This window comes from Manacus candei, unplaced genomic scaffold, assembly GCF_025592945.1.
Source record: "Manacus candei isolate 608988 ecotype Guabito, Panama unplaced genomic scaffold, ASM2559294v1 h1tg000043l, whole genome shotgun sequence".
Lineage (NCBI taxonomy): Eukaryota > Metazoa > Chordata > Aves > Passeriformes > Pipridae > Manacus > Manacus candei.
Genome location: NW_026138091.1, coordinates 4,311,532 through 4,455,710, shown reverse-complemented (window position 1 = coordinate 4,455,710; position 144,179 = coordinate 4,311,532). Strand labels below are relative to the sequence as shown.

The following is a 144,179-nucleotide window of genomic DNA, read 5'->3' as shown; positions in this document are numbered from 1 at the left end:
AGGCAAAAGAGGTGTGGCTGAGCCCTGTAGACATGTATGATGTGACTCCAATGTTTATGGAAAGAGAACCACAGCCAAATATTTGGAACCTGATGAGCATTCTCAGCTGCAAATAGCAGTTATTTCAACAAGCAAATAGCCTTCATACTAGATTCTCTGGACCTTAGGTTCCTCTGTGTCCTGTCTTATTTCCTCATTCAGAATCTTCTTCCATCACTTACACTTTGTAAAAAACACACCACAAATGCTTTCAATATATCAAACTAAGAAATTTCCAGATGCAAGGTGGTAGGAGCAAAACAGATAACCTACTCCTTCCTCTGTCTTTAACATTATTCTTACATTAATCATACAAAAAAAATTTTTTTTTGAGCAAATTACAATTTTGGTATTTACATGCTACAAGGTAGTGATAAACCAAATCATCATCTATGTCAGCAAAATAGCACCTGAGGGTAAATGACATCTGAGTAAACTTGCTCCTACAGCATCATTCATCCCAAATGCCTCTTAGTTTTAATGAGTAGAACAAGGACTATAAGGCTACTGCCCAAATTTCTTCTAACTAAGTCGTGTTAAATCAGGCTCATCAAAAAGCTCTTTGAACATAAAACCACAATCTTTGTTCATCAGACACTGCGTAGTCACATGATGTCTTAGTTTCATACAGTTTCCTAAAAACTACAACATTCAGATATTCAACTAGGGGCCTATTTTAACAAAGGAGACAAACACAGATTATTTAAAATATTTATGTTTTAAATTATTAGCACGACAGAAAACACAGGTCAGTGATATCTGTCTACATATAAATGCAAGTGTGTGTTTGTTTGAGAACATATTAATAGTTAAAAGGAATAATTATGGGAGAGTCATTTTGTTTTAAAATGGCACATGGCTGGATATTCATACAAAATTTGGGATGTTCATGGGCACTACAGAATGAAGAAACTGACATTGCTGGTATTGTTTATACTTTCAATATCATCCAACAAACATTTAACAAACATTTACTTTTTTTTATTTTAAAGTCTCTAGTGCTTTTTTGTCTAGAATTCTGCTGAGTTTATATACTCAGACTTAACTTTGTTCACCTCATTTGGTTCACTCATGATTTCAGTGCTGTCACATGTAGAGAATTTTGCATTGGCTGCAGATGTTAATATAAATGGGTTTATATTTTTAAAATAGCAGTATACTACTAAATTATGTGAAAAGTCCCAGCACATAAACTGTTGTCTGAGTACATGTGTCTATAAGTCCCAGTAGAACATGAAAAGTGGCTAACTTCCCAATATATAGACACATACCAATTTTGTGTACTCAATACATTTGCACTAAGAGTTAGATTTTCCACTCTAATGGGTCTATATTTGAAAATGGTAGAGGAAACGGCTAAAAAAAAAAGGGGGAAGAAAAAGAAAACCTGATTGTAATTCCTTAATCCCAGGGGATGTGAATTTATAAATAGGTCGTTTTATTTTCCACTGGATGAACAGCCTTGGCAAACATACCTCAGTACTAGCCTGCTCCACTCTTCACGTATGGTAAATGGCTTTCATTTATTTCAAAGGTGAAAACATGACCAGTGCACAAAATGCTTCCATAATGCCATGAACTTTCTGCAGGCAGAGGATTCCATTGCTGCATAAAAACCTCTGCTGCTTGTTCCAGTAATTTTAAAATCACTTCATACTACATAAGCAGACAGAAGGATTTAGCCAAGTCTGTTCTAGGTAAAGCATCGAATACCAGAGTGAGCTGAGGTTAGATGTTACTAGGATAAATAGAGACATATTCTCAGCTGGCATAAGCCAATCCAAAAGCTACATTCATTTAAATTATCAGAGTATCTGATTTTTCTAATGGATATTATGTCCATTGAAAAAATGGAAAACTTAATCAACTGAGTCCTTGTACAACATGTTGTGATCAGATTGTAAAAAAAATGCAATTTAGGAAATGTACTCCCCGACACTGAATCATACTGTAAGGACCATTAATGGATGTAGCTCTTCCTTTTAACTGCATGCAAGACACAGATGATATGCTGTATCATGCAACAGGAGAGATTTCTAGTTCCAGTCACAGGTTCTGATGCAGGGTTTCACAGTCCTCCATTACAGCACTGGAAAAGAGTTTATTTCCTGAGTGGAAGAGACAGGAAAAACTGTTGAGTTCATGAAAATGCAAGAGAAAATGGTATTTTAGGGAGTTTTGGCCAAATACTGTGACTAGATCCTTTTGCTGAGACCATCTGGGGCATTTTGGCCATTAGAGCAATGACTAATTGTTCTAAACTTTTTAAAATATATTTTCAGTACTATAACCAACACAAGTATTATTGTTCTTCCATTCTCAACATTGCCATCAAAAATGAGCATCTTTTAAACTTAAATCTGATGTCTGGTTATTTGGCACGTTGGGTCCTGGTCAAAGCATTAGCACAGTCTTAAAATTACCAATAGCATTTGCTCTCTAATATGTATCAGGGAAATTGATGTCCCCAACACAATGTCTATTAAAATTATTCCCACATTAATGTTAAAGGGAACACTGGCAACATGTAAAACTGATCTTCAATATCTGTTCATAAAATAATTTTCTTAATTTCTTCCCCAGATAGAATATCTACTGTCTTCTATGCATGCTCCTTTTCCTCATTGTTCTTCAGCATTCTACATCTAAACATGTATCATACCTGCTCTGTGCATTTACTTCTCTGAATACTGTATTCCCTTTAACAGGTATTTCTCAGTTCTTCTGACTCTTCTATTATGTCTCTTTTTTCTCTATAATACTTAAATTCATGTAATGTATCCATTGTTCAGATTCCTCTGCTTTCTTTTCTAGGTTCTTTACCTTACTTCTTTCAGTCTTTACCTGTTTCAGTTTCTTTCTGATTCTTAGTTCTCTAGTTAGATTACATGATTTTAGCTGCAGCATCCACTTGACTGTGACTCTACTCATTATAAAAATTTCTCTTTATTCCTTTTAGTGTTCTTTTGTTTTACAATAACTTTGTACCCTTTAACTGTAGTTTTGCTACCCTTTACCTAATTTCACTCTTGCCGTGAAAAAAACCCACACATTCTCTCTGCATTTATTTGTTTAAAACTTTCCTTATGAATTACCGACTTAATTCCATAAACTGGAACCCACAAACTGTCCCTCCCAGTAGCCCAGTTCTTTATGTTATCATTGCTTCTTTCTGTTACACTAGAAAAGATAGCAGTGCTACTTAGGTTCCCTGCTTTGCTTCTCTCAGAATGCTACCTCTCTGGTCTAGTAATAACATAGCAATTTTGGTTTTATTTTTTCCCACCATAAACACTTTCTGTCAATTTGTATCTACTTCCATTCTTCCCAGTGCCTATAAAGCAGTATGCCTTTTTGTGCTCTGGGCCTGTTCTGGTGTCAAGCTGTTGGTTCTTCTTAGTGAGGAATACCAATCACGCAGTCCTGTACATTTTCCATGAGGGCCCAAAGAGGGTTCTTCCATATGTTTGAAACTCCTTTCATCTCATCTGTACTTCTCTTTCAAATCAGGTGTGAATAGTCCGTTTTCTCCATTGGGTTCTAATCCACAGTTATCCTTCATACTCATACCTTATTTTCTTGTACCAGCACTCTTTTTCTCTCTTCTGCCTTCCTGTTCTACCTTCCATGCTTTCTTTACCATAGTAGCTGTATCCTGTTATCCTATTTCTCTTCTCCTAGGTAGTACTTCTTGATGTTGGATATTTCTTTGATCTCCCTTTCCACCAAATTCTGTTTTCCACATCTGCATCATTAAAAGTTATATGCACCTCTGCAATTACTTCCACCATCTTCTCCTGTTCCATCATGTCCCATCCCTGATGGGACTTGTCTTATGGTTACACTTTCAGTAGTCCCAGGCTCTCTCCTAGGAATGTGAGTAACATTTCAGCCAAAAGTACCTTCTGCCATAAATGCTCTAGAAGATAATACTCATCTCATAAATTCTGCAGCTGGTAATCTTTGTCTCCTCTCTTACTTGAGGCATTGATGTCTCTCATTTCCAATCCCTAGCATTAACAAAATATCAGGGCAAAATGCGAACTCCATCACATAATCCCTTCCTGTATCTTCCTTAACTTTTTTTATATTTTACATTATCTAAAAGAGTAAAGAGTGGTCCCTCTACGTAAGTCAAAATCTGTAATTAATGGGGTCAAAATTTTCAAAAATAAGAGTTTAAACTCCCAAGCCTGTATTTGGATAATGGTTTGAATTTCCCAAATGCATGGCTCTCCACATCTCCCAGTGATCTAGATCATTAGGAAACTGAACTGGAGCAAAATGCACTCTTCAGGGCTTAACTTCAAGCACCTTAAAAAAAATCTTGACCTAAGACTATCTACCAAAATTCTTATAATTTAAAAGAACGAACATTGTCCATATAAAATATGTAAAGGAAGAAGTGCCTGCAACACTGGATCTTTTATGTGCATGGACAGGTAATTTTTTAAAAAGGATCTACAGGAAAACACAGATGAAAAAAAAAATGCAAAATCCACTCCATGATATTACTAGGAAGCTTTGCATTTCTAATGGGTGCAGAGAGCCCAGAAAAACTGAGTTAGTATTGATAGGCAAATTCTGAGCGTGGAATATCCACAGTAGTACACCTGCAAGTTAATGTGACTCTGAAATTATATTAAACCTGGAAGTGACAAGTAGCTCTCCAAAATGAAATAAAATACCATGGCCTCTTACAACAAGGACTGCAAACGAATTATACAGTCAAGCAGTAGCTGAACCTCCAGTTACATAGGGAAAGGAAATACAATACAAACCTGACTATCACATTTCCCCATGATCCTGTTCTAGATTTTCTTTTACCAGACAAAAGTAACAATGCTAAATTGAGACAAAGAACATTATATTAACAGTACAGCATTATGATGCTAAGAAGCAGTGACATTTTGATGAGGAAGTCTACTGAATATTGGAACACCCACCTTCAGGAATGTCCAAAGCGCTCTACGGAACAGAACTGAGAAGGAAACAGTGCCAAAAAGCTCAAAAACACAATGATACAACTTTGAGATGTCTATGTGAGACAGAGAATGTATCCTACCAGGAAAAGAGCATAATCCTTGCCACATAGGTATACAGACTGTATTTTTAGCATGTCTGCAATTCCCAAGAAAGTCAGTGGAAATTTCCAGCCAATAAGAAGGGCTCCTAGCTCCTTTTCCTAAAGAAAACTTAAGAATGATTTGGTAATGGATAAATGTTATTAAATATTCATTCTTAGTATTATTTTCTTCCCCCTTGTAAAGTAAAAGTTATAATTATTTGGTGAGAAATCATAGCTGTGAACAGCTAGTTATTGTTGGCATCACATCCAAGCATCACAACATTTTTTCCCACCTACTTTGTAGCATAACTAGCAAGTCCTTGAAAATTAATGACCTACTCAGATATTTTGACAATATTTTGTGAAGACTGGAATGGTCTTTACTGCTGATATTGAGGCATAAGCAGCTATGCAGAAACAAGAGAACTCCAGGAGAAACTATGTAAGTGTAAGAATCAATCCTCTCCATCTTTCCTCATCACCAGCACAGAGGAATCAGTCATTGACTCCTGACTTCTAACATGAGCTACTAAACTCCAGTCTAAAGCTAATATTCTAGTAAAATGAAACACACTTAAAATCAAATTCTGATGAAAAGTGGTGAAAAAGAAGCTCACAGTGACTTTTTTTAGTTTTGTTTGCCTATTTTTGTGTCTTTTTCTCTTACTATATCCAGAATCATTTTTTGTGCACACACATACACAAATTCTGAGAGTAGTAAATGTTATTCAACAAGGCATCAAGAATTTTTTTTTCTGGCAGAACCATGTTCAGTAACTCGTGCTGCTTATAGTACAATATATTAATATTGCACAATATTGCACAATAGCATTAACCTCTCCAACATTCTTTGTGTGAATCAAAAAGATGCACTCAGTTACAACACTCTTCACAGGAACTATAGTGGCACAGGAACTGAGTAGACAGATCTCTCTAAAAAGAGAGTGAAACAAAGATATTACCTTCTTTCAAGGGAAATTGTTGCTATTTATGTAGCTGCATTGAACATTTACTGAAAAACTGCTTTAGATAGTATTGGTCATGGAAAAGAACTTCATTGGAAATTTAAGTATGCAGGTCTCATAATCTGGTAAAAATATTTCAGATTCAGTGTAATAGAAGGCCTGTGCTAATCAGAATATCTTTATTTACTTACACCTGCAAAGGTGTAAATTACTATTTCAGTTACCAGGAAGAACAGATCCAGGCCCAAAAATTAAATACAGGAGCATGTGGGAGTGTATGCACAATCTGAAACATTTTCATATTTTCTGAAATGTAATGAGTTCAAATAATTATGGAATTGGGAAACAAATTATCAATCTGTTTTCTATCAGGAAGACAATTGTATCAAGAAGACTCACTTGGAGTCCAATGCTGAGTAATAAACCACCCATGCAGTTTCCATTTTTGACTTCTTGCTTTTGGGGGGTGTGTGAAATAAGCTGCAGATGACAGTCAAAAGCACAGTCTTTGGTAGCTTCTTTCCAATGAATATATTCTCCTGGACACTTGATGTTCTGTATTTTTACAGTGTGAAAGTAAAAAGAAACAGTTGTGCAGTTTTACAGACGTTTCATTTGAAGGAATAGCATGATGGTTTCATTACTGAGATGGCAAGTACAGCTCAATCTAGTCAATATGGAATTTCCTTTTTCCATTCTCTAGATATAACAGGATACAACAGGCAGTGAAATGAGCACTTAGTCACTGGGGGTTTTGTACAAATCTTTTTAATTCCCCTATTGCCCAATTTTGCAGTTGTTATGAACTTGCCAACCTTTTTCTTGCCATAATTCCTGCAAAAGAAGGTCCTTAAATGCAAAATATAATAAAAATAACCTTTAGCTGCCTTCCATGGATTGTCACCCATAAGGCTAGGAATTGGGGGAAAAAAGTATTAATAAAAATAATGTGACATTTCTTTAAAGACACCAATAGGCTAACTAAATGTGCTAACTATGGGCATGGTTCCTGACACCATTACATCATTTTATTCCCCACAAGACTTACTACAGTAAGAAACTGCCATTAACAGAACGGGCTTTCTTATATTCAACATATGCCTTAAGTATGGCAGGAACTAATTTTTGGGTACTCTGAAGGGTATTCAGAAGTCTGGTCATAGTTTCCAAGAAAATGCAGAAGCAATGAGATTTGCAGTAATAGGCTGTACAGAGATAATCATATCAAATTTGATTCAGAGCCTTGGAGTTAACTTTTTGGTGACTGAACATCTACAGTACATAGTCAAGTCCACACATCTGTGTCCTAGGAATGGATATCTGTCTTACTTTTGCCCTGCTCTCAAGAAATCTCACACTTTTTTACTTGGCCTTTTTCTATATATTGCTCTCTGAGAGTGTCATGGATGACCAAACAGTACTCCAATTTTATACCCCAAGAGAGTTTCCATGTTTTTATATTTAAGAGACATGCTTCATTCACACCCTCTCTTTTGAGTTAAGACTACTAAAGTTTTTGTCTTACAGAAGCCTACCCTACGTAAGCATGTATTTGGATGAACTCCGAGTAGTCTTATGCAATAAGGCATACTGATGATGAATAACAGGACGAAAGAGAAATATAAACACTTAGGAAAACACTAAAAAATTACTATGCAGCAATTTTCTATTGGTCATTTTGGACCCTTTTCTAATACTGTGGAAACAGAATAGATCAAAAACAACCAAGACAAAAAGGTAGGGGTTTTTTCCAAATAAAACCAGCAGAATTTGACTAGTAACATTCAAACATGAGCAATATCAATGGTCTTGTACAGAATGAATTATTTGTGTCAGAAACAGTGTGGTCAGCGGGACCAGGGCAGTGATCGTCTCCCTCATACTTGGCATTGGTGAGACTGCACCTCGAGTCCTGAGTTCAGTTTTTGGCCCTTCACAACAAGAAAGACATTGAGGTGGTGGAGCCATTCCAGAGAAAGGCAATGAAGCTGGTCAAGGGTCTATAACATAAGTCTGATGAGGAGCAGCTGAGGGAGCTGGAGTTGTTTATTGTGGAGAAATGGAGGCTAAGGGGAGATCTTATTGCTTTTTATAACTACCTGAAAGGAGATTGCAGCCAGGTGAAGGTCAGTCTCTTCTCCCAGGTAAGAAGTGACAGGATGAGAGGAAATGGCCTCAAGTTGTACCAGGGGAGGTTTAGTTGGATACTAGGAAAAATTTCTTCATGGAAAGGGTTGTCAAGCATTGAAATAGGCTTCCCACGGAAGCAGTTGAGTCACCATCCCAGGAAGTGTTCATAAAACGTGGATTTGGCACTTCAGAACATGGTTTAGTGGTGAACGTGGTGGTGGTGCTAGGTTAATGGTTCAACTTCATGATCTTAGAGGTCTTTTCCAACCTTAAAAATTCTACGATTCTATGCATTTTTTATCCTGAAGAAAACCAGTCATCTCTTATTGAGAAATTGCATTTGTCACTTGGTACTGGATCCACAATGAAATATAATTACAAAACATATTTTTTTTAAAAATAGGTAATATAAACTTTCACTAGTGATGTCACCAGTGTCTAGATCCTGATTTCCTAATAAAGCTTCCATCCAACTTCTTCAGTACTGTTCCATGTCTTTCCTCTTTGAGCATTTGACTATCTTTTAAAACACTCTATTTCCTCTGATGATTAAACAAATAGGGAAAATAATCACAGAGTAGAATAGAATGTGCTGAGTTGGAAGGGGCCCATAAGGAACATAGAGTCCAGCTTCTGGGCCTGCACAGGTCCCTCCCCAAGCGTCACACCATGTGCCCAAGAGTAACATCCAAACACTTCTTGATCTCTGTCAGACTTCATGCTGTGACCATTTCCCTGAGGAGCCTGTTCCAGTGCCCAACCATCCTCCGGGTGAAGAACGTTTTCTAATATCTAACCCAAACCTTCCCTGACTCAACTTCAGGCCATTCTCTTGGGTCCTGTCACTGGTCACCTTAGAGAAGAGATCAGTGCCTGCCCCTCCTCTTCCCCTCACAAGGAAGTTGTAGACTGCAACAAGGTCTCCCCTCAATCTCCTCCAGGCTGAACAGACCAAGTGACCTTAGCTGCTGTTCACATGGCTTTCCCTCAAGGCCCTTCACAATCTTCATTGCCCTCCTTTGAACACTCTATAACAGCTTAATATCTTTCTTATATTGTGGTGCCCAAAACTGCACACAATATTCAAGGCGAGGCTGCCCCAGTGCAGAGCAGAGCGGGACAATCCCCTCCCTCGACTGCCTGGCAACGCCTCTGCCTGATGCCCCCCAGGACACGGTTGGCCCTCCTGGCTGCCAGGGCACTGCTGACTCATATTCAACTTGCCATCGACCAGGACTCCCAGGTCCCTTTCCGCAGCACTGATTTCCAGCATCTCATTCCCCATCCTGTACATACACTCGGGGTTGCCCCATCCCAGATGCAGAATCTGTAACTTTCCCTTGCTGAACTTTATATGGTTGGTGATTGCCCCCCAGTCCCCTAATTTGTTGAGGTCTCTCTGCAGGGCCTCACTTAAATTGTGACACTTTAAGTCCAGTAAGTTTACTGATTGCTCACCATTGATATTATGAGCCAAATGATTCATAGATCCAGACTTGCATGCTTCAACGTAGAACACCATCTTCCAGTATTTCCGGTGAATATTCACAGAAGAAACAAGACCTTATCTCTGACTCTGCCAGATTGTTCCCCCTTTCATATCTCTTTATGCTGTACTGTACCTGCTTTGGAACTGTCCCTCTGTTAGTTCACATCATGGTCAATTAAAATCTGTATATTTAATTAAGTCTGTACAAAGACGTTGCTTTCATTGTTTATTCCTTTCACATCAATGATAATAATCAGTAAGAGCTTCATCAGGCAAAATGTATCGATACATTCTCTAAATCAAAAGCAGTATTCAGGTGTTTATATACTTTTTAGGCCATTCTTTTTACTACTGGCAATTTTTCATATGTCTGATTCTAAAGATAGATAATGTGTGTGAGAGTTCAGGTATGTTTTGCACACTCCAAATACATTCTGAAAAACAGAGGTATGGAATTTTTTACTCTTTCACTTGCCTGCAGCCTTCTCTTCTCAATCTCTTGCCTTCACACATTTTTTATTAGTGCTGTAATTTAAATATAAAACGAGCTTACCGTTCACCTAGGCTAATCAGATCTGACTACATATGAATGATATTTGGGATTATGCCCTACATGAGGACATTCACTGCCTCCCTGAGGTCATAATTCTACTGTTGAGGCTTATGATCAGGAAGACTAATCAGTCTTGCGATGCACACTTTTCATTATTATGAGATTAATTTTTTTTCTTCAGGTGTTGAAAGTAGAAGTACAACTCACTGTTTAATATGCATTCGATGGATAATTTCATATTTGCTTTTCTAGAAGAAAAAATTTAAAAGATTTTACAAAGTTTATAAAGTGCTCCAGCCTTTTTAACTGTGTGACACACGTAAGGCAAGAGCATAAGCCCACGAAATTTCACAATGGTAGCTCAGAAAAATCTTCAACAGTACATAAGTGTGACAGTTTCTTGCCTGGCTACTCTCTCAGGTGACCTACATTGAGAAATACTTGAAGAATCAAATCCTTTTCAAGATCCCTGAACTCGAGAGATTTTGTCCATGCAGCACTCAAATACACTTTTAGAAAGAGGAAGCAAACAGTTTGCATTTTCTTCCCAAGTTCTGCAGGAGGAACATAGGAGCTACACAGTGATTGGTCTTGATTTATTTTCTTAACAAATTTATTTTCCTTTGTTATCATAACCCCAAACATCAGTGTCCTCTTCCTCCATATTTTCCAATGAAAAATATACCTATTGCATAAGGTATTGTGTGTAAAAGGCTTGAATTGATAATACACTTTCACATCCTGTGACTTCAATGGCTTTTCAGCATAGAAAGACCAAACAGAAATATTAAGTTCTGAATTCATGCTGAATTTTAACCAGATGTCTGTTATCATGGCTTAGCACAATACATAACTATGCACTGAAACATACATTGGACTGGTTCCTAGCAGTGACATGGTTTACATGCTTGAAGTGCAGTCTGCTCATATGCTTTGCTGAATCTCATTTACTTATCTGAGGAAAACAAGAGTATTTCAGTATGCCACCTGAAGCATCATTGGCAAAGAAAAGTAAGATATTTAACATATGTGAGCATATGTGTCAGTATCTTCTTGGGGAATAGAATGTATGAAAAGGTTTCACTTACAATAACTTAACAAGTAGGAGCCCTAGCCATGGACCACAACTGTAGAACACAATAGAAAGACAGTCTCACTTCCAAAAACTTTACCCTAAAAGAATGAGAAAAGTGATAGACATGACAAAAGGCTAGAAAATATTTCAGATGGCGACAAGAAGTGAAATAAATTTTTGTCTGCTATGCAGTTATGGTTGCACCCCAGCAGTCTACCCACTGATATTTTTTTGCAGACATCGGCAAGGACAAGTTTGGAAGAGACTTGTGAAAAATAAAACATGGAGTGGCTTTGCAGGTTTTACAGGGAGCTCTTCCCAACTTGACAAACTTTGATTAGAAACATTAACAATTGAAAAAACACTTTGCAGTGATATTATGTTGGATGACTCTGCTTCCTTTCCTGATCAGCTATTAAAATGTTGATAGCACTATACAAGACTTAAATTTATTACAATCATAAGGGAAATCATCAGAGAGGAAGAAATAATTTATAAAATCTACCTCCTGGATAATTTTTTTGTTTTTTCCTGAATATTTTAGTAACTTCCCTCAAGTTTTTCTCATTTGATAATTTTCATTTACCTTTCTTTTGCTTTGTAGACTCAAGTAAAAAATCTGAAGTTCTACTTCAGATGTAAGTAATCTGACATTGCTTTTGCTTTCAGTATTTTTAAGTGTAACTCAGCATGAGGTTTTTTGTACCAAAATTTACAGAAGCTGCCTATAGAACTTGTACTCTTCACTATTCAAATAATTGAGCAGAAAAAATTTGTTTGCTTCTGGGCCTGTTAATACAGGTTGAATTCAGTTGCAGAAAGCAAACAGCTAAAATTACTTCAAGCTATTAAATGAAATATTTACAGTAAAAAATTAGCACTCTTTGTTAGTTCCAGAAATAATAATAAAAGTTTTCTTCATGCACATTTTTAATTACAAGCTGTAATTGTATTTTTAAAAATATTTTAAAATTGCAGACATCTCTATTCGAATTATCTCTAGGTTTACATTATGAAGAACAGCTTGACAGGTTTTTCTTTGATACATATGATTTACAAACATGCCACATCAGCTCCACGCTCCTTGTTTTAAAATTATTTATAGTTTTATAGCTCATACTTACAAAGTTATGCCGGTAGAAGTGGTTTTCAGCACAAGTCTTAATCTTGTCCAAACTTAGCATAAAAGTCAGTTAAAGACAGAAGAGTTCAATGGTTCCTCACATTTATATATTTAAAGATACTGAATATGCAAATGTTCCCCACTTGAAAAATGTTGTTGCATAAAATTAGTTGACAGAAAGGATGTGTAACAGGTCCCCTGTTTCGATCCTCGGTCAGATCTGCAGTCTGTGGTGTCATGTCCAGCTGCTCTATTTGATACAGAGTGTGACTCATGTGTATGTAAATATGAAGTTTGATAACACCAGGGCTTATTTCAAAATGTTCAATTGGATTTTGCTTTAATAAGAAAGACGGAGGAAATGAATAAAGACTATCAAGAGTTGGCACAAGAAGAACTGCATAGGCAAAACTACAAGTACAATTGAAAGGCTGGACTCAAGATCTTTTGAGCAGCAAAGCAGTTTAACCTAATAGAGTCTTGATCACATAATGGCAACTAACTAAAACACTCATTCGCTCCTAAGGATTACGGTAGAGGAAATGATTTGGGGCCAAGGGATCTTAGAGTGGCTGAGATTTTATCACCATTAGTGCATATTATCCTCAGTAAGAACAGCAGGATTTAGCCAAATACAAAGAATCTCTCACAATGTTTTCTTAACAAAATGTGGTATTTTTGAAAAAAAAAAAAAAAAAGGAAAGCTTTGTATACCCAGGGAGTTTTGAAGATAGTAATCCCCATCCCAAAATCAACTGTTAAAGTGCATGGAAAGATGGAATGCAGAGGTTTGACAGAAAAGATTTACAAGCTCAAACAGGAAGGTAAACAAAGCAGTGCAAGAAAAGCAAGGCAATTTCCACTGACTGATCACCACAGTCTAATTAGAGCAACAGCATTGTATCCAGTTCCCTCACCTAACAGCCACTGAGGCATAACGACATAAAAGAAACCACCAAGAGGGTAAAAAAGCAATGCGCAGTGGAAAGTTCCATGAAGTGTTCCTGCTGAAAATGGCTTACAGGGATGCTCAGAAATGGACACTTCACATGTATTTTGCCATAAATGCATCACTCAGGAGGTATGAATTAGAGTCAAGTATGTCTATGTTGAATGACTTTGACAGTAATAAACTGCCTAGTGATATTACATTTAACATAAAAATTATTTCCAAAGTATTGAACACTAGCTCAAAAGTATAACCTCTTCTTGAATTGTCTGACCAATGTATCTCTCTCACAGTGTATAATGCCAGCAAAGGTGCTATTCTGAAGTTAAGTATTTGTTGTGACTGTTTCTCATTTTAGTTGCATGTGAAAGTTGGATTGTTCTTCCAGAATCTGTTGCTTGGCATGAGAGATAATGAGTCCCTCAATCATGCATTATATCATTATATTTCTAGAAGTGAAGGGCCTAACCCATGTCATATCTTACAGGTCCAGTTTGGTGTCCTAAAGAATACCATATTCTATGAGTCAACCCTTGTCGTTCATGGTGATAGGAAGTAACATCTTTAAGAAGAAATGTACAGATGCTGAACCATGGACACAGACAATACAGTGGCATTTGGCTTATAGTGAGCTGGTTGGTTAGCTGTGCCTCCTTGTCCAGCCTGAAACATAAGCTCTTCATTCCTCACTTCCATGTGATGGTCTTTTTTTCTCCAGATGCCTATTTAATGGTTATTTCCCCCATTTTTGTGTGTAACTTATGGTATCTTCTGTTTGAGTTCATGCTGCTTTCCTAGGGAAAATGCTGGGTTTAGACACAGATCATGCAGGTTGCTGCATATCGTGTAAGTCGCAGGGAGTGTTAGGATAGCCTCAGCCTTACTGTTTACCTTCTTTGTATTCTCAGGAGGAGTTGGGGCAGTAAGAAATATCTGGGCAGAGAAAACTACCTTATTTCCTCTGCTACCAAGGAGACCTGTAAAAGCTCAATGGTTCTACCACTACCATCTGGCTCAGCTCACTTCCACTCTCCTTTGGAGCAGCAGATAGCAAAGGTGTCTACTTTTCTGGGGTGCTCTGGGCAGTGTGGCGAAATGTGTTCCACGCCAATTCTTGCCTTGTTATGCTGGTAATTATATTTTGTCTTCCTCTTATTTTCCATTTCATCGTACTATTCCACAGCATCACCAGAAAACTTGTCAAAATCATGATTTTTGACTAATGTCTGTTTTCAATGTAGTATAGACAGGGAACATATTCCTTGAATAGAGAGATGTATAACAGTGAAGGGAGTGGTAATTTCTTAGTAATACAGTATTAATGGATCACTGCTGAAATGCACTGCTGTCTGCACCTCTAAAGGAATCTTGATGGCAGGGTCTCAGAAAAGAACTACAAGAATAGTAAATAGTCTGGGAATAACAGTAAGAGCATGACAGAAGCTCTATTCATACAGTTAATTAAGAAAGTGACTAGATCATATGCTACAAGTAGCCATGCAGGGAAGAGATTTTTGATAACAAATCGATTTTTAGCACAACAAAGGAAGGCATAATGAGACACAAAGGTTTAATTTAAAATGGTGAATGGAGTTTTCTAGTCATCTAGTATTCTGATAAACAGATCAGGCTTCTCATAATCTCTACTTCCAGCTGATAAATTCTCAGCTTACTACAAGATTTTATATTTTCTCTGTAGCACCTTTCTGAAATGCATTGCAGTTCTTACAGCTGAATCTCATGCCTAGTTCCTCAGGCCCTCAAGGCAATGCAGCTATTTTCATTGGTTGTCCTGGTTATTTAGGTTTCCTAATATTGTACTATCAGGAAACTTCAATCCCACTTTTCTTTTATGACTATCAGTGGAAAGATTTCTTCTTAAGGGTCAGTCCTAACCACCTACCCATCCCACAGCCTAATGGTTCCTTTTTCAATATTGCCCTAAATCACCTACCATGGTCGTCTCACAGTTGTGCTCTTGAATTCCATATTCTTCAAGCAAGTGAGCAATTTTCTTTTCAGCAGCATAATGAGTACATTGTAAAAGGACACACAGAATATACCCCCTTTATTTCCTTTCTCTTTAAAATGAAGTCATTCTATTTAAAAGAAAAGAAAGAAAAGAAAAGAACAGATCAAGTTAGTTTGGGGTACCCTGCTTTGGTAAACCAATATTCCACTTCCCTTTTACCTGTAGCTTTAATGGTCTTTCCCATCAAAACTTGTTTTAAAACTAAATGTATTACTGAACCAGACTCACCAGTCTGCAGTGGTACACAGCAGTTTCCTCTTCTTACACAAACACAGGCAAAGCACTTGTCATTAGATCTGGTACTATCACTAATTTAGTAAGCTTGATTTAAAATACTTGCTACTAGATCTGTATTTTCATGCCAATCTCAAATAGGACATTTTGTTTACCGTTCTGGCAAAATCAGTTGTAATTTTGTTTTTACTTCTGTTATAGTTATTTCCATTATTTCATTCCCATTTATACTTCATTTTTCTCCTGTAGCTAGTAATAGTCAACTTACTGAAAAGCAGAACAAATTACTCTTCCATTTTGTGTCAATAGCTATGGTTTCTTTAAGCCCTTTACCATTCAGCTAATTATTTTATGTCTGTAGCTTTTGTCTTCATCCCTGGGTATCTCTTTGTGTTTAGTGCATCAACACAGTGAAAAATTGTTGCAGAGTAATTATCTTTTTAACCTATAGCTTTTCAGCTGCTTCTCTGTGGTCATCTATGCCCATCTGGTGGTTAAATCAAGGCAGCTGATTAGTTTCAGTGAGGTCTGAGCTAATGAGTTTTTTCATGACTGAGGTGTGTTTACAGATAATTTCTGTGCCTCAGCTGAGGGGTGGTCACTTGCAGAGCTCTTGCTATTCACCAAAGGCGTGTTCTGTATCCACAATTCACCAAACTCTGGTCTTTTGAAATCCTAAATCCACTTACAGGTCTGAATCTCTGCCTCCTTCTAACTAAATTTCCAATTGCCTGGTCTGAAGTTATTTTCTATAATGTCTTCCTTAAATGCAGACTGCTCCAGTTATTTATAAGCTTGTAAGTCTTTCTAATGCCCTCCAGTTGTGTCAGAAATTGTTGGTGAAGAAATGTGCATGCTGTAACAGCACAGAGATTTAACTCTGTCTTCAGAATGTAATACAACTGTAAAATAAAAGTCTTTCATAATGACATATTCTCACTCAAATGTCTTTTTCTAGTATAAGCAATGAACCAGATTATTTGAGTAAGCAGTTGTATTTTTTTGCGAGTAAGAGTGGGAAAAGGCATGATTCCTTGCATTTTTATTTAAAACTGTGGGGAATATGAAAAAAAAACCCCTCAGGTTGCTGGGGAGATGATTGACTTATATTCAGTTTTCTAAATGTTTTGACCCCAGCAAGTGTCCAGGAAGTATCACATTGCACTGAATAAAGAACACAATCCATAATCCAGTCTAGAAGTTGCCTCCTTTTAGCAATTACTCCCTTTTGTCACCTTTGCATGCTTATGTGTGAAGCCTGTGGAACCCAAAACTTGTAAGTTTTGGACTAAAATTCATGTCTCTTATTATTATCTCCTCATGCGATCTCTCTCTCACTTTGAGTGAAGTCATTCCAGCACAAAAGCTGACCAAACTTTCTTCTACACTTTTTGACTGTGGAAGGTGAAACACATAGTTTAGGCTGTAATCTTTAAGCCTTGATAGTGACTCCTGTTTATAACCTTGATAGTGACTCCTGTTTATTCCCAGAATTAAAAGGACTTTCAAGAAAAATAACTATAAAATTTTATTAGTTGTCTCTCAGTTATTGACTAATACTCTCTCCAGGCATATGGTTTCTTATACTTTGACAAAAGTACCCACCTGAGTGAAACCACGGTCGTTTTGATGTCAAAGGCAAAACTTCATTTCATGACTGGATTTTACCCTCTGGGTTATATTTTCAAAATATACATTTCAACAGTATAAAATGTCCTGTATATCCCATGCCAACACCACCACACATAGTAGGACATTTTTGCATTGGCATGAACAATCCTGGCACCACCCTTCCTGTGGTTTTGCTTTTTCTGTGCATAGGCACTTAGTTTTAAATTTTGGGAGAAAATGCTATTTATACACCCATCTATATAGCTTGTATATCACTGCTGGTGTAAAATAAACAACACTGGTAATGAATAACAATTAAATTATGCTTGTTTTGCTTCTTACATTGTCTTTACATTATCTCTAACCAATGCTGTATTGATTTTACATTTCTCAAGTGTTTTTCTATTTTAAAGTCCTTATCGGTGCGGGCCTTTATTATAGCAGACTGGTTTTTGATCCTCATCATAGTGGGTGTTCTCAATACCAGTAGCCTTTCCAGCATTCTCATCAGAGTAAAGTGCTCATGATATATTTACAATAATGTGGTAAGCAAAACACATTTAGAATTTGGTTTTCTCCATTATATTTCACATCACTCTAAAAACCACCAGAAAATACAAAGCATAAGGGCGTTTAATGTATTTTTAATGGACATTGTATTGTTTCCGTAATGCACATTTTTCTTGAAAACAGATTGTTTCTTTACCATGTTAGGCTGAAGAATTCCTTTTGATAAGAATGCATTCTTGATTTGACTGACTGAAGACGCATACTTACCAAAAATTCTCATTGGTTTGGCTCACCAGGATGTCAGAGAACACAAACCTTCTTCAACACATTAAAGATACAGTAACAGTAAGGAATAATAAAAATTAAATGCAATCCAGAGAGGAAAAATTAGAGGTTTTAACACAAGGATCACATAAAGATAGCCCCAGAGAATCAGGAATGATGGACCAGTACTCTTTCTCCAGTCTTTTTTGGATAACAGCAATACACATGTTTTATGAAAATAAAAGTCTCTATCAAAACGATTTATTTTCATAAATATAAGTTGAGTAACAGGTAACTATGCTTCTTTGAGAAAAACAGTATTTGAAAATTATTCTAAAATAACCTTCTGTGGTAAAAGACCAGCACAAAACTAGACATGAACCATGGGCACAAGAACTTTTGGCATAGACAGAACATACTTACAGGAACAGCACTGAAAGGATTACTTGGCTTCTGAGAAAACTTGTCCCTTGCAAGCATAGATAATCCTCACCAGAGCTGAATAATAGAAATTTATATTTAATATACAATCCATGGTTCTTATGTATAAAAATGTTCTCTTTTTTCATAGATTGCCTTGTGTAAGCATGAATATATGGAGAAGTATAGATGGAAAATGTAAAAACTGAAACTGAAGATCAAAATTATCCAGCTTTTACAACAAACAAACAAATGAACAAAAATTATGCATGTGATTTAAACAGATGTCTTACATGTGGAGGCTGCTTATATTTTCCCACTCCCTGTAGTGTTTCTGTATATAGTTATACTGCATGATACACAGTTCTAAAATGCCAGAGAACTGTCATACACTATACTTGTTTTCATTGGGTGAACAACCTATGCCAGAGCTCCTTGATCAAACACCATTCAACAGTCCCACAAAATTCTATTAAACAGAACAGAAAAAACTTTTCTATCAACACTCACACTTACTGTAAATATTATCTTCTTACTCAACTGATCTGCTTCCTCTCTGATTATTAGGTTTGTATCTACTAACTTTATTGACATAAAAACTTTAACTTTATAAGCCCCGTGAACCATTACTAAAAAGTGCTTATTACTAGATTTACTCACATTTGTGCAAAACTGCAGAGTTGTTTGTTCATTCTACTCAGACCTAGGGTTTTTCAACCCTATTAAAAAAATAGAATTAACATGGAAATCACCAGGAGACTAATCCAAATTTTTATAACTAGTGAGAAAATGTAGTCAGGAAAGATCTCATTTTCATTGTTTGCTCTCACAATTTGCAGCTTTGGCAGTTTACACAACACTTTTTTTACTCTATAAACTGGGTTCTTTTATTTTTTGATTGTTCAGACTCAGCAAACATGGAACATATTTATATCAGTTTTATTCCCTTTTCAGATTAAACGTAAGCTTTAACTGTTCTTGAAAATCGGTTCCCAATTCTATGGTTCACAGAGCACAAAGTGCCCCACCATGTGAGCTGTGCCTTCATATACACCTGACCTACTCCAGTTTCCTGGCCTATCTTCACAGCTCAAAGAGAATTACAGAAGATAAGTTCTGAAGCAGTCGAGTGGCTGCAGGGTACTGAAAGCAACATTAAATAAATGAACTATTGTTAGCTATCAGTTTGACTGTCTGCCAACCAGCTAAATGAATCACTTTGAAAAATTAAACAAAAAGAGGTTTAATTTGACACGACTGTTGTTTGACTTTCCGCTTTTTTGTTTTAGTGGGGACCCAAGGCTGATGCCATGCCATGCCAGCCAGAGAATAAGCACCACATATCTGTCCATTATCAACCCACAACTAATGCATTAAACCCTCTTATTTTTCACTTCTATTGTTTGCTATTAGAAATCTGCAGTGTAGACCCATAAGTCTACAATAAAGCCCCTGGATATTTTACAACTAAAACTTCTCTATTCTCTTGATATGTTTACCTGGTTTTCTTTGCTCTTTATGTAGTAAACAAACCTGGAGGGATACTGAACACAGATAGCAAAAAAAATTCAGGTCTTTTAGCAGTTTATATGTGCCTTCAATCTCTTTAAAAAGCCAAAGGGTGGGAGAGGCAGGGTTGCTGCAATAAAGTGTTTTATACAGTAAATTCAGCTTGGTTGCATAAAATGTTAATGTTGGAGTAAATCACCAGTTTGGCAAATAAAGTTAGCATGAGGCCTGCTGCCTGGCCATTTACAGTTTTGTGTTTCTTCTCTTCAATAGGTTTCTTTTCCTTATTGCTACTTACAATAAATACTATGGGCCAAATTTTCCACCCTGCTACAGCATGTGACCACATTGGCACTAATTCGGTAACACTGGTGTAACCAAGGCAAAAGAATTTGCTCTTCACATTTATAGCCTGCCTTTCATCTGAGGATATCAAAGAACAGGCCTGACCAAAATCAAGTTCCAAGATCTAAACACTCCAAAGCTTTGGGAAAGTACAGAGCCAGCCTTTGCAGCCAGTTCTATTTCTGATCCATATTTAAGGTACTTCTGCCTTGAACATAGAGATGAAATTAGTTACAACACTCTCAACACAAAAAGGGGACCTGAAGGGAACACTGAGAATTATTAAAACCTGTAATCTGCTTCAAAATTAACTTCTTGTTTAGAGACATAATTGTGGTTCTAGAGGGAATAAGTACAAAACAGTTCTGAATATTTTATTTTCTGCCTAGCGAAAACCCAATTGCATGAATAGTTTTGCCTAAAAGAAAAAATAAAATCTATCTAAGGAATTTGAGAACTTAGTTCAAGTTGCCTGCAGAAAGAATTAAACAAAATAAACACTTAGTATGATACACATTATTCCATGCCCTCTAATCACAACAGCAGAAAAGCATTTCAGTTTCTTAAGTCAATCAATCAATTCAGTCAATGCAATATATGTCCTGCAGCATTCAGAAACTAAAAGGTGAAAAATACAAAAGTGTCAGCACTACAGAAGAGAATTCATTATTTTAAAAGAACCTGCAGTAGGGGTTATTTGTATTGAGTTGCCTTCCACTGTGAGAGTCTATTGAAAGCATGCCCTTGACCACTTATGGACCCTGGCTTTGCCAGATCCAGAACTCACCTGGGCAGATGGCTGGGCTGCTCTGAAGGCAACACAGCCTGTTTCAACTTGTGATGGAAGTAACAGGCATGAACCTTTTTCCCTCCCTGCAGAGGAAGCAAGGGGAGGTCAGTGAAGTTTCCTAAGACCTTGTTCATGAGCAGAAACTAAACCCACAATTTTTTCAAGCTACTATCAAAAGTATTAAAAAAAAAAAAAAGGAAAGAAAAAGAAAATTGTAAATATGAACGTAGGCTAGGGAATGACTCGGTAGAAGTAAATCTTGAACTGAATTAATTGTCTTTAATTTTTCTCATTGGTTTCTAAAAACTACAAGGGTGGGAAGGGGGAAAGAATAATTAGTAGAAAACACACAGCTAAGAAATTTAAAAACCCTAGGCTTAGCATGGCACAACACCACCTCTCTATACAGAATTCAGCTGTGGGGCAGATGAGAGCAAAACAACATTTCTAAAAGCTGTAAGTCTCCTTATGTTGTCCTAAAGTATGACCAGAATGCTAATGGGGCAGAGTCAGGCTCCGTTTCATGGACCTCCCACCAAGTTTATGCTTCATGCACTACACAGAAAGAAAAGCTTTGCATGTTAGACTAAAATTAACTCTTCCTTTTCTTCCCTCAAAATGAAGAAAAGAAGTACTATGCATGGCCGCTGTGGGCCTGGGAATCCAATTCCCTCAGCTGCTCTCAACACCATCGGCCAGATTGTAAGGAGCAGCAGAACTATCAACAACAGCTTCTCTGCCATCAGTGTTGCAAGCTGAGTAGTCCTTCCAGCAAAAGGATTTCCAGACAAAGGATTTCTATCTGCCTAGGTCACCCCCATGAGCTGCTGAAAAGACATGTCAGAGATGACTTCTCTGGCATATGGGTTTGTACCATATACCAGACAAATCCTCTTGACAGACTAACTTCCACATTAAAGTGAATTTTAATTTTGGGTTAGAAATGAATGGACGTAAAACAGTGCAAGTATCAGACACACTCCTCTCTCAAAATGAGTGACAAAAAAACCCACCTATCTTTCTGCAGTCTTTTCTACCCCTCAAATATCTGTTCCTTTACCACATGTATTTTATAGGATGAAATTTTTCATTGAATAATTGCCAACAGGCAACATCTACCTTTCTATTTTCTGTGTTTTATAAAATGAATCCAAGCTGCAAGCTCTTAAATGCAAACCAGCTACTTTCACATTTTTAGTATTTAGCATTTGAGAGCAACCTAGAAAGTCAATAATAGCTGTCTAATGCTTTATTGCTCTTGACAGACTAAATGTATGTTCTCTGTTTTGAAAGGAGGGGGAGATTTCTAAGAAGTTCTAAAAGCAAGCATATTATCTGCAAGCTACTGAATTTTAATATACATCCATATAAGTTTGAATAGTAATAATAGAATTGTTACTTGAGGTTTCCCCTGAGAAAATATACAACTATTGTATTCACCTTTTAGAACATTTCTTCCAACATAAGAAATATGTGTACACAGCCTCTAGGTCAACATTCTTCAAAAGAAGGTCCCTGTGTATTTTTGTAACAACTGCCTTTTCTTTCCATTTCATTCTCACCACAAATCTCAGATTAGTAAATGCTAAGAAACAGGGATTTTGTGGTGTTTGAGATTAAATAAATTAGCTCTGAAAAATCTAATTTACAGAAATGCACAGAAACACATCAGATTCACTCTTCTAACTTACACCTTATTTCACAAAACCAACAATGAGACCTAAACAAAATCATACTGAAGAAACAAAAAAAACCCAAAGCCCTTTGTTTGGAGTATTTGAGCCCTAAGAGTAGGGAAAGGAGAAAAATAATTACATTTGAGATCTGTACAGACCACTATGAACCTATCAGTTTTGTTTACTCAAAAGTGAAAAAGAGAATACCAGCACATACCATCGTAGAGAGTCTGAGGATGACTAAAGAGTGTCTTTTCCTCATGGTCTCCATGCAAAAGCACACTTGAACACAGGCACTAGGTTTCTCTAAAGCCTTTGTGCCATAGCCAGGATACAGGCACTTAAAGCAGGACTGAAGATGGAACTGAGACTCCGAGACCAAAATTGAGATCCAAATAAGACTCATCAGCTGTTGCCTAATCTTGAAGTTGCTTAATTTCACCCAGTAAATATGTATCTGTTTGATTCAGTGCTTTTTCTGAAGTTGCCAGCCTAGTTATGGTTAGGATCCAGAAAAAACATATTCCAATGCCTTAAAATCTCTGAGTAACTAAATGCAACAGAGATTCAGAGAGACATTTAAGACATGTTCATGGAACTGGACTTTCTAGAGACATCAGTTGTGAGCCATCAAGATATGGGTGCACCCAGGAAGTAGAAATGCAAATTCCACAGCTTAAGGGCATATTTTGAGAGCACTCAGATTCTGCCTCTGGAGCTGTTGGCTAATATGGAGGCTATCATGCATACAAAGATCAATTGGGGTACAGCAATTTACAGCACAAAGTATGTTTCTTAACAGTAGCAATACAGACCACTTAACCAGATGGAGTATTCTGGTTCTGGTGTTCACTCCTAAGGCTGGAATAAGAACAAAAATCCAGAATCATCACTGTGAGGTATGTGTCCTAAATAGGAAGTACACAAACAGGTTTTTTCTTGGCCTTTTTGGATCAATGAATCTTGAATGCTTTTCTGGATGGTGTCACAATTTCAGTAGTATGGGCACGGTGTAGTTTAAAGGCATCTTATGGGAAGTAAGAATGATCATTTCCTGCCCTTGGTTATATCAGACTCTTGAATCTCAGTAAGTGCCCCTACCACATCAACAACCTAAAGTGGAACAACATGCACCTCTGCACCATCACCACCACGTCAACCTGGGAGAATGAAACTGAAGTGCACAGCCTGAACTCAAAGCCTCAGTGTGTTTATGGCCAAGTCCCTGATGAGATCTTCAAGAGACCAAGACTGATATGTTCACTTCAGAGTCCACTGATCTGCATCAAGATTTGCCCCTCAAGACAATGGCAGTGATCCCTACTCTTCCAAGTCCTCAGATTGTTAGTCCTTAAACTGTCAGTCAATTAAGAGAAGCAGATGGTTGCCACACTATCAACAAATGTGTGATCAAAGTAACACACTGAAATTTGAGGGTCTCCCATGAAAAGGGTTCTAGACCAGGCATCCGAAGTCAGAAATATACACCCTTTGAAATCAGATTTGCTTCTTCAACAGTGAATCAAGATAACATTTCTTTCTGGTCCTCTGTAGAAAGTCCCCTTCACAGGTCTCTTGCAGACGTTTTTTTGGTTCATCCTCTCTCCCCACGCTTAGCAGAGCTAACACCAGCACTTAGTGCAGGATGTGGGATACAGTCTACAGTGCCTAATTTAAAAATGCCTAATTTTTAAACAACCTTTACAAGGGCTAGCCCTTAGTCTCTGAACTGAACCAATTGCTCAACTCTTATGAAATTATAAGTGTATTCAAAGGTACACTTTAAATAACAGTCTGTGAATAAATTCTATGCTCTTGTGTTTTGGGCTCAGCTAGGTAGTGTCTACAGTACTCTGTGAGGCTTCTTGTGTAAAAAGCTCTGAAAACCTTGCTATTTCAGATCAGTAAGTCAGGAACTTAACTAATACTTAAACTAAGGGAAATGTCCTCACGAAGTGCTTAACTGAAATCTATATAAAAATTTAAGTTAAACCAATGTAACTTGCTTCTGCAAGCTCAGGGCATGCTGCCCTGCATTTATTCTGCATATTCAGACTCCTCCAAAGGGAGCACAGGGCATAAGATTTTAAGAACAGTCCATTCCATATAATCCTAAATTAACTTGCAGAAAGGCCAGCCAGTGCTGGTTAAGGCCATTATGGCTATGGGTTTAGTACATACTGTTCCCTCTAATACCTTCATTGCTCTACATTCTTAATCCACTTGAGCGTTGCACATGCTCACTTTCAGTGCAACATTTGTATTTCACCTATCATGCAAAATTCCTCACACCATCACTATCAGGCCTACCAGGAGACCTAGAGACATTATAGCCCTTACACGTAGTTCTAACAGAAGGCAGCTTAGTTTATTGCTCTGTCCCTAGCAAAGTCTTTACATTCAAAGCCAGTATGTGCTAGAGAGCAGGCACAAAGTAGACTGTCTTTATTTCTTATAGCTGCTAAAAACCAAAGAGTCGGTTGCTATATGAGAAGGGAAGTGAAATAAGGTAGATACAGAAAAGGCTGCCTGTCCTCTTCTATGAGTCACCAGTTACCTATGCTTGCATGATCTGAAACCTGAATTTTAAGAAAGATGAATACTTCGAAATAAAAAATCTGCTCACTTTTTAACTGAAACTGAATTCATGTTTCATGTGTGGAGTTAGGAGACTTTCATAAAACCTCCTGTCTGGCCTTGGATGATTCTGAGGTATTTTTGTTGGGCCCCAAACTCTATAAACTAGCCACTACTAACAGCTTCCTTCTGTGAGAGGCTCTGTTTCAAACTACAGCAAAACTCAAAGGTTAAATCCAAAATAAACAGTTCCTGTAAAAGTAAATTGATAAATAGCTCCCCTGTAATCATATAATTAGTGGTACAATGTGCTAACCGCTTTTGTGAAAGCAATTTAAGTGCTCACCATTCACATTGTCAAAAATATCATTGACCCAGTTGCTTAAAAACAATTGCTGAAATGAATGTTGGTCTCTACCGCAATTATTAATGCTGGGGCAGATCTTGCTGTGTGCAGACAGCAACAGACCCTCCATTGGTACACATCCGTGCTGTGATTTTTTTATTATTTCCTAAGAAAATCTGAAGATTGGGGCAGAGTGGCAAGGATCCACATCTGGCCTATTCACTTATCCCCAGTCATTGAATCCACTAGTCAAACTTCCAACATACTGAGGATCAGTAACTCTTAGGAAAAATTGTACCTCAAGGAATTCTAAACATTTGATATCTAAAGCTTCAGTAATACAATCATACTTCATAGAACATGGATGTGATTCCCTCCCTAAAGGCTTTCACATCATAGCGATAGACCCTTACATTTCCAACCCAAGTAAAACTCAGGGTAACAAAAGGGATTTTAAGGAAATTTTCCACCCCTCATTGGGAAACAGAGATCAAGATGATCAGAGCTAAGTAGAATTAGGTCTAAATAAATGTCGGAATTCAATAAACAGAAGCAAATACCCTCATTTTAACTTTATCCAAGATCATCACCAAGCCTGCAAAACTTCTGCAGTCTGCGAAATGTTTTATCTCTATAAAAGATCTAGTGTGAAAAGAGTTTTCCATTTGCCTGCTGTTAAGCTGGTAATTATAGAAAAACATTTCTCAAGGTGTAGAACATTCCTTAGGAAATGGACTAACTTGGTGGGCAACTTTCCTATCAGAGGCTAAGAAACCACTATTAAAAATTAAGGCTCTAACTCTTGTGGTTGTGAAAGGTGCCTGCTATAAAAGGGAGCAACTGGTTTAGATGGGTCTTCCTGCAGCTTAGACCCTTAGACATGCACTAAATCCACCAAATGCAAGAGGTGCTAATGCCAATACTACTCCCTATTTCACTGCTGGTGCATGGACAAAGGAAAAAATACCTTGTAGGAATTCTTACCCTAGTCATTCTGAGAGTAAACAGTAAAAAATTGCATGTAATGAGAAAAAACCAGAATATACATATGCTAAGGTGTTTGAAGTTAAAAACTCATGGAAAAGCAGTGGGTTCAATTGATTTCACTTTGGAAATTATCTCAGCTTTTAAAAGACTGAGAAGTACTGTTACAGGAAGATGTAAAGATTTTATAGTAATAGCACATACCCAAATCGCAACAAAGCACTGCACACAAAATTCCTGACTTGCAAGTAAAGAGCTGTGCAGCCCATGCCTATTATTCTCAGCTCTCAGTTTTCAACTCCTCGCCTCCTGAGCTTAAAAGAAGATTCTTTACTAATAAATTAACAAACCTACCTATATGTATTATCTTCCATTCGAATGTCATTTAACCACAGTTTGACCCAGATGAGTGGCTCCCAAGCTTTCTTTATCAGGACACCTATTTTTCAAAATTCAGCCCTTTGATGACTTCCATTCTACAATTATTATTGTTCAGAACAAATCCTTTTCTACAAGTCCATACTATTAAAAAGAACAATCACTTCCAAAGACCATCACCTGACAGTTGGGTGTCAGTTTTACTCATGGATCGTACCATGCAAACAGTGTCATTTCTGCCCAATCTAGAGAAATGCAGCTTAGCACAAATGCTAAAGGCAAAACCAATACACTGTTACATCAGGCAGATAGTATTTCTGCTCATTTGCTTTCCACTCCTTTTCTCACTTTGAGCATATACCACCTTTTAAAAAAGTAGAATTAGGATCTACTCAATCTTCATATTTTTGTACTTTTAATAGAAAACAAAAGTTGAATCTTTTCATGACACAGCTATGTAGAACAGAGTAGAAGAAAACTTGATCATGGTGCGGGAGGCATGGGGGAAGAGGAGGCAATAGACTTTCATTACATTGTTCTGGACATGCAGGAAGAAAGACAAGATGCAAGGGATGTGGTTTATTTTGGCTGCAGCTTTATTAACTCAACTCCTCCGGGAACTTCCATCAATAACTTGTACAGTACAGGTCGTCATTCTTTCCATAATCATTCCCACCTGCTGGAGAGCAGCAGTTGGCCTCCTTTCTCCCATCACTCCTCCCCTTGCTCCCTCCCACCCCCACCTCCACAGCTGGTCACCAGCTCACTACTGACCACCATATCCCCAGAAAAAGAGTAAAGGGGCTGGAACAGGCAATTGATTCCCTGCTGTTACAGATTGTAGCAATTCCTACTCTCAACTTCTTGCCTTTCTCCAAGTCTTCCTTCTGTTCCATTTAATCATACGTTCAGAGCTTCATTGAACAAATGCCTATATTGCACATCTGCCTTATGGAGGAGACAGCAATTAGCCTGGCTGAGCTTCTCCACCCTTCCACTCTGTTTCCCAGAGAATTAACAGTTCACATTTGCTGCTCAGCACAAAGCTGCTATCAAACTCTGAATGCAGACTCAGCGAAGTGCCTCAAATAGAAATAAGGGCCTTTTATCCAGAATGCTGATTATCATGATGTTTACAATTGCTGTAACAATTTGAAAATATAATTTTAAATAGCAAAGGAAGTGGATTTTTACACTGGTCAGAGAAAGTGAGAAGCAGAGAACAATCTAACTTCCACGGTTTTTATCTATGCATCAGATGATCTGTTGACCTCACATTCTCAACTTCATTCTTCAGCCCTAAGAATGGACATGATACCCATAAAGAGAGAGAACTGAGGGCTTGGAATGAGAGTGACAATGTGTTTCACAAGAGCCAAGACTGTGGAAGTGGGGATGTGCCTATTGACTATCCACATACACAATCAATCCCCTGGGTTGTTCACACATCAAGTTTATATGAAATGTGTGTCTGCGTGTAGACCTGCTCCCCACCTCTTTTGGCAGGCAGATGGGCCCTGTGTGTGCAAATTTCATGTGGAGGAATGAAGGATTAACAAATGCAGCAAGAATTACACCCCCACCTAAAGTCTGTCCTTTAAGAAAATAGCAAATATAAAATCAGAAGCACCACATTTCTGATATAATGCTAGCCATCTATCAGGTAAAAGCCACAGAATTGTCTAGGAAAATTCCATCTGGTATTCCAATGGTATGACCACTGCATCTTAAAAAGCAATCAGTCTATTTTTAAACTTCTGTTCATCTAAGATTTTTTTAATTTATTTTGGCAAGGTGTATATACATTTTCTATGAATTATCAGTGCATAAGGAAATGCGTTCTAGGGCCTTCAGTACAGCTAATGCGTTTGAAAAGACTTATATTTCTTAAGCCATTAAAACAGAGTTATATGAGGTAGCTATGCCATCACTGCCATCTCATTTTAGATAATTATATCCTTTCTACAAAGAACACCAAATGTAGACCCACTGACCCTTCACCTTTCTGAATTGATTCTCTTTTCTCCTGTCTTACTGCTTCAGTAACCAAATTGAAATAATTAAAGGTATACCAGTTGTAGAGGCAGTGTAAGAACAGAAATGGATCTATTCCCATTGACTTTAGAGAAAATGGGACAGTGGTATGCATGATGCTGGCTCCAGGAACACAAAATTAGAAGGACTTTGCATTTCTGTTTTCATATTTATTTATTTTCTTACACCCAACAATTAGTAAAATTAACTGCATAAAGTAAAAATGCATAAATAAAAATGGAACACATTTTCATCTGGGTTTTATATTTTCTAAATGAATCCCCTTGAAAATTAAATACATATTTGAAACAGAAATTATATATTTATTGCTCATAAAAATATATCATGCACAAGAATGTTGAATGTTGAACTACTTAGAGAAATTTACTCCTTTGCATTTTTCACTTTAAGTTCCAGTATGGGAACTGATGGATGTTTTCTGGAATCAAGGACATTTGTCTCTGTTCCCAAATGCAGAAGAATAGAAATACAGTATTCTATCATTATGCTGTGCTTGGTCCAGGTCCGTTCAATTTTTTTCCTAATGTTTTGGAAACATACAGACATGAAAACCAATGTCTGCCTGGCCCAGCAGGAGATAGTAAAATACTCCACAAACACCAGATGGGATTTTAACAATGTTTGTAAAATATAAAAGGCTTGAAGCATTCTCTGCAAACCTAAAACTGAACACATTTCATCTCATTATAAGTCTTTTTAATCCTAGTGATTTCTTTACATTTTTGTTATAAGACTGACACTAACAGACCTCTGATGTTTCAAAGGAGATCCAAAAATCAATTTCTTTGGAACCCAATATTGATACAGATAGTTGTGTGATGTCACTAATGTAAATCCTATGTAATCATTATAATGTAACTGCATGGTCTCAATGCTGGGAAAAAAACCATGATATTTTTTGCTTCATTCTTATATTAAATAACTAAGGCGTTTGTGGGTTTCAAGATATTGCATTATGTTTATGTCTCTAACCATCAGATAACATTTTACAAGTACAAAAGCAGACTGCCTATCCATCATCACATCGGAAGAAATAATAACAAGTTCCTACTCCTCCAGAATTAGGAATGCTGTTGAATGGAAAATTTAAGAAGACTGCTTTTGCCACAAGATAAAAAATGGTTTAAACTGAAATTGTCTGAGGGAGATGAGCCAAAGGCACTGAATTTCCTATTAAAAAAAGGAAACATTTCAAAAGTATTGAGAAAAGTTATTTAGATGATTTTCTAACTAATTTTCTGTTTGATCAGTTTTCCTTTCAAAGCTTTCATCTTAAAATGTAAGGCAGTGATAGCTGAAATAACATGCTTTAAATGGAATTATATATTTAGAAACAATCAAAAAGAACAATTCACGTTAAAGCATTAGTTGAGTTCACAACCACTCTCAAAATTTCAGCATATTGCCCTGATAATGGATGGACAGAATCTTCAAAATCTTGAAAGTTTTCCCAGGGTGGAAAATCATTTTAAGCTATATGAAAGTTAATTGAAGTTTATTTACATGAAGTTAATTTACATGTAATACAATACAATATTATTCTCTGAAAGGAAACCCTGTCAATAGACAAACAGCCTTGTAGCCTACTTATTCTCTTAAACCCAAACAGTGCTAGAATTAACTGAATAGTTTAGAGTATATAGTGTGGAAGTATTCTTATTTCCCTCGCTAAACATTTCTGCTTACAGGGTATCTGCACTTTCTCAAACACAGGATATGCAGAACTCATAATTTGACAATTGGCTGCCTCCATCAGATAAAGCAGTTATTCCAAGGCTAGATCTGTCACTAGCATTAAGAGAGGTGTGTGCCCTCCTGATCCAGGAGATCTGGTCTCCCCAACTTGTAAGGTGCAAAGTTATGCTTTATCATCCCCTTTTGATGCAGTCTCTTGCATTCCCAGCAGCACAGCGATCTGGGTTTAACCAAAGGACTCTCTTCTTGGCATGCACTGCAGTTGAAACCCACAGGACTCCCAGAGGAAGTGATAGCCAGTGACTCCAGAGAGCCTGGAGTTCCTCCTTCTCACCTCCTGGCAGAATACTGTGATGCCAACAAGACAGTAGCACTAGCATTGCTCTAGAAGACGGTGGTCAGGGTGCAACCCCTGAGTATAAATGCAAGATTGGCTTTGAATGGGGGAGGAATTCTAAACACCTGCAAACCAGCAGAACTCAGATGGGAGAAGAGGGCACTCTTAACCACCCTGGGCGGCACTTCTATGTGGGCCTGGAGGTAACTTCATGGGCAATAAGGATCACACTGAAGAAATATTAAGCAGCACAAGATGTAACAGTGGTAATGGTGGAAAATAGCTTTTTTGGCTGCTTCTTCAGGAATTAGGCACCTCATTTAATGCAGTTTCAGCAATTTTCAGCTTAGGAAGCTAAGTGGTAATGCAAAATAGTTAGCTTAGACAGATTTAATTACAGAAATGCCTGTTGCCATATGAAGGAACTTAGTAGAGTGTGGCAGTCTAGATATTTTTGCATCAGGCTTACCAGATTCTCTCCATTGCAATTTATGTTTATCATGTCATTTTAAAGAAATATCAAAGGAATTGTGGCTCCCTAGAATATGGCCCTTTGAGTTGTGACTCTTGGATGACTTTATGCACAAAAGTACAGGGTGTCCATTGATGTAAAGTCACAAATGAGTTATGCATGGTCATCTTTAAACCAGAAGAGTATTAACTGCTTTAAGTTTCCCTATCCCTTTGCATTGTAGGCTAGATTTTCATAAGGTGAAGCTTGATAGCCATAAATTTTATGAGCCTAACTTTTGCACCAGCAAGCGCCGCAATTGCATCCTTAAACACAGCTTTAATTGAAGAAAACAGATGGATATTTGTGTGACTAAGGGACCAGCGGGGTCTTACAGAATTCATCATGAACCTTTTCACCAACTTTAGTGAGATTAATGTCAACAATAAAATTATATTTTTATTAAGAAATGAAAGACTTCTATAAATAGTTGCATTAACAAAAAAAAGGATGGAGTTAGATGCATCACGACCTCTGGCTTGCTTTGTGAAAATCCTACACTGAAGACCATCCAAAAAAGAATGATTTCAGGAGAGACGGTGCTGGCATAATATTTTTGTTATGCTTTTTGTAGAGTTGCTTGTTCTATTAATTTAGTAGGAGATACTGCTATAGTAACTGAAATGTTATGAATTATTAATTATTTTCATTCTTGTTCTGTGGTGCATTATTGTATTCCTGAGGGTTTTATGTGAAGTACAGTTTGTGCATTTTTGTTAAATATTTTTAAAACCGTACTACTATCAGGATAAAAAAAAGCCAAAATAAATTCTAATCAAGAAAATTTTATTTTGGTTAAGTAATGTGTATATATGTATTGCTTACACATTTGGCTGCATCCATTTACAGACAAAATCTGCCTTCATAGAAATTTATGTGCAGAAACAAGGGACAAACTTTAAAAGCTGGAACACTTCAATAGAGGTCTTTTTATAACAATCCTATAATTTAAGTTACTCAGTTCCACATGTGGCACCCCTTTGAAAACTACAGCAATTGAGAGTGTACAGTCACAGAATTATGAATATAGAATATATTCCTTAGTGAGAAAGATACAAACAGTGTCCTCAGGGAATTCACAAAATAAAACCTATCTCACTATGCCATTCTGTACAAAAATACTCCTCTGAGTATTTTTATTACCCAATGACATCATAGATTTTCTATCAATTTTATTCAGTTCATAAGTTAAAATATGTTTGTGCTTCCTTTTGTAAATGCCACCTCTCTGAACTAGGCCTGAAACATAAAAGTCAAGATAGCTTTTCTCAAGTTTATACTCATAGGTATGTTATAGTTAAGTAAAACTAAATTGAGTTATAGCAGCAAAAATTTATTATAAGATTTATATAAAGTGCAAATAAGCAAAACAGCGCACTGGGCGGCTGGGGAGACCCTTGCTCCGCACGGCCCGCGAGCGCAACAGGCAAAGCAGTAGCTTTTATACCCTTATCAATTCCCCTCCCACAGTCACTTGTTATCTCTTCATTGGACCTGAGTTTTCGGGGTTTATTCTGGTTGGTCCTCTTTTGCAGGTCCAGTTCAGTTGCCAGGGACTTTCCATCAATAGTTAGGTGAGTCCATAGTCCGTGAGGCCCGGTGTGTGGGATTCTCCAGATGTCCATCCTGGTTCCTCCTTATCGTCCTTGTACTTGACCTTCTGTTCTTTATCTGTCTCTCTTTTGCCTTATTAAGTACAGTACACCATATCCTGTCATTCCAGAAATCCACTCTGAACAATACACTTTTAGAATAACAGGAAACAGCAGACCAACTCAGCAAAGCAAACAAGTCATCATGTTAATAGTATATGATTAATTCTTCTGTAACTTATAATTTTTCAGCAAAGCATTAATAACATAAAGTACATTGATTTGGGATATATGAATTGAAAAATCACAAGCTGCAGAACAGCCAACCGCTACATTAACATTACGGCTGACTATTCTACAACTTACGATCTCCCAGTCCGAGCACAGTCTTTATTATATTGATATAAAAAAAAAGGTATGAATACAATTTGATGAGCAAATGGTTATTTCACCCTTCACCACCTAGTACAAGTATCACCAGTAGAAGATGCTTTGCAGCTGAAGCTCCATTAGAAATGCTATTGTGCAAGACTGACAATAAACCAAAACCCTCTCACTAAATTTGTTGGCCCTTCAGAAAGGGAAAAGGAGCTAAAACATACTGGCAATGGCTATGTTACCTTTGGAATGGCTATAAGCACCACTGCTCACACATGGCTGCTGAAGGATCTGCTGCAGGCTGCTGTCCAGAGGCTGCCCGGAGGTGCATCAGCTTGTATTCTGTCCTGCACTGGCTTGCTCTCTGTGTGATTTTAGGCTTCTGGGATACATGAGAATGACCTTCTAGGGACTAAACTCATCCTTATGTCAGCACAGCAAGCTGGCAAAGCTGAGCACACAGTGGAAGCAAACAAGAGGAGTAAAAATGTAACATTTTTAGTGGGCACCTTCGCTTTATTCACAGTAAATGTCTTCAGAGTTGCTTAAAAGCAGAGGAGTAAGCTCTGAATTCCTGTGGGAAATGGGAAGCTGTGTCTCCCTTTGCCTCCTTTGCAAATCATTCTCTGCATGTTAGTTTTGATGCAGCAAGGAAAAACAAAGTCAGATTGAGAGAACCTTTTTTTCCAATTTCTTTTTGGCCACAGAACAAAACTGTTGATTATTTGTGCTAGTGTGTTTATGTGTCCAGATGCCGCTTTTCAAGTAACACATCCTACCCAAGCTTCACAGTATGGCTCCATCCATGCCTAGTGCTTTCAACTGCACTAAGTTCTCATTCCTGTCTTCCCTTTCTTCATCCGAGAGTATATGAGGCTGTATGAGTCCTGAACTATATCACTTTTAATGAACCCAAATGCTAACTGCCGTTTCTGTGTTTCAAAATTTACATCTGGAAACAATAATAAAGCCACTTTGCCTATAAGTAACTTTATCCATGCTACTTACAACTTAAAGAACATTGTATTTGTATTTCTATTTAAATAATTTGACTAAGAGATCTCTCAGACGCTGGCTGGTTCTTCTTGTCTTGGCTAAAGGATGAAGTGCACCCTTTCAACTTCCAAATGTGATCTCTTTGTGTGTATTCTGAAAAAAAGTTTCCTTTTGAAGTTCCTAAGGCAAGCCAGTGGTGTTATTTCACCCGCCTGCTTCCCTAAAACTTATTACTCATAATTTGGAACCCCTACTTGATTACTGTAAAGGCACAAGCTGCAGGCTGGGATTAAGTACATTTCAGCAAACATTCTACCATGTTATTATTACAGCAGAACAATATAAGGTGCAGAAGAAATTATTTCAAAAGAATTTATGCTTGAAAAGCAGATATACCTAATATAAAATGAAGTTAGAAAAAACCCTAGATTTCATAGAATGTATACTGTATTTCAGTGAGCAGTGCATGCTTCTCACAGAATTTATTTAGACAGCATATGGAATATTTTTTTCTTTTGTATTTTATGATAGGATCAAATAGGCTAAAACTCAGATAAAACTGAGAGTAGGGTAATCATATTCATATTTTTACACCACATCTTGAAAACCCAGGCATTCATAGCAACAACACGTGTTCTACAGTGTAATGAAAATGTGCTAGAAAATAAAAAGTCTAATAAATCTAATTGCTAAAGCTGTGCCTCCTTTTTTGGTTTTAGAAAGCAATGGTCTTGATTCTTCAAGTGCATTTGCACGTTGTGGAACTATCTAAGCAGTCACTTGGCAATTTGCACAACCTGTGGATGTTGTGCTTAAAGACACGGTTAGTGGGACTTGGAAGTCTTAGGTTAATGCTTGGACTCAATGATCTTAAGAGTGTTTTCCAATCTGAATGATTCTGTGAGTCTATGACATGAGCCAGCCCAGCTTTGCACTTGTCCTGAAAGATGTTATCTGCTCAAAGCCAGCTCAGGTATATTAATATAGAAATATAAAAGAAAGTAAACATCCCTGTTCTGTGTCATAATGTAGCCCTTGTGAGTCAAATTTTCCACTGATTGAAATTAAAATTAGCATAGTAGGGTATGGACTGAAAGATCGACACCTACAGTTATAGAGTTAAGACAACTGTGGAAGGGAAGACAACTGTGGGAGTAGGGAATGAGTCTCTGAACTTCTGAGCTCTACCATTCATAACTATATCCTAGCTCAATTATTAGAATTTTTTTTTTTTTTTGTGGCAGAAAAACTGTCTTGAAACCTCATCCTTCAAGTCCCAGTATTGTCCATCATGTATCTCAAAGCCAGCTATAACAGCAGAGAGTTTCTAATGTGAGGATGATTTCAAAGCAGGTTTTTTGCTCCATTCATTTGCCTGCATAGAGTTTAGAGTGGTAAGTGGTGCCTTAATGGTTTGAATGTAAGTAAATTGCACACAGCTATCTAATAAATGCTATTTATATAGGTGCTTCTAAGGTAATCACATTAAAGCAGTGAGTTCTAAAAATCACCAGTTAATTAAATTCGTGTATATATATATATATATACACACACACACATATTATATATATATCATATGAAGACTAATTATATTTGTATTCTGTTGTCCTGGCAACATCTGGATGACTGCTGAAACACTGAAGATGCAGATGTTTCACAAACCTGAAGGAATATTGTCTGGTTTCTGTGTATTACTACTACAATGCCCATTTAAATATCAACAGGATAAAAAAATTATAGATGTGCTATTATAACTAAAATTATTTTAAGTAAATTTACATCATGCTACAAAGTAAATCTAGAGCTATCATGACAGGTTTTAGAACAGCATGTGGAAATGGCAATATCAGGTGCATATCTTTCTTCACTCTTCTGATAGGCTCCATTGGGGCACATATCAGCACTAACATTAATCCCTTGGACTACATTGTGGGTTCAGCATTTTTAGCAAGTATCACTGAACAAAGAAACATGTAAAACATACACTGACTTGAAAGCCATTTCTACAAACGACATTTTCAATGACAGTTCCTCCTGGTAAACAGAGGGGCAACTTGCAAAAATAATCACATGAGGCTTCTCCAAGTTACCTCTGTAGCTTCTGATCGTGATTTTTTCCTCTTTTCTGAAAAACTGTCTAGTAAGTCAAGGGTATTGTGACCTGGGAGGATTAACTGAGGATCCAGTGTTCTCATTAGGACTATCATCATAGAACTACCAAGGTGGATTTTTAACCTTCCTTCTCATATATGCTTACATTCTAGCTGGGTTCATCGCTAACATGTGACTGATTCAGTCACCCTGTTTCCTAAAACCTTCAGAATTGCCCTTTGCATATTGGGCTTTAGTAACTCCAAAAAAAGCCCATCTTGAAATATATCTCATAATTCTGGTATCATGTTTGTAAATGCAGTTTTTCAGAATATTAGTAGAAAAAGCAAAGTCCTTCTTTTGATAGTTACCCTTAAAGAAAATCACAGCAAAGGCCCAAACAAACCTGCCATGTGACATGTCCATGAAAGGATGATGGGAATCTGTTGTGGCAAGTTGATCTCACTGCTTTTTCACATATAGTTCAAACTCATGAGATAAAAAACAAACTCCATATTTATCCATGGCCTAAAAGACTGAGAAAATCATGCTGGCCACTGAAATAAGAGAAGGAAAGGAAAAAGATAAAGTTTAGCCTTCAAAGACCATACTTGCAAAGCTACTTGCATTGTTGATAGAAGGAGACAAACCGTACTCCGGGGTGGGGGGAGGGAATCAAGAACACCAAGATGATTGCTTCTACTCAGGACCATCTTCTTACTCTTGGAATATTGTATGTTGCCTTGCTTTCCTCTGACACTGTAAACTTCTCTTTCAAACAAATTATGGGCTGCTGTTCAGTATTTAGGGATGGGAGGAGAGTTCACATTCATCTGCTCTCTCTCCCTTGCAGTGAATGATTGTGTCAAGCAGCTCTGTGATACCTGTTGGTCAGAACAAAGGGTATTAAAACCACTCCCTTTCATGTAGCCTGTGCAGCCTTCCCTCAGTGTACAGGCATGTCAGAGATTATCACCTGAGTCCTCAGCCTAAGAGATTCCTTTTGAAATGAGTTGTATGTTGCTTTCTACAGCTTTAGCAATAGCTATTAGTCAGTACAGGGAACATGCAGCCATTTTGCTTAATGTCTGAGGAGATCCCTAATCTGCAGCCTTGTACTCTGCAACTGTATCACACCTCTCCTCTTGCAAAGGTCTGACTATGCAAAGGGTAAAAGCGCATAAAGTGGATCCAGGCCTCTCTCTTTACACAAGTAGAATGCCATTTTCTACGTTGGAATCTAAAAGGCCTTTCAAGATTAATACAGGGTTAAAGGCTATATTACACAAATTCTTTTTCAGAAATTTAATCTTTCTCTCACATTTAGGACAGAAACACCGAACAATGTATGCTGGAAGGACTTAAAGAGGTTATTTTGATCAACCTCCAGCTCAAGGACCAACTTTAGATCAGGTTTGCCACAGCTTATCCAGCTTAGAACTGCAAAAAAATCAATGGATCTTGAGATAAATTATGCCCTAGAGTCTGGGGATGGCTAAAAAGAAGTGAGATGGAATATTAGTTTCCTGTTGAGTTTTAGGGTTGGTTAATCTGCATCCTCCCTTCTCCATTCCCTCCCCCTTCCCTTTTAGTACTGGAAATCACAGGAAGTAAAAACTTGTTTCTGTCTAGTATTTTCTTTTCTGGTCTATCTGATGCACTTTCATCATAACTATTACTTTAGAGTGTCCTGGCATTTCAAATGCAAGTTTTATATTTCTGTTGCATTTTAAAGATTAGACTAAATCTATTTTAATAGCTACTTGATTATATTTTTCTCTCAAAGTGTAATTGTTTGAATTAAGCTGCAACTCGTGTTGTGTCCATTTTACTGCCCGAAGGCAAAGGGCTCAGAGCTCCAGCAGCAACCAGGAGAGGGAGCCCATGCTTTTAGCCTGGTCTTGTCTTGCTGACTGTGTAAAAAAGGCAGCATCAAGCGGACAGATTCTGTACAGATAAATTCAACTGTTGATAAGCGATGGCAGCCAAATTACTTTTTAATTCAAGCAGAAGTATCTGTGTCTTGGGTGTGTGTGCTTTTGGCAGAACAATAAATAAAATCCACACCTCCCAGTAATAAGCAATAAAAAAACTTAATTGGTATGAATACACAAATGCATGGGAAGACATTCAATTTCTTCACAGATAAACTTGTAGATATGGTTGGAATCTTTTAATTAGCCCTTGGCCTCATATGCCTTTTTGTCTGCCACTACTTTTTCAAAAGTCAAAATAACATCTTAGCTACTGCTTCATCATCCTCAGTTGAACCATGGCTTTACAGTGTGAAGAGCAAATCTATGCCTTTATTTTGTCCACATGAGGATTCCCAAAGAAGCTGGGTAATGTACAAGACATAGATTTATCATATATACCTGTGACTTTTCCAAAAACTAGTTCATCCATTCAATGTCTTACTGAAATCTAATTACTTGTGTTGTTTGGTTTTGTTTGATTTTTTTTCAAATAGGTCCTTTACAATTCATGTTAGTTAGTCTTTATGTGAAAACATTAATAAAAACCTACTTTTTATGTGTTATGGGTATGTTTTTACAGAAATTTCTCTGAATATTTTCAATTCACTTAAACACAATTCTAAACTTGTTAGGTTTTCCTCTGGTGAGGTACCAAGATAGACATAGAAATATATAAATATTTATATAAATATAAATAAAGAATAGCTTTGCATGTTGAATGCAATGGCATTACCACAAAAGCCTCTATAATTTAGACAGACCACACTAAATAATAAGCTGTATTTGACAAACATCTGTGTACCTGATAAAACATTTTCTTCGAATCTATCAAGCCACAGCAATTCTTAGTCTCATCACATTACTCCAAACTTTTACACATCAAAATAATTTAATGCTAAAATTAATGTTGTTAAATTTAATGCTGTCCCTTTGATACATATTTTCAAGAAATATAAAAGGAGAGTTCTTACTGCATGGAAAATGCTTCTCTTTAAAAATGCAGTGATATACTGCTGGACAACCGTAAAACTGGAGCAAATACTAAACAATAAAGCTCCGAACTAAAATATATAATAAATAATCTTCTTTGATCACTACAGTAAATCTGAATTTATGATTCAAAATACCTTAGTTAGTATAACTTTTGAAACTGTTTTTAAGTTGCTCTCAATTTGTAATTAAGTTGTGCAAACTTAGGAAGCAAAAATTAGCAGCCACATTTTGAAATAAACAGAAATATTGCATTCTGAAGATGCCTGGGCATAAATGAGCACTACTAAAGAATAGTTTCTGATTTGACACAAATTCACCTGTAAATAATATGCTCCTGTCCTAAATAAAGTTTAATACAAAGTTAATGTACACACATATTGTAAAGCACAATCTGACAACTTACCTCAACCTCTGACACTGTATGGAAGAGGCAGATTTTGCCCTCTGTCACAAACCTGCAAGTTGTTGAAAGGACAGAAGACTGAAGTAAAATAAGAGGACAGTTAAATTCTGCATGGCCACTCACAAGCAGCACAGCATCCTGTATGAAGTCTTTCTCTCCCTCCAAGTAATTTCAATTGTGATAAGTGCACATGTTCAAAGAAACACTCCCTAAAATCATCAGCCAACAGACCGGACATTTCTGACTTCTTTCCATAATAAGATCTTCTAAAATTCTGGATGAATCATTATTATTCTTAACATTAAATGCATTAAGTGTGTATTTGTTTTACAGATGAAGATGTGTTCCATGAAAAAGAAAATCTCTAATGGAAATGGAAGTGAAAACACAAAAACACTACTTTGGACTTGGGGCTTTTGAAATCCATTCCAAGTGGCCAAACTGAAAAGTAATTATTTTCCAATACAATGCATTGCTTTCTCCTTTTGTCATTTTCTTTATCTTTTTTATGTTTTCAATTCCATCTGTTTTTACCATAGTTCACAGAAACATTTCAGAAAAAAACTGAACTTGACCAAATGCTTCTTTCTATACCACTGCCACTTCTGCCAGATTCCAAATGGCATTAGACCAAAATGATTAGTACCGATTTACTTTCAATCTTCTGTTTCACCTGTCTCAGGGGCTCATATATTGAGTCAAATGCAGACAAAAAACTGTACATAAACAGAATATACTAAACCTGTGCTTTTCATATTAGTCCTTGTTTACTAGTGTTTCCTCTTTCCTGCCTGTAACATCTCAGGGCTGCGCTCTATTGCAGCAGCAACACTAGTTGCAATCAATTCTTTTGCATAGCAACCATGATTTAACTATCCACAAATACATTAAATAATTAACGTAGGTACTTTGAACCACTTCCTGGAGGAGTCTATTACTCTTAATCAGCTTCAGAAAGATCCCTGTAAGATTAAATTTGGGTGGTATAAACAGTGTCTGTTCATATCCTACTGTCTCTGTTAATTACTAAAGAAAAATAGTCAAACCCTCAGAGGCCCAAGTTGTTAAGAAAAATAAATACATTGGCTTCCATGGTCCATTTTTATATGTTTGGATTTCTTTCAAACACTCGTTTAAAAAGAAACTCCTGCGGCAACACAAATTTAGAAATTTCAGTTCTCATGACAGCAATTGCAGGGATATCCAAACCATCCAGCATGGGAAACAGTATTGGACCTGAAGAGGCTCTAAGGTTCTCTGTGGGATTTCAATGGACAGAGAAAAGAGTTCTCTCAGCTTGAAGCCAGGAGCCAGCAACTCCCTTCTGTAGGTACCTCTTTTTCTTCAATGATGGCAGATGAAGCTAAACGAAGCAACACCCTGCTCCCTGCTTTTGTTGCATGTAATGGGTCTTTGCTGACACTCTGTTAAGACGGGATTTATAAATATAAAACTCTTTCAAATAAGTTGATTGCTTCAAGGGCCAAAATAAATGTGCCTGCCCTAAAGTCAGATAATCAGCCTTGCCAAAGAACAGAGAAGTAACACAACGTATATTATGAACATGGTAATGTTATGTAAGGCCCCGATTCTGACATTCAGTCCAGAAATACATCTCTATATCTTTCAAAAACATTTAATACCAATACATAGCAATTCACAGAGTATTAACACTATCGAGGCAGTGCAGAAGAATGAGCACAGAAACTTCAGAGTTCTGTATTTCAACCAACTGACTTCATTGCATGTACCAAGACCTCTTGCCTTCTTCTCCTGCAAGTTTTTTGTGGATCATCTTTTCTCCTCTTCTCTTTAAAGACTCCTTTGTCATTCCTCTGCTCTAAACCTCTATTAGCTCTGAATGTCCCCATTCTATTTTTTCAAATACAAGGGCTCCTCCAACTCCCTCACTCTCATCTTCCTATAAACATCTGTGCTGCAATCATTCTTCGTCCCTTTGTTCCCCTGCATAAGGTTCCTTCTCTCCATCTCCTTGGCCAATGTAGACTCACAAGTCCACTTTTCCTTCCTGATGGTTCTTGACCAGGTCCCTTCCTCCACCTACAGCAATAGCCCTGAATGACTGTCAGCCATGCAGAAGAATTAGCATTTCTTGTATATGTATGTGTCACTGGCAGGCACTGGTGGAGGCTTTGTGCATATGTTGAAGGTCACAGACCTATATTTTGCTCTCCTCTCCCTTTGTGTCATTTTGCATTACTGCAGATAGGACTGCACCAACTTAAGAGAGTCAACAGAGGTGGGTAATGTACCCTGACAGTTCATCGTCATGGTACAAAGTGCGGATGAAGCATGTGAGCCACAGAAACATGGACACTTCAACATCTGTGTTGTATGTGCTATAAAGGTTTGGGAATTGATTTTGCACTGGGGAATATGCAAATAGTTTTCGAAAACGTCTTGAAAAATGAAGTCCCATAAGGTATTTCCCACATGATTTTTCCAAAGTCCTAGTCCATAATAGGAAAAGCTATCAAGAGGATAGAGATGTTTGAAATGTTTTGGTCTTACTTGCTAACAAAAAAATCTTGACTTCACTCTCTGCAAAGAAATTTGCTTTTTCTGTGCTTACACCTCAGAAGACAAATACACAGAAACAGAAATAAAAATACAGGCCCCTCCCCCCTTCTAGAGGGTAATTTACAGGAAAACAAGGTATTACACCACATCTAAACACTTCTGATAATTTGTCACAATCAGGTGATTCTTACATACATTTCTTCCTTTTGCATGACAGTTGATCCCAAAATGACTAAAGCTATTACAAACATCACCAAAAAAAAAAAAAAAGTAGTAAAAAAAATATTATTGTGACCTCCTTCAAACAACTACAAAACAATGTAATCACTCATTATACTATATCATGCAAATACACTTCAAAAACTACAGGAACCCCAGGGTGTTTGCCACACAGACACAGTGAGAGAAGGATGAAAAGAATTGGACAGAATTTCAGTAGGAGCTGCTGAATTAAGAAATTATTCATGCACATAGTATGTGTCAACTCCTGTCTTTTACGCAGAGAAGATGCAGATCACCACAGCACAGACAGGGCACAGAAACACATGTCTCTCCACACACACACGTATTCAAAAGTTTTATGTTTTACAAGTGTTCAGGAAAACAAAAACAACTTTGCAAGCCTCTGTGAACTGGAGTTAACTTCCTCGCAGATGTGGAAGTATTGACTTTCCACGGGAGTGATGAACTTTTGTTACATTAAGTGAACAGTATTTTGGAGACCTTCCTCCAAGTCCCATTGACAAGCCCTGCAGAATGCAGCGATCTCTGGACTTAACTACAGTGCTAAAATGCACACTAGTGCATTTTTAAATGTTTGGCTCTGACATCTGCTATTATATAACAAGTAGCTATTGATTACTTTTGTGGGGTGAGAAAGTAGAGACTCAAGACTATTCAAATCAGGAAACAGTCAAAGGGATTCATCCATCCCAATATACCCTTCCAAAATTCACATCTTTCTTTCAATCCTTTCAGAGAAACATTTGAGCCCACTTGCCATTTGGGCAGCAGTTGATTTGGCCTGCCTTGCTGCCACACTCCCAGTTCTGCACCTTTCTGAAGAAACTGTATCATAGCTGTTGATGCGACTGTCTGGGGCTACAAGTGAGACAAGCTTTGAATGGGCAGTTAGACAATGCTTGATAAGACTTAATGAGCCAAAAAGAGCTCTTACCTGTTTTCAAATATTAGTTGTTCTCATAAAAACTATTGTTCCTCATTTAATGCCTTACCATTCTTCATGTATCTTTAGATGTAGCTTACATTCTCCTCTTTCTTCTTCTGGTTCTACATGAGATATACTTTTAGAGATAAAAAGCATCATTTAAAGTATTGTTTAAACCACATAGTTTCTGTGCTGGTGAAATACCCACTTAATGCTTTTGCAGCCTGGCTGCAAATTCTCCAAATGATGTCACATCCACTTCAACCCAAAATAATAGAAAATTCTCTTCATATACCTTATTTCCACATCTTCACTCTAACATTCAGGTTTTATTTCCTAAGCAAAGAATTACTACAACAATCAGCTTTCATTCCCTCCAAACAAACATTCAGTAAATCTGCATCCTATGTATTTACATTTTTCCCTTGTTTCTTTTTCCAAATTTCTAGCTATTAAAATGTGCCTGGGTAATCCTCATTTTCCCACTAATGTTGCAAGCTTTACTATCAGATATTTTCAGAATAGTTTCAGAACACTAATTTCAGATAGTTTCAGAACACTAAAAATAGTGTTCATGACAGTATCTGCTTCAAAGTTATATACATAAGTCAACTGTCACTGTATGAATTATAGCTGTAATAATACTTGTTTTCTATTTTTGTCCCTTCTTCCTATCAGAAACTTAACTATTGAAGCATATTTCAAGTGAATCCAAATAAATCTTACCTGGCAGATGTTTCACCTCTGTCCTATCATCACATTGACTACAGAACTGCTCAGGGAAATGTACAGCTAGGTGGCAGTGTGCCAAACTAAAGAATCAATATAAAAAGTTGATTTCTAAAGATGTGTGACATAGCATGCCTTAAATAGCATGAAAACCTAAACAAAAACAATCCATAATAAAAAAATAAAATCACCCATAATATTATTGTGATTGAAAAGCTGTAGACAGGTGGTAAATTGAGCCACAGCAATTAAAAGTCCTGTATTTCGTTCTGTTTCAAGGAGTGACTCTGCCCTAACCATCCTATATTTTGTGTACCAGCTTCTACCACTATGTAAAACAGAAACAGTGTAATCTGCCTTGGTCTGAAGAGCATTGCATGGCTCAATTAAGGGATATAGATATATGTACATGTTTAAGATCCTCAGCTAAACGTGATAGTTAACATGATGCAAATGACCGTGAACACACACTGATAGGAAAATATGGAATCAAACGAACACAGCATATAAATAGCCTTCTGCTGTAAGTATAAAAAGTCTATATAGTGATAAACCTTAAAAGACATGCACCATTCTTCAAGGCTAGCTGAAATAAAAGGACAAATCAGGTGTTCTGCGAGGAGGAAAGGATCCTTCTGCTCAGATCCCTGAGCAGTTGCCGTACTGCTCTACAGTAGAACAGCCTAAGGGCTGTGGAGATGCACACATGCCTACTGAACCCTTTCAGTGTAATGGCTTCAACACATGCAGTGAAGAATTTCTTATCCCAATAGGCAGAAAAAGAAATCCCACTCCACACAAGAGATTTATTTTCTCCGCAGTCTAAACACACAGTTGTACTTACTGCCTTCTAAGAACCTACCCGTCACCCATAGGCAGGAAAGGAAAAAACATACTACAGTCAACTGGAAATTATCTTGTCCTTTGCTGCAGTGCTTTTTATTTTGTCTCTGTATTGGATTTGCCTTAATATTTAAAAAATAGCAGCTACCTTTGTTAGTGTTGATCTGTTAACATTTCTGCTTTGAATTCCATTTTAGCCAGGACAACTGATCATTTTAGGATTAAGCATAATTTTCCATTGTCAAATCTTTTAGCCACACTCTTTTTTAAAATAATTTTATCCAGTTTAAGTTTACAAAATCTATATAGCAGTGAATATTTTAGACACCCAGTTTTCTTTTTACAGTCCTATATTTTAAAACCAAATTTCACATAAACTCTAAACTCTGTCATGCTGTAAGTAACAATCTAAAAGATTCATATCAAATACATATACACACATTATATAAAAATACATATATATACATGTTGTGCATTCTTGAAATATGAACTGTTATGCTTTTTGTGTGCTAACAATACATAACACAACATATCATTTTGCTTATTTGTACATAACATTCCATAAAGATATCCTTTATACCGATAAACCTTAGGATGGAGCATCGTCACATCATACATCATATTCAAAAGACAAGAGTTTTTGCTCAAGTATGAGAAAGACAGATTCAAGACAGCACTCTGCTGAGATCCCTAAGGGATTTGTTTATTGCCATGATGAAAAATGAAGACCACTGATGGCTGTACCATGGGTGTCACTCCAAATGACTGGGACATTATGGTGAGATGTTGGAACCTGTAGGAAATTTCAACAGTCCCAATGCCCTTTTGTAACAGTAACAGCATCTCCCAGAGATGTTACCAAACTGACAGATGTTTTTCCTTTTCCCTTTATGGAGAACCAGAGACCTATGAGAAACACAAAAAGGAAATAACTGTACAGCCTAATTTAAATGCACAAAGGCAGGGATTATCCATATCCGCTCCTATCAAATCCTTCTTTTAATCTTCAAGCTACTTTTCTTTCAAAAAATCTTTCAGTAAAATTGTAGAAAAGTACATTAAATGTTTTAAAGAAAGTCACTAAAACAAGTGTATTAATGCAAAATAAACAACATTCAAAGGAGGATTTTTACAGTTGAACCCTCACTACTAATTAATCTATGTCTATCTAACTTCAGATATCTTGTGCAAGCTAATAAATCCTCAACAGAAGATGAAGAAACAGTATACTCTTTGCTTTCTAGAACAAACAAAAGAAGTGTGCAAAAGCCTCAGATTATATAAATACTATTTTACCACATTCACAAAAAATATTTACTTATTTGTTGAGCACAACTATTCCAAAGTCTTTTGGCACTTCGAGGACTAAAATATCATACAGTACAGATGTCTAATAGAAACTAGTTTGTCCTAGAAGAAAGTAAACTTTTCTCAATTTATTGAACCATTACCATGTACCTATTCAGCACAGTGAGAAACTCTTTTAAATCTACTAAATTCAGTAACAAAACTATGGTTGCTTTGCAGAGATATTAGACATGAGCAAAGGACAGTCAGAGGTTTTGGGGTAACAGGTTTCCTGGACACATATGACAGGACAGAATGAAAAATCCACTTCCTGCAGAATTTTTCTGCTCAGGTCTTTCTCACGAAAATTCTGTGCTTTTAACCATTGTTGTTATGAGCTTAGGATAAGGTGATGCTTGGGGAAAAGCTTCCAGGCTGCCTCATAGGCCTAGATTTACAAAACATTCTGGCTTGTCTAATCAGCCAGACAGCAGATTCCTTTTTTATTATTTTAAATAAAGCACTTGAACTCTAGTACAAGATCCTTCTACAGTTCAGATTATACCAAATGATGGTCCAGAGGGGAGAATGGGTATTATAAACTGAGTAGAATGTCTTTTGCTAGCCTTTTCATTAGGCTCTCATTTAATTGTAGATTCAAAGACAGTGTAGCAGAATACTTTTAACTAATGCTCTCCAACGCATACTGAGTAGCCTGACCAACAATTTAGTCACCAGTCTAAACAAGAATTGGGCTGGGACTGGGTTCTTAAACTGGTAGCTAGTCTCAAATATGGACTTTGCGGTCAACTTCGTTCACGCTGAAAACTGACTTGGAGGAAAAAAAAGCTTTAAAGAAAATGCCATTCTTACTTTCCTTTACTAATGACTTTGGTATACTCAGTCACAGAAGCTTAGCACAAAGGCCACTACCTCAGGACTGGCAAGAAGCTAAGGGACAGCTCAAGAACTTTCAGTGGTAGCCTCACTGAGAACTCAGTTTCCCTCGACAGTTTTTCCTTTAGAAAATTGTTGCATGTTGGTAAGCATGAAGATTTAACTGAGTGGATTCCCATTGTTGACCAGGACCATGGCTCAGTCTGCAGCTGGGTCTGCACTGACTGACTAAATAAGGCCTTACAAGTCCAACCTCTCTTCCAGCCCACGGGAACACCCAAGGCTTTGTCCCACCAACCCAGAGACACACTGCTAACTCCACTGCCTTGGAACCATACCCCCACCTCCACAGCTGCCCGTTCTCCCACCTTCTTGAAACATCCACTGAAACATCTCCCCTGCCCTGAGGGGAGATTCCCCGTCAATAAGACACAACTGAGAGGGGATCTCACTAATGTATATAAATATCTAAAGGGTGAGGGAGATGCCAGGAAGATGGAGTCAGACTTTTCTTGGTGGTGCCAACCACTAGGACACGAGGCAATGGGTAGAAACTGGACAACACTCTCAGGCACATGGTAAGATTCTTGGGTTGTCCTGTGCAGGGCCAGAAGTTGTATGATCCTGATAAGTCCCTTCCAACTCAGCGTATTCTATGAGTCTATGATTGTATCATGCACAGGAAGTTCCCCCTGAATATGAGTAGAGCGGGTGATCATACACTACACCAGATTGCCCAGAGCGGTTGTGGAGTCTCCCTCGCCGGTGATATTCCAGAACCGTCTGGACGCAATCCTGTGCCACGTGCTCTAGGACTACTCTGCTTCAGCAGGGAGGTTGGACCAGATGACACAGTGATCCCTTCCAACCCGACCCATGCTGTGATTCTGTGAGATCACCGCCCTGAGGCGAGCCCCGAGGCGTTGTGGCCGCTCGCACGGAGGGCAGGCCGGCAGAAGGGGGGTCCCCCCCGCCTCCTTCCCTGCTGCCCGGCGGGCCCGCGGCCGCCCCCGCCCGCCAGCTCGCACGGCGGCGCGGGCAGGGCCCGGCGCGCTGCGGCGGGCAAGGCTGGGGCGGCGTCAGCGGGCGCGCGGTGCCGGCTCCAGGGCTTTAAAGCAGCGTGTAAGCTGAGATGCTACCACAGACAGCAGTGCGGCGGCGGCGGCGGCCGCAGGAGCTCCTCGAGCCCAGACGGGCGCCCGACTTTCGCCCCCGCCGTGCCGCGGGGCATGAAAGCGGCCGCCCCGCGGCTCTAGGTACCCCCGGGGCCCCATGGCGACGTCCGACGCTGCCCGCGCCTTCCTCCTTCTGCTCCTGCTCTGCCTGCCGGCGCTGCGGCGAGGGGCGCGGGTCGGCGGGCAGCGCCCGCGAGGCTGCCCCGCTCCGTGCCGCTGCGAGCAGGACGGCGTGCTGCTCCGCGCCGACTGCTCCGACCGCGGGCTCACCGCCGTGCCCGCCAACCTCAGCCTCTTCACCTCCTACCTGTGAGTGCCGGCGGGCGGGGAGGGGGCACCGGCGGGAGGGCTCGGGCCGACCCCGGCGCTGACAGGGGGCTCGCAGGGTCGGTGTGGTGCCGCTGCCTGCAGAGAACACCCAACTTCAAATACGTTTCTAATCGCTATTTAATTAGCAGGCGGGTTGTAAAGCGTTTATAGGTGCCTGGCCATCGCGGTGCCCGGTCCGGCGCCGGGAGGGTCGCTGTGTGATGTGGTGTTTGGGGGGTAGTTAAAAGCGATTGCAAGAGCAGAAACTCAGTGCGATCCGCAGGGACGTTAATCTTCACCTTCGCTTCCGGGGACAAGGCTTTGATGTGCGGTCGCTGCTGATTTAATCGTTAACAGATCTCCCCTCGGGTGGAGGAAAGGCTGTAAATCAGTCGCGCTCCCAGGAGGCGGCAGCGCTCGGGGACTGGAGTGTCTGTGTCCTGACACAGGTGCCTGTGTCGCGATCCGGACCCGGGCCGGCGCACCCCGCACCGCCGGAGTCCCCCGGCGCCTCGCAGTGTCCGCCTGGCGGGGCATCCCCATCGGGCCGGGCTGCTCGGAAACTCCGCTGCGTCTCAGGCGCTCTGAGTTACAGCGTAGGGACAGAGCCGGCGAAAACGGAGAAAATTTGTATTAACAGAAAAAACACAAACAAACAAACAAACAAACCACCAAAACCACCCAAAACCGTGGTAAAACTTTCTCTGATTCCTTATTTTTGGCTCAGTGGTCGTCGTTTACCTTATCTTGGTTTCATGTGTTGAAAGTGTTGGTGCATTGGAAGTGTTCCTTCACTGCCCTCCTTGCTTGTTCTATGGTTTTTTATGGTTGCATGACCAGTAGGTTGTTAATGTAATATCCTTCATATTCAGCATAAAGTATGTCTGTTTCTAAGTGTGTTTGTCCATCTCTATTTTGACATGCTGATGACTTGCTTGCTGCTATAGTCAGTGTGAAGATGCTTTCACAGCATTGTGTGTTTGGGGTACTAAATCATTCTGAACTCGCTTCTCTGTTAATACCACACTTCAAAAGACATAAAATATATGTTGCATCTGAAAAAATAAAGTAAATTAGAAATGGCTAAGAGAAGTAAAAACGTGCCAACATACACAAGGTAGAAATTAAGTGCAACCAGTAAAATCTAAGTAGTAAGTATATATGTTAGGGGAAAGCTTGATTTAGTGGAAGTAGCATCAATTTATGAAGAGAATGTGGAGCTGAAAGACTTTTCTAAATATGCATGTAAATACTGTTCTGAAACTTGTCTTAAGATCAGTTTTAGCTTATTTTTCATAAATGTTTCGCAGTCAAAGCTATTAGTAATGTTAAGAGGCAGGAGTCAGCGTTACTGAACAACCAGTTAAAGTAGAGGAGAACTTTGGCTATGCATAATAAAGATACAACCTTTAAGAGACATACAAAGTCTGCCACTGTTTCAAAAAATAGCAGGTCAGGATTCGGGTATGCATAAGATACAATGTTTTCTGGTGCTTTGGAAAGCCATAAGCAAAAAGGTGAAGGTATGAAGTCAGACTTCAGATGTACATATCCTGTGTCAAGAAGTAGAGGCCCTAAATTCTTTGTTGCTTGGAAGAATGCTAAAGCTGGAAAAGCATGAGAGAACTCACTGTTTGATTATTTTATGAAGAAAAAGAGAGCATATGCATGATGATGTCAAAATACCACTGTTACTGTCTTCTGCTATGGTTCTTATGCCTCTGGTAATTTTCTTCTTGGTAGGATTGTAGTCTAGTCTGCACTTTTATTTTTAAATTCTCCTGTCCTTCAGAAGGAATGTCTTTCTCTAGTCAAGAATTCTCTGCTGTTCAGTAACAGACACACTGAAGTGAAAAAACATCACTTGGACAGGCAGACCTTTAAATGACCGAGACTGCATACAGGCAGTATAACAGTATAAAAGACCGCTTCATAAATATAGGCAACTACACTTGCTGTTTTCCAAATTTACAAGGCTGCTATCATTGGATTGATTAATTATTGCCTAATTATGGAGAATTGTAGCTCCTGCTTGCCTTCCATAAAGAACTGTCGAGTCTCATTATCTGTAGATGGCTAAGCAATGGCAAATTTTAAAATGTGCCTGCTTGTTATAGGGATGTTTGCCTCCCTGAGCTTGGCAGTGACCAACTAGCTACTCCTTAATTATTTTCTTTTCTGTTTGTTTGGGGTTTTTGTTCCCAAAAAAGACCCAGAATTGTCTTTTTGTGCTGTGACAATTTTTACTTCAGGTGAGAGTAGAAGGTTAAAACTCTGTATTCACATTTAATCTCTCTCCAGAAAAAAAAAAATCTTCTCTAGTAGATTCTCTTCTTGCATGGAGACATATCTGACCACAACCAACCTTGTATTAATTATGAGCTTTTAAAGGGTTTTTTTCCTAAATTTCTGACATTTTTATTTTAGCTGAACACTTGCATAGGAGACGAAAGTAGAAGTTTTCTTGGTGTGCAGTGGAAATTGTGTGAGAAGTTGAAATGCTGAGGCCGTTAAGGTTTTTTTTATGTTGAGACAAATGTGTACAGAGCATGATATATTATGGTGAGTGAATTTTGCATGTGCAACCATTTTTTTATGATGGTGCTCTTGCAGCAGAGCTAAATGTACTCTACAGATGGACCTGCTACACTTTTCTCCATTCTCATTTATCCCAGGCTGCAATTCTTGCCTTCCATCAAAAATATTTTTATTTATGGTTTTGTGTTTACTGCAATAAACTGTTAGATTTTTTAAGAGTAGGCAAGGAGAAACCATGAGTTTCTTTCCATTCCTTTTTTTTTCATTTACTTTTAGACTAAGTACATTAATTTACTTTTAGGCTCACTGTATTTAATGCAGCTCCTGTTGACATAAATGAGAATTCCATGTGCTGATGAAGGGCAGCACTGAGTCTCTGTTTCAAATTAAGAACAGGTTGCTTTCCTATCAGTACACAGTGAAAAGAAGAAGAATTCTGAAGCCAAACCCATGGGTTAGTGAAGTATTGTTACCATTTGCTGTGATGTGGAAAACTGAGGCAAAGAAGGGCTTGCTCAAAGTTAAAGTTTATTGCAAAGTCATTAATTAAAAGACAAAATGCCTTATCCTAACTCTGTTATTTAACCACAAGCTCATCTTACTTAATTACTCATTAAAAATCATGTAAAATCTGACAACTCCTGTTCAAGACTATTTAGTATGAAGAGTATCTCATGTGATGACAATATGGAAGACAGGTCTTAAAGATTTTGAAGTTCTCTGTTAAGGGCCTGGATAGCACAGAAAACTAAATTTATTATAAATGCCAGGGCCGTTTAACAATTCGGATGCCGTATTTGTGATCAAAATGCGTAAACGATGAGCAGAATGTTTGCATAATGTTACTGTCTTAGGCTGACATAGACATGCACGCATACATGTATAAATATTGCAGGATTTGCATTTTACATTGTAGTGGACTTTGAAAGTTTAAATTTGAGTACATTGTAAAAATGTACAGTAACACTTGGGGAAATATGGTTCATAAAATAGTTAATTGTTCATAAAAATTACTAAGAAAAATTATTTTTCAAAATAATTGATAACATTAATATTATTACAGTAGAACCTATGGAGAAGAAATCATATTATAAGGTTCCTAACATGTTAGTGTTTAAGTAAGTTTTGACCTTCTGCTTTATTCATTGCCATAATATTTTGTTTGTTGATACATAGCCCTGTAGAGCACGCTCTGTAGCGTATATGCAAGTGTTTAAGACTACTAAACATAAAAAAAAAGAAATTGGCAGAAAAAATTACTTTTCTGAAGGTTAAGAAGTATGTTCCCAAAAATTAATGATGCTTCTGAAATCAGAAAGATAGAAATTTCTGTGTCAAAATTAAAACCAACCCTTTGGGATAAATTTGCATTTTAGTCATTCTGATCTCACAGTCGAACTCAGGTCTTGTGTCTTCACCTAAGATATCTTGGGAATAACTATGTATTTTTAAAGAGATCAAATAGTAAGACATCTTCTTATGAAGAAGTGAGATTTATAAAGTCTCTTACACCTTCCAGATCCCTTGGCAAGATTTAGAAGTTAGGTATTTCATAAAATATTTGTGGTTTTTTTAGAAAGTACTTGTTTACATAGGTACAAACTTTATAAGCCGTTTTTGTGCCTTAAATTAAATGATTGTCATGCGTTTTCAGTTAATAATTTGAGTCTTGTCCTGATTGAGGATGGGGGCGAATCCAGGTTCTGGATTTAGAATTTAGTGCTAAATTTCTCTTTTGAAAAGGAAACTGAGTATTTCCTCTCTACTCATGACTATAGTATGCTTGTAAAGGTAAAATGTATCTGTAGATAAATTAGAGGTAAATGAAAACTGAAGCAGTAAACTATATTAAGTTCGCGTTGACCAGTTTTCAAGAGGTTTGCTTTAAATTTCAAAACATAGGGTGTCAAGTCAAAGATAGTGTCTTTGAGAAAAAAAGTGGATTAAAAATGTATTTAGGAATGTCAGTCTTCGTTTTTGACAATACGTGCAGTGCTAAAAATAACTCTTTAGACTGCTTCCTAAAGTGCCTTTTGCTGCTCAGAAAGGAAAAAAAAAGGTCTGACAACACTACCTTTCTCCTTTGTAGCGTTTACTCTGTAGAAACGCTGCATAAATTGACAAGGAAAAGGAAGCTGTCTTTAAGCTGGTAGAATATAAGGTGCTGACAGAGTGAAGGCACCTTCAATTTGGTTGGTATCTGAAGTGCATAGGACAATTGACCAGGCAGAGGGAGCCTGACTCCAGCTGAGAACGCGTGCACTGGGCTGACCCTCCCAGTCAGCATGCCAGCGGAGATTAGACTTTCCTAAAGTGCTCCCTTGTTAACCCAGTCTTTTCTCCGATGTCATTTGTCTTTCAAATGCTTAAAACTGCTACCAATTTTGCAGTAGTCCAGATTGCTTTCTTTTATTCTGTTTGTTGGCCAAGATAATATTTCATCTGCATGCACTGCTTTCTTAATTCTCTGTTGGCTATTTAAATGGTCATGATTAATACAATTTATGGTATTTTCCTTGACTTCCTTACTTGAACTGTCCAGCAGATCTGATTCTTTTCCCAGTAAAAATCATGGTAAATAAAGTGTGGTTCCTTTGGCTCCAAGTAAACTGATTGAGAGCAGAATATGATTTGGTGTTTTTGACATACCAAAACAGCTTTAGACTTCAGTCAGAAGAAAATACCTTAACATCTTTAAAAAGAATAAGATGTGATCAAAGGATGATTACTCCTCAGAGATTTGGCATTCATGTGGCAAATCCTTATGCTACATGATCTGCACTGTTTGCTGAGACCTGAGAAACGTCTGTACAATTTTACTGATCAGATGTGAGAAATTTAATGACTGGAGAATTATAAAAGAAATATATGTAGCTGGGGGAGGGGTAAGGCCTGAAATGATGTTGCTGTCACTTGTTAAAGGAGTGTTACCCTCTTTTATCTCTTAGAATTGAGGTTTAAATGTACAAAACTAAGACAGTCCACAGCTTCAACTGTACATGACAGCAATTCATGGTACCCCTGATTTCGTCCTAGTGCTTTCTTTTCTAAGAATCTATAGGCAACAGGTTGTAATGTTTGAATTAGAGACCTTAGAACGAGTATTAAAGCAGCAGCACCCAAATAGAAATACCGTCCTGGAATGTCTTTGCCATTTAGATGAAAAAGACCCCAGCCAACTCGTATTATACTAGGCACCAACAATACCTAGAACACTAAGCAGGAATGAAATGGGATCACAGTGCAGATCCCTAGGAACTGGTGCAGTTTTATGAGACCTTTGCTCAGACAGCACTTTCTGTATCACCTTTCAGTTTTATTATTTTGCTGTGTTTTACTAATTCTTAGCTATGAGTTTTGGATTTTGGGGGCTGTGGCCACAGCAATGAGGTCAGTCCATGAAAAGACAAGTTGTATTTTCATGACTGGACAATGCTACAAAAATTAATTAATCTGAAGTGTCCAACAACGATAATTATAATAATCAACCACTCACAAACTTGGGTTTTATTGGTAACAAATGGGCTCTTAGTTGGGTCCAGTTGTATGATTTGGCTCCAGTCCTGCAAATACTTATCCAGATACTATACTTCAGTGTCAGGAATGATTCCACTGAAATCACATGTGCAAATGTTTGTCAGATCAAGGCCTTTAATAATTCTAAAACAATTATCTCTTCCCCAAATATCAACTCATTTTTGGGTAATAGTTTCATTAAGCTGTTCTGCTCCACTGTCTCATTACACAGACTAAATAATTATGTATATCATAAATCTTCTAATACCATTTCTTTCAAAAATTCTCAAAATCTTACATTGATTTGAATATTTAGCTTAATCTAGAATGCACTGTCTTTCAACAGTATTGTTTTGTAGTTGCAATGAAATAATTTGAAGGACATATTTGTCATTAAAAATTGTTAAAACTTTTTTGCATTATAGTGTAAAAGTGTAGTCCTTTATATACAAGTGATATGCTACTGTGTGCATGGAGATGTGTGTGTTTAGACAGACTTTGGGCGAATTTGAATAAAGTATCTATCAGTCTAAAGTAGTACAAGCAGCTATAACTCCCACCACACAAAATCTCTCCCCTCTTTTGATGACACTTAATTAAATGCTTTCCTTTTTATTGAGAGTAAGTAATTATATGCTTAGTGAAATTACTAAACTTAACATTACTTAATTACTAAACTTAACATTACTTAATTAATGCAAAAGTATTTTCTGGGTTGGGACTTAATTTTTATAGTGATTGTGAATAAACCCTTTAAATCTTACAATTTTTTGAGTGCTTGTGTCATACAAACTTCCACATGAAAAGTGTACAATAATTTGATACTGATGTTTATGAAGGGGAAGTAGGAGGTAGTAAGTAATACTACTTCTCCATTTTCTTTTTTTTTTTTCTGTTAGTTCCTTCACCTAACATTTCAGCCTGCTTTGCTTGAGGATGGAACAGTTAAAGCACTGATATTACACAGAAATAGAACTTTCCTAGCCTTCTTTTCTGTTGCAATAGGCATCTTTTGATGCCAGTTATACCATCTCTTCTGGATCCTGTGATAATAAAAATGCTAGTGTAAGTGAATGAGAGAACAGATGTGCGGTGATGTCAGCATTAAGGCAAGTGTAATTGCACTGATTTGGCATTCACTGAGTTTGTAAATGAGTCTCTGTACCCTGAGGGGAGAAGTAGATCATAGCTGGCAAGGGAAGCAAGTAAGATAAGACAAAGCTCGCTCTCACTCATCATTGAAAGTTATCTGCTCTGAACCACCTTGATGAGTAACTTGCCTTTGAGCTTGATCCTTAATCAGCTTGGTGTGGAGGCTGCCTCAGAAATTAAATCTTTCTCCTGTTGGTCTTGCATATGATGAGGCTGCATTTATGTTTGGGGGGGAAGGGGCAGACCAAGTTGTCCAGGGTCCAGAAACAGTATTCATCCTTATGAAGGCATAGAAATTAGAGTTTTTTAAACACCCTGATTCACAGAGGTTACTGTTTTGGAAGCATAAGTAAAGGGCGGAAACTGCTTCTGGGAGCAGGGACTACAATCAGGTAGCCATAGCTGGGATTCAGGTAGAGAGACCTTTCAGTTCTGTTCTTGGATACAGTAATGAAGTAGTTTACACATTCAGGTAAATCATGCAACTTTTCTCTGGTCTTACTGTATATATGTGATGGCTGACAACTACGTGCATCTAAATTTGACTGACTTAGTAGTGGCTGAAAAAAAGCTGAAGATTTGTAGATTAAAAACACTTAATGAGGTGCTAATTGTGAGTATGACATGGTAAAATAGAGGAATCACAAGGAATATTCTTCTCTTTGTAAGGATATATGTCTGCCTTTTCAATTTGCTCATGACTGTCTATTTGAGCTGAACCTCTGTGATATATAAGATCCTTACTCACTGGAACAAGTGAAGTCTATGCAGGCATTTGAGAGCAATATCTGACCTGCTGATGAGAAAATACAGGTCCATATGCTTGGTGCAATATGGAAGTATTGCCTGCACTTGTGCTACGGTTGTGCAAAGACAAGGATTTGGAAACAGGCCAAAAGAGGTGTAGGTTCAACCTTATGACTTGACAGAGGTCTCAGGGAGTACATTCCAGTCCTAGAGCATCCCTGCATAAAGCCTGACTATATTGACTGTAAACTGCAACAGGAACACACAGTTACAGGAAGATAACAGAGAAGCAAAAAGCCCATTGAGAAGAGATGGCAGGTAGTTTGGGAATCTGCCTGTGACAGTGCCATAGAGTAGTGAAATGTGGCTCTTATCAGGCAGATCAACCAATTTTAAACATTTTAAACCCTCAGGAGAAGTGGCAGTAATGCAGATCACAGTTCACATTTGTGCCATGTGTCTGCAATAAGACTTTGTAGGGTATAGTTATTATGAGAAACCTTTGTGAGTAACTGGCTCTCGTGGAGATAACATCTGAGTATGAAGTTATGGTGGGGTGAAGAGTAACAGTGTGCAGTACTACCACTAAGTGTTTTTAGAAGTTGAGTGTGAGGCACTGTGGAAGAGTAATTGGTAGCAGGAAAAGGGGTTCACGTGGTGTTATTTAGACCTAGCACTGAAAAGGGACAATGTGACAGCTCTTGATTAGAGAATGGCATCTGGGAAGACTGTACATTCCTCAGCATATAGAGGCTTCATGCTGCCTTGTACCTGTTTCCTATACATATGTAGAGTAATGTGAACTGCCAAGTGGCAGAACTTTACTTCCTTTTGGCCAAGACAGAAGATGTGAGAAGAAAGACCAGGGCAAGCACCTTGGAACATCCTAACTGCCTGAAGGCCAGAGGCAGTACAGAACATAGCTGAACACATTCTTGAAATCTTGAAGTACATGTTTTTGGAATAAAACTAATACTTACTAAATATTTATAAGGGGAAACCCTTTCATCTAGAATAGAAAAAAACATTGTGTTGAAACAGATATATGTGGAAGCATATTGTAGAAGTTTTCATTTCATAGGTTATTTGGATGGAAATAGAAGATAAATCACTACAGGGAATGGCAGAAAAAGAACCAGTGCCAGATTGTGGTGGTGCATCCCCCATTCCTTGGACTGCACTATCATCTCAGAAATGCTCGTTAGCCCCCCTCAGTCTTGACAAACAGCACCTAGACTAGCTCCTCTTGAGCTAACCGGAAACTCTATCTGCTCCCAGGAACTAGTTCTGTCTAACAAACTTCAGTTCTTTAATTAACAGCTTTGGAAACTTACTTTTCTTGCCTGAATAACAACCCAAGTGGAACAACATTTTTGTTGTCGAACTTTCAAAGAACATTACCAACCCAAATTGTGGCCAGGATGGAAAATTACTGTGACTAAAGCCAACTCTCTTGCAAACCTATAAACAGCTGTCCTAAGTGAGACCCTTGGAGCTCTCCTGGACCACAGGGGGCTGCAGCCAGCAATGTCCCCCTGAGTGGGATGCCTCTCAGAGCCAGAGAACTCTCAGGTTTGCTGTACTTGGAGGATCGCTGCCAAACACCACCAATGGAGCCTTGGTCAGTGCCCCCACTCCTTGAGACTCAAGCCTTTGCCCATAGAGAAGATGCAAAAACATTCGATGTGAGTACTCACTGAATTAGAGGGGAATTTTTCACAGGTATGTACCTTGTACATACTCATGTGAGGTGTTTGCATGTGCGAGTATGAATATGCTATAGCAAATGTACTGTGAATGTTTCTCTCTTAGATTCTTAAGTAGTTGAGGTCCGTAAGGTTGCTCTATAAATGAGTTACTATTGTGCTTATAGTAAATTCTGTAGAATCTTTTGTTAAATTGTTTAAATCAGGTTGTTGATTAAATGCTGCTAAGTTTAAGTGTGGTTAAAATCTTTAGGCCTAAACTGTTGGTCAGGTCTAGGGCTAAGTTTGGCAAGTGAGTCCACTCTGAACCTTGTGATTAAGCAGAAGGGCCTCCTTAATTCATTTTTATCCTTATCCTTTTTTCATCCCCAACCTCCATGGAGATAGTTTTTGGTTGATTTTAGATTTCAGTGCAGTTTTTCTCTTGTGTGCTTAAACCATCTAGTAAGTAGTAGAGTGAACTTTCCCAGTGAGCTTTGTTGCACTTTAACATTTAACCTGCTTTTGCTGATGGTTTTGCTGGTAATTCTTTGAGCAACCTAAGACACCCACACGCGACACAGGTCCATCTCTGCGTGTCATTCCCTGTGTGTAAATCAATAGATTTATGCCAAGGAAGACTTCACATAGTTTCTACTCTGCTTATGCTAATGGAACTAACTTAATTTTGTGGAATTGGTACTGGTAAAATAAACCAAATTTGAAAAATGTGAAGATTTTGGAAAAGCATTAATATAATTAAAATTAAGCATTTGCTTCAGTTTTAACGTGCCAACTCAGCAGAAAAGCTTCTATTATGTCATTACCATGCATGGTGTCTGTCCTTCTGCAATAAATAAAAGTCAGTTTGTTTTTTTTTTTAGATTTTAGACATACAGCCAAGTGATCATCATTATTGCCATGATTGCATCACGATATAGACTGGCAGATGAGTTGTGTTGTGTTGTGTACAGATTTTCCAGTAGTTTGAGGAAGGACGGAATTTTTTTGTTTGTTTTCAGTCTTTTTGTGCTTGCTGTTGATAGCATTCATTGAAAAGAGCGACACTTTTTTTTTTGGATACGTTCATTCCATTTATCGTAGACAGAAAGAACCATCATACAAATACAGTTATCAAAATCACATTTCTGTATGTATCGGTGCCTCAGTTGTTCTGCCTTCAGTGGCTGTCCCTGGTCCATCTGTGAAGAATCCCATAAACATGAAGCCAGATGTGGTCTGTTTTCTACATTTATCATAAATCATGAATACAGCCTCTTGTAGTAATGCAGAGTAGTGCTATAAGAGCATCAGATTTCACAAGGAATTTCTAATATCCAGATTCACTGGATGTTATTATTTGCAGTGTCATATCTCTGTGTGGGAAGTATATAAGGAAGTGCTGCATGCTCTCAACGTGCTGCTAGTTTAATCTCTTCTGATAAGGTTTTGTGAAAACTAATTATGAGCCGGTTTGGTTCCCAATGAAGCTAGAACTGAAACTACTTTTAATGATGTGAATTGAGCTCCTGGTAGTATGTCACAGTTAGTGACATTCATTAGTGGTTTTGATTATCTTAGCATGGAGGGCTTCCGTTAAGTTGTGTTCACAGCTTTTATAAAGCAGTATTAAGGTGAATGAATGAAATGAATGAATGAAAATAAGAAATCTGTGTATCATCATTTAATAATATGATTTTGGTAAATGGTTGGATGTCCCAGCCACAGGAGAATTATAATAGAAGGACATAAGGGGAAAAAAACATACCTTAGTGCCAAAGCATTATGTTCTTTCAATCAGTAGTAACACTACTTGTATTAAAGATAAACGAAATACATGTCTTGCTATAACAGCAAAACAAAATCAGACATGAAATAAACCTACTGTTTGTTCTCCATCTGTAAAATGGTGTTGTATCAGAAATAATTCTAGCAATTTAAAGATTTGGTAGTTTAATATTTATTGGAAGGTTTAGACGTTAACCTTAGTATTCCTCCATGCTGTCAATTTTTCCTTATACACTATGGCACAATTATTGATGAAGGTAAAATATGAGGCAGAATTTCTCAGTAGTTACATTACAAGATAGAGGCTTTGAAGTTGCATCGTATGATGATTCTACAGTGCTGCTTCATATAATTCTCAAGTATGATGTAATATGTATGTTTTCAGTTCTAGTTAAATAAAGACAGATTTTGAATATTTTTCTATGTCTGGGCAAGTATAAAAAAATAAATGTGAACAGATATTGATTTCAGAGCACAGGGTTTTGAATCTAGAGAAAAAACCCCAACAATATTCAAGATGTTTATTTTCTTTTTATGTCATCATCCACCAGAATAGATAATGCAGCTCATGTAAAATCAAGAGATTTATTTCCTATCAATATTGTTATTTATTTCTTTTTCATAATAGTCTTGTTCATGGGGTTGTCTCTGACTGCCAGATTTAGTAAAAATATGTAATCAAATGTTTTGTAGGCAAGATGATGGTTAGATTTATTGAGGGCAGAAGATTATAAATAAGGTAAAAATTATTTTCATGCACTTGGAGAACAGATTGCATTAACATAATATCTTGAGTGTTATCATGATACTCAGTATTGATGGATAAAAATTCAAACTGGATAAAGGAAAGTGCACATTAGACCATGGAATAATATCTTCAGACATATGACATGAAACAGACCAGCAGTTTTCCATTAATAAATAAATAAGACAAGCAAGTTTGAGGTGTCACAGTGTAAGTAGATACGTAAGTCGGAGTGATACTAAAACGAAAAGAGTGATTAGCAGTTTGAATACCAGTTCTGTCCCTCATGCTACTCTTTCGGTATTTCACAAAGTTTGTGATGCAGTCGACTGCACTACTTACTAAGTAAGAAGAATTCAGTAAAGGATATTGGAGTAGAGTTTATGCTGCTCCTAAAATTCAGAGGCGGGGGTGTCTAGAGGTATCTTTTGCCATTTTAAAATGTTTTCCTCTGTAGGTTACTTAAGACATCAACACAGCACAGAAAGAAAGTAGAAAAGGCCTACAGCTGCTTCCTAGAAAAGCAGTCAGCTCACATATATCTTGGGTACTGTTCAACTAGTGAGAACTTACAAGCATAGAATGTAAAATGTCTTTGTCTGGCTTTTGAGGAGGTTGCTATACACCACTGCCTCAGTAATTCAAGTCATTAGCTTTTCTTGGATCTTAAAAATAATACATATCTATGTTTTTAAACTTTCACATGCCAAAGACATGACAATATAACTACAAGTTTTGCTAGTTCTAAGTAAAGCTCTCCAGTAAATGATTGGATTTATTATACATGTTATGTTTTCTGGAGACATAAAAAAAAATGCAGGCTAATGCAAATCTGTGCATCTTCTGGCTAGTGATTTCAGCTGCATTGCTTCTGTATAGTGCAGTACCTCATACACTCATGAAGTCCTGCCTTTTAAGTGTAAAATACATTAAGATCTAGAAATTAGTTTATTTTTTCTCAGTATCTGCAGATCTACCTGTTTTGTGTTTGGAAGGAAAGACAGATTGTGCTGTTACAGGGATGACATCATGCAATCAGCTGTGGAGACTATTACTTCCGTATCATCCACTCAGTGCCTGGTCCTTCCTAGTATGTCTGTGTTTGCCATCTACAATGCTAAGTGCCTATACAGCTTTGAAGGCTTCTGTCTTTATCATCTTTAATGCCTTACACAGGAAAACAAAGCTTTTTCAAGCTTCTCAGATTACTATTCCAGATCTAGGAAGAGGTTTTCCATAAGTTTTTTCTAGCTATTGAATCTGAATTACATGCCTCACTTTTTAAGATGTTAACTGATAAGATGAAGACTACTTCCTTTCTAGGTTGCAGTTGGTACAATACATACAGACATAGTGTGTGCCTGTATACAGGTTGGGAAAGAGGTTCTGGCAAATTTGATTCTTATAATATTTATTTTTAGATTAATTTTTGTTGTATACTCTTATGGTAAGTTTTTTTTCAATTCCTTTAAATTAGAGTTCTTAAATGGGAAATGTTCAGTGAACACAATTTCTTTCTTTTTTTTTTAATTATTTACTTACCAAAATGAAAAAAATTATGGAGTAATAAAAAATCAGTGCCACCATTGCAGAAGCCACCTTTGAGAGCCATTCTTTCTATAGTTATTGTGCCTGAAAGGACAACAGAATGAAGTTGCGGTGGACACGTAGGGTTCGGTCCAGAGACTGTACTTGAGGGTATGTCATGAAATCTTACAACATTAGTGGTTTAGTGAAAAAGATGAGAAAGAGGGCAGGAAAAGCTTGATTTATATGCTTTATTTTCTGGTCTGTTTTATCTATATGCTTCCACTTCTGGTTCCGTAAGCACAGAATTTCATCATACAAAAGAATAAGAAACCAAAATGGGCTTTTTCTCCCAAGTTGTGAAAGGATGCAGATTTAGGACTTGCTAGATCTATGAGAAAAAACAATTTAGGAAAAGTAGACCACCAAAAGTGAACTTCCAACGTGTCAGCATCTGTGCTGACTCCTGGTAGTTTTGGCTCAAGCACAGTTGACGGTTTAGCTTAGCAGGGCAGGGCACTGGGAAAATAACTTGCTTTCTCTAGCAGAATTCCCTGTGTAGGAGTGGCTTGTCTTTGCCAGTTAAGTTTCTGAATTCACAGAATTGGAAGAAGATAGCGCTTAAAGTTTTCTGGAAGACTGGAATTAGAATAGGAAACTCAGAAAAAATGTGCTTCCATATTAAGAGTCACTCTCAAACCAACAGTTTTAGATGTTCATATTGGTCTTCCTCCCCTTGGAGCCAATTGTTCCCACCCTCCTGTTCTAGGCTCAGTCTCTTTCAGCTGTGCTGACTCAACTGTTTGTTTAAAAAGAAACACATTTCTGGTTGAAAAGTATGTATATAGATTCACTGCTTTGTTTTAGAATGTAGTCACAGAAACAGCCAAACTAGCACAGCTGAAGGGACAGGGACAACTGATCGGGAGTTCAGTGAGCAAATGAAAGGAGTGGAAAACTTTTCAAGTGCTCTTGCACCACTGCAGATTCCTAGGTAAAAATAAACCCTACAGAAAACCAAAGGGATAGGGTTTTTTTATCTTTGATTTAGTTGTAGTCATATGCTCATAAGCAAAAATCTTTTGCTTTGATTAATTTGCTATGGTTGATAAACAATATTTCGTAAAAATTCCATTGAAAGTGCTTATGATAGACACATTATAAGTTCTTTCAGGTATTCCAGATGAATCTAGGATTCAGCGAAACTGAGCAGCTATACATTCTTTGAGAATTTGAGTGCATTTACAGTAGTTCAATTTAGTAATCAACTGAGAGAAAATTTTTCACCCAGACATAGCTTTATAAGTCGCAGTTCTTGAATTTGTGAGTCTAATAAATATGAAGTATATACACAAAATTTCATATATATGAATATATACACATAATTTCAAAATAATGACTGAGTAAAAAACTTTTCCAAAATTAGAAAAAAAAATTCTTTTCACTCCATGTTGAATTACCCACAGGTAAAATGTTTTGTCTGCTTAATGGCAAACTTCACCCCAGATATATATATCCTTAGCCTATAGGCTGCACAAGACCACATTTAAGAAAGTGAAAGAAGATTCATCAGATATGAGCTTACAGTTGGAAGTGCCACCTTGCTCTAAAATAGCTATGAAATATATCATCCAGAGCAGAACTTAAACAAATTATTAACAACATTACTCTAATGATGATTATTAACCTTATGGAGAGCAGTATGGCTTGTTTATATATAATTGACATCTTTATACAAAAATATCTTAATTCCTTTTAGATACTGTGGCACTATTATGATACAATAGCAGACCAAAGCACTGTAAGAAGTGATTGCAGCTGCCAATTTCAAATATATTTGCTGGGTTTACCTTATTTCATATGCAGAAAGGAAATATTCTCTTCTGTCTCCCAGCTACCATTCTGTGCTTTGAAAATCAAGCCCAATTCTGCATCCACAACTAATGTTCAGTGAGTAAAACAGATAAAAATAAAGCAATCACAATTAATAGGTTATCAGCTCATATTATCATTTTACAAAAAAAAAGTAGACATGTTCACGTTTGTGTTTCTAAAATACCTAAAACAATTTTCCAATTTGATGTTTCACTTTTCTAAAATTCAGGAATGTAAGAAATGGTACATTTGGGGCACAAAAGAAAATGTACCTTTGAAACTGAATCATCTCATGTGTGTGTCTTAGAGTAGCCAGAGACTGTGCTTTACGTGAGACATACAGTATGGCAACACTCATCAGAACTTTTTTTTGTTGCTAAGGTCTGTATTTTAGCATTTTGAAGGCTGTTCTGTATTTCTCCATTATCAAATACAGAAACTCTCAGATATGTTTTATAATCACCTTCTATATATATTTGACATTATAAGGAACTATATTAAACATATAACAAGGTCAGTAGAGTTATATTTTAGACCCTTGCTTCTCTAACATAGTATTTAAGGCAAAGAAAACTTATATATACTTCTTATTAAAAGGGTTTATTAAAATTGACTTTATTTGTTTTACAGTTTAGCAAACTCTGCAGGTAGCCTTAAGAGTCTGCTCAATTCATTATCATTAAATCAACAACCAGATCTTCTTTCTGCCATTCCCTGGCAGGATTAATGGAATTTGCCATGATTTGTGCAATTAACAGTGAAAGCTCTTGCTGGGTAAGCTAGCAAGCTTGACTAATTCTCAGTTGTGTTAACTTTATAAACCTATTTTAAGGTTTTAACTTGACTAAAGATTAAAGGTAGTGACTTACGCTGTTACCTTTTAATATATCTTACATGATTATGGTTAATAAGTGTAAATAAAATATTAAATATATATTGCATGGTGCACATGTGAAAATATGTATGTTACGGATATTTTGCAACATCCTGTAAAACATCATTTTTGTGGTTTAAAATGAGATTCCAAAAAGCAATTGATCTACTGATACTAAAACAGCTGCATAAATTTAAACACTTCAAGTATTAAATTATATACAGAATTAGTAAACTCTGTGTAACAAGAACAAATCATTTGTATTTCAAAATAACTTACGCTTGAATCTAAAAAGTGAGCAATTATTATTTGATTTGATTTAAAGCTGGCTTGCTCAGCAAAGCCATTTTAACCTGTAAAGCATTCCAGTTACTATCGGGTTTTTCACCTTTTCAGACAATGTTAGAATCAGTATTCAGAAAAGCCTAAAGAAAGGAGAAAAGAGAGGAAAAAATATTTTCAGCCTGTCTGACAAGACTACATGAAAAGCTTGTGATCAAAGGATCTTAAATACACGTTACTGGTGTGACAAACAACATTTTTGTCCCTTTATTAGATTTATTTTCCTTCTGGAAACTGCAGTAGCCAGAGTATAGTTTGTGAAAGAAAGCTGGCAGGGATGTATTCTTTGATTCCTAATTAACACCTTCAGTCTCAAAAGAGAACTAACAGAAATACCATAAAATGTTGCAGCTGCATTGTTATTCCGCTTGGTTGGTTTGTTAAAAGTCAGCTGGGCATTGGCAGCTGCAATAAAGGAAAAGCTCAATGGATGTTTTGTATTGTGCCCACTGAAGTGAAAGAAGGCAACCATTTTATTTTCAAATGGGCAGCTGCATAGTGATGTTTAAATGGAGCTAAATGTGAGATTTACTGTTAATTTATAGTAATTGGTTATAAATAAAGTAGCAGTATAGCTTGGCTTTCATGTATTAAAGCCATAGAACACAAATTGAAGGCAAATGAGTTATGAAGGGTAAAAAGTGAAGGGTAAAATACTAGAGTGACAGAAAATGCAGTTACTTAGAAGTAGCGGTATTCAGTTTTGCAATGTAATGCAGCAGCCACCTTGGAAGCAACTAGTCAAACCTTCTTTAGATTGTGCCCTGAGAAATAAAGGTAGACATTGCTTTGTCCCACTGTAGTGAAAACCAGTGTTTTAATGCTGGGATCAAAACCAAGTGAAACTCTGCCTGGAGAGCATAGGTTTGTATTTTGGGTAGTAGAATAAAGGAGGCATTTAACTCTGGTCAGATAAATCTCACTCACCCTCAAAAAAATGCAATTAGGGAAATATGTAAATCTAGATGTTTCATCAAATGCTACCTAAGGGGTTACCAGTTCTTTCCTTGCATAATGACTGAACTAAAGAACTTCAGTGTCTGTGTAAGAACCATTGTCCCAGCCCCAGAGCCCGTTGGAAACCGAGTCCAGACTGGCCGTGGGAAATACCTACATATTTGACACAGGCCCCATTTCTGAGAGAAAAGGGGGTGGAATAGAAAGTATGGAGATTTTACTGTTGCATTCTAATCAGCCATGATCTGCCTAATTTGCTTTGATCAGGAAGATAAACTAATTTTCCTATAGGCTGGATAAAAGTAATTAGCAATCCAATGCTTTCATGCTTTTGAAAAGGGTAAAGAAAAGAATAGCAGAAATTGTAATGGTGGGAGCAAAGTACCCCTTTTCGGCTCATCTGAAAGCATTGTTAATTGAAAATAGGATGGTGCCATAGGAGAGAGGCCCTGATTAAGATGCTTTTTTGGGCTAGGATATCTTTGTGCTCTGTGATGTATAATGTTACGCAGCTAAATGTTTCTGAAGATTAATTTCACTTGAGTTTTAGTATATTTAGCTTCTGCTCTCTTTTGTGGAAAAAACATATTCCATGTAAACAGTGTGTATGACATTCTGTAAGGATGCTGTTTGATTTCCCAAGGCATTTTAATATCTTTTTCCATAATTGCATTAGAATAATTCAGTGGTTAAATAAGGTTTGGATCTGCTGCTTCCATAAGGCTTCAAGATGAGGGTTTCTAAGGCCACATAGGGAAATCAAAAACTCTATAGCCGTAGCCAAAGCCAAATTACTGGATATCCCAGTCTCCTGATTCTGTTAGGTAAGAACTGCGTGGTTCTGTAGGCCTGAAGTGTGACACACTTAGCCTGACACACATGCTATGGTGTAATATGCCTCGGCTAAGTTTTCTGGTAGCTGTTACTCCTCCTTGGCATTGGCCATTCTATTTAAGTATAAATCAAGATGTCTTGAAAGATACTAAGTTTCACAGTAAAATGCTTAATATGCAGACATAATGGAATGCCAGCACACAGAACGCCATCTTTACCCAGGCAAACAGTACTCATTCAGATAATCTTACCAAATTCCATAGGCTGCAGAATACCTTATTTTTAATACCTGTCTTCCCCCAGGTTTCCCCATCTTTATATGAACTGAGTAGTTCAGCAGGCACTTACAGACAGCTTGTTTAATAATTCTGTCCACTTAACTCTTTGTACTTTGAAAGTTATATTTAAGACATCAGATAAGCTTAAGGACTCTATTTATCATTTATGTTACAGTTGTATTGCAGTCCACAGCCGTCAGCTGTCAGGAGCAGCTAAAATACAGAGGCAGGCTCTATAAAACCTTTCATAAAAAAAAAAAAGCACGTATTTGTGATGAATGAGAAAAACATTTTATGGCGTGGATAGAGAAACAGGGGCATGTGTTCTATCTCAAAGACGCTCCTATTAAAAAAATAATATCCTTCAAAGACAGAGTTTGGAAAATTAATTTCCCCTGCCAGCAATATGCCTTGAATAGTGTTTGGAGGGGGAAAAAAGCTATGTTCCTGTATGATAGTGGTCTTAAACTCAAGTATATAACAAATTTTTGAGTTGTCTTTCTACACTCTAAAATATGTTGGCTTTGTGATCATCTGCAGTGTTTGTTTTCCAACCCATGTGATGTCAGCTGCAAAAGCTGTGTTGCTTTGAATGTGAGAACAGAGTCACAGAAATAAAAATTGATGTAAGAATTATAAAATAAAGTAGAAGCATTCGTTGAAATACTGCAGAGAGTTTTGTTTAGCCTGGGAATATTTATTCATTTTTCTTATGGAGGCAGCACAACCTCATAGATAAAGCATTGATTTGAGATTCAGACCTATATTTTTTTCATTTCCTTATTGCATTGCTTAGTGCCACAGCAAAATTAGTTTGTTTACCACTCTACAGTCTCCTTAACTCCTACTTAGTAGTTTACTTTTTCTTTATGCTGTGCTTTGAAAAGTATTGCATAATTGAATATGGCTGTACAAAAAGTGCAGGAGGGCAAAGCCAGCAAGTACATAATTCCTTCAACCCAGAAAGTTCTCCCCCCACCCTCTGCCAATATACACCCTTCTTTGGTATAGGTGGGCAGAAGTTGCTCCCCTAGCTCTCTCAAGAGAAGACGTAGCAATTCTGTCTCAGACCTTTGTATTACATCACATTTTCCATAGAATGTGAGCTAGAGTGTAGATTCCTACAGCTGTTACTCACAAACCTGCAGAAGGACAGGGAATTGCTTTCGTGCTTCTCTTTGAGTTGCACAGAAATTAGTTTCCTAAATCCTTAGAGTTTTTCCAAATGAAAACCATGAGGAAATTGGATGATCTGTAACTCTTACAGGAGGAAAACGCTGACCCTGATTATGAATGTTGTCCTTCTTCCGTAGCATTCTGTTCCTTACAAGGCTGAGAGGTTTTGACATAACATTCTTGTGGTAATATGGAAATACACCATTCTCAAAATGGTGCAGAAAAATAGTGTTACAAGAAATACTTCACTCATTTCTAGGTCCAAAGAATTCAATACACATATGAAGTCACATCTGTGTAGAGTTTTTTAGGAAGATATATGTAAGCTCTGCCCTTGTTCTGAGCCATCTGGAAACTATCAGCAAAGTACTGAGCCTGACCTTACCTGAGTACTAACCTTACCAAAAAAGATGGTATTTATCTGGAGACACCTAAGAAACTACATGGGGGATAAACCTGCTCCACCTTATTGAACCTAGAGGAGTCTGACTACAAATTGTAACCCATGTGAAACTGGTCCTGCTAAGCTCTACTTTCGGAAACTCATACTGAGATTTCAAAAGTCTTTAAGTGTTGTTACAGCCTAAATTGTATTCAGTTTTCATAGGATTTTACTAATTTTTATTAAATCCTCCTTACTAAGTTTTCTATATTTCTAGGAAGATCTACCTATTTATATTTTTATAAAAGAAAGCCCAACAATGAAGTCAAAAGTCTTAACATATACTGATGAAAGCAAAGACAACTTCTCACTTTTCCACGTAAAGAAAATTAGTTTATCTCATCCAAAGAAAAGCTTGAATAACCAACAAGGCATTACAGTATGCTTCTGATGTCAGAAAACTTGCACTGGTGCAGATAAGGAATCAAGGAAGAAGATTTCTTCATCCTTGCATCACCACTAACATGAATATGGTGCATACATTTTATCTTTTAATTTAGTTGCTCCTGGAGTCAAAGTGGAATTCAGCTCCAGATTCATATGCTGATCTAAAATGCAGCTGTCTAGAGTAGGCAGTGCCTCATTCTCCAGATAGTATAGTCCCAGCTGTTGGAGAGCATTGACCAGAAAAAAGTCGCTTATCTGAAGATGAGATAAATCTTTCTACCTTTGACTACATTAGGAGCCCAGGAGCTTGTTCCGCATGCAGACCGCTAACTTCAGAGTGTTAGGAGCCAAATCACTGTCTCAGAGGTCAGTGCCATTGACTAAGCAAAGGTGCACTCACTTTACCTGCGGTGTGGTAGCGGGCCTTGAGTTGTTCCTTCACAAGGCGACGAGTCATAATGTCCTATTTGCCAGGCCGATGCGGATGCATCAGGTAACATTTCAAAAACTCTGGATGTCTGTGTTTACCAAACTTAAGTTGAGTCTCCATTCTCTAATGCAAATGGAACTTCATTTCAATGCTCACCCATGTCTGCCTTATGCCATTTAAGATACTCCAGGCTATCTGACATGTCTCCATGGGATACATATGATATAGCCTCTAAAGGAAGTGCATCTTCTACTGTGTGGATAGTGTTGGTTGGGAGCCAGGCAAGTTATCTCAAGAAATGATGACCCACAGCTAAAAAAATCTGGCAGTTTAGTTTTTTTTAAAAGCCGTGGCATAGTTCCCCTAGAAATCTTAAAGACTCACAGAGAATTGCAGTACTATAAACCTAGCAACCTGCATGAGGGGGGAGATTTGGAGTAGAAAACTCCTTCTGTTTAAGCTTGTGTTACAGACTTCATATTAGTTTTGCGGTGAGTTGGACTGAGTGTGGATGATCTCTTATGCCATATTCACACTGCAGAGAGTTTTCACATTTAAATTATGAGGTTTCTTCCGTTGATAGCAAAAAACATGTGGGACATGTTGTGATGTCCCACCCTGAGGGAAAGGAAGCACCCCAGTGTTCCTAAATGCCCATCACTGAGAAGGAACAACAAAACAGAGAGTCCACAAAAACTTACAGTTTTATTAGTAAATTATACATTTGGCAGGGAAATTGGTGTAAGTTAGGCCCTTACAGTATAATCCACATGGTGGTGGATTTTGAGTAAGGGATAAAGAGAAGATACTAAGGAGAGAAACGAAGGAAGAGAAGAGGGAGGGAGGGAGGGAGTCCAGTCCTAGCTCCAGCATCAGTCCAGCTGGTGGAGTGTCAAGGGTCCTGAGGGTACTGCCCAGGCTTATCTTTTGGGCTATCTTTTTGTAGATAAGTTTTCCCATCCTGGAGCTAGGTTTCTCACTTTCCATGCAAATTAGTTATCACTCACACTTTGTTCTTCTAGGTCTTTCTGGAAGTGAGTCAGAGGGCTTTGGGGGTCTTTGGCGGTCTTGATCCCCCTGACTGGATCAGCCTTTGGTTGACAGTCCCTACCTGTTTCTCAACCTCATTTCTGTGCCTGCGCTGTTCTATGTTGTACTTATCTCCAGATAACCAGAACCAGGACATTTGTCCCAGAAAAGTGCTGCCCTGTCTCTGTACAGTCCTCTTCTCCAGCCACATCCTGTTCTTTCTCACAGCATGTTCTTTCCAGCAGTCCCTGATTGGCACCATGACTACCCGGCTCTTGGTGTTTGAGACATACATGTAAGTGTACAATAAAGCAAATAAAAGAAGCAGATGCCAGGTGTGGCCCTCAGCCATAGTTGATGTGATTTCACATATACAAATCCTTGACTAAGCTTTTCACTTTCAACAGTATTGGAGGGAAGGATAATCTTTGTGTGTCCTTGGGAGGGATGTCCAGTAAACTTCCTCGATCCCCAGATTGTGTGTTCTTGACATTAACAGTAAATCGTCCAATATGGTGAAAAAGTCAATTTGTTCAAACAATGAGATCGATCTGAATTACAGGAACTTTGACAGGGTTTTTTTTTTCTTTTTTTTTTTTTTTCTAATATTGAAACATTTTCTTGGTCTCCAGTGTGTGAACTTGTTCTGTTTTTATTCTTTTTTGTGACGCATAAATATTTTGACCTGATCATTTCAACAACAACAACAATAATAGTAAATGCCTTGTGCCCATCAAAATAGCTCATCCCTTGGCCCTGGTGTAGCTTATTGGATGCAAAATAGAAAAAGAAATTAGAAAGCAGAGAATAAAGGCATCTTTGGGATGTAAGAAAAAAGTTTGTGTGCGTAAGGGGCACAGGTTTTGAGGGTTTAAAACCTGTCCATTAGCTTTATTTGGAGAAAGGTAAATTAAAACAGTGTTGTCCTAAAAGACAAACACAAAGCAGTATGTAACATGTTATAAATTATTACGCCTTATAAATATAGAAAGTTTTTACGAAATATCATAAATTTAAAATGCTGAATAAGGATTTTTATTAGTTTCTTGTCTGTACTTTCGAAATAAAATAAAGAGTCTTCTGACATCTGATTAAGTGAAATTTTAGACTATTTCATTAGATAAAGAAATCAGGTTGTGCTTTAATCAGTTTCATTGTTGAATTAGATACCTTCCAGTCTTAAAATAGTAACATAATTGTAAAGTTGTCAGTCTCAGGTTTCTATTTGAACTGATTACACTTGATAAAAATAACAAACCATGACAAATAGCAGGGCTAGGTTTCAGTAATTCACTGAAGAATGTCTCTACCAAGTCTTTGTGGCAGAATGTCTTGTTTGCAGGACAAATGCAGAGTTGAAATAACAACCCATGAATACCACTGGTGAAATGGCTATGTACACAAGGTGAATGCTAAAGTTTTCCCTTCTGAATGGACCTTTTAATCCAGGCATTATCTAGACTCTGAAAAAGTCTTCAGTGGCCTTACGTACAGATTAATGAGAAAATCTGAGACTTGGAGTTGGGCTATTTGCAGAAACAGTTTTCAAGATTTACTGATGGTTGACAAATGCCATTTAAGCTTTCAAAGCCATCAATATGCTATTGAAAGGGATTTAGAGGGAAATCCTCCCACTATAGAAGATGAGGACTTTGAAGGATCTCGGTGGAAGCCCTTGGTCTCCCCACCCCTTCAAACCTTTCACTGGTTTGCTTCAGCATATAGAGCTCTGAAACGCGTGGCTATGGGAAAGGGGGGGGAGGCCCCTTTCAAAGGCGTTTGTATATCACTGAAGGTGCCAATCTGCTTTTGTTCAGGCATGAGAACTGAATAGAAGTGTTTCCAGAAAAAGTCTCTTGTGCTCATGGTCAGCTTTTCAATGGGCTTTCTGCTAATAGATTTTTAATATGGGAGCTGGAAATAGCAAAATACAAGTTTGAAAATTTTATTGAATTGAAATACTGCCCAGGAAAGACTCCCTGCCCTATTGCGTCTGTTATTGATGCTACCATTTCCTTCTCTAACACTGTCTCTCAAAGAAAAGTAACCTCATATGTTGTCATGTGACAAGATAAGTCACTGAGCATTGAAATTAATTTTTTTAAATAATGTCCTTTTCTCCACAGGCATTTTAAAACCTGTTTCTTTTCGTTATTTAAAAACTCACTTTCAAACCATATGCTTTTATTAAAAAATGTTCATTATGAAATTTGGTTAGGGAGAAAAAGACCCCTTAGATGATCACACTTTTGTTGAAGCGGTTTTAATTTAAGATCAGGATGGCTTGAAGTCCTTGCTTTTTCCTGTGCTGTTCTGAGTCTGCAGGATTCAAGATGAAAATTCCGAAGAGCTTAGTAAAATTGTACAAATGAAAAAGTGGCAGAACTCTCTACACAATTCTGGAGAAAGGGTCTCTGGAATCTCTGGTGGATTATGCAAGGATATGCTGGGGCTTTATTCATGAAGTTCGTGAGAAATTTGTGGTTTTCAGTCAGAACGAATGTGCACAAACCCCCCTCTGTGGTCCTTTTAACAGCAACAGTATTTATGCATGGAGAAAGATGTGGTGGTGTCTTCTTCAGTCTGTCACAAGCACATGAGATCCAAATGCCAAGACCATGACTGAGAGGGACATCTTTTACCTCTAATCTTCACACCACTCCCCACATGGGATGAGAGAACAAAGCCAGGATGTGGGCTGCAGTAGTCCCTTTATACCCAGTGTGTGGTGTGAAGAAGAATACCACTGTGCATCCCACCAAAGCTAAACTCATGAAGGGAAGGCAAAGCTGACTGGATTCTGCAGAGCATGGAAAACAGTACAACACCTCTCAGCAGAAGACTTGCTTCTGCTTAGTGAGTGCCTTGACTTTACTCCTGTCCTATATTTCATTTCTATCTGCACCATTTTCATACTGGCATCCATTTTGCCACCATTTGGGCGAGGAGGGCAGCAGTAACGGTATGTGGCAGGTACTGTCTTGTGCAACATGACAGGTGGTCATCAGCAGCCACTGTCATGTAGGAGGTGGATGTTGAGGTGTTCATTTGTGCTACTTGTTCATTGCAAAGCAAATGAAGCCTACAAGAGATCTCCCAGATCGTCTAAGGCTTCTAGTTCCAAAATGTTGGTGCATGTTCACATAGAAAGAACCATCTGTCATGCCCCAGTCACCTTGGTGAGTTTAGGGGAAGGTCGTTTGATTCCCTCTGGGTGGTGCATGAGAGAAAAAAAAAATTCTCAGGAGGTTCAATAACAAACTTTTACTTGCAAACTTTAGAACATTAAGGTAGAATAAGGTACTTGGCAAATTTTATAACAATATTCAGACAAAGTAAGGTACTTCACAAACTTTAACTTAGCAAACTTAGCCAACTTTAACTTATTCAGACACAACATGGCACTTACTAAGGCATTGACTAGAATTTTTTTAGGCTGGCTTAAAATATATTTCGAAAAGAAGTTAGGAGAAGAAAGAGAGAGAGAAAGAGAAAGGATAAGAGTGAAAAATATTACCACCCACAGATACAGTGATGAGAATTGATTGTTGCAATTTAGATGTCCACCACAGACTTGATCCGTCAGGGGTGGGGGAAGCCCACGAAGCACAGAGTTGAATGGGTTAATATACACTCGGGCTTGGTGGGAATGCGCAGGTACCTCCCCTTGAGGTGGACTTTTACACTGACTGTTGCAACTCTGTGGATCATGCGCAGTTCTCTGGTGGAAGGCCCCAGAAATTAGTCTAGGGGTGCTTCAAGTGTCTTTGATGGTTTATGACACCTTCTAAGACATGAGAGTTGTGTTTGATGTCAGCGTAGTTAAGCCATTATGCCCCATCAGAAGGGATGAATGCCTTCAGACCTACATGTGAATGTCCCAATATCTCCCCCATGGGGGAGTTTTCCAACTCAGCCAGTAAAGGAGGACATTGGCGTGATAAAAAGCACTATCCCACCTCACAGGATCTGCTTATTATTGGCCTCTTCCCTTATCTGGCCCAAAACACAGCTTCTTGCTAAAGGAAGATTGATTTGTCATGGTCATCCTCTGGTGCTCACGCCCTCTGCAGCTGGGCTGTTACCTTGCACATCATCAGCAAAGCACTCACTGCTTTTGCAAATGGCTGATTGTTTGAGCTATTAACCATTAACATTTCAGTCTCTTAAACCATCACAATGCAGGTTATTCTTAGTAATCGTTCTGGTTTCCTAAGGGAGCTAACTGGAAAACAGAACTTGATGTGAAAGAAAAATTGAGCAAAAGCTATGGAAAAGAGAGGGTGAGGAAGGAAAAATGAACAGAATCAGCTTGTCACTTTGAAAAAACACCAGGAATGAAAATTAAGTCCCCAAATCATTGAAGCAGGCATGACAACCAAACAGGAAACAAAGAGAGGCTGGAACAGCAGAAAATGTCACACTTTCCTTTCCTTACTGGCCCAAACCAACAACATCCTGCCTTTAACTCAACAGATTTCGGAAATTATAAAAGGGCTGAAAATAATATGTAGAAATCTTCCCAGTGAACCCATCAGTACTGCATGCACTACTGCAGACAAACCAATGTGCTGTTGCATAGTTTCCACAACTGTGAAGTGCTGCTATTGGGCAGAACCTGGCATTAGGAACTTTTAGGCCTGGGATGATATCTTCCTCCCATGGGAGTCACTGGAAATTTTACCACCAGCATCAGTAGAGCCAGGTGTTTACCCACGTGTGCTGACATTGACTTGCTATATTAGAAGTTTTAAGATATGTAAATAATAGAAAAACTGATTGTTTCCAGCATTTTTATAGCATTTGGAATAGCTAAATGAAAGACATCTTGGAAAGTTCATTTTGTGTGCAAAAAAAGCAGACCAGACGTGCAGGATAAGGGACACATTTATTTCACATATGCAAACAGATGCAATAGAGTTGGCAGCAACAGTTTATATTTGGTAAAGGTTTGTTTTAGCTACTGATGTTTTGTGGTATGGTTCAATATTGTCTCCAGGAAGATCCAAAACTGATACTTGAAGCCTGAAACAGGGACAGTGCAGCAGATTTAGCTGAAAAGCACCAGTTAATTGCGTGCCCTGAGGGGATTTTCTGTTGATCGTCATAACAATCACAAGAAGTGATGGGTCACGGGCCTCAAAATGAGGTTGCTGAACAGTGGACTATGTAAACTCTCTGAATAAAAGAAGGAAGCAGGCATCATTTATTCTGGATCAGAGTATGCTGCCCCCACTCTTACTAAATATTAGTTTGTCATCTGAACAGCCCAACTGATCTCAGTAGAAATAGTTCTGAAGTATTTTACCTCCGTGTATTAATTGTACAGCTCTGATCCCAGTAATTTCAGTTATTGTAAAGGAAAATAATTTATCTAAAGAGATAACATTTATATACTAGAGGGAGCACAACCCTTTTCCCTGAAGATTGTGCTGGTATAACCACCCGGAAAACACGTGCCAACACATAAGATGTCTCTACCAAAGATTTCTCCTTGGTAGGGTGACTTAGTGCATCTCAACCCTGCTCCTTGACCTGAATTGTTTAAAGCTAGCTCAGGTATTTTGGTACTCTGCCTGTCTGAAGGGCAGCTGATCAATTACAAGCAAACAAAATGTGTGAAGACTAGGTATAAGTCATGTCAGTATAAGATTAATGACCTGGTATTTATGTATATTAAGGCTGTTTTAGACTAGCCCTTGTGAAGGTATCTTATGATGAAGGTGAATTTTGATTACTTAAGGAAAAAAATAATGACCTGATGGAGAAATAAAGTGGTTTTAAGTACATTATCTCTGTAAGAATCAAGCTATGCATATTTCTTGGCACTTACTGTTGCAGAAATTTGGGTGTTCAACCTATCAGGGAAAGATCTGACAGCTTTGTCATTCCTCTGAGCTCTGCAGGAGGTGTCGGAAGAGGCTGTCAGCCATCCGGAGCTGGCAGATCTGGAGGCCTATTGTATTTTAGTGAACAAGCTCTGTCAGACATAAAGGTAAGATATGTGTGTAAAAAAAAACCTCAACTTTTTATATCTGAAAAATGTTTACAATATTTACGTTCTAGGCACAGGATCACCCTGCATTACTCTAAGCCAAAACTGCCAACTGAAATAAAACAATTCTGCTTCACCTTTCTTATTTGAATTTGTGGAGGTACAAACAGCAATGTAGTGAACCAGTTCAGGGAGCTGATTTGGATTAAAACCAAATTTTTTCCTGCTGGATTTTTTTTGAAATCCAGGCCAGTTGCCAACTCTGGTTCAACAGCATCCTCACAAGGAATGAGTAGTGATGGGCTGGGGTGGGGAGATCAGGAGTAATTCCTTTGGTAGCAAGCATTGAATGAAATTGAGTGTGTTGGTAATATGACATCCCTTGGGTTGTCCGTGCAATTCAGAGAAGATTCTGTAAATAATTATTTCAGCTAAGCAACAACACAAAAATGATCAAATTCATACTTCAGAGAAGAACTGTAGTAGGTGTGATACAGCGTAGCATCATTTTCCTGCCCTGCATACAGAGCTGTGGTGCACAGATTTCTGGAAACTCATGTTCACACCATCACTGTTGAAATGTGTTTGTAGCAGATGCTCTCACAGCCGTTTGTTTTTTAATCCTTGAAATCCATGCTGTGGAATTGAGTTGAGACAAAGTAAGACCAACAAAATCAATGACTTAGAGTATATCTTGTTATGAATGAAATCAGGCTAGTCATAAATAATTTCCACTCTCGGCAGACTCACTGAAGTAATATTGGATATTTTGGGGAAGATGAGTTTTAAAATTGGCTTACGTAACATATAATCTGTGATGTATATAAGTTGCAGTTGGGTATTCAGCTCATTTGGCTGTATGGTTCATAATGCTTGATTTAAGAAGTGTGTACTTTGTGACAGTATGTATTTTCAATCTTTGTCTACACTCACATATATTTTGAATTAATTTCTGCTGTAGGCAAGGTGTAGAACTCTTATAAACTATGCTCTGCTTTTTGTAGATATTCTCCTCTCATATAGATAGTCATAATTTAGGAACAGCTTCAGAGGTATGAAATTATAGACTGGGAATTAGAAGGAAATTGGACCTCAAATTTCTAAAATGGATGAATATGTCCACTCATTGAGAAAAAAAAAAAAAAAGGAAAAGAAAGGATTTTTTCCTATATTTTTGTCATTTTTGGAGCAAATAGTTATAAAATAAGCAACTTCTGGAGGGGCAGAAAATATTCTGAAACTGAGAGAGGCCAAGCGTTTTTTTCTCCAAACTCGGTCACTTCCGATAAATATTGTTTCTCAATTTAGCTGTACTGTTCTTCATCAAAATAAAATAAACAGTACCTGATAAACAGGTAATGATGAAAAACACAACAAACACGCTAGTAGTTATCTTCATAAATTACAATAAAAACTGATATTTTTCTGTTTGTAATGTTCAGTATTTGAACAAGACAAATCATGTATGCAGTACTCATTTAATATTTGAATTTGTTCAGCAGAAATAGGTAATAACTCATAAAGTAAAATAATACTAATATAATCTGTGGGCATGAGAGGAAGAGGAATTCCATTCAGTCCTCTTTTAATTGCTCTTACTAGCTTTTATATTATAAAAAACTCCTTATTAGTTGTTTATGTTTTTTAATGTGTGAGTTAAGTACAGTAAATGACTGACGTGTTCAAATGTTTTTATAACTTACTCTGGTAACTATTACTTAGCAAACTGAGTCTTCAGCATCAAATGAACAACCATGAATCAGCTTTGAAAGTAAGTGGCTAGTTTCATCTAGGAAGCATTATGAATTTGATATACAAAAAAAAGCAGAGAGCCAGAATCTTTGTACCTAAGGTGAAATGTCAGGTACTTAGATTAATTCAGCAGTGGGTGTGTTTGATGTGATCTTTGATTTTTACTTTGTGTTTTGACCCAAATTGTTTGCTCTGCCCTGCTCCCTCTGCTGGAGTGTTGGATAAACTGAATGGCAAAATCATTTCCTGAAAAGATTAATCATGCACATACTGTTTGCTTTACAAATGTTCTTCAACCTAGATATAAGTAAGGTTTTGATGGCTGTTTATATGATAGAATTGCCTATGTTCAGGAATAATATGTGCTGTTTAAAATGACTCTATTACAGAGCTTCTGCAGTAATAAGCCACTCTGCTGTCTGTGACATCAGAGGTTCGAACCCACTGACAGGTGTTGAGAGTGCAGAATTCTGGCCAGAGCATATTTCTTACTTTGTGTTGAATCCAGATGTGCCCTAACAGCCTAGTTTGCCAGGATCCGATGTTATGGGCCACATAACAATAGAAAGGAGATATGGACAGAACCCTCTTGGTGTTACTGGATCACCTTTGAGGCTTCCCTAAGTTCAAAGTGCCTGATCCTTTTCATATATGTCTATTTACAGTTGCAATGGTTGTGTCTTCTGTAAGCAAAATGCACTGCTAGAACAAGCACCACTGGTGTGCCAAGGAAAGGAAGGAGAGTGAGGCAGACAGCAGGAGTACTGTCTGTGTACTGGCATAAAAGCTCTCTGTGAGGTGCACAGGCACACATATTCTCACTGCTGGGTCTATTCTCCGGTGACCGCACATCATCTGCTTTTCGCAGGGTGTGTTTTAATATAAAGGTGTTGAGTCTCTGGAAACGGTGAACTTCAATGTCAAGTAACAGAAGTTTTCTGTAAAAAATGTGTAACAAGCAATCCTCTTCTAGCCTTGCATCACTTCTTTGTAAAAGTATAGCATGCGATCAGTTGCTGTTAATTCGCTATTACATGAGATAATGAATTTTTAAATACTTAATTTTAGCATTTGTCATTATCAATGTGCAGAAGGGTAGAAATATCCATGCTATTGCCATTGTTATTTACCATGAAAACCTTGATAGTGAGATTTTCTGTTTTGTGTAATGTTTGTTATAACTCTCTCCCTACTGCTGCTTCCTGCAAATCTACCACTTTTTCTTCCAGAAGATTTTTCCAAATATAAATATGCACTCTTCAAATGTGAATCATTTAGTGGAAATTCACATCTTAGTCATAGTTTACTACGAAGTCCTTTAAAGAACCACAGATGAAGTTTGAAGCTACTTATGAGAAGGAATGCTATGGTTTAATTTGCAGAAAGCGCTAACAGTGCTTATTTTTGTGTGCTCATACTCTACCCTATGCTGCTCTGCATGTGTGTATTAAACATGCAAATACATGACTAGGAGTTTTCATGATGACTTTGAAAGATTGTGTAATTTAGGAACATTAAAATGAAAAATATTATCATGGTTTTCTGAGTCTGTTGGCAGCTTATGCATCGCACTGGTGTAAATGCCATGGTTGGACAGTGTGATCCATGATCTAATAAAAAGGGCAGTGGACAAATCATCATCAGTGTCGGTTTACTTTTCAGATGTTGGTGTATGAACATCTCTTTGACTGTGAACATGTCACACTGCCATTAGGTGTCTTGATTTCTCTTCTGTAAATTGATGATAATTCTATTTATTTATTGAGACCCTCAAACAAAAGCATCTATAGCAATTTACCGGTAAGAAATAGGAACTACTACTACTACAGTGTTGATGAATAGATTTAAGTAGCTGTAGCAGATGAAGATATTTTTCATGAAAGCTAATGAAGCATTTGCATTAGTAGATGCCACGTAGTTAATAGCTAACATATTCTTCCATTGTACAGTGGAACTATTGTTCTGCCAACAGTAGAAACAAGAGTTAAAAAGATAGGCACAACAAGGAAAGAAGAGAAGTAATATGCACCTGTTTTCATTATTTTGTATTACTACATGTGAGCTAGTGTCAAATTGTGCTGTAAATTAATTAAGGAAATTGTCATAGTTTAGAAACTGTTCTCAGCTGGTAGTAACTAAGGGAGTACATTCAGTCTATTGTCAGTATTTTATGAAAGTGCTTTATCTTTCAAAGACTTCCATAAAAATAATTGTTAATACATCTTGTTGGGATAAGGCAGGCTTAGAAGAATCAAAATTAATAATCCTAATAATAAGTCTTGATCATTTTCTAAAAATCAAGCAGGTTGCAATGGTTAAGAAAATGGGCTACAAGATTGTATTAGACCTGCAATGGGTAGACGGTTTGTACCATTCAGTATAATAGATGTTGAGCCTAATAGTAGACTGGCAGGTTGATGAAAGCCAGTAGAAGTTTTGTGTGTATCCCTGGAGAGATTTTTGTTCTCCTTTGAAAGACGTGAGTATAACCTAAAAACTGATCTTCCAAGATGAATAGTCACTGAAATGTTTCTTGTAATAACAGCTAATAACAGGTTAGTAACTCAGCCTGCAAACTCATCTATTAAGTGTGAAGAACTGGTTCACTTAACTTGTTTTACTGGCTTTCTGGAATTCATTTTGAGCTCACTATTAAGATGGTAGCTGGATGTTTTTTTCAGCACATATATGCATGGACAACAAAACGGGGGGGGGGCGGAGGGGAAAGACCTGTTGTATTTGCCTTCTTGGGTGCTGTTTTGCAAATGCTCAGAATTTGTCGATCTGCTCACCAAGAAAAAACAGATAGATGCAAGGTGGAGTTTGCAATATTTTCTGTTTTTCAAAGATTTCATAGGATTCCCTTAGCAAGTCACCAGAGGCACAGCATGGTGATTGATTGGCACAGGGTGTAGTTAAGATATCATTATAGTGAGCCATGTTGCCAATGCAGTCGTTGAAACAAAACTTCTAATTTTTTGAAAAGATGAAGTTGCATTTGCTGGTATGTTGCTTTTATAGTCAGCAGTTGGAAACAGGCTGCAGGAATGCTGATGGGAGAACACACGATATGTCCATCTGACTGTTCAAAACAGTTTATTGCCTTTTCAGTGGAATATGGCAGTTCACGGTGCAGATAGTTTTCACAAAGGTAGATCTGGTACTATTGCTGGTTATATTAGGAGCGTTTTAAAACAGGGTATACTCTTACTGTGTTGCTCCTACTGACATCAGCGGGGTTTGTATGTGCTTTGATGGTGGGAGACAGGAGTAGTTCTGTTACGCTGAGTTATTTAAAGGTTTTCAGTAATGTAATAACTCTGTGTTTTTCATTGCTGTAGTTTGTAAGAGTTTACCAAGATCCAGTATAAAACCAGAACAATTCCGCTGAGGATAGTTAAAGATCCAGTACCTTGATTTTAATGTTTTTAAGCATTACAATGCAAATGCTGACGTGTAAGCCATCTTTCATCCCCTTCTGTTTCCTAGAGAAAGCAAATTGCTGATTTTGGCAGGCTAGCAGTGAAAGCAGAAATCAGAAAACCTGTTTGATGCACTTCTTGGAAAGAAACCATTGCAGGTGCAGGACATAAGACATACCTATTGCAAGTGTTACTGGTTTTCATAGTAATAATGAATAATCCTGTAATTTACCAGCTAGCTCTTTCTGTGCTTTATCTAGCTAATGGCTGTAAATCTCATCCTAGCTGTGTCTTCTTGGCAGTAAGGTCCAAAATGCTGGCAAACCAAAATGCTGAAAACTTCCTTTGTTTGTCTCTAGAGCACTGTGAGGAATTCCTACTCAGAAGCCCAAATTTTTCATATTGCTCATACGAGACCCAGTGACCGATTGCCTTGTATTAACCATTTTTGTTTGTCTCACATCTCCAAACATCCCCCCAGCAGTAGCTCTGGGTCATGGTACTTCTCTCCCTTTCAGTGAGCAAAAATTGGATTAAATGCATCTATGGTGATTCTGATCCAGAAGAATATTCTGAATCTAAAAAATGAACTACTGCTTTCCAATGTAAGGGATGTGTGTTTTTTTAGGGAAAAATAATGCCACCTGTTTAGCCAGCTGATACAGTTGGGAAAAGTAGAGGGTTTTTATTTTTGTACCTGAAAGTTTCTCAGTTTTTCCAACTGTATCCACTAGGCTCATCAATTGTATTACCTCTCCCTACAGTAGTTGCCCTTATATTCTTAAACCCTTATAGCTAAAAGAACAGCACATTGCCAACATAGACTGGAATGACCTGCGTATTAGTTGCAAGTATGTTAAAAACTAGTTTTAAAAGACATTGTTGATCAAAATTGGGAAATAATTTCTGTTACATCCACCATCTCTGGAAGTATTTAGAAGATGGATGGGTGTGGCACTTAGGGACATGGTTTAGTGACCAACATGGCAGTGCTGGGTGAGCAGCTAGACTGGAAAGATCTTAAGGGTCTTTCCAACCTAAATGATTCTGATTCTATGAAATATGCATATGTAATGTTTAGGAGTTTTTTTTACAAAAACATCTTTATATGCTATGTTCCAACAAAAGAATAATCTGGAAAAGAAGTAACCAGAAAAAAAGTAGCAGAAGGAAATTATTTAACTAAAAAGAGTTAGCAGTTGCTGCAGTGTACACTGGGAAAGAGGTTCTCCTCCATCATATGATGTGGAGCACATACTTTACCACATGACTGAGTCCAAAAAGGAGACTAGGACATAGGAGTTCACTGCTGGCAAATCCAGCTCTAGGGTCTAAAGATGTTATTAAGAAAAATGCACGTATTGTTGATTTTCTCCTTGTGCATCAAAGCACATAAGGAAAGCCACCTCCTCTTATTCTAATCCTCTTAAGATATTAAGGTCTGATCTGTAGATTGCTTCTGACTGGTTCATCATGGGGTCCTGTGGGTGATACAAGCAGACAAGTACTGCTTGCTAGTAACAGAAATTAATATGCTAGAAAACCAGGTTTTCTTGGTCAGCCAGAGCACTGGTTAATGCTGGTTTTGTAGAATGCTCTAAATACGTGTGTATCTGAAGATTAATCATTCCCATCTTCCAGCAGGGCTGGTTTTTAAGTCTAGAATGTGATTTGGGATGTTTCCAAAACCCCATTAAGACATGTGTTGAAAATATCACAATCAAAATGATCTTGTTAAAATATTTGGTTTATCTTAATATTCCGTAGTATGTACTTCACTACCTGGATGAGTTTTTCTTTTGCCAAATAAATCCATGTTTTTGTTCCTTTGCCAGAATAAACCCTTTGAGCCTTTATCAAAGTAAAAGGGCAATAACCTGCTAAACAGTATGAAAGAATTAGGTGATAAAGTATTAAAGAATGAATTTAATAAGTACACATTTCTCAAATTATACTTTGATTTTGAAGTAAATGCAGAGACCTTACTCAACAGTGATTTGATAATTGTCATAAAGTATTAACACATTTCCTTTATTTCAGAATCTCTATGTGAAGTATGTTTTTAAATTATACATTTTAAAATTCAGCAAAAGATCAAACATATATCAAGCATATATTCTGTAATGTGAAACAGACTGTGAATAATAAGAACTAGATGGAGTAGGCATAGGATGCCTACCCACCAAAGTACAGATAACTTATTTACCTTGTAAGCTCTCAACAGCTGGAAGAAATAAAGTTATCTAAATAGTAACCGAAGTAGCTGGAAACTATAAGCACTGCTACAAATGCATAGATACGTTTAAATAGTGGGGAGTTTTAAATTACTATATAACATTTACATAAAATATGCAGGTCATTCTTAATTTTATTTTAAGAAACTACAGGAATTCTGTTATAGTCATGTAAGTTGGATCTTCCACACAGAATTTTATTATACAGTCTGTTTACAGGTTTTGTACTTAATGAAAAGCAATTATAATGGTACTGTGGGGCATGAGGAAGACAGTGGAAAACCATGAAAAAGCAAGTTAAGAATAAAAAGGTATTATATGAAATTTAGTCTAAAACATAGCTTGAATGAGCTCTGACAGAGCTGATATGGCTAGTAGTTTCCTGTACCAGGAACTACTGTGGAACCCCAGCAGGAAGTGTGCTACAGAGTGGGATCACATTACACCCTTGTTTTATGGTTCATTTCACTTATTTAATGCAATTTGACTACCTGTAACAAAAGAGCACTCAAAAATTGCATGTTTATTATTTGAAAATATATCATTTCTTTGAGTCAGGTTGGGGTTTGGGGACACCTGATGTGCCTAACGTGAGGCAAGGCAAATCAATGTGACCATGCAGCAGGTTGTACAGCAAAGGCAAAGTAATTCCATAGTCATGAAATATAAAGGATGTTGCAGATAGTCTGTATTGGTATGCTTTTGCCTGTCTATTTTAGTAAACCAAGTGTACTATGGTGCTACAACAAAAACAACAAAATTCATAGTAGTTTTTCTTTACTACTCCAAGTAAATTTTAATACAATACAGTGGTTTATTAAAATTATGTTGACTAAAAGGGTTGTTTAGTGTTCCAGATGATTTATAGAGAGTGATAAAACATTCCAGAATCTCTGGAAATGAAGAACATGCTACAGACTGTATTTGATTTCACAACCCTATGTTCATACGAAAGAAGAATGTTTAATGTGCTAACTAGATAACGATTCATCAGTACTGGCAGAGGAACTGATTTTTGTTAATGTAGCACTGAAAAACATGTGGAATGAACAGCTGGATGCCACAGTTGTGGCATGCCATATTAAGTCTGTGTCTGTTTTCCCCTACAGTGATCTCAGTATGAACAACATTACTAAGCTGCCCTCAAACCCTGTGCACAATCTCCGCTTCCTGGAAGAGCTGTAAGTATCATTGTATTCTTGATGGGCATAGTCAGCACTAGACACATTCCTGTGTTTGTCTCTCATACTTACTGTGGGAACCAGATAAAATGGTGCAGGAAAGCTGTCAGCCTGACACTTTTGACACATGCGGAAACACTTACTTGAAAAAAACCCAATTGCTGTGATTCTGGAAATGAACTTGTAAAAGAGTTACCATGAGGCTACAACTTCTCTAAGCAGAGACAGAGCCAAACAAATTAAAATTTTTAAACAAGAGCTGTTTAAAAGAACTGGATTGCTTTTTGGAAATAGTTAAGCAGCAGGATATTAAAAGTTTGAATACTGGCTCATGTTTATTAAAATCACAAGTAAAGCTGTAATCAAAACCAAAACCTGCTGCCTCATTCTGCCTGTGTCAAGGACAATTGAGTCCACATTTCATAGTATCGAGGCTCCTTGTCCTAATCACTTTTAATTACTCTTTCCTTACTCTTAAACTTAGTGTCCCTGAAGGCTGACTGTAGAATGCAGGATCCTGCAAAAAGCTTAGTTACGCTATCTAGTACGTTCACGGAGGGAGAAAAGTACATTGCAAAAACTAGCTGATCAAGCACAACATCAAAAGAGGAATGCTGGCTTGAAGTGATGGTGACTAACCAAAAGTGAAAAGTATTGTGCATTCATGAGACCTGGATTTGGCAGTGACTCTAGTTATAATGGCCCAGGCTTAAAAGAAAATTTAGGTTTCTGAAGAGTGATTGAGACTCTATAACTGGTGCACCATAGATCTTGTGGAAAAAAGCTGGCGCCTGTATTTGTATGAGTACCTCTAAATGTTGATTAAAAGCCTTTTATGAAACATGGTTTATAAGTTTTAAAGTGAAAGTCTTCTGTTTTATAGCATGTTTAGCTGCTAACACACCATAAAATCCACGTAAGAAATGCAGAATCATTGTACTGCCTTTCTTGCAAAGACAGGTCTGTTTTAAGCTATGAAATGTGTACAATCCTCTGCAATTTAGGTGGGTATTGCTGTGACAATTTTGGTGTCCTTGTTAATGCTCCTTTGAATTTTACCAGCTGGTCTTTCCAGGTGGCATCTATGAATCTATGAAAAAAAGATTATTGAAACAATTTTGTAGTGCTTACTTTGGAGAATACCCTATTTGCAAACAGATTTCCTTTCATGACTTATTTTTATTACTGTTGGCACTTGTATTTAGAAAGCTTTACTTCTTTTCAGTTTCTCTTTCTTTACTTATTTCTTTGATTGTCAGTATCTTTCTCGCTGTTAGTGCAACTTTGGAATATTGTAACAGATATAAACATAACAGAGAGATGTCACACACCAAGTGCGTATGAAGTGAATCAGGCCACAAAGTCCCTGCTTGTGGACTTCTGCATAGTGTTCATACTTGCTTGTCCAATTTCCTGTCAATTTTAATAACCCTACTAAAACCATCCAACCCAATGATTGGTTTCTAGCCATTAAAGAAAAGAATTAAAAGTCTGGGCTTTTCCTGGAAGGAAATTCTAATACCTGAAGCCAAGTTACCTTCACTGTTTCATTTTATGGTCCAAAGTTAGATGACTCAAATAGCAAGACTTAAGTCAGTGCCTGAGAAGCTATTCTGTAGTCTATGTCATCTTCCTGATCCAGACCTTTGAAAATGTTCTTACCTTCTTCTTGTGCTGGGCCTGCTTTTTCTGCTGGAAATATTAAACCTTTATCCTTACAACCCTCTGTTCCAAATCAAGTAATGCCAGTCCTTCATTGCTGGTAGTACCAGAAAGGTATTTATGTCTTTACTGTGTTTTGGTTTACATATACATAGTCAACCTTTCTATTTGTTTTGCACAAGCCAACAATTTCCATTTCTCATTAATTTAATGCTGTTTTGTGAAACCCTTCCAGTTTGTATTCCCTTTTAAAATAAGCATGGAAAACTGAAGCCTTTGGAGATGTGAGGCAATTGATTACCTCCTCTTGTTGTGCTGAGAGATTCTTTGGTGTTCAGAGACATACATTACAATTCAGCCTAGTATTACTTGGAAAAAAATTATAGGCAATGGAAAGGGAACTGGATATTCAACTTTGAAGTAGGGGGTAACAGCCATTGTTGTTCTCATGCTCCCCTATGTTAATTTCTGAGCAGTGATTTTATATACGAAAATTATTTTTCCCATCCAGGCATTGCCATATGATGGGTTTTTTCTAGCTTACCTGGGAATTCTGTGTTTTGTTTATGTGGCTCAGTTAAAAGGTGCTATTGAAAAATATAACTTGACCTGTAACACAGACATTGTTAAAATAAGATTTTATGAGATCTTTACCAAAGCAATGTTCCATAAAATTAAAATGAATTTTAGCAATGTCTGTCTGCTCTTCAAAAACAGCAGGAGCTTAAAATGCATTTTTTAGGGTTTTTAAGTGTTGAAAAAAGTGTTACTAGTACCTCTATTAGGGATCTGGTTCAAAAATCTGATAAAAGCCAATGAATGATCCACCTAAGTTTCAGCTTAGATGTTATATCCTGGATACCCAGTTTGGCCATACTAATAAGTCATTACCCCAAAAGAACTGAGATTCTATTAAGACAGTTAGACCAATTGTTTTCCCTCCAAAGCAGTGATATATAAGCCAGGTCTGTTCAGCCAGTTGTGAACTTCCATGCTGAATGTGATCTACATTACAGTCAAGGTTAGACATCTCTGCACACAGCATTCTTGCAAACCTGATGATCATGCCTGGTATTTATTCTTAACCAAAGACTATGATCACTGAAGTACAACATATTGACAGTATGCTGTATTTCTGAGGTGCACGTTCCTCTGAAAATTTTGGAAAACATTGAACTTTCTAACTCCCAAAAAGTTTAGTTCTGAGCAAGATCTTTTATTTGTGAAAATGTTGGACCTTTCAGGCCTAATTTTTTCTTAAAGCATGTATGATGGAGCTCCCACCAAGAAAGAAATATGCTTCAGCTGCTTGATTATCAGCAAGGTGCTCTGCATGAACTTGTACAACACCATTAAGTTAAATTCTTCATTATAAATTCAAAATAACTGCAGATATTTATCAGTCTGACCAAGTCCAAGATTTAGTCTCATGAGGATTATTTCTAGACATGTGACATGTCATTTTACAATATGCATAGAATGCCTTTACTAATAGAGCAGGGAATGAGAGTAATACATGGAAAAAAGGTTTTTTAAAGAGCATAAAGACTTACCCAGGGTGAGACTCTTAAGAATTTTAGAGTCTGCTACATCTGAGTGTAGGCCTAACATTTTGTGATTAGCAACACTTCAAAGCAGTGCCTGAAACTGTTTTATTTTATAAATTAATGTCTCAAAAGTGAGGAAGAAAGCCAATAAAAATTTAAGGCTATTTGAATCAGACCTAAGTGTAAAATCTCTCCAGCTATATATATATCCACATATACATACATATGCATAAATATATGTGCAGACACCCACGCATGCACATATATAAGGCTTTTACTTTAATTTTAAACACAGGAACATTCCACAGATAAGCAAAGCTCCAAGTGATTTTTAGTAAATTGCTATTTTTCGGGAACTTCATATAAGTGTTTTAGTAAAACAACAACAAAAGACTGTTATATTACAATTACTTTACTACAGAGCAGGACAGTCCCAAATAACTTCTTTTTCACAAAATCAAGCAATGAAGTCACCCTTAATTAATTGCAATTTACATACAGGTGCAAGAGCATTTTTGGACACCCACGTGATTATTTTAAAATAATCTTTAAAGGAATTTAATATGTATCTACAAAGTTTTTCAGATTGATCTTGGCATTATTATGGAAGTCAGGCAGAAGTACCTTTAAAAGTACATTTTACTGTAATATGGAAGTGCAGAATTACAGATAAAATATATAATAGATGTATTCTGTGAATCTTACCATTATTTGTGTTGAAATACCTTTATACTGCAGAATTGGTTAAGAGGCTCCTGTATAAATGAAGTCCTACATTACCAGGCATGATCCATTGCCATCTGTTCTTATTTATTTTTTTCCTTTCACTTCTCTCTGTGTTTGCTCTTTCTTCCTACAAAGAGGTTTTCAAAGCTGTTAATGGGAATTAGGTATTCTTTTCCCCACAGACTCTGAGCAGTGGGACTGAGATCTCTGGTCTTTGAAAACTGAGAGCATTTGCTCCTGGGGGTCCTGTACAGTCTTTATTTTTGTGCTGGTGCAGGCACATTGTGACTAGCTCTGAAAACAAATTCTGTACTTTTTACTGTTAAGTAAGCTGGTGTAAAACATGAAAATGCTGCAGCCATAGTCCAAAAATTTTTTGAGCAAGTGAGGAATCTTGTCATTTACTTCAACAGTCTTGGAACAATACAGTTAAATACTACAATCTTTCCCAGAGATTAAGCTGCAGAAATTTGAAAACCTCCAAGGCAAGAAAGTAGAAATGCCTGCAGCTGCAGAACTGAAGTAAAAATGGAGTGTCATCCATTGGTCTCAAACTGTCCACACATTCCAATGTCACTTCAATACCAGTTTTACAGTTCTTGCACAGCAGGGTTTAGCAGAGCTGTTCCTGGTAGAAATTGGCTTGTGTCACCTCCATCAACTAAAGTTTCAAGAACTTTTCACTGCTAAGTGACATGATCCCATAGATCATATCAGAGCTGTGCACAATTTAACACATAAGTTGTGAATTCAGTTTCTTCCTATGAATTATGAATTCGGTTTCTTCACTTCATGTGTGCATACATATAGATCAGACAATGGCACTGTGTTCGATATGCGGTGTTTTTCAGTGAGAGGTGCCTGTCACCAGCCCAGCAATTGGCGCATTGTAAATTCTGTTGCTGTAATAAACTTTGTTCATGCCTCGGGACTGTAGTTTCCCAACTTTGCTTTAATACAGAGCTGCACTCTAAATCCTGACAGAGGAATGTGCACCAGTTTTCTTGAAATTAACTGTACACCACTAAAAACAGTAAGAAGATATTTACCTAATTAATCAGCAGGAAACAATGACAATAGTTTTCTCCCCTAGTGTTTGCTTGCAAAGTTTTAGTTTACTAGGAAAGAACAAACCTGAGCACAGAAGATCCTGCTGTATGAGCTAACAATTTGTAACCTTTACACCCACAAAAAAGGGCCCTGATGTTCTGGAGCTGTCACTGCCTTTGTTGCTGTCCCTTTGATGCCACCAAAGTGAGTAACAACAAAGAACTCGCCCATGTGGATGTGTCAGCCTGACATCCTCCAAACTGCCCTTTTTGCTGTCTTACCAAGAATGACAAGATGAGGAACAAAAAAAAAAAAAAAAAAAAACAGAAAAAAAGAACAACACAGAGTAAATGCTAAATCAGAGTTGCTTGCATTGCTTGTTGAATAGCTTGTGCTGACAGACAATTATTCTGGAAATGTTAGTGCAAATTGCATGGAGCAGCCTTGACACTGGAGCTGCTGTGCATCTGTGGTATAAAGAAGGGGAGGCGGTGGGGAAGGAAGAAAACAGAAGAGGAGTGAAGAGTCAGATATGCATGAAAGCAGAAACAATAAATGTTCTAGGTTGATATCCAAGAAATCCTGTAGGCGCTGCTGCGTTACTCTTATTGAGCATCTGTTGAAGTTTATTTTTGGCTTGTAGCTTATAAGTGCTTTCTGGAACTTGTAATTTATTATCCAGCAATATTCATTAGGAACTAGTTTAGAACATCAAACAGAGTCATTGGAAGAACGTTTTGTGTTTTGCGATCAATACAGATAGTGACATTATACTTAATTAGACCAAGGTGAAGCATGCTATATATCTATAGATCCTGAGGCAGGATTTTAATTTAATTCTTACACATTCCGTGTGTGCTGCAGTAGCAAGTATGCAGAAATAATTTCCTTTTTTTATCAGTGGAAGTTCAGCCAATTTGTAGACTGCTTGACTTCAGTGCAGTGACCACTTTTGGTACTTACATGGGTCAATTTTTCACTTGCTTAGGATTATGGCTAAGGAATTTGGCACATATGACATTTATATCTGATAGGTTCACAAGCACAGTAAAATCAACTTCTAAGTTGTTTTTCTGAATTTCCCAACAGGAGTAGCAGTGATTTCTCCAGTAGTTCATTGGTGCTGCCTCATTGTACCACTCAGGATAACAGCAGCAACCTCAAAACTTGGATCTACACTGTTTGTGTTCTTTGTCTGTCACACTGAAATGACTAAACAGCTAACACATTTTTCATTGCTGACAGTGTGATCATGGTGTGTTGTACTGCAGTACACTTCAACCAGTTCCTGCTATTAATGATTGTTGTTATTAATTCCTACCCTTTCTGGTGATACTGACACTACTGGGATAAATTGAAAACCAGCATCAGAAGTGTAAATGACACTTGGAAGACCCAACTTAGGAAATGGGTTATGTATGATCCACCGTTTAATGCTCCATCTTGATGTAACATTTAAACAGTGAGAAAGAAATTTTAACAATTTTAAGGTTGTTCTGAAAGTAGTGATTTGGTGACAATATTCTTCAAACACAGAAGGAATGCCTTTTATTAGTTGTATCCATGGGGTCTGGGAATCAGTGTGGGATTTCCTGGCTGATGTTAGGCTCCCTCCAGACGGTTGGCCTTGCAGCAATTGGAAGGCAGTTTCTTGGATACCTGTTGAGCAGAAGGGTCCTGTTGGAGTCCTGTAGAAGAACAAAGCAGCTTGTTCTTAGCGCTGGCTAGGGAGAGCTTCACAAATGGAGAGATCAGTTGTCTCTAGCAGTTACCAGATCACACTCATGCCAGGTACAGAAAGAGTCTCTGCCTTTTATACATGGAGAAAGAAATAGCACGTTTTAGACCATATCCTTAACTGGCAAAAATCTGTTTTATCAAAGCCAGCTCAAGATCAAATACACACTGATTTAATTCCAACTGCTTTAGGTCAGTTGGAGTTCTTCCAGTTTACATCCTATGAGAATTTGGCACATGCATTTTAAAAGGCAATTAGGCCCTAAAGCAAGAGCAGACTGTGTTATATTTGAATTTCCAACTAAATTGTAAGTAGCAATAAATATAATATACAGCACAATTATAACTTGCACACTCCCCTCCCCTTTTTTAAAGAAAGGAGAATATCTTTACATTTTCTTCTTTGATATCTCTGAGCATCAGATTTTTTAATATATCATTTGACCTACGTTTCTTTTTATATTGCTATAATAAGTTTTAATTAACACAACAGATTGAAATATAAAAAGATAATTGACATACAGACTAACATTTAAATTCCAAGTCTAACATAGTAATTCTTAAAAAAAAAGTTGAAATATATGTTGATGTCACACATTAGTTATTTACTCTGTAATTAATCACCCATTAATTCATGCATTCCTATTGCATCGGTCTGAGAATAGTCATTAATAAATATAAAATTAAACTCATCTTAGAATTTTAGTTGACACTCAGTAAGTGCTGGATGAATGTCCATTTTGTCAGAGCTTTTTTAAATGTAAGAAGAAGGAACATTTCATGTTACCTATTTGTTGATGTATATGCAAGCCGAAGAAAATTATGGTCATAGAAATATATAAATTATATAGTGGCTATACTTTTATATAGGAGGACTAAATATATATGTGTTGTGTTTCTGTATCTTTGATATAGTTTGTCAGTAAAAAAAATTGAAGCAAGATTCAAGATTGGTAATTCTTCCTTGAACAAAGACAGTTTTTTATATCAGAACAAGTTGTTTTAGAAAAAGATTTGGAAATTTATGTTTTCTTGTTATACTTCCATGTTCCTCCCCAGGCAGCCATTTCCTTCCTTAGAAATTGGGATAATAGTTTTAGGATTGGTAGTAGTGCTGTTGGTGCAGCTCCTCAGAGACAAGTGCTGGCAAGTATGATACTGTGGTAGGATGCAAATGAGAGTCCTATTTCTACTTGTGTCAGCACAAATTTTTCCACAGGCATCAATGAGACTGGTATTTCACCACGGATCTTTATCAGTTATTCAGAACTATTATGGCATTTGGAGAGGCAGATCAGACTTTTAAGAAGTTTCAAATTACAAAAGAGAGTTTCTTATCTACACAAGATAAAAAAGACACAGTCATGATTACATGAATTTTAATAGAATTTTCTACATCACATGCTAGTGTTTTAGCACCAAATTCAGAAAGGTACCACATAGCAGCAGAACTGTCCCATCTGTTGCGGTTTTTCACTGTCTCAGGCCTTCTGTAGTTCCAATTTCTATTCAGAAAAGCAAAGATTATTTTTTTTCAACAATTTTTAGGTTCTTCTGTATGATCCCTGTTCAGTTTTCTGTCTGGAGAGTTTTTTAGCTGTAGTATACAATGTAGCAAATTATAAATAGAACCTCTGTTTTCCAAGAAAACAGGCAAATATAAAACTGACTGAATTGTGACTCTGTTGATGTTAATCTACTCATAAATATAAATTTTTATACATATATATATATATATAAACATATTCATGATAGCATTCTCTTAGCATGTGCAGGCCTTGCTCTCGTTCCTTAAATAAAATCAGCAAACCAGTTAGTGAACAGAAGTAAAATGCAGAGTCAAAGAGACATCAAGGCAGGATAGTCGTTCACAGAATTATTTTTGTAGAAATCCCTCTGTATCTTTGCATAGTTGAAGAATGATTTCATATTGCACTCATCTTTACATTCTATATAGGATATTGCACTATGTGAGAACTGATTAAATATAATGCAACACAAGTGATGCAATGATATATAACCTAATCTATATTAAAGAACATGCACTGGCACTAGTCTAGAAACATTGAGTCAGTTTGGTGTTCATATTATAATTTACTGGGATAATAATAAGAATCCAAAATATTTATCAGAAATTTGAGCGTAATGAATTTGTATTTAACTGTATCTGTTCTGAAATAGAATTACAAGAGATTTCACTGCATTTTCTCTTCTTAATAGTGGAGCTTGACTCCTTTCACACTGTTTATTCCCATCATATGTTGACCTGTATCACTATCCAGAGTGTCATCTATTCTCCTGCATTTCAGCACCTTGAAAGAGTTGATCAGTAACTTGTTCCAGAAAATTCCATTGTCCTAATCCTGTTAGAACACGACATGAATATTAATCAGTGTAAACATATGCTTTTTCTAAAGGAGACAATTACTTTCCTTTCATGTCCTGGCTATAGGTTTGATACTACTAGATTTTGAAATACGCTTCACAGATGCTTGTTCAGCATTTGCTGGACTAGATTTTACTTAGGCAAAGAAGAAAAGCAGCCACTACCCATATTGTACTAGCACTGTCTGCTGCAGACAGTGAGAAGTAGCTGGGTTAGATTTGCCACAGGTTCTTTCCACAGTCAGTGGAAAGGTGCTTTCTTTGTTAAAGGCCACGGTTTTTTATCTGTACAGAGAAGACTTTTTAGTGTTTCGAGTTCACCTTCCTTCCCATCAGGTAATGAGGAGATGTTTGGTGCCAGGAAAGGCTTGTCATGGTGCAGAAAACATCCACACATAAAGCTGTTTTTAGTTGGCAAAGAAGAATTACTGTATTAGAAATATAAAGGAAATAGTTGACTGTTCTCAGTTACAACCTCATATTTATTTGCTTCAATCTGATGAAGTTTTTCTTTTCAGACAACGAAAGGAAAACAAAAAAAAGTTTCTGATAATTTTTGGAGCTTTCTGTGGGTTTCTTACATCTCTTATGAAGAAACATGCAATAGAATAAAAACATAGCCAATGCCTAAGCTAAAGGTATCCTAGTATCTTGACTCCAGCTCTGGCAGATACTGAAGGAGACGTGGCACTTCTCTGTAAACTTGTCCAGCCTCCATTAATTTGCAAGATTATTCAAAGCACTGCAAGTAAAATCTAAATCTAAAATAATATAGCCCAGAAAATGTGATCCTTTTTGATTACTTTTTCATTAAACAGATGTGATACATGTAAACCTGAGTGTATGTAATGAGATATTTTTAAAATAACAAGGTATTTGTAAAATAATGTCAGAAATACTTGAAATAAAAGAATTAACTTTCAAAAATGGGAATTCAAAGTTGTTCAAATAATAAAAGCCAGACATTTGGTTACATAAATGCTATAAACAAACTATTTCATTCCTGCTCTCTGAAATCATTACCTAAATACTCAACTATGGAGACAGATATTATGTCCATTCTCATTTGTTCAGGGAAATTATATTTACCCATTCAGACTAAAATTACTACCCAAAGTATATCCAAAGTTCAGAAAAATGCTGGGAAACTTCCCTCAAATAATTTAGGATAATAGAAAACAAAATCCCTGAGGTGGAGAAAAGTGGATGCTGGTAGATACTTGATATATAGTGTAGTGTCAACAAAGGGATTAATTTTCCCCTATGCCAAAGCTGAGAATAGAAACACAGTAAGAAAATGCTGCAAGGAAGACATTAAAAATTATCAGGAACAAATAACCTGAACTTAATGAGCTTTGCAGCATGCCTTAAAGAACTGATGTACTAAATTTTATCCAAGAATATTGAAAGAATTAGACAATTATGCAAATGAATAATTTTTCCCGATTTTTACAGAATACTACAATGCTAGGAAATTCCAGTGGGCTGGAAAGATGCTACTATTGTGCCAGTGTTCAGAAGTGGTTTCGAGAAACATCTTGGGAATAGATAGGCGCTTTTCCAGAACTTGTTCCACAGTAAATCATGAAATAGCCATCATAAGAAAGCATTTACTATGGTAAATGAAGGTCAGACAACGTCACTACATCTAAAATAATTGTTGCCAGGTGTCTACCTTTTCTGACAATGTCAGTTTGCTTTGTGAGAGAACTACAAGGACATACATGCATTTGTGATATACTTTATGTAACCCTCTACTGAAATATGTAGGGCTGTACATGATGAGCATGATCTGCTGCTGCATTAGCAGAGAAATATCATATAAGATAGAATTAATCACTGTCTGCAAAATTAGTGAAAGGTCTTTCCAAATTGAAAAATATTCGGAGCAGGCAACTATCAGTAAGACAAGAGGGCATAGTCTTAAGCTTTGCCAGGGGAGGTTTAGGTTGGATATTAGGAAGAAATTCTTTACAGAGAGGGTAATCCTGCATTGGAATGGGCTGCCCAGGGAAGTGGTGGGTTGTCTGTCGCTGGAGGTTTTTAAGATGAGACTGGATGTGGCACTTAGTGCCATGGTCTAGTAACTGCAGTGGTAGTGGATCAAGGGTTGGAATTGATCTCAGACATCTTTTCCAACCTGGCTGATTCTATGATTCTAAATCAGTCCTGTAGGTTCTTCTCTGGCAGCTTGGTACCTAAGGCATTTCCTGGAACTAATCCTATGTTCTTTCCTGAGGGCCAGAACATGGAAATGCCATTATTTTGTATCGAATAGATTATCCCTTTCCTGAACAAAAACCTTACAGAATGCAGCCTTTTTTTGGTAAGAGTAACATGCTTTACAGAGGTATTTGTTGTACTTAACTAGGTCCGTAAAATACTTTCAGGCATTCTGAGAGGAAGATGCAATAGAAGTAGGGACAAAAGCCCTACAAATTTCAGCAAATACTTTTTGCCAGCTTATTACACAACTGCTCACAGGAAAACTATTATTCCACTGGTACAGCAGTTTTATGTGTAGTTATTTTAAAATGAACTGTGGTCATTACTATATGGATCTATTTTTATATTAGTGCAGATGAGTTAAATGTGGTCGGACATCATACATGCACAATTACACAAAGTGCATGTCTGTAAATCCTATGATGCTAATTGTTGTCAGTAGGTCTGTATTTTAGTTGCTGGGATTGCTCTAACCTCTAAAAACAATATGAAGAATTCATTCAATGTGCATCCTAAACCATAAGGACAATTTGCTATGAAATTGTTCTTTTCTTCTGCAGTCCATCTGTCAGTGGATCAACTGTGCAGTTAAAGAATTGTCTTTTTTTTTTCTTTAAAATGTGTATTAATGACAAAACTAGGTTCTTCAACTACTGTCTCTGGCATTGGTTGCTCAAACATAGCTGTGTTGCACTTTTTAACAACCAAATTAATTCCACATGAAGAGAAAAAAAAGTATTCACTCTTTTTCTTTTCCTTTTTCAAACTTTGCAGACGTCTTGCAGGAAATGGCTTGACATACATTCCTAAGGGAGCATTTGCTGGCCTTTTCAGTCTTAAAGTGCTGTAAGTAAACTGTGTGTTGTTTGATATATTTCTGATTTCCTAAATGCTCCAGGGAACTAATTAGCCAGTGAAGTTTTGATCGAGTAAATTACATATTTCGATCAGCTCACTTTGAACAATTCAATTGAAGTGAAGATACATATGAACATCATTAAATCTTTGTTTTTTCATATAGAAAATATCCTAAACAAAGGTTGGAAAACATTAATGACATTCTAAAAACAACTTGCTCATCAAGTAGATGTCTCTGTACAATATCAAAGGTAAAAATTGGTTCAGTTAATAGTTTCTTCAATTGTCTCAAAGTTCTGATTTCAAGTGAACTTTTCATGATCACACAAAACTGGGGTTAAATTGCCTTTTCCTTTTCTTGAGAGCCGGGGGGTAAAAAACATTACTGTAGAACACAATGTAATTTACAGTGCAGTCCATATTTCATATCTTGCTCTTTACAATGTAATGACTATTGGATAAATTATAAAAAATATTACAAAACCCTGTATTATTTGGAGTAATACGTTGCTCATACAGTTACTAAAATTATTAGCAGGCCACATACCACAGTGGGGATTACACTAGAGGGGATCTTCGCCTATGTAAAATTCACAGAAATTGTATTATTAGCAAGAACACCAACCTCCTAGGCAGTGTCAAACCATGCCTGATGCTACTGTAAGAGTATACGAAACTCTACTGAAAAAATACACAACTGGAAAAGAAGTATGAAGAGATTCTTATTCCATCTTCTTTTCAGTTGATGAGCTCTAGCTCTTGTTGGCCCAAGGAGCTTTAGGTCTGCCAAAAATTATTTCTTTTCTAGTCTCCCATTGAGTATGCCTCATTTTGAAGGCAGCATGTACTGCTTCAGATTTATCCACATAGAATTCTTTTATATGTGTAGGAGTTGGTCCAAACAAGGATATTAGGTAGTGTGAATGAAACCATATTCAAAGGGAGAAAAAGATTATTTAGGAATGAAAAGTGATTTTTCAATCTTTGCAAGCTAAACGATGTGATATTTCAGAAAACAGATTTGTCAGGTCGTTGCTAGCAACCTTCAGTTTGAGAAAATCTATTTCACTGAAAAAAATAAAGCAGTTTTTATAGAGATCAAATTTTCTTCAGACCAAATCATAAATTCCTCATACAGTTAAAAGTTACATTTGCCATAGTAGCATTTTCCTGGGTAAGGATTTCAAGGGTCAGTCCTTCACAGCTTTATCAGAATAGAATCACTTCAGAAGGAAAACAAAATTGGTACATGAGAATGAAAATTTCAGAGTCACTTGAGGCAATTAGGAGCTTAAGCCCTATTGAAAGAAAATCAGATTTATTCTTTTAACTTTCTCAGTTGCTTTGAAAATTCTACTCAAAGCTGTTATCTAGCTGTTAACAAAGCTAATATGCTACAGGTATTTGTTTGCTTTGAAGAGGGCGGGCTTTTGACAGGGTCAGGGAACTGGAGTATTTGTGTAGCTTTCCTTTGTTTGTAATCTGAAAGTAGAACTACTACAAAAGAGGTAAGCTTGGAAGAAAATTTGCAATAGAAAGAAATTGTCTTTACTGTGTTGATTCTGGGTTTTGTGCTACTCAAAATGTAGGATGCTGCAGAATAACCAGCTACGCCAGGTTCCTACTGAAGCACTCCAGAACTTGCGCAGCCTGCAGTCTCTGTGAGTATACCTGAGAAATCAACTTGCAACCTTGCATGAACAGTAATGTATGGTTACCTATTAATTATCTGTTAATATCACTTAATAATGTGCTGAATCAACTTTTTCTTTTAACTCTCCGTGAGCTGCTTTTCAAGAGAATTGTACTCTCAATTAAGCATCAAAAGTGACTGATTTCGTTCCAGTAATTTCCTGACACTGACAGCTTCTTCGCAGCATTATAAACTGGCTCACCATCTGAAAAGACACTCTTTGGCCTGCAATGCTTTTTGTCCCGAACACAGTTTCTTGTTAAGATTCTTTGCCAGGGAAGAGAAAGAATCCCAAATGACTCCCTTGTTTTTTTTTTCATTTGGTGTAATTTTTTTCTTTTTAAGCAGTGTGGAAAACACTATTAGCTCATGAAACAAAGTGTGCTAGAAGATGCTTAATTATATTCTGTGCTTCTGGCAGGTCTCTGTATTTATAGTTCTTGACTGTGTGTGCTGACTCAGTCCATGAGCTTCAGTTTTAACAGAACTCCTGCCAAAACTGCTAGACCAGGAGTGAAGATTGGCTGCTTCGTAGTATTAACGAAATTATTTCTGATATGCTTCTACTCCATAATATAAGGATGGTTGTATCAGGTTGTGCTAAAAGCTGACCTAGCCCAGCATTGAGCCTTCAAGAACAGATACTAAAGGAAAACTGGAAAGTCCAGCAAAGAATATAATAGTACTACTTTGGTAAACTGTCCCAGCTGCCAGAAATTTGCACTCAAGGACTCACTGAGCCTATTGTGGCTTTGGTAACTCCCCAGAGTTTTCTTTTATGAGTTGGTACAGTTGCTTTTTGAGCCAGTGAAACACTCATGATTTTTTGTGGCAGCATGTCTGCTGATCAGCTAGCCAGTGTAGCATGGTGAAGTACCTTCTGTTATTTCCTTGGATCTTCACCATATTTGATGTTCTCTAAATGCAGCAGCAGGAGAAAGTGGAAACGGCAGTTCTCTATTGATGTACACCAGAGTTATACACCTCTGTTGTATCTCCATTAGTCAATTTTTCAGGTGTAGGCTGTTAGGATTGTTTCTCATGTGGAAGCTCTTCCATTCCTCTGTTCGTCCTTTTCACTTTACTGAACTTTCTTTCAGTTCTCGTGTATTTGATCTGAGAGAAGTGAAGGAGGGATAAGCCCTGCATAGCATGTTTAAAGTGCTCGCATACCATGGATTTATAGAGGGCAATTATGGACACTTTTTTGTTTGCTTTCCTACTAACTATCAAAACTTTGGGTTTTTTTTATTTTTTAACCTTTACTGAATGCCAAGTTGTTATTTTCATACTTATTACAACTGCAGGACCTCTTTCTAGCATGTTAGTAGCTACTCAAGAGCTTGTCCTGTAAAGTTTGAATTGCCTTTTCCCTAAGTGCCTCTCTTGACACCTATCTATACTGAACTTCCTCTGCCATGTTCTTGTGCAGTCAACTGGGTATCATGAGTTCCTTCTGCTGCACTTGCAATTCGCATTTTGAAACCACAAAGACCCTTGTGCTGTCTCAACACAGGATGCAGTAAATAGAGTTAGTTTCTGAATTATCCACAGACTTGCATTGTCACCTGATAAATAAAATAAAAACCCCTAAATTTTCTAAAGGATCTACTGATTTTGAATATGCAGCATAAAATATCTAGATGATTGGAAACAGAGAAGCAGTTCTTTGGTCAGAGGAAGATGTCAGCTGCCTCTTCTCTCTGCCTTAGTTGATCACCTTATAATGTCACAGAATTACTCTCAAATAAAATTATTATCCTAAAAAGTTCCAAGATCTAAATGGGGAATTCAGTCTTTAAGTTCAAATAGCTATTACAGAAAATATTACTACAGTGTGCACTGATCACCAACATCACTAGTAAGAGTCTAACCACGACAAGGATAGAGTGAGCATCTGTACAAAGCTGGTGCATCTGTACCAGTCTATTTAGATTTAAGATGTGTTGATTGGGAATTGTACTACGATAAACATACTCTTCATTTCTGTGTGTATAAAGAAGTTCCATGAGAAGGCTAACATATTTGGCATACGTTCAGTTCGGCCAAGCTCTGGAGAACAGAATGAATGAAATTAATGGATTTTTGTGTTTTCAGCAAAATTATGTCACCTGTGTATGACTTACCACTGCACAGGCACACATTATACTGTATTAGTTCCCAGGTTCTTATGTCCGTCTTGAACAAAATTTACCTGCATAATAGATAAGCATTTGTTAAGGTTTCTAAAGGTGAAACAGCCCTAAGAATTAATTATCTTCTAATTGTTATTTGGTCAAGTGCCTTTTTTCTTTATTGACCAGACACAGACAAATATCTCAGCCGTATACTTTTGAGGTTACAGTTCTTTCCTTTGATCTTTGGAAAAGTCATGAGAAAATGCTGGTCTAGTGACTATACTAGGTTTTCTTTCTGCTAAACAAACAAAAAAAAAATCTCGCTGAGATCACATCACTCTATACACATTCTGGACCAAAACAAGATAAGCCAAGCCAACAAGAGTTGCTTTGTTGCTCTGAAAGAGTTTTTGGTACAGTTTCTAAACAAAATGACAGTTTTGCTCAGGCTTTGTTGTAAATATTTTTTTCTTTGGGTGAAGAAGTTGAAGCAAACCAGAGTTTGTGCAGTCCATGTAAAGGACTGTTAGTTTGTGACTGAATTAAAACAGAGGGAGAATAGGAATGGTCAGTAGAAGCATTTAAACAGCTGTCTAGCAGACCCAAGATGGAGTGATACAGGATTGTACAGAAAAACTACTATCACCTGAAAAATGATCACTGGCAAAAGAGACCTCTTTGAGGAAAAGAAAACTATTATTCTTTTGTTTGCTTAAAAGGGGTTGTGCCTGTCAGATAAAGGCGTGCACAGATTCAATTTCTTGTTTCATATAGTCTAGGAATTTTCTTTTCACAAGGTTGTTTTGCATTGGTTTCTGATTTACAATAGGAATTCTTTCTTGAAACCTTTGAAATAGCAGGAGTCTTTTCAAGAGTTTAATTAAGAGGTTAAAAGCCTTCACAAAAGCAGTTTCTATAAGATAGCAACTTCTTGTATTTATTATGTGTAAGTATGCAGGTGGCATGATTTCTGAAAGCCTCATTAACCCTTTGCTTTAGGTTAGTATAGATGTGAAAAACAAAACCAGTGACTGGACTCAAATCTCTGCCCTTTGTGGTTTTACTCAAGAAAGGCAGTCATGCAGAGGGGCAAGCCATTGCAACTGCCTTGCTACCTTGATCTCTGTGAAGGATTATGTTAAAATCCTTTTTATGGTAGTATACATATCTTATCGTGCATGTGTGCACAATATGTGTGTGTATATATATATATATGCACATGCAAATTTTGCACATTCACTCATAATGCAAAATCATCCCAAATTTTTGCACAAGAAGGTATTTCTGGGTGTTATGCACTCTTTATTATCTAGTTCCAGGCTAAAAGAGGACAGTATAGGTATCAATATTGATAGATTCATTAATTGATATTAAATGGCCTGTGGTATAGAGAATAAGAACTGATGTATTGCAGGAACAAGCAACAGTTTTTTCCACTATATTGTCCGAGTTTTAATATTGCTGGTATGACAAGTTTGAGTGATAAATATTCATCGATTTCTTAAGGCTTGAACATACCTCTGGAACAGGTCGGTCTTCTTTAGACAGCAGACATTACTTAATAAATACTGTAAAATGAGAAATGGGCAGAAAAATTAATCAACACCCCATAAGATCTGTGAACTTTCCTTTGACAGCAAAAATCTATGAGAAAACCTTTATATTGTTTCCTCAAAACAAATGAACAATTTTTTTCTGAAACAGAAAAATCGGATTAAACAATGTTAAAATCTTCTCCAATTCTATAAAAGTCTTTGTAGTTCAGGAGTCAAAACCAGTGACGTTCTACTTTGATCAGTGAATGACTTCAGCTACCAGAGCTTGGATAATGTGTGGATAGGACTCCAATTCCCTTTGTGGCAATAGGATTTAAGGAAGTAACCAGACCATGCTGATTTTGAGATGTGGTTTTGAGCAGAAGGATATCTTCAACTTCTTGTATAGGCTATAATTTTCCTCTGAAATCTAGTGTGAACACAAATTATCTGGATTACTAGTCCTAACAATTCAAATGGCTTTTATTTCTGTCAAGCGCAAAAGAGTTTGCAGGTACCATGATTGAAAGGGAAGAACACACAATCACTGATGTGTTACAACTTAGTAGTTGGTAGCAGTTGAAATGTCACTTGAATGCTGCCATCCATAGTACTCACCTTGAGCAAGTGTATTTCTTTAGGACAGAATATAAGCAGCTGATCTCTAGGTTTTATGTTTCACACATCATCAGTATCTCCATTCTGCATTTAAATCATGAAACCTTTTAGTGATTTTGAATATCAGTGTATAGTCTAAAACTTTTTACGTATGGCTATTGATTTTTTTTCAAGAGTTGTTCTTAATTAACAGCTTATTTTCTGTCCAACTTTTTTCATTTAATATGTGTATTTGTTTAAATAGGTATCTTTGTTTCTCTAGAGTGATCATCTTGTCATTACACCCCTTATGTACCAGAACTGACATATAATTTCAGTATTTTTGAACAAGCAGGGATTGGTGACATATCCATAATTTTTTTTACTGTTTTCCTGAACATTTTAATATAAATTTTATATTACTAGCATCCGAAAAGTTGCAGATCTCCACTAGGAAATGTTGCTTAATAAAGGAGGAAAGGGTAATTTGCCTTGCAGGTGGCAAAGCAAAGCTTCTGCTCTTCTTTTATTGAGACTATTGTAACAACCCTTTGCAGTGAATACTACAGATGAAACTTCATTCCCTGTTTATTTTCTTGTTTTGACATCATTGTTAATAAGCAGCTTTTACCGCTGCATTGTAAGACACAGAAATAGTCACAATAAAGAACAAATCATGTGATGTCTCACTGCCCGTGTCAAACCAGTCATCAAGGACATTTAAAAGCAAGCATTATTTACTGTACGACCTGCTTTCATTCCTGTGAAATTTAAGAGGACTTTTACTTTAATTGTAGAAAATAGAGCAGAATACAACATAGCCTGTTTTCCAAAGCACTTTGAACAGTTGATAGTGGGAAAAAATAAACCATCTTTTCTCTGTTGACAACCTGCAAAGTTGAAATTTAGGTAAGCAAATTAAATGGACTTTACAAGTAACAAAAAAATAGCATCAATGAAATGTTTTAGAATTTCCTAACAGAATTTATAGATTGCTTAAATTTTATTTTTAGATGTTTCAGTATTTTTAGAGCACCTGATGGTGACACAAAGTTTTACACAAAATATTATCTAGAAACGTCTCGGATGTCCTCAGTAGTTATCTGGCTGGAACAGGTCAGAAAATGGATTTTTTGTCATCTTTCTACTCCCACAAATATTTGACGTTTCAAGAGAAATTTCCATTCTTAACCTGAAGGAGAGTTGAAGACTTTGAGGGCACAGAATTCTGAAATGCTTCCAGTTCAGGCTTGAAATTAGAAAGCTGCTTCTCCCCCCTCCCAGAAGTGTTAACTTGAAACAATTTTTTTCCAGTTTGATGCTTAATAATCCTGATTTTTAGTTGAAAGACCAAACAACTTTGATGAAATTACATTCTCCCAAGAGAACTGTTTTCATGAAAAGACAGGAACCTTAGTTGTGGTTTTCCATGTCACACTCCATGATAATGAAGGCTACAGAAGGCGTGATTCTTAGGAAACCTGGTACCTCAACAGGTACCCACAAACTCCCAGAAGAAGAATTTCCCACATATTAAATCAAAGGTGTTTGTACCTATGAAGGTGTCTGTACACATATGCAAAGATGTCTCAAAACTCACTGTTGCAGTCTCCTCATTTTATTGCACATCTTCATCATCTGAGCTGCAAGAGTCCCAAGCACTAAGCAGTTGAAGAGGGACTGAAACATCCGGCAGTAGTACAATGTCAGACTGCCCCTCTCAATCACAGACACTTTTCTTGATTGATAACCAAGGGGAGAAAGGTAGAGGTGCAAGGTTCCCTAAAATGCTCTTGCTACTATTTTTTTTTTAGATGCAGTCCCTAACTCAACCAGCCAGTTGCTTTCAAAGTGGGTTGTAAGTAGACTGTATTAGATCAGCAATTCCAGGACACTGAGTGACGTTTCCTTGCATCCAATAGAAGATACTAGGCATCTGACTCTTTTCTGTCTTATGACTAATCTCAAAAAACGGGGTTTGTATTGCGTATCTTAGAGACAGACAAATTTTTCAACCTCAGAACTGCTAGCCAGAAATCATCTTGCACGGCTGCAACCACCAGGACATACACCACAGGTGGAAGGAGGACAAGAAGCTGCTGTTGGAGTAGTTAGCAGTAGGGGGCTTACACTAGATTCCCAAGGAGGTCCTCCTGGGTGCCCTATAGTGGCATACTGTGGTACTCACAGCCAGCCTAGAAAAGCAAGCAGTGCTTCAGAGTGCTCCCAGGCTCTGGCCATGATCCATCCTGTTGCACTGGTAGCAAGGTCCTTGGCACACTTTTGATCTGTGCCAACCAGCAATTGCCTGAACTGTTCCTGGGGTCCATCTGGCAGTTCGCATGCCCCTGGGAATGTCCCCAGGATGTGCTGTGCATACAGCCACCTTGCTTGGAGAGGTCACTCCAGGCCAGTTGGCTGAGGACCTGTGAGTGTTTCCAGCCTCACCAAACATGCCCATCTAGCTGTGGGGTCCTGATCTGTCTGCAGTCAGATTCTTAGGATAACCCAACAACCCCTGTTAGCACCTACTTTTTCCCACATGTGGGGGTTGAAGGTACCCAGTATCAGAGCCAATCTTTGTACAAACATAGTGTTGCAGTTGGCTGTTTTGCTGTATGCAATGTGCTGGTATCCTGTACCATTGTATTGGATACAAGTTTACCAAACACCTGAGCAGCACATTTGGATTAGGAGAAACACTAAGGATTGAAACTCCCAGAGCTGCAGAGACCTCCTCATGTAAAACTGAGCAGTGGGACAGAAACAAGAGCATGTAGACTGTGACTTATTACTTGTCTTTTTTGGTTTTGCTGTTGCCACACAGTATCAGTATCAGTCCTGTAGAAGTGAGCTATGAGAACTGCTGGTCTGGTGTGTTGGAATAAGCTTTCTACAATTGTCCTAGCACTTTCCCCTGTGGACTGAAGAGGATATCCTGCATAAAAGACCATGTTTGAAAAACATGGCTTACAGTAGCCAGCTATATTTTCATTACATCCACTTTTCAGAGCCAGTTTAGATGTCACTTGCCATTACTTAAATGAGACTATAGTCAAACTCCTGTGAACAAACCATTGAAGGGGTCTGTGTCCCCACAGACTAACAAAGATGGTGGGGCTGCAAGTGGCCCTCTCCTGCCTGGGGTACCCTTCCCAGGCAGGGCCTGTCCACAACCCTTTTGTTACTCTGTACTTTGTGGCGAGGCTTGACTGAGGCTCCCTGCATAACAGAACCAGGTCAGGAGAAGAGGAATCACAGAATCATAGAATCAACCGGGTTGGAAAAGACCTCCTGATCTCATATTTAGCATTTGATTTAAACCTGAATGAATGAGCAAGGCACTCTAAAAAGTCATTAAGGAATTTCTTGATTGCTAGATACACCCATGTTGTAGTTGGTTTTGAGAGAAGATGCAGAAAAAGGAAAAAAATGTATATTCCCTTAGAAACGTACTACTGGCATAAAACTTAGTATCCATTCATATTGAATTGATAAAAAAATGCAAATCAGATCTTTTTCAAACATCTACCTTTGCCTGTACCAGTAAATGAATCCTGTTTACAATTCTATATGAACAATATCTTTTCATAAATTGTGAACATAGTCACAGCATTCACACTATGTCACAGGAAACACTAGTGGGTTACAGTCCACATAGCTCAATCATTTGCTTTAAAAGGCTTAGACATTTTAAGTAAGCTCATGGTGAATTTCATAGTGACTGCTTTATTTACATGCTGCCTATCAGAAGAGATCAAGTATTTCTGTTTCCCTAAATTAGCCCTCTCTGGAATATAATAGCAGCTTTCAAACTCACCACATGTTATCTATATATTTTCAGTTATAAATAGGGTCATACTTGTGAGTTAATGGGTTTAGTTCTGAAAGTGCCAAAACTTTGATCAACACATGTAAAACAATTGACTGAAAAGGGTGATTTTGATCAATGCTTTATACATCAGTGTTCATTACCTACAGTATGACAGGAAACATAACCACTACTGAAACCTTTTAATATCTGCAAGAGGGAAAATGGTACTTGGAAATTTAAAAAAGATTAGATAATAAAAGAGCACTTGAGGCAGTACCTCTTATGAGTACTTGCAGGATATGTAATCCAGTTACAGAACCTGAAGCACAAATCATTGCAGCTTTCTTATTTTTTCCAAGCTTTATCTAAACAATAATTCAACTATTTAGAATTTCATTTATAGTACAGCAGTCTTGTTTTTCTTTTTGTGCTGTATGTTTTGTTTACATAGTCGGTGGTGGGTTTCTATTTGGAAACTTAAGCTATAAAAAAATCAGTTCCTTGATTTGCTACGAAATATCGGTAAGATAAAAATCCTGGTCTCACTGACGACAGCAGAAATACTGCCATTTCAGCCACAGGGTCCCATACAAACAACTGACTGTTGGCTTGGCCACACAGCCAGGCATCTTGTGAGTAACTCCTGTGGAGTCAACAGGGACATCCGAGACGCACACGCAGGCTTCCTATTGAACAAGATGTTAACTGCAACACTGCAACACATTTAGTTTGAATAAAGCCTCCATTCTTTAATCAGTGTAACTGTCAAACTAAGGCAACTGTAACTTCTTAGTTTACATACCAGCATCACCCAGGGAAGAAATTTACTTCTGACTGAACACAAAGAAACCTCATCTACTCATTCAAATTATACCTTATTTGAAAACACAGGCATAGCATGGTTCTTGCCTGGGGAACAGGGGAGGAACAATGTGAGTATTTCTAAACATTTCCAGCCTTACCCATTTGTTGACAGACCCTTGAGTTATTTTGGAAGCTCTGTCTCTGCTGCCTGCCATGTCAGTTATTATACTGAAAATTTAATTGTACAAGGGCTTTGACACTGAACCTTATAAATTTGTTCCAACTGACCTTGTCTCAGTTATTTGCCAGCCTGGCACGGAGACTTAGCAGTCATTATTTGTTCTCATGCAGTAGGTAGGAGCAGCATGGAGCAGGAGATAGAATGGTCCTGACATTTTACATGACTTTAAATGAGGAAGAAGCTTTAAATAAAGAGATTATTATGCCCACCACAAAGAGTGTTGCATTTCTCTCAAACAGACCGAATTTAGGTTGTACAGAATTACTGCTTTGTACTGTGAGTGTGGCTGTTTGCTCTGTAGCATTTTCAAACATCTACTTAAACTTATTCCTCTTTCACCATTCACTTAATTACTCCTTTCTACACATTTCAAAAAAAAGTTTTAGAGCATGGCTTTCATGTTCTGAAAAAGGTACAAGTCACTGCAGCACATTAAAAGCAGAAAACATGTATCGGAGTACAAATCCCCAGCTGGATGTTTCACAAAGTTTCGGAAATCTGCAGCACACTTTTAAATCTTTCCTCGAAAGAATCACAGTGAAAAAGCAAAACACAGCAAAAGCTAGTGAATAAATGGTCCTATATTTGAATCACCACATCTACAAAAGGTTCAGTAGATTTAATCCTTATTTACACAAGTGTGAGAGCAAAACATCACGTGCAGATTCTTCAGAGGTATGACTTGCAGTTGAGCTCCCTCTGTTGGCTCTGCAGCAGCTGAAGTGCATTTAGTAACTTCTTTTTCAATATAAATACATCACACTGGCAACACTAATCTCTGTGTAAAAATCATTATGTTGCACTACTAAAAAATGTGAAGTTCAGTTCTCATTAGAATCATCGGAATAAACAATATTTAAGAAAAAGAAAAACAGGAACCTCTAGAGGCTCAGGAGTGAGTTCTTGGAATGGGTGTCTAGCATATGGAATTCCAGATTATCTTGCAGCTCAATGATTTATAGGTTCTAAAAGAGAATCTGGGGATGAGTTTCTTGCACTTTTTTGTTCCATACTTTCAAACAATTGGGAAAGGAAACAAATTCATACCCAGTGCTTAGAGAGACTCTGCTCAAAAATGATCAGTGTGTGCTCTCAGTGAATTGATGGCTCCAAAGGAGAGCTGTCTGCACAGAGCGAGCTGACAAGGAGACTTGTAAACATGATTTGAGTCTCAAGGGTGAGGCTGCAAGCAAGATGGAAAGGATTTCCAGGAAATGAAAACTGGATGTGGGAACCCATGTCCATCCTTTGGGGTTGTGTGCTTGGTGATAACTTATGATAGCCATTGTGGAAAGCCACTGTTCTTTTCTTGAAGTCAATTTTCTCTATTTCTTTTTCTCCTAGGCGTCTGGATGCCAACCACATCAACTATGTGCCCCCCAACTGCTTCAGTGGCTTGGTCTCCCTTAGACACCTGTGGCTAGACGATAATTCTTTGACAGAAATTCCTGTCCAAGCTTTTAGGAGTTTACCAGCACTTCAGGCAATGACATTGGCACTGAATAAAATTCATTACATACCAGACTATGCCTTTGGAAACCTCTCCAGTTTGGTAGTTCTGTAAGTTTCATTGATTGCATTTTAGACACAGTCTTTTCTTGCAGGGCTTTGGCCTCTTTGTGATGAATTACTTGAGGATGCAATGTTTAATTTAGATGTTACTTGACACAACCCTTAATAATTAAATATTCCCCTAGTCCGTGTCCAGTTGGCAAACTATAGGTAAATAGGTATAGGCATGAGTCTGTTTTGTCTTATAGTCTTAATATTAAATTAATATCTTGGGGCTATGAATCTGCAGTTTCCTTTCTGCGATTGCTCTAGGCTTAGTGATATTCCTGAGGTCAAAAGATCAATGTCATTTGTTCAGAAAATGGTGGTTTTGAAATATAACTGCAGTTTTCTGGGTTGCATATGTAATACAACCCAAAATTTTTACAAATTATCTTCGAGAAAATAATTTTTTTGCATCTTCCTACAATTTGACTAACATTTTCTAAACCACTTGTTTTGAACTATCTCAGAAGTTTTCATCTCAATTAAAAAGTATGTAAGGGAGTTAAAAATCACCCTATCTGGTCAGCAAAACAAACAGGAAGGGAGGAATTGTGTGCTCCATAAGACTGACTGAGGGAAGATTAGAAACAGGAAATGAACTGAAATCTTTCTGGGGGACTTGGAAAGAATGCTGTCTAGTAGAAAAAAATATGCATTTCCCTTCATAGAAAGTATATGTATTTGGTTATGTTTGCATACCAGTTCAACTAATTGAAACATGCATGGCTGGCACCAAAATCTGGAAGGTATACTGGAGAGCATGATTTCAGCTTTTTATCTTCTGGGAATGTACCAAGTAGAAAAAAAAACTAAACTGGTTGGAGAAACTGAGGTGGAGAAGGTATTTCAGGACGCTTTGGAAAACGTTAGCATTATTAAAGAGAGAATGATATATTCAAGCTTTACAAGCTGTCTGAAACAATAGTTTGTCAGACACTTACGTGTTTCATATGTTTTAGCATATTCCAGCCCCAGCGTAACCACTGAACCTGGCACACATCAGGGTTCTTTATTTAGTCACTATCTCTCCCTATTGCTTAATATACTCATATAAGTACATAGGGCCCCAAAAATGGGGATTAACATCTGCCTTGTGCTGCTAAACCTTTGCCTTCTCTTTACATTAAGTATCAATCATATTCAAGTTAAAGAGTGGATGGACTTGTCATTTGATTAGGCTTCTAGGCTTGTTGGTAAAGACAAGAGGCTGTCTTGAATGTTGTTCTCTAGATCCCTACCAAAAATGTAGTGATAAGAGGACAGTTAAGAAATTCAGGAGAAAATAATTTCATTTCATGCCCTGATTGCTTCTGCTCAGTTAGGTTTCCTTATTTAAGATCTGCCTTCCTTATTTCTAATCTTCTGGGCTATATAGTGATTAATAATTTAATCATCCCTCATTACGTGCAACATTTGATATTTCTGGCTCCTCAAAATCTTTCTGTGTGGTTCTACTTTCATTTGTTTGCTACTCTATACAGTCTGGCAAATTTTGAATTCAGTGCAAAAATGCATGGTCAATTGGAGCATGTCAGAACCTTTATAATTAAAGATCCAGACATAATTGGAATTTGGAGATGCACTCTTCATGTTAACTAAAGCGTTAAAGGTCAGTGTAGTCATTAAAAACAGAGTTGACTAGGTTTCTTCCTAGGAAAGGAAAAACCCACAGAACATTTTATTTTGCCATCAGAATCCCTGCCTTTAATGGACAGGTAGACTCAATTTCTGTAGGTTTTGCAGAAAATTCAGAAATCCTCTGATCTTTAATGATATTTTCAGAGCAGAGTGAAGTATTGAAGGGGCCTGGCAGCCCTCATTCACAGCCTGTATTTTCTTTTCAAGCAGTATTCCTCTAGTTTCCTTCCACTATAGGGATGAAGTTTGAGGATGAAATAACAGGAAAAATCTGTTGGGGAAAAGGCATCCTTTTTAAATTAAATGACCTGAAGTGCCTACAGGTTGTATCTACTCATATTAATCAGCTTGACTCAGAGTGGGTTTTCTCCCTGTTGTTTTAAAGACTTAGAAATAGGCAGACCTCGTAGTCTTTGTGTGTGGGGATTGGTTAAAATATATAAAAATTACTTTCAATTGCTAAGTATTTCAGGAAGTAGTTATTGATTTTCATAATTTCAAAGGAAGGCAAGTTACAACACTTTCAAGATTAGTTAATTTGCTCATCTCAGCAACGCTGCAACTTCTTGTCTTACTTCTTGTCTTACGGCTCTGTGTCTGCTTGCATTCTGCAAGCCTAATGCCCCTTACCTGTCTGCCACGCTGTCAGTCTCCTCATCTGCTGCTGGTTTGTGCCATCCCCTCTAACACCATCTGAATATACATCTTCCAAATATACACCTCACACTCCACACACAGTTTTTAAGACAACATGTTAATTAACCAATTAACCATCACTAAGAATATGTCTATTTGATATGCAGATGCCAATCTGAAACTGCAGGATATAACATTTTTAAACAATCTAGGTGGTTTTAAAACAGATCCCCTCTATGAAACCAAATGGAAGCCTGTGTGGGTGGAGAGGTATCAGGAGAAAGAGTAGAGGGTGGTGGAGGTGCCTCCTATACATGCACTTTCAAAAGCATGACTTGCATATAATCAATGCATGCCAAAATAAGTTTCTTTTGATTTAACCATCAAAATGTTTTGCTTAAGTCCACTGTGTGCAGTGTGCTTTCCTGACTGCGTGCTTAATGTTCCCCTGCAGACATCTCCATAACAATAGAATCTATTCCCTGGGAAAGAAATGCTTTGATGGGCTCCACAGCCTAGAGACATTGTGAGTTGACCTCTTATTTGTTTCCTTTTTTTTTAAGTGTTTTCATTAATATTCTGAAAGAATAAAAATAGCCTAAAAGCCAAATGTGGGGTTTGGCTTGCCTAATCATTACAGGATCTAAGTGATAGTTCACAATGACTCTATGTAGCAAATCCTACTTTTGACTATAAAATTAGTTTGCCTTTTTAATAAGCATTGTCAATTGATAAATTGTTTGAAAAACAGTTGAAAACTGTATTGAGCATTGAAAATGAAGTGACTAGTTTAGTACTATCTACTAGTGAGTAGTTTAGTACTATTTATTTGTCTTGTTTAATCAGTAAAGCTAATAGCTAGATTGGGAACTGTCGCAATGAAAAGCTTTAACATTAAGAAACTGTCTTGCCATAGAGGAGCATTAAAAAATTAGATGGTGGGGTTTTTTTAATACCTGGAAAAAGCAAAAGTTCCAGGTAGTCAAATTACACATGTGCTTTACAAGCAGAGGAAGACAAATGTGTCAGTTGTAGCCAAGTTTTTGTCTTTAAAGAACTCTTATAAATAATAGCACTAGTAAAGATTGAAATTTCTTTAAGTTTTCACTGTAGTTCTGTTCAGACCAATTCAAATTTTCTTGAGTTGTCTAGCAAAAAATTGTTCTACAGAAAGTGCCAAAGAGGAATGCAGTGCTGGTGGTTGGTGCAAAGTATGTCGCTACAGTTAGTCAAATAAAGATGTCTTCTAGAGTCACCCACAGACCCAAAAAATGCTACGGGGACAGTAAAACCTTGCATATCCTTCCTACAGCACCTACCACAGTCAGCTGTGTCATTTTCAGAGATTTTAGATGTTCTACCAAACCAGGACAGAGGCTAAAAAGCCTGTTATGAGGAAGAAATAGTTTCAGACATGAATAATGTTAGTCTGAAAGTTTCTGTTTGCTTTCTTATCCACAGAACTGCGTTCTGCCCACTTTCATGTTTCATTAAGATCAGGAAGCAAGATGTTTTGGGCTTGTTGGTTTTTTTTATCACCAGTTTTGATTACATTGATCCCTTGCCACTGAATTGCAGTTTTACAATTTGGACTTTTAGCTGGCTGCGAGTTGAGAAGAAGTCCCTTAGTGTAGCACTGGAAAGGGAGATGGGAAAGGAAGAAGGAAAATATAACTATTTTGGTTTTTTAAGTGATGTTCACATGGCACTTGGTCGAAAATGGGGGAAAATAGAACAATGGAATAAGTAATTGCAAACCCAGTCCCAGCCATCTGACACAAGAGAGATGAAAACACAGAGGACAGTCAGGAACCTGGGAGTAAGTGTAGGTGCAGCCACTTCACTGCAATAGGACAGTGTAGCACTTGCCTCAAGCACAGTAATTGCATACTTTGTAGACTGGTTTCCAGATAGTTTCAAAATAATCTAAAGATCTTGGTGTAAATGACGGACACCGGCTTTAAGATCATTTGTTTGCATTGACGCATAGGTCTGGAAATCACATGTAACTGGAGGGCAAAAGCAAACCGTACATGCCTGTAATCTTTTTGTCAATAAGCAGGAGAGATTTACAAGCAGGAAGGAAAGCCTTGTTGAATTCAGACAGCAGTTTCCTGCCTACATTACTTCAGCCTGATGCTATTTCAATTTCAATCTATTGTAAACTGTGGCTTGTGTTTTGCCTGTTTAAAAAGGCTTTTGGTCCCATTTTTCAGACTGCTTTCATCACAAAGCATTGCCAGAGAACATCACAGTAAACTGGCATATCTCAGTTTTAGTTTCAGGTGTCTCCTAAATGCTAAAGGATACATATGTCATGCTGAGAGCAGAAGCAGGATTATAATCCATTCAGCCTACCAGAATAAAATCTAATTTCTGCTGCAGCATGAGCAGTTCTTAAAGCAGAGGTCACTACCCTAGCTAAACTATCATTTTTACAATTTTTGTGGTTAGAAGTATTCTTTGTATAACTATTGTCAAGTCTTAGAATTAACAATACAGTTAGAAATATTTATAGTGAGATGTATTAACCATGTAAAATGCAGCTCAACAAACAAAGTTGTTGAATATTCTGTTTGAAAGATTTTTTTTCCCCTGGTAATACTTTAAAGCAGTGAAAAGGATAGGCAATTTACAAAACAGTAGTATCCAAATTCACTTACGTTCTCTTTATTGCAGAAGAGCTTAGATGTAATAAAAATAGTTACATTTTTATGTGTGCTGATAAAAAATAGGAATGATAATGTACCCTAAATAGAGTTTGTTGGAAAACATCCATACACTTTTGAGGATTTCCTCGCTTTTTGCTGTATGTATCTTTCAGTGCATGGAAGATGATAGTTTATTACAAGTGCCAAAAGTGCTGTGTTATCTGTTATGCAGTGCATAACCTAAATAATAAAATCAAACTTTTTACAGAGATTTAAATTACAACAGTCTGGACGACTTCCCCACTGCTATCAGGACACTAACAAACCTAAAAGAACTGTAAGTACAGAGCGCGTATTAGGAAGGAGGATGTTTTGTCTCGTGTGTGATTATATTTTTTAATGCTGGTGATTTTATCAGTAGTCCTTACAAACTGATACTCTAGGATAAACTAATAAATATGCCAACATACATAAAAAATCATTTTCAGCATTCAATTTAGGACACTCAAGTGCTGACAACTTTTACTTTTAAACTGCATTGTGCAGTCGGTTTTCTCCAGGAACTTCATCCTTGAATACTGTAAATAATAAACACACTTTATTCACTTTTAGTCCCAAACACAGTCTCAAACAGTTAGATTTTGCAAACAATGCAGTATATCAGTCTTCTAGCCTAAGAAGAAGAAGGCATGATATCCTTATTAGTCCATCAGGTTTAAATGTCTTGACCAACTTCCTCCCTCTTCTCCATTAAATTAAAGCAATTTCTTTAAAATATATATAGTCCTTTGTAATGCTGCTTTTGGATGCACAGCCATAGTTTGCATTTAAAAGAAATCCACAATGAAAATAAATTATTAAAATCTATTGTAAGAAACAGTTGTATTATTAAAAAATAAAAATAATTAAATTATATTCACACATCATACACGCAATGTACACATCAATGCATATGTTCAGAATTCTTTCCATTTGAATTATTTACCATGTTACTGGTACCATCAGCATAGATTTTTGACAAAACTAGGTAATCACATACTAGTTGGACATGGCTGTACCCCTGCTACATCAGAAACTGATCTAAAAAATACTTCTAAGTAGCTAACTGAGATTTTTCCAAAGCAGGGATCCCCAGACACTTTTGATTCCTGCTCAACACCTTCAGTGTTGGCAGAATGCAGCTCTGGAAAAGGCAGCAGGGCTGAGTTTCTCAGCCCAACTGTTCTCAGCTGCTGTTTATGTCATAAAATAATTAGTATGAAATCCAGTGACCTCAAAGGATTGCCTTTTTGATGATCCCTGGAGCCAGTAGCCAAAGATGGATAACTCAGGTTTGCAGGACATGCACCTTATCCAGTCCAGCAAAGTGCCTGATGGCCATCACAGGACTTCACCTTTAAGTATCAAACTTATTATTGCACCTAAGCTCCTATGTGCAAGAAATATTTGGAGTTTGAAATTGTAACCTGACATCCCAAATCCAGCACAGATCATGAAACCACGTGGTTCAGTGCTTTGGGACCTGGAAGCTGATCTTGTAAGGATGTCTCGCACACAGTTGTCCATGCCCTGCTGTTCTCACCCACATGGGAGCCCAGCCCCACAAAAGTTCAGCTCATTGCAGGGCCACCTTAGTAAGGGTGCTTCTGAGTGGGACCTCATGTCTCTCAGAATTTGTGCCCAGGCTGAAAACACAATCACCTTTTGTCTACAGCTAGTAGCAGATATTTCTCTGGGAAGTAGTCATGTCATTTCCTTGGGTTTTCTGCCATGCAAGGAATTCCATTCAAAACCAGTCTGTTTACTGGTTCTAGATTAAATGAGATACTCATATTGCTTTGAGTCTGCATCTGCATGTTTTTATTGCATGCAGAGGAAGTAGGGATGTAAAGCCTTGCTCTGTGGCTCATCACCAGTAGCACAATGCCTAAACAAGTAAACCAGTAATGTGGAACCTGTGCAAGTAATGGCCAAGTGTGCTTGCATCAGTGAACAATTGGACATTTAGTAATGCATAAATTTAAGCTGGGAAGCCTTCTTCATACCCGACTCAACTAATGGGAGTTTCCCACACAAATCATCATTGTTCTTTTGAAATCTTAGTTGTTCCTTTTGTTTTTCACAATGGGAAATTACTCATATGAATGAAATCCAGCAATTAATGATGAGACAAAGATTTGGCTTTCTGTCCAGCAGGCACAACTACATTTTGGTTGTGTACACGTTTAAAATGTTTCAAAAAAGAAGTGTCTTTGGGAGGATCAACATTATAATATTATGTATAAAATCATTTACGTGATAAACTTGTGCCATCCAGCAAAAGAAATAGTTGCAGTTCAACAAGCACAGGGGGAAATACATTGTTAGTTATTTAATTATTAGTATCTAACTATTAATGTTGTTAGTTCATATATGTGTGTATATTTACATTATATCTATACACCTATTTGCATATATTCTGAATTTTAAAAGGCCATTTTGCAGTTTACTTCATCTGAGTCACTTTGTTCGTTTAGAAAAGTGCAGAATTTCAGCAATTTTCCTTCCCCCTCCCCTCCTCTTCCCTCTGCTTTCCTCCCCTTCCTTCCCCTTCTCTCCCTTTGCCTTCCCTTGTTCTTTTTTCATTTCTGTCTTATTCCGGAAAACAAGAATTATGCCTTTACATACAGACACATTTCTTATTACAAATGAAAAACAATGAATACAGATTGAGTCTTCCCTTTTTTTTTCTTACCATATACACCATTTTTCCTTTTGTAGGGGATTTCATAGCAATAATATCAAGTCAATACCTGAGCGTGCATTTGTGGGTAATCCATCACTTATTACTATGTAAGTGATAAGAATCTTTTCAATGACTCCTTGTATTAGAGAATGTGAAACTAAGTATTGTATTTGTGGCTAAGTGTCAAATAGCTTTTCTTGTGAGTACACTAGGTAGCACATCATCATACAGGCAAGCAAGCTCATATCTTTCCAAATTCATGGAAAGAATGGCAGTTTGCATGCCCTGTTTAAGGGAAGCAAGTAGTGGTTTCTGGCCTTTGACCTTTTATTTGAACTGTTTCTTCTAAGTCTCTCAGCACTACTGGTAATGCAGAAGCTAGTGAAAATTACTCTTGATGTATTCCAGCCTGAGTTCCCATTCTCTTACATAAAAGTGCACTTAATGGTCAAACTTAAGAAACTGCGAAATAAATGTAAGAAAAACAACAACTCATCTTGAGTAATATTCTGTCTGCAAAAGCAGCATGACTACAAAAGGGCAAGGGAACCTCTTCTGAGTAGGTGAAGTTCTGACTTTTTTACATCTCCGGTCATAACAAAGTTCTTCATATGTGGATTTCTGTCTTTGCAAACCTGGAAGGAAGAGAGAATATTTTGTTGACTGTCTTCTGGCTTTAAAACCAGGAAAACAGCTAATACTTGAATATTAAAAATGTGGAATGTGATTGATGAATATAGATTAGAGGGTGAGAAAAGTTGATGAATATAGATTAGAGGGTGAGAAAAGTTCAAAGATTCACCTCTGCTACAACCAGAGCTGCACAGTACGTGATTCATCATGGAAAGTTTATTTGTTTTCCTATAGTATAAACACATATTTAAAATATTTTAAAATACTTTTCATTAAATGTCTTTTATCATCTTTTTTCAGACATTTTTATGATAACCCTATCCAACTTGTTGGAAAATCTGCTTTTCAACACTTACCAGAACTCAGAACTCTGTATGTGTTTACTTTTTTTTTAATTGTCTTTATATATTGGAATGTGAGAGTTGTCCCACACTTCCCTTACCGTAATTTTATTGAAATTATTTTTTGAAATTCTAGGGCTTTAAATGGTGCTTCACAGTTAACTGAGTTTCCTGATCTGACAGGGACTACAAGTCTGGAGAGTTTGTAAGTGTTAGAGAAGTATTTTTGCTTTGTTTTATTATATTGGATACTGCCTTGTTGTAAAGAATATACTAAAAAAAATTCCTGTTTTTCATACTTTAAAAAGTAATTTTTTTTTTCATAAATTCTTTCAATAGGACACTCACAGGAGCACAGATCACCTCTCTCCCCAGATCAGCTTGTGACCAGTTACCTAATCTCCAAGTGCTGTACGTTTCAGTAACATTATTAACATTCCATTAATACAAGAGATTAATAGACAAATGAAATTATTATGATTTCAAAATTACGCAATTACTGCTATTTCTGTGTATCACATTACGTCTTAGGAATTCAGCTCAGGGAGCAGGCCCCAGTGTTACTCAAAAAGTTTACAACCGGCTTATCAGCCAGGATTTCCCATACATTGCTAAGAAAGACAATTACTTAGTATATTTTTAGGAAAAGGTAAAATGTTCTTGATTTTGTTTAAAAAAACCACAGACCTACCTTATTTTTATTCATTCTTTCTCTCCTACAGTAGTTTGAGATTTTTTTCTTACAAAGGCAGATATTTCAGTGAAGTGAATTAGAGTGGGTGAGGGGTGTAGTTTTGAGTCCTTGTTATGCTCCTGTTTTAGCGTCTTTCTCAACCAGACATAAGTAGCTGACTGAAATTTTAACAGACTATTCCTTGGCATAGTTGGGGTATATTTGATATACTAAATATTCAGTATTATTTTAGCTTGCAGACTTCCTTGGAGTGTGCTTAATCACTAATGAAAGTAATCATTGTGCCCACTTCTTTGAGAATGAGCCAAGAACACTTTCCTCCATCTATTACATCACTAGGAATGTATTTGGTATTAATTCTTTGACCAAAATTGAAATAGGACTTATTATAATGCATTATTTGAATACCAAAGTGGATGTCAAGATCATTTCCAGAAAAAAATTAAGTTAATGGACTCAATATAATCATTTCCAGAATGATAAAAGAAACAGGTCTGTTGCCAGAAGAAAGTCTGCACACAGACTTAAGTTGAAATATGTCCTGTATTACTCAAAACCAATAAATTATCTCAAAACAGAAGGCAACAAATACTACAGCAATTAATAACTTGTACAATTCATAGTAGAGTAGGACTGTCCATTGGAAATTCACACTTACTATTTTTGAGTATCACCCTATATTATTAGAGCTGATACTTAAAAGACTGGGGAACCAGTTTAGCATCAATTTCAAGTACTCAAGACTTGCTCTGACCCCATTCCTGTGAGATGGAAATGAGCCTGCGAAGTCCTCCCTTTGATTTGCACATTAGTTTTGCCTGTTCCATGAAATGTAATGATGCCCTGAACACCTTGAGTGACTTGGAGACCACGCCCTTGGAGGGGCTCCCTGTCTCAGATACACTCAAACATTACAAGCACACACACTGCTTTGAAAGGCAAGTGGTGCATCCCATCTAGCCACCAATACTTCCAAGTGTGGATTAATGTAGAGCAGAGGCGTCCTGGGTGTCTGCACACCTGCAGTAAAGGTGTACCTGAGAACACAGTCACAGCAGTCCTTGAAAGACTGCCCTCAGCATGGTTGCGATGCACATCAATGTGGGAAACGAAACCACTTGCCCTCTGCTGCTTCCAAGAACCTCATATATTAAGAAAGTGGGAAAAAAGACCTTAAAAATAAACAAGTAAAATATTTCTTGGAGCACTGACAGAAACTGAGAAGGGTCTCAAGTCTGATTTGGAGCTTTTTTCTGTGTGTGAGGAGGGAGTGTCAGTATGTACAAAATTCAAGCTATTAACATATTTTTGAGAGGACCTAAGTCACAAATCTATACATGACGAAATCCACTTTCTGCCAGACATAGAAAACATCCTTTACCTTGGCCTAAAAGCCTCTTGCTCATTGAATACCCTCCTGTAATGTCTGATTTGTAAAAAATACAAAAACAGAGGCTATAATCTTACTTGCAGGAACAAAAAAAAAACCCCAAAACCCAAACATATTAATGTTTGCATTTGTACATATTAAAATCAGAGTAGAATACCTTAAAGACACACACTGTCATTACTTGCACTACTTCCACAAATCAAATATAAAATAGTCTAAATGCCACTGTTGGAAAAATAACAGTGAAAATACAGTTTTGCCAAGGAAGTAAATAGGTGGAGATGAACCAGTTTTAAGGAATTTGAGAAGCAAAAAGAATTTCACAGAAGTGAAAAGTGATTACTCTTTCATGTGATAATACTGGATAACTGTGGAAAAGGATATTTTTCATAATTATAGGCTTAAGGTTTTTTCCTCTATGCTTTTCACAAGCATATTTCCCATTCAGCTTTCCCTGAGCAACACACACACACATCTACCTATCTATCTATCTATCTATCTGTCTGTCTGTGTAGGATGAGACTCTTGGGTGATGGGGACTGGTATTTGGTTCCTTTTTTTTTCCTCTAGTTTCTTCAAATTGCCTGGGCTTGGTTTTGATTAGTTATATTATACTATAAATCAGTCCAGATGTTTCAGTTATTCTGTAATTTGTTGAGTTTTGGCTCAAGTCTTTTTAAGGTGTTTTTTTTCCCCCATGTGGTGATTGATTTCAAAGTTAGTTCCAATTTTTTTTGACCATTTCCCTCAGTTATAAGTTACAGCAGTCTTAACGATCAGAGGCAATAGTGCTTAATTAAAAGCATAGAATGGAAAGCTGATTCTGATTCTTATCAGAAAAATACAGGATCTTCTCTAAAAAATACATGAGTATATATATTTAGTAGATTATTTTAAATAGTTTAAGTATCAGAATTTAAACTTGATAAATATGAAGTCTGTGATATAAATCCAGTATTCCCTATGAGTAGATGGCCAATATTGTTACTGTAAAATACTCAGCAAAAATCTATACTTCAGGCAGGAAATCTTCAGACAATGCAAGTAATTTGCAAATATAGGATATGGAGTTAATATATCTTGCCTTTCCCCCTCCTCTCTCAAATTAGAAATCAAAATCTGACAGATGAGAGATAAGTGAGTTTGTAGACTCTTATTCTTCTGTGGATAAAACCAAGTTATTTTAAATTGAGCATGAAAGTAGATCATGAAAGCTATTTTTCTTCTAACATTACTTTGATATTATTCTGTTCATTTCTTGTAAAATACAGGGATCTGTCTTATAACCTGCTGGAAGATTTACCCTGTTTTACTGCATGTAAAAAACTCCAAAAAATGTAAGTGTCAAACTACCCTAAAAAGTTTAAAAAGAAGCATCTATGTGTGTTTGAGCATAATTAACTTAGTTATTGCTGGCTGATTTGACACACCCCAGATACACTATATTGATGTGGATCGTAAACACAATCTAAAACACCCCAAAGTGCCCTACAAGTGTCTTTGAAACTGAGGAGATTCTTACTGCTTTTTCAGTGACTTGCATCACAATGAAATTGGTGAAATCAAAGCAGACACATTTCGGCAGCTGGCTGCTCTTCGATCTCTGTGAGTACTCCCCCAACAGACATTCACACAGGTCTCAAAAACATGGGGAATATACTGTCTGTCCACTAGGTATCCTGAAAGATCCTTATTTCAGTTTTTCCACACTTTAATCTTTCACCCATTAGATCATAACTGTGAAAGGAGAACAAACATGATGAAGTTTAACATCTGCAGCAATTAATTAAAATACACACATCTGTATATTGTAGCTATATTATTATAGCTGTAAAAACTGTTACTTTTAAATGTTTCTGTTGGAGGTAGAGAGAGATACCAAGCCAAAGATGGTATCTGTTGACAGGTTCACATTATAATCAGCTCTAGGGAGCGTGAAGTCCTTTTATAGAGAACAGTGTCTTAATACATAGAGTCCAGTGATATGCACGTTTCTAGTTTTCACACAGACATATGTGCTAGCAGAGTAATTTTGTCAAGAAATTACTCATGGTTATAAGTCTTTGCAGAATTGAATGCACACTTTTTTTAAGAGTTGCTTTTAGTCTTTTTGATTTTTCAGGGGCAGTGAAAATTGAGCTTAGGAAGGAAGGCCTACTGACCATGGATTTGCTGTTCTTAGTCATATCATGAGAACATCTTAGAAGACTTAGTCCATATAAACCACCCTTCTTTTCTGCTGCCTTAGGAGGCTGTGAAGCAGACTGAAAAGCCTTAGACTGGAAGACATTAAGATATTTTAAGAACACTGTCAGTTTAGCAACTAACACCACAATTGACTAACAACTTAAAAATGAAAAAAACATTTTGCACTATGAGATATGCAGAAACTAATTGAAAATATTTGCCTGTAATTAATACCTTTTTTATATTTAAGCGTCCTAATCAAGTGTTTGAAAACTTCCATATTCATTCAGTGGGTATGTCATTTTCTACTCACTTTTCTTGTAGGGATTTAGCTTGGAACAAAATTAAAATTATTCACCCCAATGCCTTCTCCTCATTACCATCTCTGATCAAACTGTAAGTATTTGTATATCTTTTGCATTCAAATTTTTGCATTTTTCTTGCAAGAGCATACAAAAATTTAATAACTTGGTGCCCCAGCAGAAATGGAGGCTTTTTCTGTTCTGATCATCTGGTCTGTTGAATCAATATCTAAATGTCTGCTTTCTTGTACTTTACCAGTTCCCATAGATATTATGGCAAAGCTGCATACAACCCTGTGTCATCAGCATGATTTAGGGTCCATGAAGATTATCAGTGCATCCACCTTTCTTCATTCAGTTTGTTAGCAGTTTAGTTTGTTGTAGGAGTGGGGAATATTTCCTGTTAGTTATGTTTCAAGACTGAAGAATTGGATTAAAAATTAAATAAGAAACTTTTTTCAGTGTACACTTTTATTTCTTTGTTCCTCATTTGACAAAACAGTTTCTCTTCTTTAGTGAGTTCAGGCAGAGCAGTTAGTGGTCAAAACATCAGCAACTAGTGTTTATCGACACTGTCTTCCCTCAGCTACTCAGACAAACCTCAGCTTGGAAATGTCATCTTCATCTGCTCCAGCCCAGACCTGTCCTACCCTGAAACTCACATCTTCCCCATAAACTTCACCTCCTCCTTATGGAGCTTTCAGGGCAGCTGTGCCCTCTGTCGTTCCACCGAATCTTCTAAACTGTGGGAAGCTGTTCTAGCACTGGCTCCTTTGAATTCAGACAGTCTGATGAACAGATTTCAAATTCATTTGCTAGTCTCAAAACCGGCACTGTGAACATTTGGAGTCAAAATTTGGCAACAGAGACCCAACTAACTGCTAGATATTACTGTTAGCTTTCTGCTGGATATATAGTTGTGTGCTCCTGAGCCGTGCTGTAACTTTGTTCTGCTGACTGGGGCCTCTGTTTAATGCAGGCATTTTTATTGAGTTAGAAAAGTTTAACCTGTTTTTCCAATGTGACACTTCTACTGCTGAAGAAAAAAATGAAAACCATAAGCTGATTTTTATTTGCTGTTATGCAGGGATGTGTCATCCAACCTTTTGTCCTCTTTTCCTGTGACGGGGCTACATGGTTTAACTCATTTAAAATTAACAGGAAATCATGCCCTACAAAGTTTGATAACATCTGAAAATTTTCCAGAACTCAAGTGAGTATGTGATTAAAACTAATAAGCCACATTTGTGTTCATGTGCAATGGAAGGTGTGTCAGTGTGTAATGCATGTTACTTCGTATTGCCAGTCTTTGATCTGTGCCATTAAAACTAAAGCAAATATGATAAAAATGATAGACTTATTTTATTATGCTCACTTATAACTGAAGAAACTGTGAAGGGTTTTGAAATATTAACCTCAATACTTGCTTAGTACAAGCCACATCTGCTTCCTGTTGATATGTTTCAAAAGCTGTTAAAACAATATCTCTGGCAGCTTAGTGATATGTCCTTCTTCTACTGAACTGTGCTTACAGAACTTCCATTATATTTAATGAGAACTCAGAAAATACAAGGGAAGAATATACTCGTGAAAGTCCAGAAGATTTTACTGGTTTGAAAATGATTTTTCTGTAATCTTTTGATTAAGATTCAGATAATACTTTGCCATTATTACTAACACACTTTGATACTAATAATTTCTGCTGGGTCCTCTGTGATAGAGGAAGGAAGTGTCCTCTAATGATCATTTGCAGCTCTGCCAGCTACTAGATCATCGTGCCCTGTATGGGTATTGAACCTATGACCTTGGCTTTATTAGCACCATGCTCTAACCAACTGAATTAATTTCAGGGTCACAGCAAAGAGAGTTTTCTCTCTGAATTCAGGGTATTTGGAAGTGTCTAACTCTCCCTTCATTTTTATATTTTAATTAGAGGATGCCAAGTGCAACATACATTTTATCATGTTGTACTGTAAGAAGCTCAGTATCGTAAAATATGAAACAGCTGAACAGTGTGCACATAGTTACAGAATCACAGAGTGGTTGAGGTTGCAAGGGACCTTTAGAGGTATAAAAACTTCTTACTCATCTAAATTGATCAATACAGACACATGAAAGAGCTGAGCATCCTCTTCCCCATTTTCATCAATAGCACTAGTACACCCTACAGAGCTGAGCCCAGCCTATTATGACAAGCCTTGAGGAAGCAGTCAGGCTGCCAGCCACTCCTTCCTTCTTGATCTGATGCTTTGATTCAGCACTGTAAAGAACTCAGTGCTTTGCTCCATTCATCGTAACTGTGCCTTCCTGTTCACTATCAGCCCCACACCTGTCTGAGGTAGAAAACAACCTTGTGTCCTCTGCTGCTTAATCTAAAAAGAGAAAAAAAAAGAGGCATTCCTTGCTAGAGGAAAAGAAATTATCAAGAATGCCGATATCATTAATAAGATAAGCAGTATATAAAAATAAATTCAGCCAGTGTTTCTAAAAGAGTTTAATTTGACAAAGTCCAAATCTAATTACCCACATCAAATAAGCACTAGCTTATCTGGACTGCTTCCAGTACTGTACACCTCTGAGAGTTCTGAGAGTTCCTTCCTTTTTTTTCTTTTTTTTTAATGTACCTTTTGCAAGAAAGAACTGATACCTATTTCCCTGCATTGCAACGTATGTTTTGTCCTCTGTGTTCTGGGTTGCAGCCATTGTGTGCAATTATACTTTGCACGTAGATTCAGCAGCATTTGCTAATTTGAGGATTATATGTATATCTTAGTAACACAGAGGGAGAAAAACAAACAAACAAACTAAAACTGTTCAGTTTAAGAAAGTATGCTAGAAATATCTACAGAGAGAACAAGAGTGGGAGTCTTGCTCTATAAAGATCATTTAAAAGCCGCGGATGTTTTTGGATGCATTATCAAAGTAGTCGACCAGTACAATGTGAGAGGTCTGCATTTCCAGTGTATGACAGGCCAGCAGGCAAGTAGAAGCACAACAGCATCTGGATATCTGTAATTATTAAGTACATAGAGCTGCTTGAATAACCAGAGAATACATTTCTGTTAGTCCCTTGAGTCTAAAATATCCACTAACTGTTCATTCCCGTAACTACATCAGTGTCTTCCAAAAGGTCTGAAGGCACAAGTTGCAGACATCACTTCACAGAACTGTCAGTGTTTCTTTTGATAAATTTTTTTTTTGTTCCAAAAAAGGGCATTTCTTGTTGGGGGTTGGGATTGTTTTTATCCCAAATGATTAGCTATGGGTTAGTCTAGTAATCTATGGGTATAATAATAGGTTATTTGAGAAGGGCTTCTGGGAAAAGTGTTAAAAAATGTTTAATCATGATAATCTCCTTATTTTAAAAGATGGCATGTGGACAAGAATGAGTTAAAATGAAGTATTTAAATCTGCTGGCATGAGGTTGCTTCATAGTTAGATCTTGGTTATCTTGAACTTTTATTGAGTACCCTAAAAATTTTGTCTTGGGTACAAGGGTACAGATTATTCTGGTTAATTCCCATCAGAAATGTAAGTATATTAGAATCTAAATGCCCCAAAATGAACTAATTTAAAAATCACTTTGGGGCTCAAGGTTCTGTTTGTTCTCCTTTGTACCTGCTTTTGGCTAGTGCACAAGTTTAAGTCCTTTTGGCACTGGGCCTGATTCAGCCTGATTTCTTTGCAGATTTCCTAGGGGTTAGAGGTTGCTTATTACACTCATTATGTTAATTTACACGATTAACCTCTTGAAAGTAATCTGATAGGAGGATCTAATTCTACTTTATTCCTTTTAAATCAAGTCAGAATAGCTTCTAATCACCTATTTATCTTTGAATTTTTTGGTTTATTGGGCTTTCAGAATTAAGGTGAGTTGCTAGGTTTTACTATGTGCTATTGGCAAACTGTGCAAATTAAATAGCTCTGCTTCCAAAGCATAAAATATATCTACGGAATTGAATAAGTAGTCTATAGAACTCAGATATATGTAATTCTCCTGTGCTACCCCAGAATTTGCACATCCCCAAAGGAATTAAATTCACAGCATACTAGAAATGTGCAATTTTCTGACAAAAGAAACCCTCATAATCATTGGAACTCACTGCATATATTCAGTTATGTGTTAGGAATACTAATGATCTTAAGAGTTATAAATGAGCATCCAGTGTCCTTCAAGAGCTGTGCTCACTTCTAAGACAATTCATAAAGTAAAACGTTTCTCTCAGTGATACATTTTCACACAGAGTACGAAATTCTGATTCACTCACCTTTTGGTTTGGAACACTGCTGTCTTGATCTGTGCACAAGACACAATCTCCTTTTTGCCATCTTACTGTGAAAAGGGTTGGATATGGAAAGAGGTGAATAAAGCTTGAATTCCAAAAGAACTCATTCTCCCAAAATTGGAGAAATTCCATTTTGGAAGTTTTTTGATTTTGCATGTTAGGCTAGTAGATCAGTTGAGATCTTTGCATCTGCTTTTTTTAAAAGAAACCATTAAGAAAGTAACTGTTGGAGAAACTGTTGAGTTACACAGTAAAATCATTAAAAATCATAAAATAGAAATATAACTCTAAGTAATATTCGCTCAGTGGCAAGGCATAGATCTCCCACTTTCATGTCTCCTATGAAAACACATGAAAAAACTTCATTGTTGCTTTACTAAAATTAGCCTAGAAATCATCTGCATTTCTGAAGTGGAATTTGATATGCAAGTCGTTATTTTGTATTATCATGACTGATTTTTACTCAGATGTTTTTACTTTCAGTCATGGATATTTAAACAATTTCCTTTGTGCTGACGGTAAAGGAGCAGTGCAATCCAATAATTCTAGTGTTAAAGCAGTATCATGGCATGCTTCCTTATTCTTCTACAGGGTCATGGAAATGCCTTATGCTTATCAGTGCTGTGCCTTTGGAGCTTGTGAGAGCCACTACAAAATCTCCAGCCAATGGAACAAAGATGAGAATAGCAGCATTGATGATTTTCACAGGAAGGATGCTGGGCTGTTACAAATTCAAGGTAACCATCATCTTAGGCTTTTAAATCTACCCTGCGGGCTGCAAGCAACCTGTGATGTTAAATCCTATGCTTAACAAACTCATTATTTTAGGTCTGCCATTCAAAAATCTCACTCCCTCACCTTTTTGTCCGAACAGTAGCTATATTAATGTGGGAAATGAAATCTTCCCTTTATATTAGAGACAGGGAAGTGCAGCTAGTATGTAACTCCATACAGGAACAGGCCAGCAAAGATGTAGCTTCTTGCCAGCCTTAGAAGTAGCAACACATACTTCGCTTACCCACATGCTTCAGGGTGATTTACAGCTTAAGTGGCTACTTTGGCATGCTTTTTCCTAGAATCATAGAATATGCTGAGTTGGAAAGGACACGTTACGATCATTGAGTCCGACTCCTGGCCCTGCACAGGACACCCCAAGAATCACACGGTATGCCTGAAAGCATTGTCCAAATGCTTCTTGAACTCAGGCAGGCTTGGTGCTGTGACTGGTTCCCTGGGGAACCTGTTCCAGTGTCCAGCCACCTTTTTGGTGAAAAACCTTTTCCTGATATCATACCTAAACCTCCCCTGAACTCAGCTTCGTGTCATTTCCTCGAGTCCTGTCACTGGTCATGAGAGTGAAGAGATCAGTTTGTGCCCCCTCTGCCTCCCCTCGGGAGTGTATTGAAGACCACAGTGAGTTCTCTCCTCAGTCTCATCTTCTCCAGGCTGAACAGACCAAGTGACCTCAGCCACTCTTCATACGGCTTCCCCTCCAGACACTTCACCATCCTCATTGCCCTCCTTTGGACACTCTCTAGCAGCTTAATATCTTTCTTCTGTTGTGGCTCCCAAAACTGCACACGGTATTCAAGGTGAGGCTGCACCAATGCAGAGCAGAGCAGGGCAATCCCCTCCCTCGACCAGCTAGTGATGCTTTGCCTGATGCCCCCCAGGACATGGTTCACCCTCCTGGCTGCCAGGGCACTGCTGACTCATGTTCAACTCTCCATCGACCAGGACCCCCAGGTCCCTTTCTGCAGCACTGATTTCCAGCCTCTCGTTCCTCAGTCTGTACATACATTTAGGGTTGCCAGAGAGTGTAGTTGCTCTCCAAGACACAAGACTACTATACTTCTTTTCCCCTCTAGCACAAGGTCTGTTACTTGACAGGTTATCTGTTACGTAGGTGCACAGATTTGCTTTCTGTGCTGTCTCTGCCCCTGCAAACCAGTAAGTCTCAGAGTTTAGCAAGAATAGAGGCATTAGAGACAAGAATATGTGCTAGAGTGATGACATAGGAAGCACAGAAAACTTGATTGATTCTTAGTAGCCTGACACAATAGCAGAATTTGTATTTTAAACTCCTTCCTAGGCAGTCATCACACTGCAAAGTAGGTAAAAGAGAATGTGTCTTTTAGTGACTATTTTCAGAGAAGTAATGATGCCTACTTTTTAAATAATCCCAAGCGCAGTAATTCAAAACCAAGTAGGCATACGTCTGCTTCTGCTCACAGTTTGGCAGGCAAAGGGACAAGACCAGGCCTTAAATGCCATGGGAATTTTCGCAACTTTTACTAAAAGAAGTTTTCCTGAAAATTGCAGTAACAAATCTGGGTCTTTTCTCCCCTATAGATGAACGTGATTTTGAGGATTTTTTTCTTGACTTTGAAGAAGATTTGAAATCTCATCATTCAGTGCAATGCTCACCTTCTCCAGGTATGAAACTGTCAGGCAGATGGGAATCCAAGGACAGTGTTATCAGATATTCTAAGTGCAGAACAAATTCAGAATCTGATACTAGGACAACAACATGACATTGTGCAGTAATTTGATGAGTTTAATACAAATACATTGCACAATAATATAAAATTTTGCATTAAACTCCAGAAAACTATTCAGCTACTAAATTCATCTATGAGTATAACAAAAGCTTTACCCAGTCATCAAACAGATACTTACTCTGGGCCCCTTTCCCCAGAATTGATCCCCATATCAAGGGAATGGGAAAGGAAAGAATCTTCCACTAAGAAACAGATGAGAAAGGCAACAGAATCTTTGCTCACTCAGCCTTTTGTAAAGCTAAAGTAATTCTTCTGAACTTCATTGACTTATTTTACATGTGAGCAACTTGAACAACATACAGTTTAGTTCAATGTCTAGGAAATACCAAGCACTACTGCATCGATGTACACAATCCCTCAGGAAGGACACCCAGCACTGTTATTTTCTTTATAAAATAGTACATCCCTGGATTCAAAGTGTAACAGAAAGGAAAAAGAAATATACCAATGGAATAGCAAAGCTACCGGCCACCAATTCCACTGGAAGTTTCATTTAAGGAAAGGAAAGAAACATGCCTTTGGAAGGTCACTTCTAGCTGTAGCAGCCATGGTCATAAGTTTTGCTTGCTTGATTCAGCAAATGTTTTCCCTAGCCATTCTTTGATTATGAAACATGAACAGAAAAACAAAAGCAAGTGACAACTTGTACTTCAGCATTCATTTCAAGCCAAGATTCTTATTTGCAACAGCAAATAATAGTAAATTTTTTGAAGTTACATAAAAAGGAATAGAAAAGGTAGGAAGCCAAAGGATAGGGACATTTGACTGGCACATATTCTCTGATGGCCTAAATATAACTCCTGAGTTCATTGTCTTCAAGGCAAGTTATCACCAGACCCAAAAGTTTAGCTTTGATCTTTCAAACAGTAACTTAAAAACTGACACAATAGATCCTTATGCTTGATGGCAACAGCCATAGTCATATGGAGCGCATTTCAGCTGCAGCATTTTAAGTCTTCATGGAAAAGCACAGACCACTGTGAAGGACTTGCTTTGGTCACTTGTACTGAGATAAGTAATGTTTCTCAGACTGCAGAGCATTCAGCTTAACTGCACAGCATATGCACCTCAATTCTATGAGAATATACAGCAGGCTTCAGCCATAATGACCTGACTTTAGCTACAGGATATCCAAAAAGGCAGCACTTCCAAATGCAAAGAGAGCCTCAATTTTCTTGGATTGTGTAATGACATGTTGTAAGGTAGTCAGCGTGCATCAGTCCATATCCATTACATTGCACTTCACTAAGACTCATTAGCAACCTGGCCTAATTTAGTGAGAATGTTTTCAGCTTTTTTCACACACTGGCAAATATCACAGCATTTCTTGAAACCACGGAAGTTGACATTCACATTGCATTTGTACTGCTAGGCACAAAAAGAAACCCATAGACTATTCGTGTTGAAGGACAAAGATTCATGTGCACCAGTAATGCAACATGCAATGCACATTTAGCAGCATGTTGTCAAGGTCTCAGATTACTCCAAAGGAAGAGCAAATTTCCAGCTCCCCTTTTGGAATTAAAATTCGCTGCTCGGCTATGCTGAGAATCTGCAAGAAGCATGAACTTCAATGTCTTAGAAAGCACAAAAATTTTTAGTTTACGTGGGTTTTCCTTACCCTTTTTATTTTGTCATTTCAGGTCCCTTTAAACCCTGTGACCATCTGTTTGGTAGCTGGCTAATTAGAATTGGAGTGTGGACCATAGTGGGTTTGACCTTAATTTGCAATGCACTGGTGTCTGCTACCATTTTCGGATCTCCATTGGATATGTCCTCCATAAAACTTTTGATTGGTTTAATAGCTGTTGTTAATGCCTTGATGGGTCTGGCCAGTGGAGTACTGGCTAGCGTGGATGCATCAACTTTTGGTAGCTTTGCTCAGTATGGAGCACAGTGGGAAAGTGGAATTGGTTGCCAAATAACTGGCCTTCTCTCCATTTTTGCTTCGGAGGCTTCCATTTTGCTCCTTACCCTAGCTGCACTCGAACGTGCATTCTCTTTAAAGCATGCTGCAAAGTTTGAAACAAAATCCTCCCTTGCTAGTGCAAAAATTGGCATTTGCTTTTGCTTTATGTTGGCACTAGTCATTGCAGTGATACCACTTCTCACTGGAACTGAGTATGGGATTTCTCCGCTTTGTTTACCACTACCGTTTGGAGAATCCACTGCTATGGGCTACATGGTAGCACTGGTATTACTGAACTCCCTTTGTTTTCTGGTAATGACTATTGCTTATACAAAGCTCTACTGTAGTTTAGAAAAGGGTGAACTAGACAACATTTGGGATTGCTCTATGGTCAAACATATAGCCTTGCTACTTTTTACTAATTGCATTCTTTATTGCCCTGTGGCCTTTTTATCTTTTTCCTCCTTACTAAACCTCACCTTTATCAGCCCAGAAGTGATTAAGTCAATACTCCTAGTGATTGTCCCACTGCCAGCATGTCTAAACCCACTGCTTTATATACTTTTCAATCCACACTTTAAGGAGGATTTTGGAAGTCTGCGAAAGCAAACTTTGTTATGGCGAAGATCAAAACACACTAGTCTGATCTCTGTGAATTCAGAAGACATAGAAAAACAATCTTGTGACTCAACCCAAGCATTGGTGACCTTCACAAGTGCCAGCATATCGTATGATATGCCCACCAGCAATTCATTAATGCCATCATCCTATCAAATGACAGAAGGCTGCAATCTTTCGTCAGTCGCATTCGTTCCCTGTCGCTAGTTTCAGTGGCGGTACAGAAAATATTTCTGTTTACAAAATTTTTAATCCTGAAAGTAAGTGTGGATGTGTGCATACAGTCTTAGAGAGTGCTTCTGAATTACAGTTACACACATCAGAAAACAGTGACAACACTTGTGGCAGGCTGAAAATCCAATACTTGAGCCGTCTCAGCCTGCTTCCGAAATGCTGAGATGAAGAAAGAAACTGAAAGGTGCTGAAGTTTGTGCAGTTGTATCAGCTGCTCTCTTTTAAAGTAGCACTAGTCAGAAAGGGCATCAATTGGTCAAGAGCAAAAATAGCATATTAAATTTATAACCTTCTTTTTTCAAAGCATCACCTGATATTCTCAGGGGTTGTGTTATTTTTTTTTCCTGTTTATTGCAATGTTTATAAGCATCTGTTTATAAGCATCTGTTTATGGCCTTCATTCAGCAACATACCTAAATGGAAGAGCAGTCTGTTCAAGTCCTAAAGGTTCCTGCAGAATACCCTTTGGTGAAGTTCTGTGTTTGATAAAGCTGATTAAATGGTTTAACTGGCATCGGGTTTGGATTTTGGAAGTCATCCAATTTGACAAAGCATTTTTAATTGTCAGCTAAAGGTACAAAAGGTAACACAATGTGAAAGAAGTTAATGAAAATCCTATTAAGCATTTAAAATGTGATTTTAAAAGGCAAGGCATTGTCACATGGATATTTTTCTAATGAGGTTCTGCACAGTTTCATCCTGAATTGCTACCATGCTGGTAGAATTACTCCCAGAATTACTGATGATAACATTGGCAGATGACTCATACAATTTGAGGGTGGAAAATACTACATATAAAGTCATCAATATAAAAAAATTGGCATGCTGAGAGCTATTAAAGGACACCAAAGGCACTCACATAGTGAGTTCATTTAAGGTAATTTTTCCAGGAACAAAAACTGTAGACCTGCTCATGGCATGATCTCTGTCCTGTGAAACAGTGATTCTAGAAAGCTGCTAGTTCATGGTCATTGGTTAGTTGAAGATTTAGAGGCCACTGTGACCTTTTGACTAAGGACACTCAATATCCTGAGCTAAGGCGATATCAAGTAGGAGTGAAGAGGTTGTGTGATCTGTGTTCTTAGTGCTGATGCAAGCACTCCTGGGATATTTCAGTTATTTCATTCACGTGCTGTAAAGAACATTGTGAAATTGAAAAGGATATGAATATCATAAACTTAAAGCAACTTAAGAAATAAGTGATTTGAGCACAGTTTATAAGTAGCTGCTTCTGGGAAACAAGTTTGAAGGCAGAGGACTACTCATTTGAGAGGAGGAGAATCTGATAAAATAAGCTGAAAATTGACATTAGGCGTATGGATTATAGAAATAAAGGTGCAAATTGTTGACAGAGATGGTCATTAGCTAGTGAAACTATCTATCACCAAAAGTCTCTAAATTCAAATTGGATGTATTGCCAAAAAAGATAATTGGAGTAGCTGTTGAAATTCAGGGACTTCTGATGGGTTTAGTTTAGGAAAAGGCTAGATTAGAGTAACAGTTCTTCTCTGGTTTTAAATCTGTTATTACTTTGCTGAACCCAGGGCATGTATGTTTACACATCAGAAGCATCCCAGTTAAAGAGAAGAGACGTCAGGTCCTTGCCAAGTCTACTGTTGAAATATCTCAGACAACAGAGTCACCTAGAATATAATTCTTTGACCTTGGCCAAGCCATCGGGGGATATTCCAGTATTCTTTTTTGGGAGCTGGCACTTTTTGCTTAAATGAGCTGATCATTTAAGGCAGGAAAATGCACAGGAAAATTTTTTGTTAAAAATAGCTCCCTGAGGAGTCACATTTAATAGCCCAGTACTCACTGCTCAGTTAATGGCCACTCAACCTCCAGGTGAATGGGACTAATTTTTTAACATTACCAAGGTTAGGCTAGGCCCAGTAATTAAGGTAATCAGTTACAGATGATCTCTGTTGTTCATCTGTTTCTGTATATAAAACTTCCTGGGACTCAAAGGATGGATTTTCACAATTAAGAATTTGTTGCCAGCAATGGATATGCCTTGATTTTCATGTCCATTCACACTGGCATGTTTTCAGTTCTGCAGTTACAGATGGCATCAGTTGACTTTGGCTGACGTGTTCATCCTTCAGGAAAAAAAATGAATCAATTTCAAAATTATATACGATAAAGTCAGCTGAGTACTTATCTTAATCCTTTATCTTTTGTGGCTTTCGAAGCAGTGCAGCACACAGCTGCAGAACGATGCCTGAAACCCCTTTGGATTAAACAGAGAATCAGTCAACCATTGCACAATACGTATTACTATGTTTACTTAGCTTTAATTTAACTGGGGTCCATCTGTGCTGCACTGCTTAATGTCACTGAAGTTCCTTTCAGCTTGCTGTATTTAAGAAGTTTGTAAAGAGATTTGAGAAGCAAAATAATGTTATAATTCTAAAGACTAGATAAAGAAAGCTTCTTTTATCAGAACTTTTTTAGCTTGCAGAAAGTCATAAAGGCTTTGTGTCTTATTTTTATAAGCATGTTTGAAATATTTTGATCAGATGTTTTAAACTTGAAATTGTTAAAATTCATTTAATAGATTTTTAAAGTAAAATGTGTAAATATAGAACTGTATTTATTATTACAGTGAAATGCAACAACAGTAAAGGACATGAGATTAAGCCCTGTACAGTTTCATATTGATATTTGCTATATTTTCTGCTCATATATATTACTAAATTCATTATCTGTAAATAATATAATGTAAATGTGTAGTGATTGTAAATAGGTGACATGCTTTCTTTTCTATCAGTGTTTCAAACATATGTAAGTTGTAATAAAATGTGACTACACAGTAAAGAGCATTTAATCATGACCTAACACCTCACAAAATGGTGTGCATGCTCAATTAATCCTTCCCGCGTTATTGTAATATTTACACTAAACCTCCCTAGATGTCTGAAATTCTTGACAAAGTAGAAATTATGGGTTGTGTGCTCTCATTAGTTGTCCAGAGCAAAAAAGACAGCAACAGTCTTTTGTCTCAACACAGACTGAATCTTTTACCAAAACTTCACTCACAGACCCTTATGAACAGTTCCTGCTCTCTTTGCTTGCTTTCGTATCCCAGTGATGACCTCTCACAACTGCCACAGCTAAGACTGGTACTTGCAGCTGTGGGACAAGGGTATGCACGAGGTCAGGCAATGAATGAGCACAAGTACCCTCAAGCTTCAGACCACATGGACCACATGAGAGGTGAAGTTGAGCTGCACTGGGCTGCTGCTTCTGATGAGTCAGCAAATTCTCCCACACGCTTCCTTATTTTCTCTCCACCTCATTATGTGGCAGGTCAAGTGGGTCAGGGGATTACCAAACAGCTAGCAAAGTTCATTTGATACAGGACAAAGAGGCAGTAGCACTATGAGGTAGGAAGTGGATGGAGGTGCTAAGGGCAAATGAAAAGTGGGACCAGAAACATGGGACTTAGCAAGACCCAGATTGCTCAGGCTGCACTAGAACTTCCAGCTCAGTTGAATTAAAGGCAGGCAGTAGCTAAGCAGTCATATCATTATCTAGGCATCAAGGACAGATGAGATAATGGATGCATTCCTGTTAGGAGAGACTGCAGCATGGGACAGTTACATGTGCTTGGTTTTTCAGGGATGGTGATTGTAGGTCATTTCTATGAAGTACTTGAAAGAAAGAGATAAAATACCAATGAAGCAAAAACTCTGAGAAAGCAATTTTTTAGTCAGGAATTCATTCCATATGGCAAATAGCAAATTACAAAGATTAAAAAAAGAAAGTAAAATTATCCTAGATGTAAATGGATTCTAGCAAGGAACGTGTAGGTTCTCAGGATAGATAAGGAGGCTAGGTTGAGGAAGGTCATTTCAGCCAGAAGGACCAGTGGAGAAGAAGTAATTTTGGTGGGTGAGTTTCAGAATAGTCTTATTGAGGTGGGACAGGACCAGCAGTGAACAGGAATAGGAAAGTCATTAATTATCTTTGGGAGATAAAAACAGAAGCATGACAAAGATTTCATAGGGGAGCGCATAACTCAGGGAGGAGAGGGGGCTTCAAGAGACAGCGTGGGTGGAGTTTTATGGGGATATTAAGAAGTTTTGTGAAGGATGAAGAGCTCAGAATGGATATAAAAAGATGGAAGCAATAGAAAACAGGCAGAAAAGGTGATTTCACATGCACCTAATTTACACCACATGGTGTAAGTAATATTAGAGCCAGGGGCCATAAGGAAGAAGAATGAAAATGTGTTACTTTAGGAGGAAAATACCACAACTTGAATAAGAAGAAGGGAAGTTAAAGCCTAAGTGCAGAAGGGAAAAAGAGGCAGCAAGCAACATCTTGATATGTGGAGAAAAGACTTACATACCAAATAGGGAGCAGCAGTGCCTGAAGTCACAACTTCAGTGTTCTGGCCAGTGTCCTATCACACTTGTGTACAGGTGACTTCTCCCTTAAAGCACTTGTGCCACAGACATGTAGTGTTCTCTGCAATAACAGCTGAAAGAGAGTTTATTGCAGGCTTGTGCAACAGGTTATTTAGGAAGAGCAGACAGACCGTGCCATCTGCTCACTGCTCTAGCTCACTAGATACGTTACTGAGTTTTATTTGGGAACTCAGTCCTCAGAGAAGTTTCAGGTGGCCTGAAAAAGAAAAAAGAGCTAGTCAGAGATACAGTGAAAGCCATGAAGAGGGTGAGATCACCTGTAAGAATAATGGATGGGGATGAAGACCAAGCCTTAGCACACACTAGCAGAGAAGCACAGAGAATGATGCCGCACAAGCAGTGCTGTGTCAGGTGGGCATGCAGCTTCAGACTCCACTCCCAAAAGAGGGGAGAACATCCCTGATTAATCTGGTGGTCATACTTGATCTGAAATGGAGACCAACCACTTGCACGGTCCTTGCTGTTCCTGCTGCTCCAGGTTTGCTTCCTGCCTTAGTGACCTACATGCACTAGACAGCAAGAAAGCTGACACAAAGTGTCAAGCTACCTCCTATCCATATTTTCTGTAATAGGAATTTCAGCTTAACTGGGGCACCACTTATTTCCTCTGATTGTTCCATGAAACGCTGGAACAACAATATCATAATCAGAATTTCTCTGTCATCAGTTTGGTTTGCTATATGAAAATTAAGGTGCTGAAAGTTTCATTGATCAACCACTTAAGAAAGACTCAAATCATTAAAAATGTAGCAGAATTAATGTTTTCCTTCAGGAAAGCACTGGAAGACAAAGGAGTGGAGACAGAAGAATAAGGATATGGATATGGGAAAGCTAACAAAAAATGGAATTAGGATCGCAACAGCAGCAACAACAGTGTTAGAAAATCCTTTCCAGATCCATAAAGAACAGTAATTGTGAAGATGCTCAGGTACTGCAGGATAACACACCTCGAAGTTAAGCCTAGGAAATTGATTCAGTGCTCTATCTGTCTTTGCTTGAACAGAATCCCAACTACATGATAAGAAATTTTAAAGAAAAATGCAAATTTACCCATGCTAGTAAATAAAGCAGAAGGGATTCCATGTGTTATGCCTAACCCTTGTAAGCATACTGGAAAGAAAAGGCAGTATCAACATTGAGAACATCTTGTTCATATAATGAGAATCACAGACTTGTGCTCCAGTGACTCTAGAGACTTAGGAAACATGAGTATGTTCTCTCCATAAAACAATTTGTTGTGGTATTGTCAAAATTATCTGAAGATCCAGTCTCAGTCATAGGAAAAAACAAACATTAAGAATATTCCTCTTGAGAGCTGGCCCACAGCCAGGATTTCTAAAAACCTCAGTCACAGACAAAGAGTCCGCTCAAAATCCCTATCTAATCTTTTCACAGGTGGCAACATTTTCCACTTGTCAAGCAAAAAATACGCTTCATTAACAAGGGAAAAATTGTCCATCTGTGAATCTAAAGACTTGCACTAAGTATTATGCATGCACATACCAAGAGTCTTCTGCAGCCGGCCTGGAAAGTCTCAGGACTCCAAAACTAATTCTTGAAGGAAGTTTCAAACATCTCCTTTTTCATGTGGTGTCATTCTTGATATGCCATCACTGTTTTGACAGGTGTCTGCAGTTATTAATTTGGTTCCATGCATAACAACAGCTTCTCAGGACTATCTGTAGAGGTCACTGCAGTTATTATCAGCATTTCCCATTTATGGACTAACCTTTTCCTGGAGGAAGGAGCTCTCCCAGCCTTCTAAGAAAAAAGTAACTGGGGAAATTGCTCTACTCGAATCAGGGGGCTTGTCTCCCATAGGAAGTACCACAGCCTTCCGTAAAGTCCTTCTACGCCTCTTTTGTGTTTAACTCGGAAAGTGAACTCCAGAGAGCTTTGTATGGCCAGAAAATGAATTCTAGAATATGAAATCAGTCTTAAGTCTGCATTAACAAATGCTTCAGTGCCTCTGTCCCTGAACATTGTCATCAGTCAGCAAATGAAAGAGAAGACAAAAATGTTGTTCCAGGGAAGTACATAGAAGAGATGATTGATGAGAATGTGTCTAAACCATGGCACACTAGCCAAGTGAAGAGCCAGCCATTGGCATCTTAATATGTGATGGGGGAAAATAGTTTCCTGACATAATTGAATGCCCAAGTGTGAATGCAAAGAATGAGCAGTTTTGCTTTATTTGATACATATTTGTCCCAGTATACAGATAATCCTCCATATTGTTGGAATTTTCCATGGGTTTTTTTGTTAGGGAGGTTTTGTTGGCATTTGTGTCTTTTGTGGGGGTTTTGGTAGGTTTGGGCAACTGGAGATATTCTGGAAAAGCTTCTGCTCCCCTGGATACCCAGTTGTTGTCGACCTAGCCACTCAGGTGGGCTTCTCCATCCTGTCCTGGAAGGACACAGAGAGCTAAAGACACCAAGTCCTGAGACATTGGGACAGTATGTCTCTAAGAGAGAGTGACATTTCTTACCGAGCTGAAATAAGGCAATAAAGCACACAGGATGGAAGCTAGAAACACTGACAGCAGAGTTTGGCAAGTGTTCCATATCACAAAGGCAAGAAGTCAATGTGCTCTGTGAGGGAAAAATACAATTTCACTGTAGTACTTGTCAGGGAGGTAAAGTCAGGACAGACTGGAAACTGTAGGATAGCCATGGGCCTGAAAGGTTGTGCAATTACCTTAGGAAAAAAAAAAGACTATGCGTCAGAAAAATATTCCTTTGGAGTTGACTTCTTTAGAGAACATGCTCCAGCTCTCCAGCCAGAGCCCTTGAGTTGGAGGCTTTTGTCCATGCTGTGAGTGGTGCCAGAATGTCTGCCTCAGGAAATGTCAGCTCTGGGACTGAAGGCAGCCTTCTGGGCTTAGAAGTACTACAAGCAGAGCATTTAACAGAAATTTACTGATCTCTAAGAGAGGAAACAGAGAGAGGTTGTAGAGAGGTTGAGTTTCTTCTTGCAGAAGAAACACAAGAAAACCTTTGGAGGTGCTGGAGCAAAAGCATTTTAAAAATCTTATGGTCACCAAGTGCCTCATTTTAAAAAAGTAGCAAAGAGAAACCAAAATAGCAGTGGGCAAACTGTATGGCCCCATGTGCTGGGCACAGGGGAGGATTGTACAATACCCTTTATTGCTATTGTAAAAGAGGGAAGGAAGATCTCCAGTCTTTAATAAGGACATGAATGTGCATCCACAGTATGACGCTATTCTCTTCCTTTGACTGATGGACCGCAAATAAAGATAGGCTAAAACAAAGCATTTCCATGAAAAATCATTTAAAAACTCACCTGTATACAAGGGTCAATAGAAAACAAACAAAACAGTAAATCATTGTGTTTTATTGGGTTCATTGCTAAGTTTGGCAAACTGGCAAATTATTCAAAGTTCAAATAGCTTTTTTCTTCTATTCATTCAACTTAAATAGGAATAGATAATACTAGCTTGTACAGAACTGAAATACAGGTCTAAGTAAAATATCAGTATTTATAATTTGTTCTATTCCTGAATACTGCCTTTCTACCTACAAAAATTAATAGGCTTTCCCTCAAATAACATTCTTTCTCCTTTTCCCATTCTCTTAACTATTCTTTACACAACACTATGGGTGTATGTTGGTCTTTCCAGGTCTTTAAGCCTGTACAATCCTGGTATTTTGAGTGGTGTTTGAATCACAAATATGAATTGCAAGCTGCTATGGCAGATTTTCAGGGACAAATTGCTTATCATTTACCTTCACACCCTTTACTGAAATTCTTTAGTGAAGTACCTGTTGGACAAAAGCTGCTGTCATCTACAGAACCAGTGGAAGAATTCACTCTGTTTACAGATGGTTCTGGGAAAACAGGAAAGGCTGCTGTGGTCTGATATACACCCACAGGATGGCAACATGAACTTGTTCAACAATCCAGGTCTCCACAAGTTGTGGAACTCCATGCTGTTACTTTGGCATTTCAACTTTTTCCTCAGCCTCAGAGGGTTTTACAGCAGTAAGAAATCCATTTTGTGAGCCAGAGGTGAACTGTTCTCAATATCAATTTCTATTTTTATTATTATCTGCGTTAGGAGAGCACTTTGGAGCTTTGGTCACAGACCAACATCTGGCTGCTCTAACCACCACAAAAACAGAAAAGGAAAAAAGCTGCTTGGAAGCTCTCAGAGCTATATTCTGACCACAGATAGACATTAAGAGAAAGGAGAAAAAGGTATAAGGAAGCCCGCAGGCCTTTGCAATGTAGAATTCAGAAGCTTTGCAAGGATCTCCTTCACTCCAGTGGATTTGAGCAAGTGTTTATTCCCGTACCAAATATTCCTGTTAGCACAGTGGAGACAGTGAACTACAGCATAGTCCTAAAAATTGTTGCTTTCTGGCAGAGTGAAGCATTTCTTGTCAAATCTGAGACCTCATAAATGATACACTAGGTCTGATTTTAATTTTTTTTTAAAATAAGTAACAAACACTAGAGCCATTGTCCACCAAGTACCATTCTTACACCAAGAGCCTTTCATAATGACAGCAGCATCATAAAAGTGCTTTGATCTATGAAAGATCGAATATCTTTGTTTTCTCTTAACATAACTTTCTATCCCAATAGAGCACAGAGCATTTCTGATAATGGCTCTCTATTATGATAATTAGAAAAAGATTGTTAAGCTCTATTTCCCCTTTAGAGCTCCCTGGCAAATTTCTCCTTTCGTGTCACTCAGATTTTCTACCCCAAATACCTCTGTTATAAGGAAAAAGTTTTAAAGTTTCACATTTTGTGGCTCAGAAGTTCAGGCTGCCAATGTGACATTAACCAGCCATTAAAAGATTCAGAAGAAGGACCCAGACTAAAAATTAAGCCCTCACTTTTTAAAAACAGTATTTTTTTAATGTGAGTAAGATTTGCAATAACTATGTCACAGATCTTTTAATAAGGTAGCAGAAATGTGCCCTGGTTTTATTTGCAAGGGAGACATGAGAAAACACTCCAGGAAAAGCTTATCCCAAGGGATTTGAGGGTGTAATATGACCAGAAGCAGAATTCATACAGCAGATGACAGACAGAGGAAGACACTTGCTAAGAGAGTGTTCCCAGACATCCTTTTGGAAACTGAGATTTCTTACTTTGTCTTGCCCTGCAATACTCAGCCTTTTGCCTCTTCCATCAGGGATGCAGCTTTGGGGTCACAAGCAGTCAGGGCCAGAGGGAGAGTCAGCCTTGTTTTGCCAGTCACCTGGTGGCATCATGTGCCCAAGTGTGCCTCACTGCTGCTGAGAAACACTCACTTCCCTTTTCAGTTTCTGGTTCAGTGAGTCCTCCCTCTTCTGAAAGGCTCAGGACACTTTGAGGGAACTCCGTGTGCAAATTTGGGGAATTCTGGCAGAAGGTATGCTCACAGCCTCTCCCACCTTGGTGGTGGTGGAGATGGACTCAAGGCTGGTAATGGGAGCCCTTAGTCTTCAGTGGTTTTCCATCTGAAACACAGCATCCTTGATCAGCAAGATGGTTGCCACTCACAGCAAAAACTTTTAAATGCAGAAGGGCAATAATTAAAGAAAAGATCAACTGAGAACTGATAATGCTCCTGCATTATAAGAGAAAAGGATCTCATCAGCCACATGAGGAAAATTATGTCAGGAAAGCCAAAGGCACAGAAAGCAGACCCCAAACAAGCAAGATCTGGGGAAACAGTGACTAGGAAAACATGTACAGAGGACTCCCATGTCCATACAGAAGAATGGTCAGGAAATCAAAGAAACTAAGTGTATTGGCAGTTACTGTTATTCATATCTATGCATTTGGTATTCTACAAAACGAACATGTTCCTGTATGCTTCATCCATCAAAAAAGATAGGCTTTAAATCCAAAGCATTTGGAAGGCTGGAGATGGGACAGAGACGTCCTGAATCTGTTTAACTGTTACAGTTCCCGATTCCAGAATCTTAAGGCAAGTGGGACATAGGAAGTGTGTTGGAGAAGCCAAGAAAATGGTCAATACTGCAGCCCACTTTAAGAGCCCATGTGCACAACCTAAATATTTGCAGCCCAGCAAGCATACAGGTGAGCAAATTACAGCAGGTATTTATGACAAGAGTCTTAAACACGCTTCAAAAGCAGAAATGTCCTAGAAAGTACCACAATCTTCACACATTTGGCTGATCAGTCAAATTGGAATCTTCATTGCCATCATCACCACCACAGTTTCTATAAGCCATATGAAAAAAATAATCATATTATTAGGAAAGCTTCCCCTGTTTCAGCCTGCATAACTGTTTATATACTTGTTCTTTAATCACTACAGTCCTGAGAAGTTTGACATTTCATGCTAGCTCAGGGGAACTGAAGGAAAAGAGATGTGAGCTGTACTGGAGGGCTTCAGCTGGAAGAGCACTCGGGCAGTGCCAGCAGCTCAGCAGCTGCCTCCAGGAGAAGACATCTTC

General features: G+C 37.6%; 1 protein-coding gene across 7 annotated transcripts; it reads left to right on the top strand.

Moving 5' to 3' along the window:
- The first annotated feature begins 48,729 nt into the window (after positions 1–48,729).
- On the top strand, positions 48,730–136,156 carry LGR5 (leucine rich repeat containing G protein-coupled receptor 5). 7 transcript variants are annotated; one of them, XM_051795887.1, is made up of 19 exons: positions 48,923–49,043; positions 77,272–77,360; positions 85,878–85,949; positions 98,057–98,128; positions 99,730–99,801; positions 110,286–110,501; positions 113,227–113,298; positions 115,692–115,760; positions 118,184–118,255; positions 119,082–119,153; positions 119,259–119,327; positions 119,462–119,533; positions 122,478–122,543; positions 122,740–122,811; positions 123,718–123,789; positions 124,783–124,908; positions 128,573–128,718; positions 130,334–130,417; positions 132,186–136,156. In XM_051795887.1, the coding sequence occupies exons 3-19, from the start codon at positions 85,888–85,890 to the stop codon at positions 133,274–133,276; spliced, it is 2,505 nt and encodes an 834-aa protein (XP_051651847.1). In that variant the 5' UTR covers positions 48,923–49,043; positions 77,272–77,360; positions 85,878–85,887; the 3' UTR covers positions 133,277–136,156. The 7 variants fall into 7 exon arrangements, with proteins under 7 accessions (XP_051651841.1, XP_051651846.1, XP_051651842.1 ...); XM_051795881.1 differs by lacking the exon at positions 77,272–77,360 and having other exon boundaries at positions 48,730–49,043; XM_051795886.1 differs by lacking the exons at positions 77,272–77,360; positions 110,286–110,501 and having other exon boundaries at positions 48,730–49,043.
- Positions 136,157–144,179: the final 8,023 nt, after the last annotated feature.

Excerpts from the sequence above, each read along its gene's own strand:
- LGR5 (XM_051795881.1), top strand. The coding sequence starts at position 48,832 with ATGGCGACGTCCGACGCTGCCCGCGCCTTCCTCCTTCTGCTCCTGCTC. Across the intron at positions 110,502-113,226 it reads CTCTCCAGTTTGGTAGTTCT|ACATCTCCATAACAATAGAA; the intron begins GTAAGTTTCATT and ends GTTCCCCTGCAG. Across the intron at positions 130,418-132,185 it reads GCAATGCTCACCTTCTCCAG|GTCCCTTTAAACCCTGTGAC; the intron begins GTATGAAACTGT and ends TTGTCATTTCAG.